Source organism: Muscardinus avellanarius (assembly GCF_963383645.1).
Source record: "Muscardinus avellanarius genome assembly, chromosome: 1".
NCBI lineage: Eukaryota > Metazoa > Chordata > Mammalia > Rodentia > Gliridae > Muscardinus > Muscardinus avellanarius.
Genome location: NC_137786.1, coordinates 218,844,476 through 218,966,371, shown reverse-complemented (window position 1 = coordinate 218,966,371; position 121,896 = coordinate 218,844,476). Strand labels below are relative to the sequence as shown.

Genomic DNA, 121,896 nt, shown 5'->3' with positions numbered 1-121,896 from the left:
GCTGAGGCTGTCCAGGAACCCAGATCCTCCGGTCTCCGCCTCCCAAATGCCGGGATTACAAGCCTGAGCCACTACACCCAGCTTATATTTTTATTTGGAAACAGGGTCTCTTAAACCAGAGAGGCTGGCTTCGAACATGAACATGTGCGATCCTCCTGTCTCCGCCTCCCGAGCTGGGGATTACAAACCTGTGTCACCCCGCCCAGCCATTTTATTTTTATTTTGAAACAGGGTCTCAATTGCTAATGACCTCCCTGAATCACTGAGGCTGGCCTCAAACCCACCATACCCTAGTCTCAGCCTCCCAAGTACCGGGATTAACAGGCAAGAGTCACCACACCCAGCCTGAGCTTTAAATAATTTAAATAGAAGTGATGGTGGGAGGGGTCTCCAGGGCAAGGTCATGTCAGCCTGGGCCAAGGGCACGGCACACCCACACAGCCCTGCCCTGCAGGCTCAGGCCTGGCTTTGGGGCTGCTGCAGGGCCGTGAGATACTTGAGGGCAGCAGCCCCGTAGCGTCGAGACAGGTCCTGGTGGAACTCCTCCTTGAGGGCCTGAATGCAGTGGCGATAGGCGGCGCTAGAGCGGAAGCGGGAGAGGTCGAGGCTGGGGGTGTGGGGCAGGTGGATGGTGAAGGCCTCGGGCAGCACCAGCAGCTCATAGTCCTGCAAGGGTGGGGCAGAGGGTGGGCTGGCTGTGGTGACCAAGGCCCTGGGGCAGGCGAAGGACAGAACTGGTGTTAGAGGAAGCTGGCTGTGGCTGTGCCCTTCTCACCTGTGCATCCAGCTCTAAAACGTGGGCCACCTTGTTCCAGCCAAAGCCCACAAAGCGAGTGTCATAGCGAGGGCAGTCCCGCGGCACCACCACGTAGGGCTCGTACTCAGCTGCCCACTGCACACGGTATGGTGCCTGAGCCTCCCGCCAGCGGCCATAGTCCGTGGGTGCATGGCCCTGGGGCCACTCGTGGTACCTGTGGGAGCCAGGCCGAGACGCGGGATGCAGGGGGATGGGACCTGTACGGGTACAGCCGCAGAGCAGGGAGGGCCTCGCCTACCTGAAGGTGAAGAGGGAGCCTTCGTCCAGCAGGGCCAGCAACTCCGCCTTGGAATCGGGGAAGTGGAAGCGGTAGCGCAGGGTCTCGAACGCTGGCACCACCAGCGCGGCCTTCTGCCGGCCTCCCAGCTCCAGCTGCTTGATGGAGGCCCTGGGGGGCAGCACGGACTGAGCCCAGGACCCACCTTCCAAAGGCCACTGAGCCCTGCAGCCTCGAGCAGATGCAAAAGCAGATCCCGGCTTCATTGGTCTCCATGGGAACTCAGAAAGACAGCCTGCTACAAACCCCACCATGCAGAGGACAGAGCAGCCCAGGGTCCCACTGGCTCCCAGGCCCTGCCAAGGCCCACCCCAAGTCCCGGCCCTCTCGCACCGTCTGGGCCCACCTGAGGTAGTCGTAGAGGGTGTAGGCAGGCAGGAAGTCAATGTCACTGAGAAAGACGTAAGGTGTGAGGGCCTGGGCCAGGGCCACGTTGCGGAGCTGGTTGACAGGGTAGAGGGGACCCTCGCGGTACACCACGTGGTAGGCCACGTCCCGCCGGGCAGAGAGCACTGGAGAGGCCTCCACGAAATGCAGGAAGTGCTGGGCCTCCGCGTCGGTCAGGTACAAGGCCAGGCTCATGGGGCCCGGCCAGTGCCTGCACAGGGCCTCCAGCATCTGCAGCCTGGAGAGACGCGGGGTGAGCACGGGGGGCCTGTGAGAGCTGCGGCAGCTCCCCAGAGTGGGCTGCTCCCCGAGGGGTTTACTGAGCACCTGCCCACCGGAGCCCCTCTGACTTAATCCTCACAACTATCCCGCCGGGTGGGTGCTTCCGCGTGTGACAGGTAAGAAGACTAGCTAGGGGCCTGAGATGTTAGGACTGGCCCCTGGTCCCACAGCTACTGTGATGCGTTTTAGCATCCGAATGACTCCAGAGCGCAAGCTCTTCCCCCACACCCTATGTCTCCAGCTCCTGGAACTCCTGCAGGGACAGGCAGCTCACCACCATAGCACCAGGCAAAAGCCTCCTCTCCAAAATGCTTCCTGGGGGCGCCCCTGGATCCTCACCGGTCCATGGAGAGTTGGGCCACCAGGGTGACGTCATGAGGCCGGGGGGGCGGCGGCTCATGGGGCAGGAAGGTGGTGTGTACCCGGTGCACAATGAGCTGCTGCTGCTGGAACTCGAAGCAGGCGGCGTCCTCATCAAGCTGCGCCAGGGCCTTTTGCAACTGGGGATGTCAGAGGAGACAAAGGCCAGGCTGGTACAGAACACGCCCTCCACTGAGACCAGGGCCCACCAGGGCAGAGAGGGGCCGGCCATCACCTGCTCAGCTCCAGGTGGTGGCTGGCTGGGGCAGCCAAAGAGCTCTCTCCGCAGCAGGTTTCCGTCGTACCCCAGGAAGGTCAGGTAGAAATTCCGGAAGAATTCCGCATGCTTGTTCTTCACCCGCAGCTTTTTTGGCGAATTCCAGTGGATCACCTGTGTGCAGGGAGGATGTCAGTAACTGACAAGAGCAGGGTGCAGGAGTCCCCACTCCTGTCCCCACCTCTCAGCCCCCTGCCAAGCTCACCTTGAGGTCAGCCGCCTCGGCGTAGCAGCGCTCGGCCAGCGTGTGGTCCGACAGCTGCAGGTTCCAGATGCAGGGCAGGGGCTGCACCAGCGCGGCGTGCTCCCTGATGACAGCGTTGAAGACGTCCTGGGCAGAGACGGCCATCACACCTCTGCCTCCAGCCTGCCCCACCCCCTCCAGGGTTCCCCCTGGGCGGACCTGATCAGCCAGGGACGTGGCAGGCAGGGTGAGGAGCTCCTTCTTGGCGGTGGCCTTCCACATCTGCTCCCAGCCGGCTTGCCGCAGCCGGTCCAGCCGCAGCAGGATCACACCTGGCAACAGAGAGACTGTCCTATCACCAGGGACAAGCTCCTGGGGGACGGGCATCACAAAGGTATGTTTCTTTTTTTGTTTTTGTTTGTGTGTGTATGTGTGTGTGTGTGTGTGGTACTGAGGGTGGAACCCAAGGGCTTTTCTACCTCCCGGCTATACTCCCAGTCCTATTTTATACTTTATTTAGAAACAGGGTCTCTAAGTTGCTGAGCCTCACTAAGTAGCTGAGGCTGGCTTCGAGCCTGTGCAATCCTCCTGTCTCAGCCTCCCAAGCACTGGGATTACAAGCGTGTGCCATCATGCCTGGTTCCACAAAGGTATCTTTTGAATATCTGAATGTGTATTATTAGGTCGTGTGTATCTGGTACTGGAGATTGAATCCAGGGGCATTCTACCTCTGAGTTAGACCCTCAGCCCTATTTTATTTTTTTTACTTTGAAACAAGGTCTTGCTGAAGCTGGCCTCAAACCTGATTCTACTGTCTCAGTCTCCCAACTACTGGGATTACAGGCATGTGCCACCATACCTAGCTACTTTTACTGTGTGTGTGTGTGTGTGTGTGTGTGTGTGTGTGTGTGTAATTAGCTAATCGCCCAGCCCTATATTTTATTCTTTATTTATGAGACCCATAGAGGCCCTTAACAAGGCTCTCATTAAGTTGCAGGAGCTGACAGGGAACCTGTGATCCTCCTGTTTCAGCCTCCCAAATACTGGGATTACAAATGAGCACCACCACACCCAGCTTCTATTTTTACTTTTTTTGAAACAGGGTCTCGCTAAACTGAGGATCTCATTAAGTGGCTGAGGCTGGCTTCAAAAACCACAATCCTCCTGTCTCAGCCTCTCAAGTACTGGGATTACAGGCCTGCAGCACCAGCCCTGCTGAATATTTTTTTATTTTTATTTACTGGTACAGTCAACAACAGACCACATATACAATGATGGTCCTCTTATAAAATTATAATGAAAGTCAGGAGTGGTGGTGCACACACGTAATCCCAGTACCTGGGAGGCTGAAACAGGAGAATTGCAGGTTCTCTGCCAGCCTCAACTACTTAGTGAGGCCCTCCACGACAACTGAGACCCTGTTTCAAAATAAAGAATAAAAAATAGGGCTGGGGGCGTAGCTCGGAGATAGAATGCCCCTGGGTTCAACCCCGAGTACTGCCCCCCAAAAAAATTATAATGGAGTTGACAAATTCCTATCACCTGCTGTTCTTGTTTTTTTTTTTTTTTTTTTATGGTACTGGGGGTGGAACCCAGAGGCTTTCTACCTCCAGGCTACACTCCCAGACCTATTTTATACTTTATTTGGAAACAGAGTTTCACTGAGTTGCTGAGAGCCTCACTAAGTAGCTGAGGCTGGCTTCAAACCCGTGTGATCTTCCTGTCTCAGCCTCCCAAGCGCGGGGATTACAAGCGTGCGCCACCACGCCCAGCATTTCACCTACTGTTCTTACTATACCTTTTCTACAGTTAGACACACACTTACTTTTGTGTTACAACTGCCTACCATATTCAGCACAGTGACATGCTGTATACATGTGTACCCTTGGAGCCATGGGCTATACCACATAGCCTGCATCTAGGCCGTGGCATCCAGGTTTCAGTAAATACTCTTGTGATATTTGTGCAACAATAAAATTGCCTTATGACACATTTCTAGGAATGTATCCCCATTGTTAATGCAGGAGTGTTATTTCTGATGGTTCAGACAGAATGTGAACTACCTCTGCCAACCTCGTTGGGGTAGCAGGGAGGCACTGCGTGCCACGCAGAACACACCACAGCCATCTTCTCGCACGCGGTGATGCCAGGACTATTAAAACTATCCCCATTTAGCAGATAAGAAAATGGAGACTCCGAGCCCAAGAGTCATCCAGCATGTACAGCCAAAGCTGAACTGTTTGGGGCCTCTTCACCAAGTGTTCTCTGCACCGCACTATTTTTCTGGGGATCACCCTAGCATTCTGTGCCCTGCCCAGCCCCTGGGGCCCAGAGGCCCACCCTCCTGCCTCCCCCCTCCACTGTCCCCACCTGTGTTAAATCCCCGGCCCAAGGCAGGCCAAGGCCTGTGGTTCTTCCAGAGGCTGCCCAGGTACCAGTCGCTCTGGTTCTCCACGAGCCCGATCACCTGCTGGTCTGGGAGGGAGGGCATGAGGGAACCCCTTGAGGCTGCCGGGGACCTGGGCTCAGGGCTGGACCACAGCAAGTCCTGGGGAAGCCAAGGAGGGGGCTGGCCAGGGCGGGGGCCCCAGCCTCTCACCAGAGAAGTGGGCAAAGAGCGCCCAGAGCTCCGCGATGTCGGAGGCGAAGGTGACGTCTGTGTCCAGGACAATGACGCGGGCCAGGCTGGAGGGCAGGGCCCTGGGCAGCACAAGCTTCATCAGCCCATAGAGGCCAGAGTAGTGCTTGTTGGGGATCCAGGAGATGTGCGGCTGCGCGGGGGGGAAAGGTAGGCATGAGCTGGCAGAGAAGCGGCTGCAAGTGTCTGATCACCCAGTGGGAAGCAGGGATGGACCCAGAAGAGCGAGGGATTTGGGCGTCAGTAGGTGTGATGGGGGACAGGGCTCCCCACCCCACCCCGTCGCGTAAGGACCGGTGGGTCCCCCCAGGCAGCCGGGCGGCGCAAGGGCCCTGCCTTGAGCTCCTCAGCATCGTAGAAGCTGACCCAAAGAGCGGGCACCATCCAGGTGTGGAAGAGTTTCTCCAGGATGTTCCTGGCTACGGCATCGGTCACCAGGTGGAGGTGCAGCGGGTTTTTCCTTTTGGGTGAACAGAGAGGAAGCCAGAGGAGCCTCAGCAGGAAGGACACGGGGTGACCTCCACCCGGAGGGCCCAGAGGTGGAAGCCACATCTCTCCCAGAGCTTTCCCGGCCCGGTGGCTGCAGAACGGTCTCACAGCCACCCTTCAAGAGAGGAGGGGACGCTGTCCGGCGTCACTGGAGGAAGCTGGAGCTCGGCTTGCCAGTCTTGGTCCCCTTCCCCATTCCTGACCCTCCTCCACTGACACCTGGCTATACCTGTAGAAGAGCATGGACTTCACCAGGGTGACCACCTCCCGGCTGGAGTTATGTCCCGCACACACGATGGCTACGTGCAACAGCTGGGAAGGGGACACCGGGTCAGCCACAGCCCCCTCCACCAGAGGCCGGCGGGCTGAGGGCCACGGCCCCATCTGGCAGCAGAACTAGGAACAGGGTGCGTCTGGGCAGCCCCTGCACTTCACAAGTGGGGAAACCGAGGCCGAGGACTGAGAAGACGCGCACGGGGGCGCCCTCTGCCCGGGTCAGGGCGGCCAGACGCCAGGTGCGGCGATTCCCACCGGGTCCGGGCGGCGGGGCAGGGCCGGGGCTCACCTACCTCGCACTTGGGCGGCGGCTGGGGTCCGCAGGGGGAGCCCCGCAGCCGCCCGTCTGGGGGCGCTGGAGGCGAGGGCGGGCAGGAGGCACATCCTGGGGTCCCCGCTGTCCCGCCGGGCTCGCGGCACGCACACTCGGGGTCCCCGCAGAGGAGGAAGAGCCCGGCCAGCAGCAGCAGCAGCAGCAGCAGCAGCAGCAGCAGCGCGGCGGCCCCCAGCGCCCGGGGGCGCCCTCGGGGCAGCATGGCCCTCGCGGGGCACTCAGGGCGGGGCGCGCCCCCGGGCCGCCGGCTCCATCGCGGGTCCCCCGACCCAGGAGGCGCAGGCTCGGCCCCGACGTGGCTCCCGCGCGCAGTCGCCGCCCTCACCTGCCCCAGCGACCGGGGCCGGGCCTGCGCCTGGGGCGGCCGGTGCGGGGCAGGGGGCCGGCCCCGCCCCCAACCTGGGCTCAGGTTTCACCTCGGCCGCCCGCCGAGCTCCAGGGGGCGGGACCCCGGCCTGGCCCCGCCCGCCCTCGAGGGGCTGGAAACCCCCAGTCTGAGACGCGGGGCGCTGGAGGGCGGGGGTCGGCCCCCAGGAAGGCCAGGCCCGCCACCTGCTCCGGGCCCATCCCCCTCGTCTCCTCCGGGGGAGGGGCCGGCGGCCGGAGGGATCAAAGGCACCGCGGGAGCGCGGCCGGAGTTGGGGGAAAGGGGCGGCAATGTCGGGACCCCAGGGTCTGGACACCTGTTCCGGGGACGCAGAGACCTGCCCCGGAGCCGGAGCACCTGGAGCGTCCGCCTTCCTCCCCGCCTCCCCCGGGCACCCTCAGCCCAGGTGGCCTGGCCCGCCGGACAAAGCGCGCTTTGGAGGGCCACCTCCCGCCCTGGAGCTGGCGAGGGGCCTCCCTGCCGCCCGCGCAGGGCCAGGGAGCAGCCACCTTTGTCTAGAGTGTCGTGACTGTGACTGGCGCCCGGCTGGATCCCTTCCTCCCAGCCTGGCCTCTGGCCTTCCTGGACTGTGAACCGGACAGTCACGGTTGCTTGAGCTCCCGCTGGTGCCAGGCTTGTGCTAAGCATGCGGCTACCTCAGTTAATCCTCACGTCCACCCGGGACATTGGCTTGATTGTCCGGGAGAACTTTGGTTTTGCTTTTTGTTTTTGCTACTGGGAGTTGAACCCAGGGGCATTCTACCTTGGAGCTACACCCCGGCCGTTTACTTTTTTGTTGAAACCAGTTGCTGAGGTTGGTCTTGAACCCACAGTCTTGCTGTCTCGGCCTACCAAGTGCTGGGGTTACAGGTGAGCTCTACCACATCGGTCTTCACGAGTTTCAAGTGAGCTATTGGCCAAGAGCACCCTCTGGGCCTCCCGTCTGGGGCAGCCCCTCTCCTGCCCTTCCTGGGGCTCTGAGCCTCAGCCCCAGCTTTCTTACCCTTCCCTGAAGCCCTCCGGCCCCAGGATTTGTCCTTGACTTTCCCTCTGCCTGGAATTCTCACTCCACACCCTATTTTCTTTGTGGCACTCAAAAGGGGTTGAAGTTGTTTGCTTACTTTATTTTTCTTTAGGGACTGTGGAGTGTGTGTGTGTGTGTGTGTGTGTGTGTGTGTGTGTGTGTGTGTGTGTACGTACCATGTCCTCCTTGTGGCAAGTTTGCCAAATTTCCCCAGGTGGAAGTAAGGAGGTGGGTAAGACTGGGACAGGTCTGAGGGACCTGGTGGGAAAACTTCAGCAGGCCTGATGAATGGTAATAACAGGACTCCTTGCCTATCCACAGCCAGCTAACTATGGAAGGCTGTAACCCCCGCAAGGTTTCCGCTCAGACCCCCCACAAGAAAGCTTCTAACATGGATTCTACAATGCAGACTCACTAAGCTGTGGCTTGAAGGGAGAAGCAGACGAGAAGCACGCCTGAAATTTCAGTATTGGAAAGCTGAGACAGGAAGATTGCAGCTTCAAGACCAGCCTCAGCAACTTACCAGTATTCTCAGCAACTCCGAGAGAGAGAGAGAGAGAGAGAGAGAGAGAGAGAGAGAGAGAGAGAGAGAGAGGAGAGAGATATCCTGGCTTGAAGGTTTCCTGATGAAATATAGGACTTCCCACATGACAAGCCCCAATGTTTTCCACTCAAGAAAGCAGCCCACTCCAGACCCTCTGGAGCATAACCCCCCTTTATTACAGCCTTTTGACACTGGCCCCCACTTTCCTAACTAACCTCTTATATTCTCCTAATTCATGTTTTCCATTTGAATTCTCTCTCTCTGAAGAAGCAAGAATGGAGAAATGCCCAGTCAGTGGCTAAAGAACAGAGACCCTTGAGGCTGAGCTATGGGGGAGGCGAGTCAGCAGCTGGGACTAGGACCCAGGCTCAGGCACTGGGCCGGGTGGCTCTTTCTCTCCTCTGTCTTCATCAGCATGTTCCTCTCTGGTCACTCTTCATCCCCGTCCTGTGGCCTGGAGTCCTTCAGCACTCCCAGGGCTGGTGGTCCTGTGCTCTGAGGAGAGGAAGAGGCATGGAAGATGGAAGAGCAGCCTCCCCCAGGGCCTAGCGACCACAGGCCAGGTGCAGCAGGCTAGCTACCTGAATTTTCTGTCTAGATCCCAAGTCTGATTAGGCCCCAGAGACAAAGGCTGGCCATGCGCTGGAGGCACAAGGGGTGGCCCCTCCCTGCTGGACCTCTGCCTATACTTAGCCACCTGTCTTGACTGGAAGGGCCTCTGGGCAGGTTGGGCTGCATCCTCCTCCTTCAGTCTGCCCCAAGTCACAAAGAAAGGGAGGTAGACCAGTTGAACAGGTACAGATGACAGCTGACATGACAGCCCAGAGAGGAGGCCTGGCTGGTCCAGGGTCACGCAGCAAAGTCCTGGGCAGAGCTAAGCCAGACTTGGTCTCAGGCGCAGAGGACCTCTACTCATCTGCCTTTACCCTGCACAGCCTCAGAACCACTGCTCTGGGGTCCAGCAGACATCTCTGCTCCCCACCCCCACCCAAGTGCTGAGGTTAGGTGAGAGAGTGGCCACAGTGGGACCTGTGGACCCCGTGTCTCCCACTGACCCCTGACCTTTATGGAAGACTTATCTCAGGCCAGGGCCTGCCGGTGTGCCTCACCTGCTCCCTTGGGGAGGGAATCCTCCACCCTTCACCCCAGCTACAGGCTAGAGATGAGGAAAGGGAGAGTTGGAGATCAAAGCTCTAGATGCCTGGGTGGCCCCGGCACTGCACCCATCTTTTCTCAATTCCCAGATGTGTAAGGAGCTGCCATCAGTTTCCATAGCAACCATTAGCCCTGGCCTCCCAAGGCCCAATGCTGACCCCCCATCTCCCAGAGAGAGGCATCCTACCTCCCAGCAGAGGTCCAAGCACAGGCTGCACTGCTTCTTTGGGGTCGGCCTCATGGTTTACAGCAGGATGTTGGGCTGCAGGACCCAGCCGGAGCCCCTTCCAGGGGCTAGGCCCAGTGGAGGCCTTGGAGGGAAGGTGCTCATTCCCACCCACTCACCTAGGGCAAGATCGACAAGGTCCCTGTCCCTCAAGCAGCTTACATTTCAGGACAGACAGACAATAACAAGCCAAATATTGGGAGGCAGTTATGGACAGGAGGATCACAGGTTCAAGGTCAGCCTCAACAATTTAGCAAGACCCTTAGCATCTGAGAGCAACTGAAACCTTGTTTCAAAATAATAAACAAAAGGGATTGGGGATGTAGCTTGGAGATAGAATGGCCCTCAGTTCAATTCCTAGTACCAATAAATAATGGTGTGAGCATCGGGTATGGTGGTACATGCTTGTAACCCTGAATCTGTGATCCTCTTGTGAGCTACACCCTCAGCCCCTTTGTTTATTTATTTATTTATTTATTTATTTTTATATTTTGGTGGTACTAGGGATGGAACCCAAGGGCTTTCTACCTCTGAGCTATACACAGGATATCACACTAAGTTGCTGAGAGCCTCACTAAGTAGCTGAGGCTGGCTTTGAACCCGTGCGATCCCTCTGTCTCAGCCTCCCATGCAGAGGGGATTACAGGTGTGTACCACTGCGCTGGGCCTCAGCCCTATTTTTTATTCTTTTTTATTTTATTTTATTTTTGCAGTACTGGGGATGGAATATTGAGAGGCATTCTACCTCCGAGCAACACTCCCAACCCATTTATTTATTTATTTATTTATTTATTTATTTATTTATTGCGGTACTGGGGATGGAACCCTGGGACATTCTACCTTCGAGCTGCACCCCCAGCCATATTTTTTATCTTTTTTTTTTTTTTTTTTTTTTGGTGGTACTGGGGTTCCTGGAAGCCCTTCTACCTCTGGGCTACACTCCCAGACCCATTTTTACATTTTTTTTTTTTTTAATTTGGAAACAGGGTCTCCTAAACCAGCGCACGCGGCTGGCTTCGAACCTGCGCGATCCTCCTGTCTCTGCCTCCCAAGCGCGGGGATTACAAGCGTGCGCCACCATGCCCGGCTTATCCATTATTTTGAAACCAGGTCTCATTGAGCTGCAAAGGGCCACACTAAGTAGCTGAGGCTGTCCACGAACCGCGATCCTCTGGTCTCAGCCTCCTGAATGCTGGGATTACAAGCGTGCGCCACCACCCCTGGCTCCAACCCTATTTTTTTATTCTTTATTTTGAAATAGGGTCTCACTAAGTAGCGAGGCTGGCCACGAACCTGTGAACCTGTGATCCTCCCGTTTCAGCCTCCCAAGTACAAGCATGTGCCATCACGCCCAGCTTCCAGACCACCATAGTGTTTTATTTTGATTTGCAGAGGCTGGCTTCGAACCTGAGATCCTCCTTCCCAAGTACTGGGATTACAGGTGTGCGCCACCACGCCTGGCTTGATTGGGCATTCTTAAGCAGTCCCTTTCTGATCTGGAGGTGGTATCTGGCCGAGGGCATTTGGTAAGCTAAAGTACTACTATTCCCGGAGTACCATAAATCCGCGGGCTGCTTTCCCAGTGGCCCAGCCGTGCCACGCCCCCTGCCCTACAGCCAATCAGCTCCCTCTCCGGGGCGCCGTCCTCTCCACCTTCGGTAGCCGCTCTCCCACTGCAGCCCCTTTTAGCACGGCTGCTGGGTTGAGAAGGGATCCCCAGGAGTCGCCCCTATCCTTGCTGTGCAGCTGCGGGCCGGGAGGTGCATCTGATGGCCACAGAGCGCTGTGAGCTTGATCCCGAGTCCAAGGACCAAGTCTGTTCTCAATTCATCTTACAGAAGGGGGAACCAGAGGCCCAGAGAAGGGAAAGTGCTGCTCACGGTCAATCTGAGCCTAAAGCAGAAGCCCGACCAGGATTTTCTTCGGGGAGGTGGACGTTCAGGTGCGCGATCTTGGGTACACAGTCCTTGAAGGAGCTGGGGCCGAAGCCAGAGCACTGAATCTTCCGGTTAGCGAAATGAGACTGCGCGGGGAGTCTGGCCTCTTGCCTCAGTTTCCCCAGCACCACCTCTTGTAGGAGAACTCGACAAACACGCACTTGCTGAGACCCAGTCTGAGTATTTTTAGAACCCCTGAATCTTCCCAGCCTGATTGAAGCTGGTTTCCGCGCAGTACCTCCCAAGCCCCTAAACAGCCGTTCCTCCCGTTCGAGCCTCTCGGCGATCTATTGGAAAGACTCAGGGCTCCTGCTCCTTTCTCTGGAATGAACTGCGCGGCCTGCTGCTGAGCGGGTCCCTGAACTTTAACTGCGCAGGCGCAGGGGTGGCCAACCGAGGAGGCGGAAGAGTGGGGTCCGGGTGGCTTTGGGGAGAGCGGGGCGGGTAGTACGTTAGCCAATGACTTGAAGGAGTAGGAGGGCGGGCTTAGGCCCGCAGTTGCTAAGCACTACCCGAGAGGGAGGTGGCTTCAGAGATGGGGTGAAGAGTGGTTCAAAGGCCCTCACGTCACCATCCTTCTGGCTCCCGGAAGCTGAGCAGCCGGGAGGCGGGCCTAGGGCCGGAAGCAGGAAGGAGGGCGCAGGAAGCTGGGCGCTGCGGCCAGTCGTTCTGTCGGCCCTTGGGTCTGTGGGTGCCGGTGGCAGGATGGAGAAGCTGCGACTCCTGGGCCTCCGCTACCAGGAGTACGTGACTCGTCATCCGGCCGCCACGGCCCAGCTGGAGACGGCAGTGCGGGGTCTCAGTTACCTGCTGGCAGGTGCCACCCTGACCTTTGACATCCTTCGGGGCTCTGACCTATGACCCCATTGGCCCCCTTCCCTGTGGACTCAGGGTAGTAATCTCCGTACTTGAAAAGTTCCCTCCAGGCTCCCGTAGGGCGTAGGGGAGGAAGTCCGGGGACCTGAAGCCGCCGGGAAGGCACGCTCTCACCAACGCCTGCTCTGCTCTCTCCCAGGTCGCTTCTCCGAGTCGCACGAGCTGTCAGAACTGGGTGAGCTGGGTTCTGGGGGGAGGGGGGACAGGGCCCGGGAGGGCTTTCCAGAGGGTGTGGCCACACGGCCCCAGGTCCTGGCTGCTCATCAGGTGCCTCTGTGCGGTGACGGAGTTAGAGAAAGGTCTGTCGTCCCCCGTCCAGAGCCCTCTGTCCCAATAGCCGGGAGACGCGTCGGAGCACTTTGTTCTCCCTGGCTATGCACCGGAGTTAGCGCCTTTCCCTGCCTGTCAGTTTATCTTCCCAACAATTATGAGGTGGGCTCTGTTGCTGTCCTCACTGCCTAGCTGAGGGAACAGAAGTTCAGTGAAGGTAGGGAACAGCCACTGGTGATGCCAGAACCAAGATTTAAATCCAGATGTCCCAGATTCCGGGATTCCCAAACCGTAAGTGTCTCAGTAGTGTTTGCCCAGTGAGTACTGGAGGTGACAGTCCTGAAAGGTGAGTTGGGTTTTGACAGGTATGAACAGGTGTGGCGGTGAGGCCACGAGTCACCTGGGCAGCTAGTTCTGAGCAGCCAGATGACCAGTGCTCGCCAGCGGGATAGGAGCTGGTTTTTCTCTGAGGTCGTCCCATGCTCTATTGGTCCGGTCACCCACACAAGGTCGTACTGGGGAGTGTGGAGCTCTGAGGAAATGGGCAGAGAGGCAGGTTGGTTTCCACATAGTCTGTGGGTGGCAGAACACAGCACATGACGGATGATCCCTAGAGCTGGGGAGAAGGTGAGAGGGTGTGAGGGGTGAGGCTGCAGAGCTGCCTCTCAGGGCCACTCTCCACCCTCAGTGTACTCCGCCTCTAACCTGCTCGTTCTGCTCAATGACGGGATCCTGCGGAAGGAGCTTCGCAAGAAGTTGCCTGTGGTGAGAATTCTTCCAGACACTGCAGGCGGGAAGCACAGGATTCGGGGATGAAGTGTAATGACCAGCCCGCGTGTGCAGTACAAGTTACAGTCGCAGCGCGAGAGATGCCTGCGTCCACCTGAGCCTCAAACCAAGTGTTAGAGTCCCCATCTCAGATGAAGAGACAGAGAGGTGGGAGAGCCTGCCCCTGCTCACCCATCCTGTTAGTGGTGGAGTTGGTATTTGGGCTCAGCATTTCCTGTCATAGGTGCCCTCTCCCCTGGGGGAAAGCCTGGGACTAGGAGGAGCCCCCTGACTTCTTGGCCTGGGATTCTTGCAGTCGCTGTCCCAGCAGAAGCTGCTGACATGGCTGAGCGTGCTGGAGTGCGTGGAGGTGTTCATGGAGATGGGGGCTGCCAAAGTGTGGGGTGAAGTGGGCCGCTGGCTCGTCATCGCCCTCATCCAGCTGGCTAAGTAGGTTGGGAGGTGGAGGGCGGGGCCTGGGTGTGTGGCCCAAGCCAGCGGCAAGGCCCCTGCTTGCTGGCCGCTCCCCCCAGCCCTGCTCCCTCTCCTCTCCTCTCCTCTCCAACCCAGGGCTGTCCTACGGATGTTCCTGCTGATCTGGTTCAAGGCTGGCCTCCAGACCTCACCCCCCATTGTTCCACTGGACAGGGAGGCCCAGGCCCAGGCCTTGGGTAAGCTGCTTGACTTGGGACATGGGACTGATCTGCGGCCCTCGAGCTGATCACTGTGAATACGTAGTGTGGATTTATGGGGCACATTTATCCCATCAGCTCATTTGGTTCTCATCACACTATTATTCTGTGCAGGAGAAAAAGATTAGATTGGGAACAAAATCAGAACTTAAACTTGGGACTTTTATTTTATTTTTTATTTTATTTATTTATTTATTTTATTTTATTTTATTTTTGCGGGTCTGGGGATGGAACCCAGGGGCATTTGACCTCCGAGCTACACCCCCTGCCCTATTTTTTATTCTTTATTTTGAAACAGGGTTTCACTAAGTTGCAGAGGGCCTCACTTAAGTAGTAGCTGAGGCTGTCTGCGAACCATGATCCTCCAGTCTCAGCCTCCCGAATGCTGAGATTACAAGCGTGCGCCACCACGCCCAGCTGAACTTGGGACTCTTATATTGGAGATTGAACCCAGGGGCATTCTACCTCTGAGCTACACTCCTAGCCCTGATTTTGAAGTAGGAGCTTGCTAAGTTGCTGAGGCTGACTGCAAACCTGTGATGCTTCTGTCTCAGCCTCCCATGCACTGGGATTATAAGCATGGGTCACCACATCTGGCTTCCTCATTCTTTTTTTGTGGGCTTTGAGTGGAGGGGACAGAGCATCAGCAGGAGATTGGGGTCCTGCCGGTCTTGTCTCTGGGCCTGGCTCAGAGACAAGACCACAGTCTCAAGAGGCAGGGCAGTCCTGTGCCTCAGGGGTGTGGGCTGCCACCTGGCAGCCTTGGCCGCTAGTTGGGTAGCCCTTTGCTGGTAATCACAGTTGTGTTGAAAGCAGAGAGGGTTGCGGGCTGTGGCCCCTGTGGTGCTGTGGTCCCCATGGATGTGGTCGGGTTTGGGTCTGGCAAACCTGAGTTCTTAGCTGACTCCGGCCGCAGGTGATGCCGACCTCTTCCCAGGCTAGGGAGAGTTCCAGAATGCTTCTCCCAGCATTCAGGTTCAGTGTTGAACTGCAGCCCTGACTCCAGTTTCCTTGGCTCAGCTGCTCTCTTGGTGTAAACCTCACGCCTTCGCTGTCGCCCCTGAGCAGACCTGTTCCTTGTTGGAAACCTGTCCCTCTGACAGCATGGCTTTCTCTGTCCCCGCCAGCTGGTGACCACAGCTCGGGAAGCCAGGAGCAGTCCTATGTGGGGAAGCGGTCGAACCGAGTGGTGCGGACCCTCCAGAACAGTAAGTGGAGGGCGCGAATAGCAGGACTGGCCGCCTACGTGTGAGGTCAGCGCCCACTCTCCCTGGCCTGGGCCGCTCATCTGCCGACCTTGTACTCCAGCTCCGTCCCTGCACTCAAGGCACTGGGGAGTGCCCCAGCAGCGGGAGGGACGGCAGCCGCAGCATGAGGAGCTGAGCATCCCCCCGACCCCCCTGGGCCTGCAGGAGACCATCGCGGAGACCTTGTATATTGCGCGTCCCCTGCTGCACTGTATCCTTCGCCCGGGTGGGGGCTGGTGCTGTGGGCTAGGGCCAGATGGGGGGCCGGGCTGCCCGTGCTGGAGACATCCTTGACGCCTTGGTCGGCAGTGCTCAGCCTGGGCCTGTGGGGTCAACGGTCATGGACACCCTGGCTGCTGTCTGGCGCCGTGGATGTGACCAGGTGAGCCTGGGCCTGCCTGGGGGTCCTGCTCCTTCCCTGGGGCTTCCCCTAGCAGGCCTGGCTCCCCTGCACAGACAGTGGGCCCCGGTTGACTGCCCGCCTGTGGCTCCTTCCTGGCCTGGCCCTGATCCTGGCCTCTCCCCCCCAGCCTGAGCCTCCTGAGTGACAGGAAGGGCCTGACCCGGAGGGAGCGGCTGGAGCTGCGGCGCAGGACCTTCGTGCTGCTCTTCTACCTGCTGCGGTCCCCCTTCTACGACCGCTTCTCTGAGTAAGGCCCCGCCCCGCCCGCAGCACTGCCGTCCTCCGGAGGGACAGGGGCGGGGGGGGGGGAGCCCAGGTGCTGCTCCTGTGGGGGCCTTCCCTTTTGGTTTCTTCCCCTTGGGTTCACTGGGTACCTACCATGTACTGCCCAGTAAACAGTTACCAGATGCCAACCCAGCCTGCCCTCGGTGTGCCCAGCCACCGGCCCAGGAGTTGCAGGCGGGATTGACTCCAAGGGCACAGCTGAGGGCATCGTCGGGGCAGGTGCCAGCTCTCCATACTCTTAGCTCATCCCCACGTCGTAAGCCAGAGAGTTCGGCTTACCACCCTTCTCAGGAAGCACCTGAGGTTCAAAGAGGCTGGGCACCTCAGCCACCAGCTAGCCCTGGCCGAGCTGGGTCCCGAGTCCGTGTCCTTTGCTGATCTGTCGCTGCTTGGCCCAGTCCCCGCTGGGTCACCCATGAGGAGCCTGAGTCCTGGGCCCCAGCCACAGAGAAGCCTGCTGAGCTGGAGCTGCAGGGCCTGGGCCCTGAAGGCCTGGCAGGGCCGCTGTGTGGTGGGGAGATTGACCATGCTCCAGGACACCTTGGTCTAGGACTTAGTGAATACAGTGCTTCAAAATTAAAATAGTAAGAGCTGAGTAGTAGCGCACGCTTGTAATCCCAGTACTTGAGACAGGAGGATTTTAAGTTTGTGACCAGCCTCAGTAATTTAGGCCCTCCACAACTTAGTAAGACCCTGTTTCAAAGTAAAAAATAAAATATAGCTGGGGGTGTAGCTCAGAGTTAGAATGCCACTGAGTTCAATCCCTAGTACCAGCTGGGTGTGGTGGTGCATGCTTGTAATCCCAGTACTTGGGAGACTGAGACATGAGGATTACAGGATCCCCAGCAAAACACACACACACACACACACACACACACACACACACACACACACACTGGAATAGTAAGGTTAGGCTTGGTGGCACATACCTGTAATCCCAGATTTGGGGAGGCCAAAACAGATTCAAGACCAGTCTCAGCAATTTAGCAAGACCCTCAACAACTTAATGAGATCCTGTTTCAAAATAAAAAATAGCCGGGCGTGGTGGCACACACTTGTGATCCCAGCATTTGGGAGGCTGAAACAGGAGGATCGCGGTTTGCAGACAGCCTCAGCTACTACTTAGGCCCTTTGCAACTCAGTGAGACCCTGTTTCAAAATAAAACGAATAAAAAAATAGGGCCAGGGGTGTTGCTCTGAGGTAGAATGCCCCTGGGTTCTATCCCTAGTACCGCAGAAAGAAATAAGTAAATAAATAAAGGCTGTCAGTGTAGTTCAAGAGGTAAATTGCCCCTGAGTTCATCCCCAGTAACACAAAAAATAATAAAACATTAGAATAGTAAATGGCATTGCACTTAATGTTATGGCCATCCAACCTGTTTCTTCCTAAGGCAGTAGAGAAGGCTTATGTCATGTCTAGTACTCACCAAAAAGAACTTTTCCTGGCAGTTTTGCTATTTTCAGGTAAGTCTGAAAGTGCATAAGGAACTCAAGCAAACCCTGTACCACTCTCAGAAAGAAGCAGTCCAGAGCCGGGCGTGGTGGCGCACGCTTGTAATCCTGGCTAGTTGGGGGCTGAGACAGAAGGATCGCGGTTCGTGGACAGCCTCAGCTACTTAGGCCCTTTGCAACTCAGTGAGACCCTGTTTCAAAATAAAGAATTAAAAATAGGGCTGGGGGTGTAGCTCAGAGGTAGAATGCCCCTGGGTTCCATCCCCAGTCCCACAAAAAAAAAAAAAAAAAAAAGAGAAAGAAAGAGAAAGAAAGAAAGAAAAGGAAGGAAGGAAGGAAGGAAGGAAGGAAAACATTCCAGAAACTAACAGGGATTGTATGACCCCCGTCTAAGTGTCTCATTGAACCAAGGGATTCGGAGATGGCAGTAGTTAGAAGTGGCTGCCGGGCTGCAGGCCCCCTGTGGCTCACTCTTCTTCCAGCCTGACCAGCCTGGTGCCTCAGGGCTGAGTCCCAGACCTGGGGGGGGGGGCTCCAGAAATCTGTCCTCAGAAGCCCTTGTTTCCTTGAAAGACTAGGAGCAGGGTCGGGGTGTGGTCTGCGAGCAGCGGTCTCCCCTCTTCTGCAGCTTGCACCGGTCCCTGGAGCCAGCCTGCCTCCGGCTGTGTGGCCTTGAGCAACTTACTGGACCTTTTTGTGCCTCATTTGTAAAGAGAAAATGAGGACAGTGCCCCCACCCCCGGTCTGGTCTTGCCTAGTATGTCTAGCAGGCACTTGACAAATGTCACGTCTCAGCCGGGCGTGGTGGCACGCACCTCTAATCCCAGTACTTGGGAGGCTTGGACGGGGATCACAGGCTTGCAGCCAGCCTCAGCAACGTAGTGAGGCTCTCCACTTGGGTCTCCACAACTTAATGGAACCCTATTTCAAAATAAAAAACAAAGGAGGACAAGAGGTGTGGCTTGCAGGTAGAACACCCCTGGGTTTAATCCACAGTACCAAACACACAAAAAGTTACACCTTGTTTTTGCAATGGAGATCAAACCCCAGGGCTGGGCAAACGTCCTACCACTGAACCACACTTGATGCTATGTCCCGTCCCTGCCCCAGGCCTGGCCGCTCTCGGTGTCTGCTTGTGAGGTTCTCTTGGCACAGCTCTTCTGCCTGCTGGGGTCCCTCCTTGCACCTGCTGCAGTGGGACTCTACAACTTTTGATGAAGCTCCACTGGAGGGAGGGGTCTGCAAGGAGCTGTGCAGAAGCTGCGGCCAGAGCTGAGCTTTGAGCACCCTGGGTGTCACTGGGGGGCAGAGCCAGAGCCAGCTCCCGAGGTTGCCCCCTTCTGTCTTGGGGTTCTCCCAGCTCCTCTGGGGGGTGCTGTTGTGGCCCGTCAGCCAGCAAAGGCTTCTTAGCTCCTCATGTATGGGGAGCCCTGGCCCTGCTCAGCCCACTCTGTTTCCCACCCCCCTGCAGGGCCAAGATCCTCTTCCTCCTGCAGCTGCTGGCTGACCACGTCCCCGGCGTCGGCCTGGTTGCGAGTAAGTGAGGGTAGGAGTGTGTGGCTCCGAGTGCCGGGGGTTGAGTGTGTGGCCCTGTCTCCCACTGCTCGTTTAGTGGTTTGATTCTTGGCACCGTCAGGAGAGGGAGCCCAGAGCCAGGGTGGGTGGCTGACAGATTCTGGGCCTGAGCCCTGGGTGGCTGGAAGGGGCCACCTGCGCTGTGAGGTTGTTGGCCCACATCATCCGTCCTCCCTCCTGCCTGTATCTTGGAGTAATATGAGGCCATCTCACCTGGTGGACGATTACCTGGCAGGAGGGGCGGCCCGTTTGTCTTGATGTCCCCCCTCAGCACAAGGTGGCTTTGCTTAGGCCCCCTATTAACACCTATAGCTGGACAGGCCCTTTGACTTCCTGAGGCTGGGGGTCCTTGTCTGTAAGGACAGGACAGAGATCCCTGCTGATGGATGTGGGCCCCTCCGAGGGTGGAAGGCAGAAGGTTCGGCTCCTTCTGGCTCCCCCAGATGTGAGCAGCTGTATTGGGGCGGCAATACAGCTGGGCCCAAGAAAGACCCTGCGAGCAGAGGTCTGGCCCTCTGCCCTGACCAGCCTTCTCTCTCTTTGCAGGGCCGCTCATGGATTACTTGCCTGCCTGGCAGAAAATCTACTTCTACAGTTGGGGCTGACAGTCATCCCGGGAGCAGGGTGCGGGAGGAGCAGGGGGATGCTCTGTGCTCTGGCCAGAGCCGGCCTCTGCTCTCCAGTGCCCTGGCCCTTCTGACCTAATAAAACTGACTGTGGCACTGTCCAAGCATATGGCCTCTCCATGCCCACTGCCCGTCACCTCCTCTGTGCCAGCCAGGCACTGCAAACGGCCCCTGTTGCTACCAGTGATCCTCCTTAGATCCTCTCGATCCTAACTGCACCCCCCCTTGATGGAGCCACTGCAGCCTGCCCCTGTTGCTGGGCCAAGATGCTTCCAGCAGGCCCTGGATCCTGGTCCCTCCAGCCACGGAACGCTGCGATCAAGCTTTATCAGGCAGGACAGCCACTTGCCTGACACCTGGGGGAAGCACTGCCCCCTCACTGGCCTCTGGTGAAGGCAGACATGCTGAGCCGGACCGTGGATGACGTCTGCCCGGTGTGCCTGTGGCCAGGGCCTCTGCCTAGCCCTTCCCTGCTGGGCCCAGGCACCTCCCGTGATGGAGCCTGGTGGCCCGTGGACAGGCCCCACAGGCTCCTGCTGTAGCTGGGGGTGAAAGCCTCTGCGGGGAGATGTCAGGTGCTGGCCAGCACTTGGCCTGGGACAGGGAGGCAGCGGGAGTGTGCGGCTCTGAGCCAAGCTGGGGCAAGTCCAGGGGCGCAGGCTGGCGTCTTCCCACACTTGCCCTGCTGGCTGCTAGTATCCAAGTTTGCTCAGTGCCGACAGGCTGCCGTGAAGGGGCGAGGGCGGGGACCTGGACCGTGCAGGCCTGACTTCTCAGCCTTGGTGCTGCCCCTGGGCCTTCGGAAGAACCAGCCTATCACACTGGAGTCTCCAGGCATGGGCAAGGTGTCATCGCAGGGCTCCCTGTCCATCTGTCCTCCAGGCTCTCCTGAGGTGCCCTGGCTGGAGTACCAACCTGGGAGGCCCAGCCTCAGTGGCACAGCTCTCCCTGAGTTCTGCCTGAGTTCTGAGTTCTGGGCTGCACGCTGGAGAGGCATCAAGCAGGGGAGGGCGCTGCCCGTCAGTCTGCACCAGCTCTGGCTCTTGTGACCTTTGGCTTAGTTTAACACTTGCTCCTGGGCACGTGCTGTGTGGTCAGAAATACATGGGCCTGGTTCTCTGCCCCCCAGGTACCCCGTGAATGGAGGAGACAGACCCCAATGCACAGGGGCCACACTGGATTCCTGGGAAGGCAGCGCATGTATGTGGTCCAGCGGTGGGATAGTGGCTAGTGGGGCAGCATGGGGTGGGGGACTGGGCCTTCCAGCGAGTTGTGAAAATAACTCATCAGTTTTGTTTTGGTGCTGGGGGTCAAACTCGGGGACTGGTGTGTGAGCTTCACTCTCAGCCCATGTTCATTATTTTTGTTGTCAGGGTACTGAGGATTGAACCCAGGAGCATTCTACCACTGAGATACACCCTCTAGGCCTTTTTGAAAAATTTGAGACAAGGACAAGATCTCATTAAATTGCCCAGAAGTTGCCATCATCCTGCCTCAGCCTCCAAGGAGCTGGGATTACAGGGGTGTACCACCAAATCTGGTCTTGCCTAGTATGTCTAGTAAGCATCATCAGTTTTTTTGTGGTTTGTTTTTTGGGCATTTGGGATTGAATCCAGGGGCATCTTACCTCCAAGCTGCGCCCCCAGCCTGATTTTTCATTATTTTGAAACAAGGTCTAAGTTGCAGAGGGCCTAAGTAGCTGCGGCCTGGTCTCAGCCTCCCGAGTACTGGTATTATAGGCCTGTGGCCCTGCACCTGGCTCATCGGGCTTTTTTGATGGGTGACCTGGGTAGAGGAGCAGTGTCACAGCAGGGTGGTCTGGCGTGAAGTGCCATTGTCAGGAGGACAGCAGGGAGTGGTGGGCAGGAACAGATGGCACAAGCCCGGAGGGGAGGGGAAGGTCGGGGCCAAATCAAGCAGGCACCACATACCCAGGCAGTGAACTTGGTCTGTGGATAGCAGTGGTGAGGAGAATGAACCTCCCTGCGTCTTGTGGAGCAAGGCCGGGGCAGAGGCGAGGGTGGAGCCGTGGCACTGGGAGGCCCACCTGGAACACTGGGAGAGCTGAATCTGGCAGTGTGCTGGCACAGGTGAGGTGTGGCCCAAGTGGGCTAGTGATGGGGCAGGGAGGAAGACGGTGGCTTCCAGGAGGCAAGGGGTGTGCAGACTGGGGCTTGAGTCAGTGCATGGATCCCAGGTCACTGGGATCCAGGGTGCAGTTCTGTGGGAGGTGGGCTATCTCCAGGGCAAAGGTGAGGTGGCCACTGAAAGTCAGTATGTGGCTCTAGGACGCACAGGGTGCGCTGGGCTGATCTGCCCCGGGACACATGGGACCAGAAGCCAGGGTTGGCAGTGAGGGCCACCACCCTCTGGGCTGCGGGCACCTCAGCAGCTAAAGGAGAGGCCAGACCAGCTGCCAGTTGTCTTAGAAGCAACTGGGTTCCCAAAGCTCCAGACCCAGGGCTCAGCCCTCAGGTTCAGATACCAGAGATGCAGAACAGGGGCAGGGTCTTGCTGTCACCACCTCTGTGGTGGGAAGCCAGCCAGGTCAGCCCTGCATGAAGTGGGCCAGGCTGGGCTGGGGAGCCAGAGCCTCGGGTAATGGCCACTTCTCTGCCTCTAGTCTCAGGGCACTCGGTGTCCAGCACCCTCTTGGTGCATTTGTTCATTCCACAAACGCAGAGTGGCACCAGGCATCACACACTGCATGCCAGTGGGCCAAGCTGTCCCTGCCTCCCGCAGCTCCTGTGCTGGGGTGCCCTCTCCTGGAAACCCTTTATTCAGTCCCAGGGGCGGTGGCAGCCTGTGGCGGCCCTGGGCCAGCGGTCTAAGCCACAGGGAGCCAAGCACCGCGAGTCCTGCTGGTAGGCTGCAGGTGGGGAGCCCTCCCTGGCCTCCTGAGCTGGCGGGGCCTTCCTAGGACAGCCACCTGGCTGGGGGAGGCTGTCTGGGATGGATGGAGCTCTAGGTACCAGGTCAGTAACCTCTGTTGAGGGCCCACTGTGTGCCAGGCCTTAGGGATTTTATGTACGTTGTTACCTCACAGATAAGGAAACTGAGGCACACAGAGATGAAGGACTTGTCAGGATTTGTACTGAGACTTGAGTCCAAGGTCTGTGCCCCCAACCCTTGGGCAGCGACATGAGAGTAAGACAGGGTTGGCAGCTGCTGGCCTAGAGCATCAACAGAACACTCAGTGTGGGGTGGCAAGGCTGAGCCCCGGAACCAGTGCCCTTTGTGAGGCGGCCCTGGGAGCTGGCGCAGGTTCCGCCGGCTGCGGGGAGGGCAGGCACAGCCTGGACTGGGCCTGTGTGGAGATGGTGCTGGTCATGCTGGGAGCTCTGTACCCCAGGGCTGGGCTCAGCCTCTTCCTCTTTTACCTCATCCTGGCAGCGGCTCTCCTTCGTCCTCAGCCCCTGTGGTAATGCCAGGGCCCCGGTGCTGGAGGGTGCCACCTCGCCCAATCCCTCCCAGGGCCACCGCCACATACGGGAGTTGGCGGTGAACTCGGGTCAGGCTGAGCACCCCGATCGCCCACAGGTCGCAGCGGGCTGTTCCTGAGGAATTCTCAGCCCCCCTGGAGCTCCCGCAGCCGCTCTCCGGCCTGGTAGATGGTAGTGTTCCTCCCCCCGACCCCTGCCCCATGGGTGGAGGCGCCCCCAGTGAGGGCCGGGACAGCCCTCTGTGTCTTCCTCCTGGGCAGCCTAGGGCTCACTGTGGCCCCCCTGCCTCCCACACCTACTCTCTTCTCTCTGTAGACTATGGGGTGCGACCCAAGCACCCATGGCCTCGAGGGCCCAGACCCCTCCTCTCCCAGGCCCAGCAGCGCAAGCGGGATGGGCCAGACATGGCTGAGTATTACTACGACGCGCATCCGTGACGGGGGCCCACATAAAGCTATTCTGTGCAGCAAAGGCTCAGGCTTTCTTGGGGAGTGAGCAAGACGGCACCAGAGGGGTCCGCGGAGATAACACCGTGGTCCAGACAGGAAATGGCACTTTAATAGTGTGGCCAGGGTGATGTGACCATGATGGGGCTGGCCTGTGCCAGGCAGGAGGTGCTTTCCCTGCGGAGCAGGCCTGCAGGCGCCCGTGTGCTGGGAGGCAGGAGGCCCAAGGGCAGCCAGGGCAGGGACCTCACCTCCGCCTGCCGCCATTTCCCTGCTGGAGAGTCCTTGGGAGGTGGCCGGCTCGCCTGGGCTCAGGGCTCTTGGTGGGGCTGGGGTGGGGGAGGTGGGCACTTGCAGGTGGCATGGGCTTTTGCCGAGGCAGGAGCCAAGAGCCAGAGAACTGAGTCCTGGCAGGGAAGTAAGGCCAGGACGGGGCAGAGCTGCTTCTGGCAGGCCATTCTTCAAGGCGAGGCCTGACATCCCAGCCTGCCCCTCCCACCCCCGGGCAGCCCGCTCTGTCTTCCATAGATGAATCTAATCCCATATATTACAATAAACGTCATCTGCTCTCCCAGCAGCCCCGCCCTCCCCCACCCTGGCGCGGCCCCACTTCCCCGTCCTCTGGTGGTGGCGGTGCTCCTCCTGAGCGGTGCCACGTCCCATCGGCAGTGGCCGTCCTGTCACTGGCCCGGGGCCTGGGGGCACAGAGGGCTGGCGGCGCTGCTACTCCAGGTAGATGTCCTCTGTGGGGCAGGTGTACTCCACAAACTGCTTGTAGAACTGCTGAAACGCGCGCCTGGAAGGCAGGGGCGCAGGTGACTGGGCGTCTCCACCCAGTCAGGTCCCGGGAGGCCTGGGAGCCGCTCTGTCCCCCAGGGAACCGCGCTTCCCAAGCGGGAGCAGGGGAAGGGGCTCAGCGCAATCAGGCTTGGAAGCCACGCAGGGCCCTCAGCCCTCCCTCGAGGCCGTGGGAGGCCTGAGGCGGGACGCGGAGCACGGGGAGAAGCTGGGCCTGGCAGTGGGGCTCGCCGCTCAAGTGGCGCTTGGTGGGATGCACGCACGTACCCCACGGATTCTGCCAGGGCTTTGGTGGAATCTTCAGAGACAAAGACGTGGCAGGCAAACCGGTGGTCAGCAGGGTGCTTGGTGATGAACCCAAAGTACCTGTAGGAAGACGGGCCTCGCTGGTGGGGCAGGCTGGGCGCCACACACCGCATCGTGGCTCCAGACCAACCCCTGTGGCTCCACCTGTCCCTCTCACTTACTTGTTGTTCTTTGGATGATATCCACAGAAAGAGATGTTTTTTAGCTGGAAAAAGTGGCTACATTTATTCCCCTAAAGGAAGGAGAACCAAGAGGGTCGTCATCCGGCCCGCTGGGGCAGGGCAGGAGAGGCACTCCCTGTCACTGGCAAGTTCATTTATTTATTTTTGTATGTGGTGCTACAGATTAAACCCAGGGCCACACTGCTTCTTAGCTACACCCCAACCCTTCTTTTATTTTTGTTTGGAACACGGTCTCACTATGTGACCGAGTCTGTTTGCAAACCTGCAGTCTTCCTGTCTGTCTCTCAGGTACTGGTATTACAGGTGTGTACCACCATGGCCCACTAAGTTCATTTTCATTTAGCTTTAGGTACTGGGGATTGAACCCAGGGAACTCTACCCCTAAGCTATACCCCTGATCCTATTTTTTAAAAAATTTAAACACGGCCCCACTAAGTTGCTGAAGCTGGGATCCTCCAGCCTCAGACCTCCCATCCCCCCAAGTACTGGGAATATAGGTATGTACCTGGCGGTAATGGCAAACGTAATGGGAGGACTGGGGGCTTGAGGAAGGAAGGGGAGGGTGGGAGGAAGTCACCTTGGCCTCCTGGGAGTCATCAGCCTTGACACCTATCTTCACGCCCCGCACACTGATCTCTAGGACGCAGCTGGAGGGGGGGTTAAAGTGCACGGTGAGCCGGCGAGTGGTGGCAATCTGTGGGCAGGGGACATGGGGACATGTCAGATGCTGCTGGCTCCTCCTGGGCCCCGTGCCCCTTTACCCAGGGGACAGCGCGGGCTGGGCTGGGAGGGCCCCCACAAGGGGACGCAGGGAGCGGTACCTTTTGCATAGCGGCACAGAGGATGTCGTTGCCCTTGTGATAGGGAACCTGGACCGAGCCTAGGAACTTCACCCGGAACTGGTCCACCCAGTCGCTGTTTTTGGCCAGGGCTGGAAAGCAAGCTTGGAGTGAGGAGAGGCGGGATGTGGAGGGAGGGAGGCCTTGGAGCGACATGGCCGGCAGGGGGTGCCACAACCCGGGATGTTCCAACTTGCTTGGGCCTGACTTGTCAACTGTGAAAAGGATGGGAAACCACCCTGCCTCTCTTTCCTGGCTGGAGAGAGCAGCCTGTGGCAGCAAGTCAGGTGGGCAGAAGGGGGCCGGTGGTGCCGGGCGGGGCGAGGGCACTACCTGCCATGTGCTCAGGCTCCTTGGTGACCTCAATGGCGTAGTAGGCAGGAAAGACGCCTCGGGCGCCGGTGCGCATGTTGTAGGCCTCGTACCAATAGTCCTCAGCCTGCAGCTCCACCAGCAGGGGGTCGTCCACTTCCAGCTCCAGTTCATCTTCATGTCGAGGCACGAACCTGCCCCCAATAAGGCCACGTGAATTCCTCACGCAGCCTGCCACCGCGCCATCGGTTATTAGTAAACATGGTGGAACGTGGCGTGTGCCTGACACAGTGATCTCTCTGCGATGGACTAATGTCATCTGGACCCACGCCTGCCATGCGGGGACCCAGGGGCAAGGGAGGAAGAGGGCAGAGGCCTGGAGGAGGGCGGGAAGGGTGTAGGTCCGTCCCTCTCCAGGGTGCCTTGCCCTGGCCAGGTGAGGGCCAAGGTACACAGTCCTGGCTTCCTCGGCGGCACACCATAGCACTGAAGTGCCTGGGGCCACCTGGATGGGAGAGGGAAGAAGGGGTGTGGCCCTCACCTGAATATGGCCCGGTGGGTTTGCTCCTGCTCCTCGCCGTTGATGACACAGGAGAACAGCCCGAAGGACTCTGCACCTGTAGGTGAGGCGGAGGAGGGTGGCCCCAGCTCAGGCTGTGGTTGAGCAGCAGGTGGAGAGCGCTCTACCAGCACTCAGACCCGAGGGCCCGGCCACCTCAGGGATGGCACCTGGGCTCTCCGCCCGGCTCTCCCCCTGCCAACTCACTAGAGGAGCGGGAGCGGCCGCTCATGAAGACGTTCAGGAACTTCTTGGAGAAGTGGACGTCAGGCTCGTCGGGCGTGGAGTCCTCGGAGAGGCAGGCGGGGGGCCGGGGCCGGGGGGCCTCCTCGTACTCCTCGCCGATGGCCGACTCATAGGGCGAGGAGGCGGAGGCACAGTTGTCGTAGACAGTGGCTGAGTCGCTCTCGTCGCTGTAGTCTCCGAAGCACGGCCGCAGGCTCACCAGCTCCAGCTGCGCATGCTCATCCACCACCAGCGTGTACTTGACCGAGTCGTAGGACAGGGCGCTGGTGTCCGAGCTCAGCGAGGCCCGTGGCGGTGGCGGTGGCTCCCCCAGGCTCCCCCGCCACCCTCCGCCTGGGGGCTCCGCGCGCTCTGGGGAGGACAGGCAGTCGAAGCCCTCGTCCTCTTCGCTGATGGAGGGGTGCGGCCGCCCTGCGGCTGAGGGGTAGGCAGCCGGGTCTGGGTCGGAGCTGACCGACATCCGGCTCTCGGTGGGTGGCAGGAAGGTGGAGGTGGGCTCTGCAGGGTCCGGGGGCCGCTGCACGGGGGTCAAGTAGATCTCCTCGGTGGCCTCTAGCCGCACGTCTGCCTGGTAGTGGATTCGGTCTCGGTGTGAGTGGCCCACGCCACCAGGAGCGGCGGCAGGGGGACCTCCTGGAGGTGCCATCTGGGTGGCAGCGCTGCGGCGACGAGGGCTGTCGGTGGAGGTGCCGCGGTCCTTGGTGGGGGCGGGGCTGCTCTGGGGGGGCAGCTCATCGCTCAGGCAGATGTGTTCATGCGGTGGTGTCTGCTCCCCTGGGGGGTGGGCAGGTAGGTGCTGAGGGCAGGTGGCCCAGCCAGGACTCTGGGCTCCCTGCTCCCTCCAGTTCCTTGTCCACACAGAAGCCCGGGCAAGGCCTCCCCAGGTGCTGGGGCCAGTCACGGCAGACCTCAGCCCTCCCCACTGGGCTGTACAGGGGGCCCAGTGAGCAGAGACTGCTAGGCTGGGTCCGGGCAGTGGGACTGAGTCAGGGCAGGCTGAAGCCCAGCTCAGGGAAGGGGTCTTGACTCACCTGTCTTCAGGGGTGAGGACGACCGAGACACCCGATCCTGCCAACTGTGCTTTTTGCCAAGAGAATTATTATTCAGTGTGTCCTGTGCAGGGAACAAAAGGCCCTTGTGAAGAGGCCGTCATCAGTGCCCGGCACAGGGAGGCCCTGGCCCTGCCCCCATCAGGCCACCCTTAGGCTGCTTGCTGCACCCGCTGGCCTCCACTGGCCCAGCCTCACTCCCTGGAGCAGGCAGGGGCGGTGCTAATTCACCGCCCTGCCCTCCCCGCAGGCCTGTGGGCTCTAGGTGGCCTTCCCTCCTGGCTCAGGGCAGTTGGCCAACCTTCAGGGAGACCCTCTTATCAGCTTCAGTCAAGGTGTCAAGGGCCAGTGTGTTGTGAGGGAGGGAGGAGGGAGGAGGAGGAGAAGCCAGAGAGCGCTCTGGAGATGGTCATCTCTGCAGCCTGACATTAAGGAATCGCATATAAGGTGCTCAAACCAGCCCAAGAGGAGGACAGAGTGGCTCCCTGCCCCAGAACTCAGGAAGCTGTGGCTTAGGAAGAAGCAGGGACCTGCTGGTAGAGTCTGGAAAAAAAAAAAAAAAAAAAAAAAAAAAAAAACCCTGGGAAGGGTCTCCCCAGCAGCTGGCCTGGGGTACTGGGATGAATCCAAATGCTGACTCCATGACATGGCCCCTCCCCACAGATGCACAAGACTGAGGAATGACAGATGTAGCTGTCAGCAGTCCTCCTTCCTAGATCTCCCGGGCTGCCCATCCACATTCTCAGCCCCTAGAGACTCCTCCACAATGCCCACATACAAGGCTCCCCACACCCAACTTGCGCTCCCTAAGAACGCCCTCTTAAGCCCTCACATTGACAAGCTGGGCTGCCAAGAGCCATGCCAAGAGGATGCTGGGAAAGGGACCAAGCCTTCCCTGCAGCCCCTGCACCATCCACCAGGAGCCCCACCCCCCTGGCTGCTCCTCTGCACCTCTCCAGCCTGGGCCTGGAAGACAAAGGGCCACAGCCAGCTCTCCCCACCCTATTCAACTCTTCTTGGCATCCAGCCACCCCCCCCCAGGGGCCCTAGGCCCCCAACTCAGCCAAGCAGCTCCATCCCCCACTTCACTCCCTTGCCTGCTGGAATCTCCAAGATGCCCAGACTTCAAGCCGGCTGCTGCTGAGCTCCCATCCGCACCTCACCACAAGCCCGTCGACCTCCCCGCACAGACACCGTTTCAGATGCTCTTTGCTGCAGGCACCCCGTCCTGCCCCACTCCACCAGGAGCCCCACAACCTAATGGAAACCCTGACTCCGCCAGAGGTCGCAAACTCCTCCTCAACCCCAAAGGCCTGCTCTCCCAGTGCCCTACCCCTCTCCTTACTCCAGTCCTTCTGCGGTCCCCGCCAACACCCTCACAGTCCCTGGCACCACACAGCCGCCTAGACCCAGCCCGCCGCGAGGCAGACCTACCGGGCCCTCGGCGCACCGCGGCCCGGCCAGGCCCTCCACCTGGCTGCCCACCTGGCTGCCCCCGCGATCGCGGGTCCGGAGCCCCCGGCACTCGGCGGCCCCTCGCACTTCCCGCGGCCGCAAGGCCCCGCCCCTCGGCCCCGCCCCCACCGCTCGCCCTCACCTGAGACCGCGGCACCTGCGGGAAGAGGTTGAGCGTGGTGGGCCGCTTGGGTCGGTACGTGTCCCCGCCGCCTGGACCTTGGCCTTGGCTCTGGCCCTGGCCCCGGGGCGCCGGCTCCTGGCCCGACTCGGCCTTGGGCGGCCCCGCTCCCGGCCGCCGCGCCGCGCGCTCCTCGTCGTCGTCCTCCTCGTCCTCCTCCGCGCCGGGAGTGTCCCCCGCCGCGTCGATCAGGTCCATCTGCAGCATCTCAGCCTGCAGCCGGCTCCCCGCGCCGCCGCCGCCGCCGCCCGCAGACAGCAGCCCGGCGCGCGGGGGCTGCGCGGATGCACGGAGGCGCGTCAGGGGCGTGGCCACGCGCGGGGCGGGGCCTGGGCCTAGCTCCGCCCCCTCCGGGCGAGACCATTCCCGAGGAAGGGTGAGGGGCCCGGGCCGGGAAGAGGGCCGCTCCGCCTGCCCCTGCGAGGGAGCGCGTGGCCGCCGCCTCCCCACGCGGCCAGCACCTTAGCGGGTCCGGCCTCTCCACGCCCCAGGTGCACCCCTCCTGCCTCCTAGCACCCTCCTGTTCCCTTGGTAACGGCCGGTGACCTCACCCGGGTTGTAAACCCAGCCCAGAGTGAAATCACCGCTGTTGTCATGGGAACGAAGGGGTCGCCTAGGAGTTCGGGCCCCACATGGGATTGGAGGGGGCGATTAGTATTTGAAGAGAGCCTTAGGAACACTGAGTCTCAGCCAGGCGAGCAAGACTGGGCCGCAGTGCGGACCGGGAAGAGGGACGCCGAGGGGGAGGGGCGAGCGGGCGCCGGAACCGGGACTTGGCATCCCCGCCCTCCCCTGTCTCCTCTGAGCCCAAGGTTCCAGGTCCCTCCAACGTGAGATCACCCCAAGCCGGCCCTGCCGCGAGAGACCCGAGCTGGTTCCACCTCTACCGCTAACTCCCCGGCACCTTGGACAGATCCCTGGCCCCTCGGCCCCTCCTTGGTTGACTGGGTACACTACCCCTGCCTCCCAGCTTTCCAGAGAACTGCAAAGTGTGTGTGTGGAGGTCCCCAGGAGCTTGTCTAAAGGCAAGGGGGCATGCCTCTAGCTACTGCAGGCCAGGGTGGTGGCAGAGTCCAGACAGGTGTAGGCCCTTGGGGAAGCATGCCAAATCCCTGGGACCACTCCCAAGTCCACAATGAGTGGCTCTGCCTCCATCCCCTCCTGCCTGGTCAGAGAGTGGGGCGGGGATGGGAACTGGAGCGCTGTCCTTGCCCTTGGATTTCCTCTTGCCCAGGAGAGCTTACAGAAGTGCTGGGGTGGCAAGAGGTCAGCACTGAGGCCAGAACCCTTCCCCGACCCACACTGCAGCCCTCCTAACTCCACGCCTAGCTGCCGCCTCCTGGGGCAGAGAGAAGCACCAGGCCCTAAAACCTAGCCCTGTGCTTTGCCGCCCACCTCTTGGCTAGCTGGCCCCAGCTTCCTCTTCTGAAAAGACAAAGTGGGGCTCCCCTTCCGATCCAGGCTCCCCAGCCGAGGACTTGGCAGCCTCCAGATCTTTAGAGGCAGGGGAGCACCATCTTCCCTGGGCAAAGCCCAGGCCCGGAGCTGCGGCGGTGCTGGGCCAGCCCTGGAGTGGGCAGAGGGTCTGGGAGGCCGAGTGTGTGTGGTCTGGTACAGGGGTGGCTGGTAGCCATGCGAGCTACCGGGCAGGCGGTGGCCCTTTTTCCTCCCCCAGAGCACTGCAGAGTCTACCAGACTCCACCCTGCCCTGCCGCAGGCGCTGTGCCAGGGCTGCTCCCGAAAGGGCCTTCCCTAAACTCTGGCCCTCGTCCCCACTGTTCTACATCTTAAGAGCTCCTGCCCTTCCTCCTTGTGAGCAGTTGAGGGATCTACTTGCTGCCTTAGTCCTGGCAAATTATTTAATTGTTGTAAAAAATTATTTAGGAAATTCTAATTGAGCATCCAAGCCCCGAGCTGGATGTTTCTTGCATCCTACTTTACAAGGTGCCGCACCGACCTGGAAGCTCCTCTGTGGGCCTGGGGATGCCCTGTCCCTGGTCTGCCACCCCGCCCTGAGGCTCGCAAGAGCCAGCCCTTACCCGTAAGGACAGGGTGTCTTTGCACTGCAGGCTGATGCCACACTCATCAGTAATCTCCGAGAGGTCTTCATCTTCAAACTCCTCCAGGCTGATGTCATGGGTGAGCCTGGTGGGGACGAGAAGCCAAAGTTATAACGAGGGGACCGCTGAGCCCGGGGGTCTCTCCCTACTACCTCTTGCAAGGAGCAGCCTCTGGAAGGCAGGTCACAGCCCCCTGAGGATGGGACTGGGTCCCTCCGCACCGATGGAAGGGGCAGCCAACAGGCAAGGAAAGAAATTGGGACTCATGCCAAAGGGCAGCCTCCCAGGGTGGCAGAGGAAGAGGAGCCCAATAGGTCAGAGCCTTGGCTCTGCCAGATAAATGTCTCCCAGGGTCAAGGCGCCCAGGCCAGTTCCCGCAGAAAGAATTGAGAGTAGAGAAGAGACTCCAAGGGATGCCTGGAGTTCACAGCGCCCCCAGCCTACAGAGGTGCAGGCCTGGGAGCAGGCCAGGGAAGCCTGGCATCAGTGTGGGCATCTGCAGCCCATTCCAGAGGGAACTGCCTCATGCTGTGTTCTTGGCCTCATCCCTTCAGCCACAAAATCTCGCCTTGTTGTAAGGACCCTGAACAGGAGGCTGCGCAGATGCAGTCAGGAAAGGCTCCAGGCTGGGAGACAAACCAGACGGAGCACCTGGGCCCCGGACTCCGAGCTGCCCCAAGAAGACCCAGGCCAGCTCTCTCTGCACCCACCTTGGCAGCAGGGCTGGTCCAGCCCCTGCAGAGCCGGCCTTGCCCTGCACTGCTGCCCTAACCCTGGCACCCCGCCTGGTCTGGTGTGAGTGGGACATTTGGGAAGTTGGGGCGAAGGTCTGAGCCTTTCCCCCAAAACAACCAGGAGACTGAGGCACAGAACAAAGGGAACCCACTGGTCCAAGGTCACCCAGGAGAGGGGGCAGTTGTAGCCCCCAGGGGAACCTAGGAGGTCCACACCCTGCCTCTCATCCCAGTCACAGCAAATAGGGACTCTCCTGAGCTCAAGGTGTTCCCCCATCCCTCCCGGCCCCAGCCAGCCCCCACGCCCCCTACCAGCGCTCCCACTGATCCTCCAACCAGCTGTCACTGTCTGGGCTTGAATCCATCTTCAGCACCAGCCGCATGGAGAGCCCTGCCTGGCCAGGGGGCTGCGGGGCCCCAGGGCTGCCCTCTCATGCCCAGAAGGCTGTGGGGGCCAGGGCTCAAGGCAGGGCTGGGGCCTCCGGCCTCCACCGCCTGGACCTGCCTTCCTGTGTCCTGCCGGCTGCGGAGGCCTGGGGAGCTCATTAAAAATAGATGGGCCGGAGAGGAGGCAGCAGCTGCCGACCCGGGCCCAGCCCCAGCTCTTCCAGCCAGCCCTGTGCAGCAGCTTCCTCCCAAGGCCCGCTGCGCGCCGGAGTCACCGCCTCCCCGCGGATCAGGTTACCGCAATCAATGCCTCCGGCTCCACCTGCCCTTCCAATGCCCCTGCTGGGGGCTGGGGTGGCCCCTATCCCTGGCCCAGGCTTGTAAGCAGATGGCAGAAATCTGGGATGTTCCCCCAAAGCCAGCCTCTGATCTGCTTTAAAGGGCCAGCACCATACTTAGGGTACCAGGTGCAAAATGGGGGGCTTCTAGAGCTCTCCAGGAAGGAGTGCCCATCCTTGCAGCCACCTGCTCAGGCCCCAGATGCCATCAGGAGGCTTTGGTGGGCCCAGGGCAAGTGCAGGCTGTCCCGACCTGACCTGGTTGGGTCTGGGCTGCCTCCCTCCCAGGCAGGGCTCCATCCTTCAGGACCCAGGAGGCCCGCTGCCAAGGGCAGGCCAGCCTTGGGCCCCTTGAGAGGGCTGGAGCAGTGGCTGGGTGGCATTGAACTTCTTGTCATTTGGGAGTGACTGTCAGGACCTGAGGGCCCTGGAGGGAAGTGCAATGGACCTCCAACTGGGGAAAGGTTTTCTCTATAGCTTCTCGGATCTGGTATGAGGGTAGTAGGTCCCCAGGGCCGTGGGGGTGTGGCCACGAGCAATGTGGAGGTGGTTTGGGGAGGAAGACCCTGCCCAGAAGCCAGAGAAGCCCTTCCTAGACTGGGTGAAAAGGGTGGCATCTTGGCCCTGGGACAAGAGGGACAAGAACCCAGTGAGCAGCTTTGGTGCTGCCTGGAAGGTCACTGCAAGGCCAGGGGGACTCATCCCGTGGGGGGAGCCAGGGGACCCTGGGCATCTGACCTGGAGTGCCTTCAGATGCCCCTGCCAGTGACCCCTCCACATATCTGTCTCCTCACCACCAAACCCTGGTACAGCGTCTGCTTGTGCCTCCCAGATCACCCACTGCCCCGCTTGTCTCAGTATCCCTACACCTGCACCACCACCTGCCACATCAGGCAAAGCTTCTGGAAACACCAAGGTCCCTCTGCCCCATACATGCCCCCCCCCCAAGGTCTCAGCTAGGGCTAGAGTCCTGTGTTTGGTGTTCAAGGCCAGGCTCCATGGGTAATGCACAGGCTCTCAGAGTGTGCAGGCCAGGGGCCTGCTCCGTGAAGCCCACTTTCCCGGGAAGCCCTCCCTGCCCTCTCCTGTGGCTGGTGTCATCTGCCTGGCCGTAATACATTGTGGTGCATGGAGCAGCCTTGACCAGGCCTCCACCAGAGACACCCCACCCACCCCATGCTGCTCCAAAGGTGGACGGTTCAATCCCCACCCTGGACACAGAAAAGGATCAATCTGTGTCCCTCCCTTTGGGCACCATCTAGACTAGCTCCTGGAGGCCTGAGCTGGTGGGGCCACCTGCATACACTAGGTGCTCAGTACCTGCTGCCAGCTGTCTGTCAAAGGACATCCTCGGTGTCCAGCCCTCCTCTCATCTGAAGGGTTCAGAGGAGGGCCCACCGGCTCTGGCTCAGATGACGGGAGGTGTCTCAGCACATCTCTGTATCCCCAGCAACCCCGACTACCCACTTCCTTGGGCAGCAGGGCTGGGTGGGGCAGGCTGGGCTGAGTCATCCTTCATGGATGAGGGAACCAGGCTTAACTGGGAATGATGCGCCAGGCTCTGTGGGCCCAGATAGCCTGTGCCCAGTCCCCTCACCTCTTCCCTGAACCCACCCAGGAAACGCATCCTCGGGGCGACCCCTGCTTGGACTTACAATGTGCTTGATCTACTCAAACACCTTATCTTACATTGGGGGGCTTTGAGGCAGGCCAACAGAGCGATGGGGTCTCCATGTCAGGTTTGGAGCAGGAGGCCTGATCGACGACTCACAAGCTGACCTCCTGGGCAAACCTCCTGCCTCTTGGTGCCTCCCTTCATCCTTGGCATGACCTTGGGAGGGGCTTCTAGGTCACCTGCTCTATGAGGAGCACCAGGCTCAGATAGTGGTGCCTTGGGCCTCAGTTTCCCACAGGTGAAAGGAGGCTGCCTCTCCCTGCCCGGGGTGCTGGGGGGAGGAGCAGGAGCCAGGGCTTGTGAGTTGCAGCTGCTGAAAGGCCACTGCCAAGGGTCACCGTCACCTGGACCCCGCCCTCTCCTCTGCTCTCCTATGCTCTCCTCTCCTCTGCTCTCCTCTCCTCTCCTCTGCTCTGCTCTCCTCTGCTCTGCTCTCCTCTCTTCTGCTCTCCTCTCCTCTGCTCTGCTCTCCTCTGCTCTCCTCTCCTCTGCTCTGCTCTCCTCTCCTCTGCTCTGCTCTCCTCTGCTCTGCTCTCCTCTCCTCTGCTCTCCTCTCCTCTGCTCTGCTCTGCTCTCCTCTGCTCTCCTCTCCTCTGCTCTGCTCTTGTCTCCTCTCCTCTGCTCTGCTCTCCTCTGCTCTGCTCTCCTCTGCTCTCCTCTCCTCTCCTCTGCTCTCCTCTCCTCTGCTCTGCTCTTGTCTCCTCTCCTCTGCTCTGCTCTCCTCTGCTCTGCTCTCCTCTGCTCTCCTCTCCTCTCCTCTGCTCTCCTCTCATCTGCTCTGCTCTCCTCTGCTCTCCTTCCTCTGCTCTGCTCTCCTCTCTTCTGCTCTCCTCTCCTCTGCTCTGCTCTCCTCTGCTCTCCTCTCCTCTGCTCTGCTCTCCTCTCCTCTGCTCTGCTCTCCTCTGCTCTGCTCTCCTCTCCTCTGCTCTCCTCTCCTCTGCTCTGCTCTCCTCTCCTCTGCTCTGCTCTTGTCTCCTCTCCTCTGCTCTGCTCTCCTCTCCTCTGCTCTCCTCTCCTCTCCTCTGCTCTCCTCTCATCTGCTCTGCTCTCCTCTGCTCTGCTCTCCTCTCCTCTGCTCTCCTCTGCTCTGCTCTCCTCTCCTCTGCTCTCCTCTCCTCTGCTCTCCTCTCCTCTGCTCTCCTCTGCTCTGCTCTCCTCTGCTCTCCTCTCCTCTGCTCTCCTCTGCTCTCCTCTCCTCTGCTCTCCTCTCCTCTGCTCTCCTCTCCTCTCCTCTCCTCTGCTCTCCTCTCCTCTGCTCTCCTCTGCTCTCCTCTCCTCTGCTCTCCTCTCCTCTGCTCTCCTCTCCTCTCCTCTGCTCTCCTCTGCTCTCCTCTGCTCTGCTCTCTTCTCCTCTGCTCTCCTCTCCTCTGCTCTGCTCTCCTCTCCTCTGCTCTCCTCTCCTCTCCTCTGCTCTCCTCTGCTCTCCTCTCCTCTGCTCTCCTCTGCTCTCCTCTCCTCTGCTCTCCTCTCCTCTCCTCTGCTCTCCTCTCCTCTGCTCTCCTCTGCTCTCCTCTCCTCTGCTCTGCTCTCCTCTGCTCTCCTCTGCTCTGCTCTCCTCTCCTCTGCTCTCCTCTGCTCTGCTCTCCTCTGCTCTGCTCTCCTCTGCTCTGCTCTCCTCTCTTCTGCTCTCCTCTCCTCTGCTCTGCTCTGCTCTCCTCTCCTCTGCTCTGCTCTCCTCTCCTCTGCTCTCCTCTCCTCTGCTCTCCTCTCCTCTGCTCTGCTCTCCTCTGCTCTCCTCTCCTCTGCTCTGCTCTCCTCTCCTCTGCTCTCCTCTCCTCTGCTCTCCTCTCCTCTGCTCTCCTCTCCTCTGCTCTGCTCTCTTCTCCTCTGCTCTCCTCTCCTCTGCTCTGCTCTCCTCTCCTCTGCTCTCCTCTGCTCTCCTCTCCTCTGCTCTCCTCTGCTCTCCTCTCCTCTCCTCTGCTCTCCTCTCCTCTGCTCTCCTCTGCTCTCCTCTCCTCTGCTCTCCTCTCCTCTGCTCTCCTCTGCTCTCCTCTCCTCTGCTCTCCTCTCCTCTGCTCTCCTCTCCTCTGCTCTGCTCTCCTCTGCTCTGCTCTGCTCTGCTCTCCTCTCCTCTGCTCTGCTCTCCTCTCCTCTGCTCTCCTCTCCTCTCCTCTGCTCTGCTCTGCTCTCCTCTGCTCTCCTCTGCTCTGCTCTCCTCTCCTCTCCTCTGCTCTCCTCTCCTCTGCTCTGCTCTCCTCTCCTCTCCTCTCCTCTGCTCTGCTCTCCTCTGCTCTCCTCTGCTCTCCTCTCCTCTGCTCTCCTCTCCTCTCCTCTGCTCTCCTCTCCTCTGCTCTCCTCTGCTCTCCTCTCCTCTGCTCTCCTCTCCTCTGCTCTCCTCTCCTCTGCTCTCCTCTCCTCTCCTCTCCTCTCCTCTCCTCTCCTCTCCTCTCCTCTGCTCTCCTCTGCTCTCCTCTGCTCTCCTCTGCTCTGCTCTGCTCTGCTCTCAGCACCGGATGTTCTGGGTTTCCCAGCCCGAGCTCCTGGCCCTTCCCACTTATGGATGACAACCATGGGGAAGGAAGGGGAGAGAGGCTCCCTCTTAGTCTCGCCGGATCCACCTTCTTGGAAACCTGAGCCCTGAGCACCGGAAGGCCACGTGAACTGGCCCACACAGCCGTCCCTGGCAGGGCGGCCCTCTGCTGTGGGCCGGGAGCCGCCCTTGGGGCAGCCACCGCTGACCATCACAGCTGCTTGCCCACTGGGTGGACAGCATCCACATCAGCTCTGTCTCTGTGCTGGAGCTTGGCCTCTGAAGACCTCCCCCGGCCTTTGGAGTGCATCTTCAGATCCAAAGCCCCTTCCTCGTTAACCTCCCCTCCCCTCAGATGGGGCCCCACCTCTCTTCTGCCAAGCAGCCCCCTCCCTGGGCCTGGCCACGTGGCACCCCACACTTCCTGCCCACTGCTGGGCTGCCCTCAGGGCCCGGGGCAGAGGCGCCTGGCACATTCTGTTGATTTCATGCTGGCCTGGCTGGCCTGGCTGGGTGCTGTCACATATCCCCACTGCCTCCTTCCCTGACAGCAGTCCAGCCCTTTTAAAATCACCCTTGCGTCCCTGGAGTAGCTGAGTTGGAACACGCAAGCGCATGCTAGTGGGGAAGCCCAGCTTCAGCTGAGCAAGTCAGAGCCATTCCTGAGGTGCCGGCTGTGAGGAAGGATGCTGGCCAAGAGGCCTGGGTCCCAGCCAGGGCCCCATGTGCCTCCGTGACCCTGTGGCCCAGGGCCCCACCTGCCCTGCAGCCCTGAGTGCGGAGCACAGAGCAGGCTCCCAGGGCCTCCGCAGGACACCTGTGACTCAGTGCTCACCTCTCGGCAGGCCCCCACGGCCCTCTGGCTCCCCCGCAGGCCACTGTCCACCAGGCACCGGAGTCCAAACCAGCATCCGGAGCCTAATCTGGAGCTGTGGCGCCTCCCTACTCAGCCGCCTCCCTACTCAACCGTCAGGAGCTCCCTGGCCTGAGGGCAAGGGACAGAATCCCCCTCCATGGCTGGAGGCCCGGTAGGCCTCCCCCTGCTCCAACTGCATTGTGCCCCCACCCCACCCTGCACCGTCCAGCACCCAGATGCTTCCTGACCTCCTGGACCAGGGCCAGGCCATCTGCCTTGCCGCCAAGTCCCTGGTGCCCGCGGCTCTGGAATAGCTCGTTTTCCCTTTGGGCTCCCCTGAGAGGCAGCCCAGAAGGTCCTCTCAGCCCAGAAGGGCAGGATCAGGTCTGTCCCATCCACACGCGTGGTGCTGAATGGGTACTTAACCAGGGCTGGGAGGGAATGAACGACCACGAGCATCCCCGGTCCTCCTAGACTGCTGCCTCGGACTCTCTAAGCCAGGCCCCACTTGGACTCAGCTTCCTCTGTCCTCACCCACACCTGGGGGGTCTGGGGTTGGAAGTCCAGGCCTCTTAGAAGATGGCTCTGGCAGAAATGGCGGTGACCTGGCCTTGTCCTCAGGACCCTCTCTCGTTCCACTCCTACTCTGATGGACACTGGGAACAAGTCCCTTGGTGTGGCACTCCCTTCATGACCATGTCCACACTGGCGCCAACTCCAAGGAAATCTGAATTCAACTCAAGAAACAAGTCCCAAGGGACAGCCCCCACTTGGGGCCACAAGGCCTTTGATTTGTTTGAACACCTTGGTGCTGTTATATGGAGTAGAATCGGGATGCAGCCGCTGGGCTTTGGGGAAACTGCTCTGAAGAAATCCTCCCGCAGGTGGAAAGCCCTCAGCACAAGCAGCCTCTGGGTGGCAGTGGGCAGGACAGCGCGGGGTTGGGGAATGAGCATTTTAAAGCCTGTTGCTGATGTGGAAACTGGCAACGAATAACATGGCTCCAGACCAGGATGCATCACACACAGCCGGAAGCACACACAGCGACGTGCGGTTGTGGATGTCTGGGATCTGACCTCTCCATCGCTCTCCTCGCCAGCTCCCAGCACCGCCTCGCTCCAGCCCCAGCCGAGCAGCTCACCTGGACACCCGCTCTGCACACAGCCTGTATACAGTGGGCACTAAATACATGCCTGCTACTCTGTTACGGGAAGTGCTGCTGGTGGACTGAGGCGCAGGAGCAGGACCCGGGTTCCTCGCTGCTTCTCCAGTGACAGAGCGAGGCGAGAGCCCGGGGTCGCTCGTACTGGGGACAGGGTGCGTGCTGGAGTGGGTGAGGGCCCTGAGTGGGGATGGCGGTGCTGACACAAAGTGGGGCCGCCTGTGGGTCCCACACCACAGCTGGGTTGCGGCCCGTTCCCAGGCATCCGGAGACCAGCGGGAAGGCTCTGAGGTCACAGCTGGGGACCTCGGTCTGTGTGAGGCAGCCCCCAACCCACAGCTCAGGCCCATCTGGAGCCTCCACCGAGAAGGCGGGCTGCACAGCTGGGGTGGGTGGTCCTCCGCCTGGCTCTGGGGCGTCTCCTTGCCCAGTCCTCCAGGTGAGGTGTTCCCTGAGACATCAAGACTTCGGCGGCCATCTCCACAACACTCCTGCAGCTTTGACTCCAGCCTAATCCTCCTCCCTGTTCCCAAACCAGCTTGAATCCTCCAACTGGGTTCTTGGCGATCACTAATCTGATCTCTCTCTGTGTTTTAGTCCTGGGAATTGAACCTAGGTGCATTCAATCTCTGAGCTACACTCCCAGCCATTTTTATTTTGAAACAGGGTCTCACTAAATTGCTGAGGCTGGCCTTGAACCTGTGATCCTACTGTCTGCTGCAGCCTCCCACGTTCTGGGATTATAGGCTATGCCACCACACCCGGTTCAGTGATAACCAACTTAAAATTCAGTGCTGTGACCACCCTGCCTGCCAGCCCTATTGCCTCCCACTGGACAGCCCGGGCAGCATCCTGGATGATCGCCCCTCCCCCGCACTCCACACCCCTCCCCCAGTGGGCTACCTCACCCCCCACATCACTCTCACCTCCATCCTCAAGTCCCCACCCCTCCTCAGGGCGATGCCAGGCTTCCAGGCTCTTGCTGGGTCCGCTCTGCCCGGCAGCCCTAGGGGTCTTCCTAGAACATCCTTGCATGCAGCACCAGCCCTGCCCCTGCCGGCCCCACTGTGGGTCAGCAAGGCCAGTGGCCCCTGTGCCACCCTGCTCCCCTCACTGCGGGACAGGACGTCACTGGCCCTGCCTCCTGGCCTCCAGACCCACCGGCCTCCTCTTGGTGATTTTATTTCATTTGGTATTGGGGACTGAACCTAGAGACATTCTGTATTGGAGCTGCAACTTCGACACTTTTTGTTATTTCTTATTTATTTATTTGTACTGGGGGTTGAACTCAGGGCATTCTACCTCCAAGATACACCCCCAGCCCTATTTTTATGTTTTATTTTGAAACCAGGTCTCATAAGTTGCAGAGGGCCTCATGAGGTTGCTGAGGCTGGCCGCGAACCTCCTGCGATCCTCCTGTCTGTCGCAGCCTCCCAAGGACTGGGATTACAAGCGTGCGCCACCACGCCCGGCTACTTGCTTATTTTGAAACAGGGTCTTGCTAAGTTCCTGAGGGTCTGGCTAACTTGCCGAGTCTGGCCTTGAACCTACAGTCCTCCTGTTTGGGATTCCTAAGTGCGGGGATTATGGGCATGTGCCGCCACACCTGGCTCCTCCTGGTCACTCTTGCTCACCCACCAGCCTGAGCGCAGAGGCCCCTCCCCTGCTGGGTCTCCTGACCTTCCCCTCGAGGCCAGGAGCTGCACACCATCGCATCCAGCCCTGTCTGCCGAGGCCTCTTTGTCAGCCTCCCTCTTCTTCACTGTCACCTTTGTGATGGCCAAACGCATCCTGTGAGCCTGGCCAAGTGCCGCGTGAAGGAAGGGACACCCAACCGCGTGCCACCCCAGAGACACCCAAGGAGGTCCCTGCAGCTCGGCGGCCTGTCTCTCACCCCAGAGGTAGTGTGGTAGGGCAGATGCAAACCCCCGGGGGCGTCCGGGGCCTGGCTCCGCAGCTAACTTCTGTGTTGTTTGGGGAAGCCACCGGCTCTCTCCTGTTTCCACGTAAGGGGGCAACTGGTTGGATGAACTGATTTCTTTTCCATTTTTGTTTTTCAGTGCCGGGGAGCACACCTAGGGCTTTGTGCACGCGAGGCCGGTGTTCTCCCACTGAGCTCCCCCCAGCCCTGAGGAGCTGAGCTCTAAGCGCTCTCATCTCATGGCGCCCTTCCACGCTCCAGGCGGGCGCTCACTCTACTTCCCATGAACACCACTTTGTCCTGCTAGCCCTCCCACATGGGCACTGTCCTCTGTGCCCCCCCTCATCCCACTCACCAGCACCAATGTGCCCATTGTGTAAGCTTCCGAAGTCTCTCTTCTAGAGTTCTCTTTATATTGGACATATATAACTTGTATTTATTTATTTATTTATTATTTATTTGTGGCATTGGGGATGAAACCCAGGGGCATTCTACCTCCAAGCTACGCCCCTAGCCCTATTGCTTATTCTTTATTTTGAAACAGGGTCTCATTGAGTTGCAAAGGGCCTCACCAGCAGCTGAGACTGTCCTCGAACTGGAATCCTCCGGTCTTGGCCTCCCAGATGCTGGGATTATCAGCATGCACCACCGCACCTGGCTTTTTTTTTTTTTTTTTTTTTTTTTTTGGCAGTACGGCGACTGAATCCAGAGGTGCTCTCCACTGAGCTACATCTCCAGTCTTTTCTTGTTTTATTGAGATAGGGTCTTGCTAAGTTGATCTTCTTGCCTCAGCCTCCCTGAGGAGCTGGGATTGCAGGTCTGCGTCGCTGTGCCTGGCTCCTGTATCACCTTAAATTTCCTTTTGTTAAGCCGGGCATGGTGGCGCACGCTTGTAATCCCCGCGCTTGGGAGGCTGAGACAGGAGGATCGCACGGGTTCGAAGCCAGCCTCAGCTACTTAGTGAGGCTCTCAGAAACCTAGAGAGACCCTGTTTCCAAATAAAATACAAAAAAAAAGGTCTGGGAGTATAGCCCGGAGGTAGAAAGCCTCTGAATTCCACCCCCAGTACCACCAAAAAATAGATAAATAAATAAATAAATAAATAAATAAATAAATTCCTTTTGTTATTTGTAAATTACACAAGCAACCTATACACATGCTCATTATAAAAATAAGTAATACAGAGGATGTAATATAAGAAGTGAAAATCCCTCACCTAACTCCATACCCAGCCATAACCACTAGTCACCAGATGAAATATTTCTATAATTGGAAAAAAAATCAATATTTACTTATTTATTTATTTTGTGGTGCTGGGGATTGAAGCCAGGGCATTCTACCTACAAGTCACACCTCAGACCTGTTTTATTTATTTTTATTTGCAAAAAGGGTCTTGCTAAGTTGCTGAGAGCTCTACTCAGTAGCTGAGGCTGGCTTTGTACCTGTGATCCTCCTGTCTCAGCCTCCCAAGCACTGGGATTACAAGCTGTGCCACCAGATCCGGCTGGCTTCTATTTTTTATTCTTTATTTTGTGGTACTGCAGGTGGAACCCAGAGGCTTTTCTACCTCTGGGCTACATTCCCAGACCTATTTTATACTTTATTTGGAAACAGGGTCTCACTAAGTTGCTGAGAGCCTCACTAAGTAGCTGAGGCTGGCTTCGAACCTGCGCGATCCTCCTGTCTCAGCCTCCCAAGCACTGGGATTACGAGTGTGCGCCACCATGCCTGGCTTATTCTTTATTTTGAAACAGGATCTTACTAAGTTGCAGAGGGCCTCACTAAGTAGCTGAGGCTGGTTGCGAACCTCAATCCTATCTCAGCCTCCCAAATGCTGGGATTACAAGTGTGCGCCACCCCGCCTGGCTATCTCCTATTTATTTAAACCAACACCAACAAACAGACACTCCAGCCCCTCCAGGTCCACGCCGTGCCTGCACCTCCATGGGGGCTCCTCCACTATCCCAGGGTCCTCTTTGTGGCCTGAAACCAGGCCGCCTGGGTTCAAATCCCAGCTCTGCCACTTACCTAGCCTCATCTGGAAAGCCTGGATGGTAACTGTGCTCCATGCGCGTGGTGGGAGGGAGTCAATGCCTTATATGGAGAATGCTCTGAGGACGGTGCCTGGGCAAACCAAGCGCTCTGTGTCAGCGGTTAACACCCCCGTCCTCTGTTCTCTCTAGAAGGGCAGCACCTCATTTTCTCAATTAAATAATAAATCAACAAGGCATTATTGAGCACTTACTCTGCGCCGAGCAGGGAGAACTTCAAAGTTTTGGCAAGGACCCCCGATGGCTTCCTGGAGCTGACAGTGGTACTAGGGCCCGGGAGCACAAGCAGGTGCACACACGTGTACACACACAGCCCTGGAAATCCTCGGAGCCTGCTAGGCGAGTCTCAGGACCGCTCTGAGCAGGGGCCAGAGCGGGCATCTCGAAGAGGAAACAAAGGTTAGATGCACAGTCTCAGGGCACACAGCTAGGAAAGATGGCCTGAGCCAGGCACGGTGGCGCACATCTGTAATCCTGGTACTTGGGAAGCTGAGACAAGAGGATGTAGGTTTGAGGACAGCCTCAGCAGCATAATGAGGCCCTTGGCAAACTTAGTGAGACCCTGTTTCAAAATAAAAAATAAAACACCAGGTGTGGTGGTGCACACTTGTAATCCCAGTACTTGGGAGGCTGAGACAGGAGGATCAGGGTTCGCAGCCAGCCTCAGTTACTTATTGAGGCCCTCTGCAACTTATTTATTTATTTACTTATTTATTTATTGTGGTACTGAGGGTGGAATCCAGGGGCTTTATACCTCCGGGCTATACTCCCAGACCTATTTTATACTTTATACTATATTTATTTTTGAAACAGGGTCTCACTAATTGCTGAATGCCTCACTAAGTAACTGAGGCTGGCTTCGAATTGTGTGATCCTCCTGTCTCAGCCTCCTAAGCACTGGGATTACAAGTGTGCGCCACCACACCCAGTTGGCCCTCTACAACTTAGTGAGAACCTGTTTTAAAATAAAGAACACAAGCCGGGGATGGTGGCACATGCTTGTAATCCCAGCACTGGGGAGGCAGAAACTGGAGGATTGCAGTTCAAGGACAGCCTCAGCTACGTAGTGAGGCCCTTTGACTGAGACTCTATTTCAAAAATAAAGAATAAAAACTAGGGCTGGGGGTGTAGCTTGGAGGTACAATGCCTCTGAGTTCTATCCCCGGTACCGCAAAAATAAAGAATACAAAATTGGGCTGGGGGTGTAGCTTGGAAGTAGAATGCCCCTGGGTTCCATTCCCAGCAGCACCAGAAAAAAAAAAAGAAAGAAAGAAGGAAAGAAAGAAAGAAAAGCAAACGGGCTGGGGTATGGCTCAGAGGCCGAATGCCCCTGGATTAAATCCCTAGGTTCAAGGCAGGCAGGCAGGCAGGCCAGGATCCAAACCCAGGCATGTTGGACCCATGACCCAACCAAAGAGCCACAAGATAGCATGACTGCCCAGGGTTGATGGGGCTGGGCCAGGGGCCTTGAGAGGAGGGAGGAGAGAAAGGGCAGAGAGGGCTGGCCATGCAGCCCGAGACACTGACCCTCATTATTCCCACGAGCTGGCCTTGTCTCCGCAGGGCGTCCCAAGTCTCCTGGAGAGCTGTCCCATGTCAAGCATTTTGGCTCACCGCCCCATGTCCCACTGGCCCAAAGCTGGCCCTGTGCTCCCTGGCTGGCACCCCAGCCCCTCTCACTGAAGCCTGTGTAACTGCCTGCCAGGGGCAGGGCCTGGAGGCACAGTGGGCTGAGTTCACGAAGACCCCAGTTCGAGCGCAGCCTCTGAATTTCTTGGGGTCCTCAGGCAAGCCTCCCCGCTTCCTTAACCTCAGCCCCATCTCCACAAAGGGCAGACAGGAGGAGAGGCACTCGGGTGGTGTGAGGGCTGGGCCGCAGCTGCCTGCTAGCTGCAGGCGGATACTTGTTGAACAGTGACTTGATGTGCATTCTCCTTTCCAGACAGGAGTCAATATTAATTAGCCCACTTGACAGATGGGACCCAGAGAGGACAAACCCTGCCTGGGTCCTGCCTGCAGTGAGGAGGTAGCAGAGTAGGATTTGAACCCAGCTCCCTCACAGCCTGACACCCTTGTACCGCAGAGGCCTGGGGCGGGCAGGCTGTGTGCGCTGGAGGCCGTGCACAAGTCTAACATGCATCCCAGGCTGCAGCCCTCCAGCTGCAGGCCCCCTCCCCTGGCCCTCCCAGCCGGGCTCAGGGCCTCAGGGCAGGTTTCTGAGCCTGATGATGCCATTAGAGGTCCCCAGAGTTCCCTGTCCACCTGGGGGCCTGGGAGCCAGAGACCCCTTGGTCAGAGGAGGAGCTGGCGCCAGAGGCCAGCTGGGGCCTGGCTGGGGCGGGGGCCCCAGGAGAGCAGAAGGCGCCAGCTCTGGAGATGGGGACACAATGGGATGTCTCAGCTCCCTTTCCCTAGAGTCTGGAACAGTGACATCCTTCTCTGCCTCTTCACCAACATGGGGATGGAATTATGAGAGGGAAACCCATCCCTCCCCCTGCCCCCTGCAGCATCGCCCCCTTCATATCTCTGAAATCCACCTGGCTTCATGCCAGATCGGGGTTGGGGTGGGAGAGGAGCTCAGGCCAGGGTCCTGGGTACTTACCCAGCAGAGATCCCCCAGTATCCTGGCTACTCCTGGACAGACTCCCCCTCCCACAACGACCTAGGATTCCCTAGTTGAGACTGAGCCTTCTGCACCTGTCCTGAGACACACCTGACCAGGTGGGTGCTGCCCGATTCCAGAGGGTCCTGGCCACGCCAGCCTAGCAGTTAGGCCCATCTGGCCAGGAACGACTGGGGGAGGGGCCGCGGCTCCTTCCAGCATCAAGGTTGTCGGTTACTCATAAAACTGGGACCCACGAGACACCCCAGCTCGCTCCCATCTCCAGCCAGGAACCTTGGACCAGGCAGGGCAAAGCCCGGGCCCGCCTGCCCGCCTTCTCCGGGATCTCAATCCAGACCCGGGAGCCAGCCGCAGCGCCGAGGTGGGGAGACGGCAGCCTCCGCGCCCCCTCCTCCAATTCCAGCTCAGAGCCTCCCACCCCAGGGCGTGGAATGGCGGAGGGCGCTGCACCAGGAATCTGCGGCGGCTATCGGTCTGCGCTCGAGGCTGCCGGGGGTTTCGGGAAGAGACCCCATCCCCGCGCCGCCCTCTCGGCCCGGGGATGGAGGTTGTGGGGTCAGGGCGGGGCAGCCCGGCAGATCGGCCCGGCCCCAGGGACCGGTAGTCTCACCTGAAATTGGGAGGCGACGCGATGTGCAGCCCCAGGAACGGGGAGGCAGCCGGCGGGGACGCGGCTCCCCCGCCCAGGCCGCCGCTCTCTCGCTCCGCCATTCCCGGGCACAGCCCTGGCCATCCGGGCGGAGCGCGGCGTGGGGGCGGCGGCGAGGGAGGGCGGCGCGGCGCGGGGGGCCCGCCGCCGGGGGCTCGCGGGGCGCGCGGCGGGCGCACCTACGCGGGGCAGGGCGCGGCTCCGGGCGGCTCCGGACGGCTCCGGCGCGCTCCCGAGCGCCGCGCGCGCCCCCGGCCGCCGGGGTCTCGAGGCCCCGCCCCCGGCGCTCTCCGAGGTGCTGGAGCGCCCGCCCCGCCCGAGCTGCCGCGACTCCCCCACCCCGCCAAGCCGAGCTGCCGAGCGGACTGCCCAGGGGTGCACCTAGAGGCCGGGTGTCAGGTAACTAATGGCCAGACCCTGGCCCCCAAGTCCATCTTTGGCTGCCCACACCAGGGACAAAGAAGGCAGGTGGGAAAGGAGAGGGTGTGTGTGTGTGTGGGGGCGGGGGATGGACTCCAAAAAAGCAGAGTCTTAGAGCCGGGTGGTGTGAATTCACAGGCTGGCTCCACAAGAGGACAGGCAGAGGGTTCCTGCGTTGGTGACTTCACGGCCCCCATCTGTGCAATGGGGACAGTAATTAGCCCTCTCTTGGCTGTTGTAAGGACAAAAACTAAGAAATGGTTGACCCTGGGAGCTGGGAACACTGCACTGGGACCAGGGTTGCCCACGTTCCTCCACAAGGACCCTCCCAGGTGTCCTCTAACAATTGACCCACACCTCCCTTCTGCTCCAAACAGCTGCCAGTGGTGAGCCGGCCCTCTTGGCTGGCTTCTTGGCGCCCCTCTCTTCTCAGCCCCTCACTGCATTTCCTGCATAGCACCCCTCCTTTGCATCCAGACCCTCCAGACCTGGCTCCTCACATTCCAGAACCTGGGCCTTTCCTTCTGCCCTCATCGCCGACTTGGCATTCTTTTGGTTATTTTGTTCCATGCAGCCCTGAGGCTTGGCTGTAGGTGGCTCCTGGTCTTCTCTCCTGCTAGAGGGTAAGCCTGGTCTTCAGGGCCTGTGTTCCCAGACTAGGTTATCTTGCGGAGCATGGACTGGGAAGGCCCACGACCCAGCTGGGTGGGTCATAGAGCTGCTGGCCAAACGTCACAGGGCAGGGCAGAGCAAATGTTCACAGCTTGTGGGGTCCTATGTGTAAATCTTGACAGCCAGCTGGTCATGCTGGCACGTTTTCTTTCCATGAAGTACCCAGCAAAGAGCTGCAGGCACTCGCGATGCGGCAAGAACCCTCTTCTCCAGCCCCTAGAACACCTGGGACCTAGAGCCGAAGGCCTTGGCTGCCCTTCTTCGTGCCAGAGGGCTCGGGGGCGGTCACTTTACCTTTCCTGCCATTTTGGCTCAGGCCCCTCACACGAGGCCCTGCCACCATCTGCGGCTATGGGCCTACCTTTTCCTCCCAGGAAAGCGGTCTTGCCTAATTATTGTGACTAACAAGATGCATGCTTGTGCCAGCTAGGGGCATCCTCAGGAGGTCAGGAGGTCAGGGGTGTGTGCACGCACATGGAGGAAAACTCCCACTTCCAGAACTGCTTGTTTAAGAATAAAGGTATCTTAACTTCTCCTGGGGCCAAGCCAAAGCCACAAGAGAAGCTGGGGAAGGGAGAAGGGAAGGAAGGCAGCCCAGGTCTGGTGGGAAGGAGGCCAGCGGGAGCTTCAAAGCAGAGCCAAGAGTGAGAATTTGAGTCAAGTTCCTCCCTTTCCTCCCTCTGTGCAGAGCAGATTGTGGTTTTCTTTGGCTTTGCGTGGGCCCCTTCCCCAGAGGGAAAGCCCGTGTGCGGGGCACTCTGGCCAGATGGTGTGAGACAAAGCCAGCATGCAGGCCCAGGCTTGGTGTGGCCTATCTCCAGTGTCGTAACAGCAGAGGACCCACCTGCCCTCCTCCACATGGCTGAAGTGGCTGCCCTGAGGCTGAGGACGCTCTGGGATCTGGCCAGACTGACCCAGTCTGGGGGGTCTAAGCGAGTCATGCAGGGTCGCAAGCAGGAACACAGCCTGGGCCCACAGTGCCCGGCGGACCCTGAGCAACCTCTCGATCTGCCACAAACAGGCTCCAAAGGCGCTCACAGGGCGCCTCCCTGCTCCACAGGGTCAGAGCTCCTGGCAGAACCCTGACAGCACTGCCTCACTCAGATTCGGCCCTGCCCACCCCGGCCCCACAAGACCGACACAGCACAGCTTTACTCAGACAGGATCAGACATTTATAAAACAAGTGGATATTCACAAACTGTGGGAGAAACACATCTGTGCAGCAGTAAGAACACTCCATATAAAGTGCATTTTGCCTGCGACCATCCTTCCGATGCTGGCCCTCAGACCCGGCTGCAGGGCACTGCACTGCAGCAGCCCGCAGGCCAGTGGGCTGGAAGGGGCAGGAAGCCGCCATGGCGCTCCAGGCCCTGCACCCTCTGCCCGTAGCTCCCGCCCCGCAAGGTTGATCTGGGAACGGCCAGCATGCCAGGAACAGAGGGGAAACGGGGCAGGTGGACCTGCCAGCTTGTTCCTTAGCAGAGCTGCCATCCAATAGACAGGGCAAGGGAATCATCCGCAAAGCTGAAGTGCTGCTACATAAATATTGCATCTGAACCCGGCCTTTGACCCCGGCCTCCCACGCTCCTTCCAGCACCGCAGCTTCGGATGAGGGAACAGGGAAGCCCAAGCCAACGCCCTGACACACTCCTGTGCCTCCCCCACGGGATCATGGACAGTTCAGTGAGGACGACAATCGACAGTTGGACTCTAAAGGCAGCTCTCTGGCTGAGGGAACCTGAGGACACCTCAGGAGAAGCCTGTCAATGTGCTGGACGGCTGGGGACGGGAACACTGAGGCGGGGAAAGGTCACAGGAGGTAGAGAGGGAAAGGCCCCAGGCCGCGTAATGTTACATGTGAGAACAAAAGTCCAAACAGGAATTTGCATTTCAGCTTTGTGTGCACACATGTGCGTGAACACACACACACACACACCCTTCGTGGATCAAGCGCAGGCCACGGGGCAGAAGGAAGACTTGTTCTCGTTGACCTCGTGGTCCTTGGCACGGCTTCTCTCTCAACACGGCCCTCGGCATGGGAGGGAGGGCAAGGCCGCTCCTGGAATGCAAGGCTCGGCCTCCCTGGTGCCAGCCTCCCACCTGCTGCTTCTGGAAGGGATGGTATGCTGAGTGGGAACGCTGCTTGGACTTCTGCCCACTGTCCCTGGCAGTGTCCACTCATCAGTCCCTCTGCTGAGTGCTGGAAGCCTGGCTACTGGGCCAGCTGTCATGGAGCCTGGGTGCTGACCAGTCCAGGGTGGGCCCTGGAAGCCTCCAGAACAAAGACTAGCCAGCTTCCCTGGCCAGCGTCAGCTGTCCTTGCAGGAGCACTGGCCTTGGAGTGTGGCCAGAGTCGTCGAGGGCCTAAAGCCACCAGGACTGGCCTCCTGCTGGAGGCCTGGCTGGGCCGGCCCGCAGCTCCTGGAGAGACGCTGCGCTGGCCTCCACTTCCAGGGAAGGAGCAGTGGGAGCAGGGTTCTACTCCTCACCTGGGCTCTGAGCCCCAAGACGCTGCGCTGGCTGAGGCTGCACCCCCAGTGCGGGCACACGCCGCCCAGGCAGGCATCTCTGCACCTCTGGATGACGGCAGAAACGTTTCAGATCTGTCTGAAGCCTCATGCTCAGTTCCAGATGCCCAAGGAAGGGTGTGGAGGAGCCGGTGGCAGGGAATTTTAAAATAAGAAAGAAGACAGGCCACGTGGCTAAGTCTGGACAGCATCCATCTGCTCCAGCCGGCCCAGCCTCCAGCTTCAGAAAGCAGGAGCTCAGCAGGACCCTGGCCACCTCTAGAGCCCCAGACTCTGGACCAGAGCCCCAGATGTATCGCCCTCCTGTCTCTCAGTCCTGTGTGAGGAGGGGGGGGGTTCTACTGCTATGTTCTGCTTGGACAAGGCAGGGCATATGGGGCGGGCCTAGCTACGGGGCGGTGGCTTGGACTCCTGGCCTCCAGTCTGGAGGCTGTGAAGCAGCACTTGTGGTGTGGCGTGCTCCAGGTACCCCTCCAGCCCAGGCACACTCAGGATCAAGAGTGTAAACAGATGCATGCACACGCAAACAGCACACCACGTGGCCCTCCTCACACAGGCACACACACGCTTGCTCTCTGTCGGTGGTCGGCTTCTCTGTAGGTTGCGCTCTGCGGCCGTGGTGGCTGCGTGGGCACCCAGGCTCTGCTCACGGAGCAGCGGCTCAGCAGCTGGAAGAGAAAAACAAGTGCGAGAGGGGCAGTGAGCCGCTGCACGGTGGCCCAGAGTCGCCTCCTCTGGGGCCACTCAGGCTGGGGCTGTGGAGAGATGAGAGTGAGCCGACGGCCCGTCTCTGGGGAGGGCTGTTGCCGGGAAGCCACGTGGCGACTGCTCCTCTAAAGTGCTGGTGCAGGACAAGCTCTCCCTGCAGACCCGCCGCCAGGGCCGTGCGCAGCAGAGGCGGCGGCCACGTGACGCTCACTTGAAGCCTTGGGCGACACTTGCTCAGATATGACAAGCCCACAGCGGCTGCTGCCAGCGATGGAGACTCAGGAAAACGTGGCTGGAAGAGAAGCCATCTGGGACCCATAATTTTGAAGAATAAGGCAAGACTGAGTTTAGAATCAGCAGGTGAACAAATTTCCACATATAGATGAAAGAACTCTGGCACAGCGCTGGAAGACTTTAGGGGGAGGGGAGCAGAGCCGCAGGATGACTCACTCTAAAGATTTATAGCATCCGAATCTGGGGCAGAGAGAAGTGGCCTCGTCCCTGATAACACAGGACGAGGTAAGCCCATCACAACGCCGGCCTGCCTGTTTAAATAGGGTTGGCGTGTCTGAGTCTACAGAGACGCGCGGCATTCTGCTCAAGTCTGTACATCTGGTACGCTGGAGGCGGGGGCAACACCAAGCGGGCAACCTGAGTGCACGTGGGAAAGGCGCCTCACGCTTGAGCTGTGACGGACTTATGCACACGCCCCGTCCATATGCTGAAATCCTAACCAACCCCCAGTACTCCAAATGTGACTATATTTAGAGATAGGATCTTTAAAGAGGCAATTAAGTAAAAATGAGGAGACTAGGGGACCCCTAGTCCAGTCTAGCTGGTGTCCTCATAAGAAGAGGACATTTAGATCCAGACAGTACAGAGGAAAAACCAGGTGAAGACACAGGGAGAAGCCACGATCTTGACCTCTCGCCCAGACCTGTGAGACAGGCTCTGTGGTGGAAGCCAGCGGTGAGCAGGACTTTGTTATGGCCGACGGCCTTGCAGACTAATACGCCTGTGATCCCGTTAGCCCTGCAGGCGTTCCCTCCATGTTTACAGATGAGACAACTGAGACCAGGGAGTTAACTTGCAGACACGAATGAATACTCGCAAGCGGCCAAGACAGGAATCGCGGGTCTTTCTCATTTTAGGACCTTTATTTATTTTCTTTACCAGTAAGTAACCTCTAGATTCTAGTATTCCTCATTAAGACTTTTCAGAGAGCATGGAAGAAAAGATTCAACATGATGCCATGAAGACTAATATTCAAGCAATGTAAATGGAAGCTGTCATGAGAAAAGGGAAAGTGCTCCTGGAAGTCTAAATTAGACACGTGGATCCAAGATCAGCCTCTGGTACATGTGACCCTTTGGAGGCCACATACTAAACCTGAAGCCGATTTTATCTGGACGATGGAAATTTATATAGAAGCTGGCAGAAAAGTAGGAGTGGTACCTGGAGCTGTCAGTACTGAGAGCTTCATTCTTTAAAACGTGTATCATTTTCAGCCAGGCGTGGCGGCGCACGCTTTTAATCCCCTTAGGAGGCTAAGATAGGAGGATCGTGCAGGTTTGAAGCCAGCCCTAGCTACTTACTGAGACCCTGTTACCAAAAAATATATAAAGTAGGCCTGGGTGTGTAGCCCGGAGGTAGAAGGCCCCTGGGTTCCATCTCCAATACCACACAAAAATAAAATAAAATAAAATAAAATATGTATCATTTTCAACAATTTCACCTTTTTTTTTTTTTTTTTGCAGGTCTGGGGATGGAACCCAGGGGCATTCGACCTCCAAGCTATAGCTCCTGCCCAATTTTTTTATTCTTTATTTTGAAACTGGGTCTCACTGAGTTGCAGAGGGCCTAAGTAGCTGAGATTGTCCGCGAACCGTGATCCTCCAGTCTCAGCCTCCCGAATGCTGGGATTACAAGCATGCGCTACCATGCATGGCTAATTTCACCTTTTAAACTTATACTATAGTAACCTTTCCATAGTTTTTCACATAAATAAGGAAATGTGTTACTAAGGTGTATGCATGTTAATGAAACACACTGACTGTACATCCCACAGGAGGGCTCTTTTTGGCCTTGCTGTTGAGCCAAAGAGGTGAGTATTCTTACAAAACAATCAGTTCAGGATTGAAGAATACAGCACAACAGGTCCTCTGTACCTGACACATCCAGTCTTGTGTTTTTCTCACCCTCAGGGATGGGGGAAGATAAGGAGTGTTTGAAGGTTCCCTGGAATAAGCCTTGTACTCTGAGGTCCCTGGGCTAGGAGGCCAAGAGAAGGCTTATAAGACTCTAGAGTTTCAGGCACATTTCAAAATGTTTTAAGTTAAATTTAACTGATGAATAAAAACATTAGACATTGCTGGACATAGTGGCTCATGCCTGTAATCCTAGCGACTCAGGAGGATTATAACTTTGAGGCCATCCTGGGCACTTTAGTGAGATCCTGTCTCAAAGAAAGAAAAAATAAATAAAAAGGCTGAGAATGTAGCTCAGTGGTAGATTGTTCCTGGGTTCAATCCCCAGTATTGAGAAGGAAAAAAAAAAACACATAAAAATTATATATATATAGATAGATAGTACCACATGCTGTGTGTGTATGTGTGGGGGAGGGTACTGGGGAACCCAGGGGTTTTTCTACCTCTGGGCTATATTCCCAGACCTATTTTATATTTTATTTGGAAACAGGGTCTCACTAAGTTGCTGAGACCCTCACTAAGTAGCTGAGGCTGGCTTTGAACCTGTGTGACCCTCCTGTCTCAGCCTCCCAAGCGCGGGGATTACAAGTGTGCACCACCACACAGGCTCTACATGATGTTTTCATAGAAGTATATACTGTGTATTACTTAAATTAGGTTAAATATATAAGTCTCCTCAGACATTTATTACTTCTTTATGGTGAAAAAATTCAAAGTCTACCATTCTCCTCTCAATTTCCTTGAAATCACTTTTTTTTTTTTTTTTTTTTTTTTTGGTGGTACTGGGGTTCCTGGAAGCCCTTCTACCTCCGGGCTACACTCCCAGACCTATTTTTACATTTTCATTTTGGAAACAGGGTCTCCTAAGCCAGCGCGCGCGGCTGGCTTCCAACCTGCGCGATCCTCCTGTCTCCGCCTCCCAAGCGCGGGGATTACAAGCGTGCGCCACCACGCCCGGCTGAAATCACTTTTTTAAAAAAAATATATATATGTTCCACAAACTAGTGAGAGCATGCTGTACTTGTCTTTCCAGGCCTGGCTTGCTACACTTAACATAATGATCTCCACTGCATCCTTGCTGTCACAAATGACAGGATCGCACCCCCTTTCATAGCTGAATAGTATTCTGTTGTGCATATGTAACAGGTGCACTCTCTCTGGTGTGTAGGAATGGGGAGAGGCTCCATCCTCCATCAGATTCTCTAAAGACAGGGTGCCCACAAAGGTTTAGGAGCCAGCGTCCCAACTTGGATAATCCAGAGTGCCTGGCTTTGGGCAGCTGGTGCAGGGAGGTGGTGGTGGGCTGGCCTCACCCACGCCGCTCCAAGATGGCCTCACAGCCACCACCACAGAACACCCAGGTTGAGAACTAGCTTGTCCTCACCCACAGAGGAGTCAAAGGCCCGCTCACCTCGCTGCTCACGCCGCTTGACCGGCAGACGGCTGCTCCTGTTCTCAAGTGGAGCCTCCGTCTACAGAAGGGGCTGGGGAATCAAGTGAGGCTGTGCAGGATCATGGCAGCACTGGGGCCAGGGAGAGCAGCGGGGCAGGGGCACCGGGGAGAGGCAGCTCGTCAAGCAGCTGCTGGAAAATCTCTAATCTGTCATTAACATGAGGAGCATGGAGGCGGCTGGAACAAGAGGAGGTAATGAGTGCCTCCCTGCGTGTCTCCAAAGTCACTCAGGGTGGCCGTCCAGGGCCTCTGCCTCACAGCCCTTCCCACCCATTAGATGTTACCAAGAAGCCTACACCTGTCAGCCCCCACCCTCCCGGGGCCCAGCGCTGAGGGGCGTGTGCACACGTGCACGTGCACACATGAGCGTGCAGGAGCTGGGTTAGCAGAGCGCTGCAGGGGACTGTCTGTAGACTGTCACCAAGTCTCAACGCTCCCCCTCCCACCGCACAGGGCGAGGTGCGGCACCGAGAGCGAGAGACAGGCAGAGGGCCCAGTCAGGGCCCGGTCAGGGCCAGGGAGGCCCGGAGATGAGCTGGGCCTGCAGGGAAGGGCTGATGTTCTTAGCTCTGTCTCATCCCCTGTCAACCGCACACTTCCCCTTCTAGCACAAGTCATGTAAAACAGGGCCAAGATGCCAGCTGGTTAACAACTGCTCGCCAAGTGCCAGGGAGGGCGCTCAGTGAGTGCTGGGGACACTGGGGTCCTCCTTTCCACTTTCAGGTCAGGAGCTAAGAGGCAGAGGCAGAGGCTGCAAGCCTTCGTACGCACTGGGCTTCTCTCAGCGGATCGCCATGTACCAGCAGAAGGGCAAACAGAGCACGCGAGCCTTCCTCCCACTAGGGTAAAATAATTGGACCGATGAGTGTATCTGTGCACAATTCAAGCCGATGGAATCCTGAGCAGTCAGCAGCTCCGGGGATTACAGGAACCAGCTGAAATGATAGCTATTTGGAGGCTGGCTTGTTTTTCAGTTTAGTGAACACTGTAAAATAAACTAAATGTGGAACATTCAGTGGTGTTTTGAGGTGAACATGAAACCTACTGACATCAGTCTTGTTTTTCTATGTTATCACTTTAAATTGCACATGACTGCCCATCCTGAGCACTAACAAGCTGGTGGCATTAGAAGTACCAAGACCACAAAGCAGCAGAACTCAGAGCTAAGAGGCCCTGAAGGGTCTGGGATGGAGTCCTCAGGTTGGTAAAGAATGATTACACTTCATACCTAAAGCACCTCAAAGAGGTGACATGTGCATCCCAGAGTCACCCTGCTAAAGATGGCTCAAGGAATGGGGAGGAAGGAGCACTCCTACCTCTCATGGAGCCCTGTATCAACCGGAGCCCTGTGGCCTCCGTGCAGCACAGGTGCTAGGTCTGACTGAAATAACAGCGGCACAATAAAAGCGATGCTGAGAAGCATGCAGACCACACTGTGACTTCATCTGCATGGCACACTTGACTGGCAAGGGCTTCCCATAGGGGTTTTCATTTCCTTCCCCTGTATACGTGACGGGCAGGGCAGGTGACCAAAGGCTATCATCGCCGTCTCACGGAGAGGACGCTAGAAATCTTCAGGCCCGACGTCCCAACAGCACGGTGAGGCTTTCCTCCTAGGGTTTCCGAGGAGCACGGGTGTTCTTCCTGCCTGCCTTTAGGGGCGTCTGCGCCAGCCTACATCCCTTGCTCCCCACTCCTACCTTCAGTAGCCTCCCCTGGCCACACTGCCCAAAGAGCCACCAAAGAAGGGAACAGCTAACCTTGGGAAGCAGTCCCTGAGATCCCAGCAGGCTGACCCCGGTGCTCCTGCTGCAGCCCTGCGACCTCATCCCTCGGCATCACTGTCACACCTCTAAATGGCTCTCACCCACCTGTTCCTCTGCAGCCCCCAGACTGGTGCTTAGTGTCCCCAAAAGGCCAGTTCAATCATCGCTGCTCCAAAAGGCTTCTTTGGTTCCATAGAGGCCCTCAAGGAACCCACCTGCCTGACCTCACAGCCCTCCAGGGTCAGACCCAACTCTGACCTATCCTCTAGATCAACAGCTATGACATCCCTATCATAACAGGACTGTTTGCCAAGGACTCATTGGCCAGGCACCGAGCTCAGTGCGCTGCACGCCACGCACACCTGCTGGTGTCGACCAGTAGCCTCCTTCCTAGGGAACAGAACCTGGATTCTGTTCAGGAGCCATAGTTCCTGGCTCAGACAGTAGATTGTGATTGGTCTAAATCAGTGATTCCGCCGGGCGTGGTGGCGCACGCTTGTAATCCCCACGCTTGGGAGGCTGAGACAGGAGTATCATGCAGGTTCGAAGCCAGCCTCAGCTACTTAGTGAGACCCTGTTTCCAAATAAAATATAAAATGGGTCTGGGAGTATAGCCCGGAAGTAGAAAGCCTCTGGGTTCCACCCCCAGTACCACAAAACAACAACAACAACAACAACAACAACAACAACAACAACAACAAAAAAAAAAATCAGTGATTCCCAAAGTGTGGTCCCTGGACCAGCAACTCTTTTTTTTTTTTTTTTTTTTTTTTTTGGTGGTACTGGGGTTCCTGGAAGCCCTTCTATCTCCGGGCTACACTCCCAGACCTATTTTTACATTTTTATTTGGAAACAGGGTCTCCTAAGCCAGTGCGCGCGGCTAGCTTCGAACCTGCGCGATCCTCCTGTCTCTGCCTCCCAAGCGCGGGGATTACAAGCGTGCGCCACCACGCCCGGCCTGGACCAGCAACTCTTAAACCACAAAACTGCAATCTTTCCTGTGCCCCAACCTTTACTCTCGATCTTCTTCTCACAGCACTTATGGCCTCTTAAAAGATCTCTTTGTTTACTGTGTCTTCTCCCATTGATGTGCACACAGGGGAAGAGGCTGTCAGCCTGGTTCACAACCACACCCCAATGCACAGAACAAGTCTGTGTTCTGGGAACATCTGATATTTGGTTAACTGAATACACAAACACAACCATCCCTGCTGTTCCTCTGTCTCCGGACTTGAAAAGGCACCAGTGGCTAAACCTGCCACGGCCATCTTGGGACCACCAAGCAAGGGTCAAGAGAACCCCTAAAAAGCTGGCTCTTACATTGTGGCGCCGCCAAACCCAAACCAGCAAGAGTCACCTCTGGGCCTCCTGCTGGGTGAGGAAATAGGGCACTATTGGTTTTGGGCAAATGGATGGGGTTTATGCCACAAGTTGAATATTCCTTATCTGAAATGCTCGGAACCAGAAGCATTTCAGGTTTCAAAATGTTTCAGGTTTTCAATTTGCTTGCTTTATTGGTTGATCATCCTTAATCTAAAATCTAAAATGCTCAAAAATTCAAACTTCCTGATTACCAGCTTGGTGTTCAAAAGTTTTGAATTTCAAATTTTGGAGTTTTGGTTTAGGAATGTTCAACCTGACTTAGCAGTCCTGTACATTCTGAGCTGACATAAAAACTTAAGTTTTATGAGGGGCCCTAAGGACTGAACCTAGAATGTGGCATTCTACTTCTGAGCCACACCCCTAGCCCTATTTTATTTTATTTATTTATTTATTTATTTATTTATTTATTTATTTATTTTGCGGGTGTGGGGATGGAACCCAGGGGCATTTGACCTCCGCGCTACACCCCCGCCCTATTTTTTATTCTTTATTTCGAAACAGGGTCTCATTGAGTTGTGGAGGGCCTCACTAAGTAGCTGAGGCTGTCCTCGAACCGCGATCCTCCTGGTCTCAGCCTCCCGAATGCTGGGATTACAAGCGTGCGCCACCACGCCCGGCTTCTTATTTCTTATAAATGTTGAAACTGGGTCTCATTAAGTTGCTGAAGCTGGCCCTGAACCTGTGATCTTCCTGTCCCAGCTTGCCAAGTACTGTGGATTAGAGGCATGCATCACCACACCCAGCTTAAATTTAATCTCTGCAACAATTACCCAATTTATAGAAGAGGAAACTGGTTCTCATAATGGTACTTAATCTGCACAATATCATATAAATGTCAAACTGTTTTTCTTGTCCAAAGTACCTTCCTAGCCGCCTGCATTCAATTCCTCTTCAGGTCCCCTCGTGTAAATCTGATGGGTTTCCTGACCACCCCAGCACAACCACAGCTCCCTTCCAATGACTCGAGGAGTCTCTATGATTTGTCTAGGAATCACAGGCTACTTATCTACTTCTTTCAGCAGACTGTTCAATCCCCATGGTGGACACCACACCACATGTGATATGCCTTAAGCTTCCCTTTCCTCATATATCTGCGGGCAACACTCTTGTGCTGAACTGGGTGCCATCAGCTTAGCGAGAGACACTGACTCTGACATTTGACCTCTGTGTTCTTTGATCTTGCCTGAATCACAGCATCGGCCTGGCAAGTTCCACATCTGTATACAGACTGAATCCTAGTATCACAGAGCTAAGAGATAGCTGGGAGAGTGGTATCTATGGTTGCTGGTAGATCCAGGAACAAGAGTACAATCCATCCATCAGAGAGGTCGACATCAAATGGAGAAGATACAAGTATCAAACACCCACTGTGCCACTGAACACAGGAACCTAGACACCAAGACCAGATGGCCCCAGTGTGGCCTGGGTGAGAGAGTTGGAAAAAGAACCAAACACTTTCATGGAGAAAATTGCCCTCTGCCACAGACGAGGCGTGTACAGAGCAGCCCGACATGGTGACTCAGAGAGGACAGCAACTCCTATTTCCCTGAGAAAGGTAAAAAAGGGTCTTCCTGCTTTGGGGAGGAATGGGACTCTTTTATTTTAATGACATCCAGGAAGCTCCCAGAAAAGATGAGTGCTGAGTGGTGACTGAGACAGCCCAGCTGAAGGGGAGAGAAAGGGGAGTGGCCTGCGGGCCTGGCCTCAAGGGCTTGGCAAGGGCAGTGCTGCCCTCCTCTGGCTGCCCCAGGAAGGCGCCAATAGGGACCAGAGTCACAGCACAGATCTGACTCACTTTTAACAGGCAGAAAGTGCCCCCCCCACACACACACCCCGAAACCTTTTTCTTTCCCCTTGACTGGTAAATGAAGCAAAGGGTTTCAACTTTTAAATTTCTTTTTTATGCTGGATGTGGTGGCGCATGCCTATAATGCCTATAATCCTAGTACTTGGGAGGCTGAGACAGGAGGATCCTAGGTTCGAGGACAGCCTCAGCTAGTGAGATTCTCATCAACCCAGTCAGATGCTGTTTCAAAATAATAAGGCTGGGGGAAAAAAAAAGAACCATATAAATCTCCTATTAAATTTGAGACGGCACAAGTAGGAAGGGTGGGATCGCACGTGCAGGCCCCTCCAGGGCTACCCTAGATTACTCTTCTACCTTCTGCAGGAGGAGGAGCTCCCCCCCCAGGGCTGCCCGAGGCTGCTGTCACTCACTCTCAGGCGTCCTTGCCGGGCAGCTCTGGCGGGGGCAGCTCTGCCACTCTGGCCCGTTTGCTGAGTTCTTCGCCCGGTGGCTCCTCGGCTGCTTCCAGCTTGCGTTTGGGGGACGACTGGCCGCTGGGCAGTGGTCTGGGACCTACGGGGAAGCACGTGACGGGGTCACAGCGACTGTACAGCCAAGCGCACCTGCACTGTGCGGCAGCTGCTCTTTGGGGACAGGAAGCGCAGCCAGCTGCTCCTCTGGCTGGCCCTGGCCTGTCCAGCGGTGACCTCGCCTGGAGATGTCCACAGAGAGCATGGCCACACCTGCCGGTAGCAGGACTAGATCCTGGCCCCAGATCCCATGGGCTGCAGGACAGAGACCAGTGTGGCCACCTGTGGCCCTTGCTCTCAAGGTGAGGCACTCTGCCGCCCTGAAGCAGCCTCCCGTGTGGCTATGAGTAGGGGAGCCAGCCTGGCTGTGCTGACTGGAAAAACCTTTGGAGTTCTTGCAGGTTTCAGATTACTGACCTTGGTCCCAAAGCCAAAGGTTGAGCATGCACACGTCTACTCTGCTTCTGTTGCCTCTCTGGCTTCCGCCTGCTCAGTTACTGGAGCCGGCCCCACACCGACCTCTCCTCTCAGCAGCCAGGGGGCTTTTAAAAGCTAAGTGGACCCCATTCCCTGCCTGCCAACGCCTCAGTGCACAGGCGACAGTGAAGTGGAGCCCGATGCTGCTCCTGCTGCAGCGCCTTGCCCCCAGCTCACTCTAGCTCCTGACACGACACACCAACCTTCCTGCTGCTACTGCTGCGGTGTGTGTGTGTGTGTGTGTGTGTGAGAGAGAGAGAGAGAGAGAGAGAGAGAGAGACACACACACACACACACACACACACACACACACACACACACTAGGGCTAGAACCTAAGGGCCTTCTACCCCTAAGTTTCATCCCCAGCCCTTTTTTTGTGTGTGGTACCCAGGGGCATTCTACCTCTGAGCTACACCCCAGCCTTGAAACACGGTCTCACTGAGTTGCAAAGGGCCTCACTAGGTAGCTAAGGCTATCTTTGAACCACAATCCTCCTGTCTCAGCCTCCTAAATGCTGGGATTACAAGTGTGTGCCACCATGCACGGTTTCCCAGCCCTTTTAATTTATTTTATTTTTTATTTTTGGTGGTACTGGGGGTGGAACCCAGGGGCTTTCTAACTCCAGGCTATACTCCCAGACCTATTTTATACTTTATTTGGAAACAAGGTGTCACTTAGTTGCTGAGAGCCTCACTAAGTAGTTGAGGCTGGCTTCAAACCTGTGTGATTCTCCTGTCTCAGCCTCCCAAGCACTGGGATTACAAGCATATGCCACCACACCTGGCATTGTCTTGTTTTTTAAAAAGGGTCTTACTCATTGATAAAAGTCTTGGTAAGTTGCTAAGGCTGGCCTTAAACCTGCAATCCTCCTGCTCAGCCTCCTAAGTACTAGGATTACAGGCATGCGCCACCACACCTGGCTTCTCCTGCTTCCTGTTTCTGGGCCTTTTCTTGGTATTCTGTCTGCCTAAAACGAACGTTCTTTTCGTGGTTCTCAGAAAGGGTGGTTCCTGATCATCAGGTCGGTAATCAGCCACTGCTTAGAGAGGTGTTTCCTGACCACTCCCATTGAAAGTGCCACAAAGGAACCTCTCCCTCCCAGGCACCCCTCTGCCAAGCCACTCAATTTCATTTTCCCCCAAAGCACTTGTTATCTGAAATGCTCTTACTTGGCTCCCCTACTGTCTCTGGCCTAGGTGGACTCCAGGCTCCACTAGGCAAGCCCTCATTTGGGCCTCAGCTGAACGACTGAGGTGGTGGCAGGGATCGTGGGAGGCCACAGCTAGCTGTGGCTACTCACCTGCGCTGCTGATGCTCCCAGCCTGGCTTGGGCTGGGCTCGGCCACAGGGTGGCTGAGGTCTTCCACACAGGAAGGGACAGAGGCCAGCAGACCTGGAGAAGAGGCAGGGAAGTGATGGGGATGCAGCCCTGCAGGACCACAGGACCGCAGAAACAGAAGCAAGGGGTGTGGGGCCACAACACTGAGGCCCCGCTGCCCACTGCCTCACGACTCAGGAGGCCTGATCCCACCCAGCCTGCGAGGCTCGTGTCCCTGGAGGCCGAGCCAATCATAGCCTGGAAGACGGCACTCAGCATCCCTGCAAACACCTGGCAGTCCCCATCTAACCCTCTGGGCCTGCAGTGCTACCCTCCCTTAGCTAGGATACGGGCTGGGCAGTGTTCCTTACAGAGTCCCCGGTAGCGTGAAAGCTGCTGGTAGATCTGCTTCATTCGCTCGATGTTGAGCCGGCTGGTCTCAGCATGGTTGACGATGGGCCGTGGGTAGTCCACACCGATGACACACCTGGCTGCTTTCTGAATTGACTCTGGGGCATTCCAGGGCTCGTAGATGTATCGAGAGGGGAACCCTTTCAATTTGGGCAGGTATCGCCTGAAACATACACACCAGACGGCCCATCAGCACACTTACACCCTCCTTCGAAGGGCCAAGGCTATCCCATCCTAGAGGCGGAGGCAGGGGTTGGAAGCCGGAGAGCTCGGCCCAAGTCCTCACCTGATGTAGTCTCCACTAGGGTCTGTGCGGCGGCCAAAGCCCACGGGGCAGTAGCAGTGGAAGAACTGCTGGAAGAAAGCACTGCAGGACAGCCACATCCAGCTGCCTGCGTTCACGCTGAAGTCTGCATCCAGGAGTAGCTCGTCAAAGACCTAACGGGAGAGGACCATCAGCCTCCCTGGGGACCTGCTGCCCCATTCTTCCCAAGTCACATGGCACCCCGAGGAGCTGACGCCCTTCCACTGAGGGCAGGCCATGAGGATCTGGAGGGGATCTCCTGGACCCAGGGATCCCACCCCATCCCAGCCCGAAGCCTGCTGATCAGAGGGTACAGGCCAGCTTCCGTTGAGAGAGCACTCACCCGGACCCCGCTCTCCCAGCTGACCCAGAGGTCCCCGCGGGTGAGGAAGCAGGCCACGGCGTGCCGGGCCAGATGGTGGATCCAGCCCTCCTGCCTCAGTTGGGTCATGATGGCGTCAATCCAGGGGAAGCCCGTCTTGCCCTCGGCCCACTTGGCCAAGGCCTCGGGGTTGCGGTCCCAGGGGATCTGGATGCAGATGGGGTTCCCCTCCATGCGGTCAAACCTGGGATTGTTGGTGGCTGCCGTGTAGAAGAACTCTCGCCACAGGAGTTGCCCAAACAGGGAGAGGGGGGGCGTGCTGTTCCGCTTCACCTGAGGGACGGGTAGCACATGAGTATAGACACTCGCCTGGCTCCTGGCACTCCTGGCTTAGGCCTCTTCCACAAGCCCTTCCAGGCATGCAGAGGGAATATCTCCCTGAAGAAGCGTCATGGCATGCCTGGGACTCGACGCCCAGGCCCTGTGTTGGGCTGCTCTTCTGGGCACTGAGAGCGGACACAGAGAAGGCTGTGGTGTAGCTCAGTGGGAGAGTGCTTGCCTAGCATGTGCCAGGCCTTCGGTTTGATCTCCAGCACCACATACCAAAAATAAATAAATTAATTAATTAAAAAATAGATTTAGCTGGTCATGGTAGCGTACACCTATAATCCCAGTACTTGGGAGGCTGAGACGGGAGGACTGCAGGTTCGAGAACAGCATCACAAGTCAGTGAGATTCTTTGCAATCTACTGAGACACTGTTTCAAAGCAAAAAAGATAAAATAGTGCTGGGGGTATAACTTGGAGGCAGAATGCCTCTGGGTCCAATCCCCAGGACCACACACACACACACAAAAAATCTCCAGGACCATCAGAAGGCTGGCAGGAAAAGGGGACATTGCTGCAGAACTCTGCCAGAGGAAACACACTCCCCTAGTCGGTCACGATCTTCATCCCCAGGACTCCCAGCTTAGCTCCACTTTCAGAAAGTGGGAGAGAGTTTTTACATCAGCACTGGAATTTGATTAAGTAAGTTACATACAACAGCCTGAATCTAGGGCCATGAGGGAATTAGATTGGACCTCCACACAAATAATGATTTTCCAACAATGATAAGACTAACCATCAAACTGGCAAAGCTACCTCATGCCAAAAATACTGGTATTGGCAAGGATGGGGAAATAACATTAAAGAACAGAGACACAGGCCAGGTGTGGCAGCACCCACCTGTAACCCCAGCTATTTGGGAGGCAAAGGCAGAAGAATGGCGAGTTTGAGGTCAGCCTTGGCAACTTACCAGACTCCTGAAGTAAAAAGGGCTGGGAGTATAGCTCGGTGGTGAAGCGCTTGCCTAGCACGCATGAGGCCCTGGGTTTAATCCTCAGCATGTGCATGCGCGTGCACGTGCGTACACACACACACACACACACACACACACACACACACACAGAATGTGGACACAGGATGATCTGAGGAGTGGAAGGCTGGCATGTTGTCCTCTCTCCTGGCAAAGCCTTACCACAGGGCTACATGCCTCTTGTCCATGTGGTAGGCCCTGCACACAGCCCCTCAGGCCATTCCCTCTGCCACTGATGGGCAACCGCGCCTTCCACGTTGGGCTGGCTCCCCCCACCTCCCGCCCCAGGACCCTGCCCCATGTGCTTGCTGCCCATGGATCTGCCACCTCGAGGGCCACTCCCTAAGGAAACTCTAGGTTCATTCAGATCAGTGATTCGGTGTGTGCTCCGCTTCGCCACCTCTTGACCACCAATTTGCCCGACTCTCTGGATCAGGCATCCAGGACCCACAACCCAGCCACCACCAAGCACCAGAGGGAAGGGTCCTTTTGCAGGGTGACTGAAGGGCCCCGAAGGCCGTGGTCCACCTGGCTGCAGCTGGGGTGGGCGCGACTCTCGTGTGCCCTTACCTTTTTATACAGGTCCCACAGGCGGTAGTAGAAGAGGCGACAGGAGAGACAGCCGAAGCGCAGGTAGGGGCTGAGGCCCGTGGGGCTGGCCAGCAGGGAGTTGGCGTTCATGCGGGGTCTCTCATAGCTGGCAACCCAGGCCTGCAGCAGAGAGGGAGGAGAGAGCTAAGGGCTGGAGGTTAGAGTCAAAGCTGAGATCCTGGGAGGGGAAGGTTCACCTAAGGTCAAAGAACACCATACCACGGACTTGAACTCTGCTCCTTCCACTCCACACCAGCTGCCTCTGGGATGGAGCCGCCGCCAGGCCAAACATGGAGGCCTGTGTTTCTGCCCTGACTCTGCTTTTTAATTTGTGATGTGACTGTGAGAGAGCATTTAGTTCCCTAGCTACATATCTACTAAATGAGAACAAAATCTCCCATCTTGTAAGATTAAATGAGATATGAAGGGATTCTGAAAGCATTAAGGAAACTATAATTATATAAAGGAAAGAAAAAAGGGCTTCTACTTTCCAGAAAAAAACATTTCTAGTTCAGTTCCTGCTGGAGTCACCCGGGGCCTGGCTGCAGCTGCGTCAAGGACACCCAGGGACTTCCCACCATCGTTCAGGGAAGGACACACTCCCGGCCCATTCCTGGGAGCGAGAGTCCTTCATTCCTGCGGCTGTCTGTTGCACAGTATGATTGGTCTTGTCCTTCTCATCAGTGGCCACTGGTGCCGTGCTCTACCTTCCCGGCTTGCTGTTCCGAGTTCTCTCATTCAACCCTAACAATTCCTGGGCAGAATTTGTTATTAGCTCCTCCTGAGGATGAGGAAACTAAGCTCCAAAGGGCTCCATGACTCTCTAGGGGTTTCAGAGATGGTAGGAAACAGGGCTGGGCTGGAGGTGTAGCCCAGTGGTAGAGGGCTTGCTTAGCATGAGTGATGTTCTGGGTCCCATCCCCAGAGCTCCCAAAAGGAAAGTAAGCAAAAAAGGGACAGGGTCACAGGGGATCTTGGGCTTCTGGCTCCAGATTCCAGTCTTTTTCCATCACAGCAAATAACCACTTTTTTTTCTTCAATTTCTGACACCTTTTCCTCTTCTCCATGATGACTAGCTCACAAACTCTACACTGCCCTGATTTGCCCACATGCCACACTTTCCCAGCACCCTTCAGCAGATGGCCTTCCCGCATTACGAGCGGAAGCAGGAGCCGTGGGTGGCACACACACCTCGACTCTGAGCCAAAGACTCTCAGGCTCCCTCACGTTCCCGCCTCGCAAGGGCAAGGCCTCCCTCTACTTGGCTCCAGGGCACGCCTCTTCCTTCTCTTGCATGCTCACCCTCCTGTTCTCCAGTTACCACTCCTAGGTCATTGGGAAGACAATCTTACTTCTCCTACTGGTGAACCAAACCAAACAAAACCAAATAAAAATAACGTATGTCCCCCGTAAACTCCAGACTAGGTGCACTCTGCAGTGTCGTAGCTGACCTCGCTCCTCCCCCCCCCACCTCTTCTTTCTAGCCCGTTCAGCAGGCTTCGACCTTTACCACTCCACCATGCCAGCATCTGCCCATCTCCTGTATCTCTGTGCTTGTGTTTTGGACCTCTATTCCCTGAACCTCAGAAACTCTGGCAGGCTGCTCTTGGTCTCTCAGGCTCCGTCTCCTCCACCCTGGGCTCTGTCCTACGTGCTCCAGTCCCTTGGCTCTCAATAGTTTCTCTCTGTAGGCAATCACCAAGTCTGCAGTTATAGGCCAAGTGGCTCCACGCAGCTGCCATGTGTGGAATACATTCTTTCTTTATCCTTTTTTCAATCCTTTTTTTTTGTTGTCGATAGAAATTGAATCTAGGGGCATTCTACCTCTGAGCTACACTCCTAGCCCTTTTTACTTATTTTTTGGTGGTACTGGGGTTCCTGGAAACCCTTCTACCTCCGGTCTATACTCCCAGACCTATTTTATATTTTTATTTGGAAACAGGGTCTCTTAAGCCAGCGTGGCTGGCTTCGAACCTGCGCGGTCCTCCTGTCTCCACCTCCCAAGCACGGGGATTACAAGCGTGTGCCACCACGCCTGGCTTAGCCCTTTTTATTTTGAAACAGGGTCTTGCTAAGAGACCCCTGTTGGAGCTCTCCTTGAATTTGTGATTTTCCTGTCTCAGCCTCCCAAGCACTGGGATTAACAGTGTGCACAACAATACCTGGCTATGCTCGCTTCTTTAAACTGATAGGAACAATACTACACTTGATCTTAGCCAAAAGGCCAAGAAGCTATGTGCTCTGTCTTTAAATCCACTGGCCTCCCCTACCAGAGCAAATGCACCATCACCCACCTAGCTGCCTGAGGCACGAGTCTGGCCTGTGCCCTCTAACACCTCCCCCTGTCCCAGGTCCTATCAATTCTACTGCTCAACTCCATCCTTTCCTGCCCATTCACTACTGCGACCAATCTGGTTTAAGCTAAGATCATATCTAGACCAGGAAGCCGTGACAGCCACCAACAGGTCTCCCTGAAACTACCTCCAGTACCCTTGAACCCCTTCTCCACATTGGGATGGGAGTGGTCATTGGGCAGTTCCAGTTCTTAAAGACAGCTCACAAGCGGCCCACACCTGTGCAATCTCACTTCTTGCCTCTCGTCTTGAAGCATGGCGCTCTCACCAGCCTCAGCGAGCGCATTCCTTCTTCTTGGCTTCTGCCTTCCTTCCCCACCTCTACTTGGTCAACTGACTCGTTCGTCAGGCTATAACCCAAGCATCTCTAGCAGACACTGGGTATTTCTGCCTATGTGCAGCTTTGTGTGCTTCCCGCATTAGACTCTGCATCTCTTTAATCTTTTTTCTTATATGGTACTGGGGAAGAAACCCAAGGGCACTCTACCTCCGAGCTATACCCCAGCCCTACTTTTAGTCTTTATTTTGAAACAGGGTCTCACTGAGCTGCAAAGGGCCTCACTAAGTAGCTGAGGTTGTCTGCAAACTGTGATCCTCCTGTCTCAGCCTCCCAAATGCTGGGATTATAAGTGTGAGCTACCACACGTGGCCTGCCCAGCCTTTTAATCTATTTTAAATAAAACCTAGACATAGAAACACATACAAATGTGTGGCTTAGTGAAATATTCTAAATTATTCTAATGCAAATCCCAGGCAGCCACTCAGTTTAGGTGCTCATTCCAGAACAGGCATCTTCCCCCAACAAGTGAACCCTGCTTCAACTTATTATAATAGTCATTTCCTGCATTTTTAAAATGCTTACATTTTTCCACTTTTGCAAGACATGTTGGGAAGGGATGGCTTTATCTTTTCACAGTTATTCTTTATACTTTTAAGTGACTGCTCTTTTTCACCCAGGTGTGTGTCTGTAGGTGCTACATTTATCCTGGGTAAAAAACTTTCACATGTTACTTAAGTTTCTACACACTTCCTGCCATCTCTTTCTTTCCCTCTCCATTTTTTCTGTGGAAGAACTCAGCCACTGTACTGTGGAAATCTCCAGGATAGTCTGGTGCCTGCGCACCACGGTGCACACATCCCTCTGTCCTGAGTATTGCATGTAAGTTGATGGCTGGTACCAGAACCAGACTAGACTTGGATTTGATCCTTTGGGAAGTCTACTCAGGGTACATAATGACTGTCTCTATTATGTTAGTGGTCAATGATGCATAATGGGTCATCACTGGGTGATGGCACTCCAATACTATCATTTTTTTTTCATTTAATTTTTGTTTGTTCTTAGCTTACTTTTTTTCTTAAAGGGAATTTTTTGTTTTGTTTTTTTGGTGGGTCTGGGGATGGAACCCAGAGGCATTCGACTCCGAGCTACACCCCCTGCCCTATTTTGTATTCTTTATTTTGAAACAGAGTCTCACTAAGTTGCAGAGGGCCTCACTAAGTAGCTGAGGCTGGTCCTGAACTGCAATCCTCTGGTCTCAGCCTCCCAAATGCTGGGATTACAAGTGTGTGCCACCACGCCCAGCAGGGATTCTATTTTTTTTTTTTTTGTCTTTTCAGAACTGAGACAGGAGGATTGTGGTTCATGGACAGCCTCAGCTACTACTTAGTGAGGCCCTTTGCAACTCAGTGAGAACCTGTTTCAAAATAAAGAATAAAGCTGGCGCGGTGGCGCATGCTTGCAATCCCAGCATTTGGAAGGCTGAGACTGGAGGATAGCGGTTTGCAGACAGCCTCAGCTACTTAGTGAGGCCCCGGCAACTTATTGAGACCCTGTTTCAAAATAAAAAATACAAGATAGGGCAGGAGTGTAGTTCGGAGGTCAAATGCCACTGGGTTCCATCCCCAGACCCCCCCCACACACACACACAAAAATAGGGTCGGGTATAACTTGGAGGTAGAATGACCCTGAGTTCCATCTCCAGTACCACAAAAAAAAAAAAAAAAAAAAAAAGAAAGAAAGAAAGAAAGAAAAGAGAAAGAAAAAAAAGAAAAAGAAAGAAAGAATACTTTTATAGGGAAGATGTTTGTCCTCATCCACTATTGAGTAACCCAGAGGTAAAGATCATAGAGTTTGCCTTCCCTCTGTTGGTAACAACTTCTAATTTTCTTGAGAAGAATCAGCCTTCCCTAATCTCGGGCCCGGTAGGTAAAGCAGAGCTGTGTGCACTTTCCGACTCCCGGAGCGGGCTCATGATGAGTCTGTCGGGGACAACGCCCCATTCCCAGCCATAGTGACTGGGTCGAGGAAGGTCACATAACCCAAGCCAGGCCAATGGACGCACTCTGGGGACTCCTCCTGAGCTTTTGGAAGAGAACCTCCCTTTGGTGCTAAACAGATGGAAAATAAGCTGTGGTGACCACATTGCCACTGCTCAAGGCAAGCCTAAGGGAAAGAACAGCACTGAGAGAAGCAGAGCTGAGGCGGAGAACACCTTTCTAATGGCATTCTTCAGACACCTGGATCTGGCTGTGCCTAAAGGCTATAGATTACACCCCTGGTCAGATGGTTCTCGTTTTCAAAGCCTGCTGCAAACAAAACTGACTGACATAATCACCATGCTCATTGCTCCCACAGTCCTCTGAACCTCCCCTCCCCTAACCTCTGTGAGTCCTTGTTGAATGGGCATCGACTCCAGTGGACCTCTGGAGACAGAGTCCATCCAGTCTTGTTCAGCAGTCTCCCTCTAGTAGCTAGAACTTCCTGGCAGGAGTAGCTGCTTTAGACTTTGAATGGTGAATAAATAAACTTCCTGGACAGGTTCAACTCCTGTCCACACAGCACCTTCTGTTCTCCCAGATGCAGTGGACACTGTATTTCCTCTGTGGGGCTGAATGGGTCCATGACATAGGGCCCATGACAGAAGGGGCCCTCCAGGGGTGTGCGGAAAAGAACTCTTGTCTTGGTGATCTGAGTGAAGAAGTCCTCTAGAAAATGGTTTCTGTCTTTGTTGTTGTTTTTGGTGGCACTGGGGACTGAACCCAAGGGTGGGCCTGATTTTATTTTAGTTTCTTAAAGCAGGGTCTCACTAAGTTGCAGAGGGCTTACTAAGTTGCTGAGGCTGGCCATGAATCTGCATTCCTGTCTCAGCTTCCCAAGCACTGGGATTACAGTTTGTGCACCACTACGCCTGGCTACAATATGCTTTTTTTTTTTTTTTGGTGGTACTGGGGTTCCGGGAAGCCCTTCTACCTCCGGGCTACACTCCCAGGCCTATTTTATATTTTTGAAACAGGGTCTCTTACGCCAGCGTGGCTGGCTTCAAACCTGCGCGATCCTCCTGTCTCCACCTCCCAAGCGCGGGGATTACAAGCGTGCGCCACCACGCCCAGCTACAATATGCTTTTAAGGTGATAAAAACTACAACCCATGGGACAACAGGCTAGCTCTCTACATTCTGAAGTCTTATCTATTCTGCGCCCCTATTTGTCATTTCTATCTTCTCCTCCTTGCCCCAACATCTGTCTCGCAACTGAGTCCAAGAATCTCTGGGTAAATGTCTTACTGTAGACAGAGAAAGCTGGTCCCCTTGTAGCCTCTAGACATTAGGTCTCATCTTCCAAGTCTGGGAGGGTTTGTTTTTGGCCTGAGCTGATAGAGACCCAGATGGAAACATTAGGGCTGCTGGGCTCAGGAAGGCTGAGGCCATTAGCATAGCTTTCACTGCTGCAAGGCACCTCCTGGGCTGGGAAAAAATTCTTAGCCTCTTATTCCACTGTTATCATCTGGCTTCTGAGAAAGGCCTCTATATCTGAGCAGGGATAGAAAAAGTTGTGACAGAGCCAGGGACAGTGGCATAGGCCTGTAATCTCAGTACTTGGGCAACTGAGACAGGAGGATTGCAGGTTCAAGGCCAGCCTCAGCAACTTAGTGAAACCCTGTTTCAAAAATAAAAATAAATAAAAAGGGCTGGGGGAATATAGTTCAGTGGTAGAGTGCCCCTGGGTTCAATCCTCAGTACCTCCCCATACACACACACACACTCAAAAGTCGTGGCTCTGAGGGTTCAGTCTACAAACCAGCTGCGGAGCGGGGAACTAGGAGCTGATAGTTCTCCGTCAGGAACACCTCCTCTGCTCCTCTACGTCACAGGGCGCGAGGGCCATGATACAGTGTAGAGCGCCTCTGGGGCCTTCGCCTCTTTCCTTCCTTCTACCAATTTCCACTGCACTGACAGGTGGGCCATTTGCTCTCTGGGTGCTAGTAAATGGGAAATCAAAGCTCTGGAAGAGATTCCCAGTAAAAGAGGTATGTGTGTATGGGAGAACATAATACAAAATAATTTTGGACATTGGTGACCGGATACTCTCTTAGTATCTAGAGAACCTACCCACAGATGAAAGGCAATATGGCCCAAGCTTTACAATCACACAGAACAATGTCTTACTCTGCTACTTAATAACAGTGTGACCTCAAGCAAGTCAATCTTTCTATGCCTCAGTTTCATACTCCGTAAAATGGAGTGCCCAACCTCTACCTTGTAGGCTGTTGGAAAGATCAAAAGAAACAATGCATGCGGATGCTTAACCCAGAGATGCTCAGCCAGTGATGAACATGGGGTGAGAACTCTAAATGGCAGCTGCGAATGCTGTGGCTGTTGCCTTTGCCACCAGGAGGATGTTTTCATTTTCAGATAATTGGGTCTAGGAGGCACGAAGGGACAGGAGCGGGGCACATATCCCCTGCATGGGAACCAGCATGTGCAGTTCTGTAGCTGCGAACCAGGCCATACCTTCCGCTCCAAGTGCTTATCCAGGCGGGCCAGAGCCTCGGTCTCTCCTCCTTGCCAGACAGCTGGGCCAAGTCCTTCAGTGGGGAACCCTACAGGAGGAGCAGCAGATCACAGGGCTGGGGTCAGGCCATCTCACAGAGAGCTCAGCAAGTCTTGACACGGTGGTCTGTTTCTTAAACTTTTTGAGAACCAAGTCACAGTTCCTGTTCTTGGTGCTACCAGAACTGAGACGACCCTTAAAAGCTCAGCGTTTTTAGGTCATCCTGGCTCTCTGCCCACGAGCACTATTTCCTCCTCTTTCTCTTGCCCTCCTCATCCTGTGCCTTACCATTCCAAGGTGAGAACACTCTTGATTCTCTCGCCCATTTAGATTAGCTGGCAATGACTGAGGTTTTCAGATGAGAAAGGCTACCTTTGTTCAGATCCGAAGATGCAGGCTTGGGATGGGGGAGGGGAGGAAGGGTGGAGTTAGTTTCCCAAGACCATGCTAGTTACCCTGATAGTGAGAAGCGCATTGATGCCAGCACCAGATAGCACCTCTACTGCCTGAGGGGGGCATTCACAAAGAGGCACGAGCTAGCAACAAGGAGGAACAAGCCAGGCTGGAGGGACATCGGGAGTGGTTAGCTCAGGGCGGATGGGGTAGAGTGGTTGTTATTTCCACCTCTGTTGTTCTGTATTCGCTACTCTTTCTATAATAACATGCATTACTTTGACTGCGTGTAGTGGTCCATGCCAGTAACCCTAGCAATTTCGAGGCTGAGGCAGGAGGACTGAAAGTTCTAGGCCAGCCTCAGCAACTTAGTGAGCCCCTGTCTCAAAATAAAAATGAAGCCGGGCGTGGTGGCGCATGCTTGTAATCCCCGCGCTTGGGAGGCGGAGATAGGCGGATCGCACTGGTCCGAAGCCAGCCACGGGTAAGAGACCCTGTTTCAAAAATATAAAATTGGTCTGGGAGTGTAGCCCAGAGGTAGAAGGGCTTCCAGGAACCCCAATACCACCCAAAAAATAAATAAATAAAAAATAAAAAAAATAAAAATGAAGCCGGGCGTGGTGGCACATGCTTGTAATCCCAGCATTTGGGAGGCTGAGGCTGGAGGATCGCGGTTCGAGGATAGCCTCAGCTACTTAGTGAGGCTCTCTGCAACTCAGTGACACCTGGTTTAAAAATAAAGAATAAAAAATAGGGCAGGGGGTGTAGCTTGGAGGGTGAATGCCCCTGAGTTCAAATCCCAGACCCGTAAATAAATTAAAAAAAAATAAATAAATAAAAAAAATAAAAATGAAAAGGACTGCGGCTGTAGCTCAGTGATTGAGTGCCCCTGGGTTCCATATGCAGCACCACAACAAATAAATAAGTATGTAAAGTAAATAAGAAGAGAAGGAGAGGAAAACACCCATGACAGGGAGCAGCAGCAAGCGGCGGGCCAGGAAGTACGCACCCAGCTCCTCCAGAGAGGGCACACCGTAGGTGTCGTCGTGGTCCTCCTGGATCTCGGCTCTGCAGCTCTCCATCTGCTGGCTGCTCACTGCACCCACTGGCTTCTTGGGCAGCTCCATGCGGCTGATGATGGCCTGAAAGCGCTTGTAGGTGAGGGGCGGCTTCTGCCCATTCAGCTCAATGATCCTGGGAGCCCAAAGCACAATGGCATCACCCACAAGGCCCTGTTTCAGGTCCCGCCCACCCAAAAGAGAAGGCAGACTGAAGCCTTTGAGAATGGCTTTCCTCATGGGCTCACAGGTCCCATGGAGCAGAAAGCAGGGAAGGGAAGGGAGGCTGTATCTCCACTCCTGAGGAAAGATGAAGCCCAGAGAGCTGGGGCACATGCCTCAGATCAGGGAGCAGACAGCAAAGCTGGGACTCAGCTCACGTTCCCTGGTGTCCATGTGGAGCGGCCTAGAGACAGAGACTAACTATCTCCCTGGTCACAGAAAACCGCCTCTCTGACCACACATGGACGCCCCTCTCCAACCCCTGCCTTCTCTCCCCTAGCACAAGCCTTGGAGGAAGTTCTTTAAGAACTGCAAACATGTTTCCTTCTTGAAAGAAAATTCTCCTTTGGCCCTGGGATAGAACAGGGAGGCAGAGGCCTATCAGTCCTTCCTAAATCAGGAACTGCAACTGGAGTAAAGAGCAGTAACTGATAAGTAAATAGTTTTCAGTTTAAAAAATATTTATCACAAACAGGGAACATACTGAACTTGTATAAGAAGGAAAAATATTAGAGGTGAAGAAGGAAATGTAGGCTGTTTATAGAAGGAGAAACTGGAATGGCCTGCAGCCAGATTCCTGGGGCTCTTGTTGGCCATGAATTGGCTTACGCAAGACCTGGCTGGCTCGTGAGTTCACTTCCCAGTCTGCTCTCCCGCTTGCCTCTGTGAGCCGAGATAGAAGGCTGGCTGCTGCCTCTGCAGCACCTCCCCCCTCCCACCCTGCGCTGGCACGTGGCAGAAGGAAGAGCTCCGCACCCAGCCTCTCCTCCTGAGGCCTGGCTCACGTGCACAGCTGTGTGACCCAGCCCTCTGGCGCGGCCAGCCCTGGGTTGCAGAGGGGGTAGGGAGCTGGCTTGATAACAGCAGCAGCAGCAGTAGGAGGGTGACAGCACTGGCAGGGAAGAGGAGGAGGTTTCCTCCTGCATGCTATGGCGCACAGAGGCCTGTGTCACTAGGGGAAGAGGTTCCTCTGCGGTTACCAGCTCCCTGCAGGAACCTCTAGATCCCCCACAACCACTGAAATGCATGACCTGCAAACCCAGATAGCCAGGGGAGGCTGCAAAACTCATCCCAGGCACAGAAACTGAGCCCATGAGAACAGAGATCTGACTGGGCATGGTGGCACACACCCATAATCCCAACTACTCAGAACACCGCGGCAGGAGGAACACCAGTCTGAGGTCAGCCTGAGCAACTTAGGGAGACCCTGTCTCAAAATAGATGGGCGTGGGGGTGCACGCTTGTAATCCCAGCATTTGTGAGGCTGAGACCTGAGGACCACAGTTTGTGGACAGCCTCAGCTACTTAGCGAGGCTCTTTGCAACTCAGTGAGACCCTGTTTCAAAAAATAAAAATACTTAAAAAAAATGTGTGTGTGTGTGTGTGTGTGTGTGTGTGTGTGTGTGTGTATAGGGCTGGGGATGTAGCTCATAGGTACAATGCCTCTGAGTTCCATCCCCAGTACCACAAAAAAAAAAAAAAAAAAAAAAAAAGAAAAAGAAAAAGAAAAAAGGGCTAGTGATAATATAGCTCAATGGTAGAGCACTTGCCAGCTGTATGGGTTCAATCCCCAATATAGCAAATAAAATAAAATCCAAATTAAAAGAACAGAGATCTTCTGGGAGGAGTAAGAGACAGGGTCCATGGAGGCAGGAGCAGGACAGAAGTGTAGCAGGAGGCGCAGCAGGACAGGAGCAGATTAGGAGCTCTATGAATGTTTCGAGTGGGAATCCTCTGCTTCCATGGCTTGAGCCTCATTTGCCCCTTTGCCACTCAAGTCAGGCAAAGCTCTTTGTGACCTGTTCTACAGGCTCAATTCTGGCCCGCTCTCTTGCAGCTTCTAGAAAATGCTATACTTCATGAGCCAGGAGGCCCTATTCCTGAACCTCCCTGAGTTCCGCTCAGCAGAAACCCAAGCTGCCGACCCTCACAACGGGCATCCTGACCCCTGGGCCCCTTCTTACCTGTCCAGGTCATAGAGGGTATGGGAGTTCTCGGTCACCACCTCCACACCAGCCTCCTTGGCCATCTTCATAATGGCCGCATCCCGCTCTTTCCCAAAGGGCTCGGAGTCATATTCGAAGGTCAAGCGGGTCACCCCCCATTCCTGTGGGGAGATAATCTGTTATGCTTGGCGCTGTTCAGGGAGGAGGGGGATGCTAGGCACTCAGCAACTTCCTGGGAAGAAACAGAACCGAGTGGGCTGTAGAACAAACCAGGGACAATAACTGGACCGGGCAAACAACCTGAGACTCAGAAAGGGTGGGGAGGCAGCCTGTGAGGGGGCCATGGCCCAGGGAGGGGAGGGTGGCCCCTGCCCTGCTGTGTCCTTGAGGCAAGATAATGCAGCTGGAGGCTATAAATACAGTGCTCCCAGGGGAGCCCCCAGGCCCAGAAAGAGGCCCTGACTCACAGTCAGTGAGGAGGGAGAGGGAGGCGGGATCGCCGGCTCCTGCTGCTTGGCAAGCCTTTCCCAGAGCTCCTTGCAGCATGCAAACTTGTGGCCTACTTTTCTTGGCAGACTTGTGCTATGTGAAGTGTCTTAATGGTTTCCACAGCAACACTCCTGAGGCCAGTAGCAAACAGAGCTAATAGGCTCCAGCTCTCAGAGTTTGGGAAGAGGGAGGAGGGAGGAGGAGCCGATCCTTAGTCCAGAGGTCAGAGGAAACAGACCAAAGGAGCTACAGGTTGAGAAAAAGGGAATTCTTCTCTAAGTCTTTCTCTATGTCTCCTAGCAACACCAGGAGAAAGTTGGCCGCCACAGGCTAAACAGACAACCCACAGAAACTAGCAACATGTAACCAGGAAGAAGAAAACACATTCTTTTTTTTTTTTTTGGTATTGAACCCAGAGGCATTCTGCCTCCGAGCTACACCCCCAGCATGACTTTATTTCTATATCTGAATACAGGGTCTCAGTAGGCTGCTGAAAACCTCACTAAGTTGCCAAGGCTGGCTTTGAACCTGCAATCCTCCTGCCTCAGCTTCTGAGCATGAGCCACCACACCTGGCTGAAGAAAACACATTCTAACCAAAGTCATGCCTGTTAAAGCCATGGATCCTGGGAGTATATGTCCTGCTCATGCTCAGGCTGGACTGGTCCTGACTCGGCCCTGTCTGAGGAAGTGGGTCCTTAGCAGGGTGGGTTATCTTTTGTCCAAGGATAAAAGCACTGAACATTTACTGGGCCCTTACTCCCCAGCCCCAATTTTTTTTATTCTTTATTTTTTATTTTTTTAATTTTTGGGGGGTGGTACTGGGGTTCCTGGAAGCCCTTCTACCTCGGCTACACTCCCAGACCTATTTTATACATAGTTTTTATTTGGAAACAGGGTCTCTTAAGCCAGCGAGGCTGGCTCCGAACCAGCGCGATCCTCTTGTCTCCGCCTCCCAAGCGTGGGGATCAGAAGCGTGCGCCACCATGCCCAGCATTTATTCTTTGTTTTTGAAACAGGGTGTCACTAAGCTACAGAGGGCCTCATAAGTTGCTGAGGCTGGCTGCAAACCTGTGAGCTCCTTTCTCAGCCTCCCAAGTACTGGGGTGTTAAGTGTGAGCCACCACGCCTGGTTACCTTCATCTTTAAATACTTGTGATAGCCCTGTGAACAGTACCAACAATATCATCACCAAGTGACGTCCCTTTCCCTTCAATATGATTTTCCTGGACCTTGTCCTATTTCCATCATAACATTTTCACATGGCGCAGTTCTCCCATCGGCTGTGAACTCTCAGAGCAGAAGCCATGCTGTCTCACTCAGCACTGTTACTCTACTACCTGGTATGGGACTTCGGACAGAGTAGCAGCTCAATAAACATACACTCACAGATCGAATGAATGATCTGTCTATATCTCTGAGCTATAACTAGGTTGGCCTCTGAGTTTCTGGGGGAGAGAGGAGCAGTGTGGAGAGGTAAGAAAGTCAATCTTATTTATTTTTGTGGTGCTGGGAATTGAGTCCGGGGCCTCGTGCATACTAGGCAAGTGCTCCACCACTGAGCTACAGCACCCGCCTGGCAAACGTATTTTTAGGGTGTGGTGGGTAAGCACAATTCTGAAGTCAGAGAACCCAAGACCACTGCCTATTGGCTTTCTGACCACGGGCTAATGATCATTTCTGCCTGTACAGCTGGGATGCGAGCGTCTTCCTGAGGGCTGCAGTGAGGGCTGAGTTAACTAGCGCACGCCAGCACTTGGAACAGTGCTTGACTCAGCGCCCTCAGTGCAGGTTAGCAACTTCTAGTACGGAGTGATGTACACATGTGTGTGACCACGTGGGACAGGGTGCGGGGAGACAAGTGAATGAGGACGTACTTACTGAGCTGTGTGCCTTGACACCAGGCTTCTCCTGTCGCGCAGCTGGGTGGAGGGCATAAAAACTCTTGTGCTACTGAGGATGAGGTGTCTGCCCAGAGCCCTCTGTCCAGAAGGACTCTGGCCTCCATCTGGATCTTAAACCGTGCCTTTTAAGGGGTTGGGATGAGGGAGTGGCTGTCCCTCTGATACACGGCAAACAAGCCATTGAGGCACCCAAGTGAAGGTCTTATCAAACATGTACCCGGAGAAGCAGGGATACTTGCTCAGAAAGGCTGACTTCTTCCCAGGAAGCAGAGCAGAGCGAGATGGAAACACCCCTTGCTAGACAGGAAACCCTACCCTCACAGTCCTGGTGTAGAGAAGCCCTATTAAACTCACTGGCTTGAGCTGAGAAAACATCTGAGGAAGCCAGCGGCATCCGGGGTGGAACGACTTACCACATCGCATGTCTGGACTGAGCTGGGAACTTTCCAACAAGACGCTAGTTTCACAGAATTTTTTCCCTTTCTGTCGGCAAGCTGCCCTCGCAGCCATTTAATGGCCAGCCCACTCCGACATTTCCATTTCATTTCCTTAGTTGGCTCGGCATCTCACTCAACCTGCGGGGAAGCTCCGGGGAGCAGAATCCCCCTTTTCTCTGGGCCTACGCGCTCACCTTGAATAGCCTTGGGAACACGTCAGCCGGCTGTCCCCGAACCACAAACAGGCGGGAGTTGAGTTTCCTTAAACTTGTGTCCAGATCTTCCAGAGATTGCAGCAGGAACCTGCAGAGTCCACAGAGGCCTGGTTACTGATAATGTAATAAGGAGGAGCGCCTCTTAACAGAGCAGAAACTGGCCTACTGCTCACGCCAAACGAGTGATGTGCTGAGTCTTGAACAGGAGGGTGGGGTCCGGTCTGAGAGTGATGGATAGTGGGTCAGTGCTGCTTTGGGAGTGACTGTGGCTTACTAGCCACGGGACTTCAGGCAGTAACTTAACCTCTAGCCTATTTTCTCATTTGTAATATGGAATTAAGTTTAGCACCTATAGAACTGCTAAGAAAATCAAATAACATTTAGCACAGTGCCTGGCACAAAGAACGTGTGGGATAAATGTGAGGTGTTCCTACTGCTGTGTGTCTATGTGATCAGAGACAACTCCCCTACTCCTTCCCAGCCTCCGGGGCGGTATGCAATTATCCACCCAGCATGAGATGTTGTGCGAATCAAATGGAAGAATGGATAAAAAAGCCTCAGAAAAACAACTGTGATACTGCGGCATAGAAGCAATAAAGTGCCATTAGTAGAGGAACACACTGTCATCGCTCTGGAAAATCCTGCGAATGCTGGCCCAATGAACTTTTTGCCTTTCTGTGTTTGTGCTTTGGGCCGCGTGTGTTTCTACTGCCGCAGCTGCACACATGTCCTGGGCTGGGTCCCCTGTGACAGGTGGCTCCCGACCTCGGGGCACCAGCTTCTCGTGCTGAGAGGGACAAGGGCCTTAGGAAGTCCTTCTGGATAGATGTCTTTGCATGCTTGGTGACAAGACCAGGATGGGAGTGTATGTGGGGCGGGATGCTGTGATTCTCACCAGCACAAGAGCTGGACAAGCCGGTGAAAGGGAAAGCAGCCTTTGCTGAGTGCCTTCAGTCTTATTTTTATCTTTGTTCGTTTGGTACTAGGGATTGATCCCAGAGACATTGAATTCCTGAACTACTGAACACTCCCAGCTCCTTATATTTTGAAACAGGGTCTTGTCAATTTGCTAAGGCTGGCCTCGAACTAGTGATCTTCCTAGCTCAGCTTCACAAAGTATTGGGATTATAGGTGGATGCCACCACACCCAGCTCAGTTTTATTTATTTAAAATTTTTATGGTTCTGGGGATGGAACCCAGAGGCATTCTCCCTCTGAGCTACTTCTAAGCCCTATTTTTTTTTATTCTTTATTTTAAAACAGGGTCTCACTAAATTGCAGAGATCCTAAGTAGCTGAGGCTGGCCACGAACCTGTAATCCTCCTGTCTCAGCCTCTCAAGTACTGGGATTACAGGTGTATGTCACCATGCCTGGCTTCAGTTTCATTTTTATTCTTTTGTGTGTGTGTGTGTGTGTGTGTGTGTGTGTGTGTGTGTGTGTGGTACTGGGTGTGGAACCCAGGGGCTTTCTACCTCCAGGCTATACTCCCAGACCTATTTTATATTTGTTTTTTTTTTTTTTTTTTTTTTTTTCAGGTCTGGAGATGGAACCCAGGGGCATTCGACCTCTGAGCTACACCCCCTGCCCTATTTTTTATTCTTTATTTTGAAACCGGGTCTCACTGAGTTGCAGAGGGCCTCACTAAGTAGCTGAGGCCGTCCGCGAACCGCGATCCTCCAGGTCTCAGCCTCCCGAATGCTGGGATTACAAGCGTGTGCCACCACGCCCGGCTCCTATTTTATATTTGATTTGGAAACAGGGTCTCACTAAGTTGCTGAGAGCCTCACTAAGTAGCTGAAGCTGGCTTTGAACCTGTGTGATCCTCCTGTCTCAGCCTCCCGAGTGCAGGGATGACAAGTGTCCGCCACCACACCCGGCTCAGTTTCATTTTAAAATAAACATTCATGTGGTTCAAAACTTAGTGACAAAAGGGTAACAGTAAAATCTGTCCATCCCTGCTCCTTTCCCAGAACCAAGGTTAATGATTTGACTATGATTTTGCCATGCTTTTTAAGTGCATTTTCTCAACGTTTTGAAGGAAATTGTACTATCCCCATTTTATAAAGAAATTGAGACAAAGAGGTCAACCATTTTACCTAAGATCATAGCTATTAAGTAGCAAAGCTGGCACGAGAACCCAGGTCAGTGAGACTCTGAAACCCATGTTTTCCTGTCTGCACCCCATTTCTAAAGGCTTCTAGTGGCATTCCAGCACTGCTGAGATCCTGCAGATCTCTTGCTGCTGGAATCCCTTTTTCTGATGGACACAAACCTCACACAGGTAACCCACTGACATTTTTATCTTCCTTCTCAGGGCCTCAGCATATGTCATGAATCCTTCGGGGTGCTGGTGTCTGCCACTCATCCCCGGCTTCCCTCATCTCTGTCAACAATGAGAGTCACCAGATTTTATTTTGAGCACAATGAAGCCCTGTGCCTCCTTTGCAGCAAGTCACACTCCCTGATTACCGGAGGTTTACGGAGGCAGTGACTGTGCCCAGGCTGCCAACTAGAGCCAGCCCCTGCTGCCGCCTCTGACGTACACGACATGACACGATCCCACGACCGATGCTGCAGGCCCACATTCCAGCAGCAGCTGAGCCCTGGCCCCCCCAAAGCATCGCGTTAGCATGAGGAGGGTCTTGGAGCAATGGGAGGGGGGCTCTAAGCTGAGCGCTGCTGTGTGCACACCAAAAGCTCTGCCTCCCTGAATTTGTTTACAAGAAGCTGACACCCTCTGAATGCCAAGCCATCTGCGAGTGACAGTGACGAGTGACCACTGGCCTCCCCCAGGCCTCACTTCTCCTCCCACAAGGGAAACATGAGAGATCCATGCAAACAGCCTCGGCCACCTGAAACCACAGGCTGAATGACTAGGGATAAGTGGGGGTTAAATTCCACAACCCCGGGTCCGAGGGTCCTCCATCGAGGCTCCCAGAACGCCCTGCCAAGCACTTTGGGAGTTTCTTCCTTCACAGTCTGCTGGCTACAGAGGACTTCCATTTGAAGCTATAAATAAGGTTGAAATGCACATAAAATCTAGGTTCCAGAACATGTCGCAATCTGCCCTCTGCAGAACTTTATTTTAGGCCTCATTTACTAAAAGGAATGTTTCTTGGAGCAACTCTAAAGGGCCCTTTTTTTCTTTGACAAGAGATGTCCATAGCCAAGGCAAGAAACAGAAAGCCCAACTCTAAACCCAGCAAAGAAGCAGTAATAATGGCAACAACTAGTATGCAAAGAACATTTACAAAGAACCAGGCCTCCTGCTTGTTTTACATAGATGACCTCATTTTATTCTCAAACAGCCTTGTGATGCAGATACTATTACCCTTCCCATTTTACAGCAGGAAAAAACTGAGGTACAGCAAGATTAAGTCATCTTCCCAGCCTCACATACCTAGAAAGTAACCAGAATTCAAACCCAGGCCATCATCCTGGTTCAGTGTGCTCATTCTTTTTTTTTTTTTTTCCCTTTTCTCTCTCTCTTTCTTCTTTCCTTCCTTTCTTTTTCTTTCTTTTGAGGTACTGGGGATGGAACCCAGGGGCACTGTATCTCCGAGCTACACCCCCAGCCCTATGTTTAGTCTTTTTTATTTTTTTTGAAACAGGGTCTCACTGAGTTGCAGAGGGCCTCACTAAGTAGCTGAGGCTGTCCATGAACCGCCATCCTCTGGGCTCAGCCTCCCGAATGCTGGGATTACAAGCGTGCACCACCACACCTGGCTTCTTTTTTTCTTTTTCTTCTTTTTCTTTTTCCTTTGTGGTACTGGGGATGGAGCTCAGGGGCATTCTACCTCTGAGCTGCATCCCTAGCCCTAATTTATTTTTAATTATGAAACAAGATCTCACTAAGTTGTGGAGGGTCTCACTAAGTTGCTGAGGCTGGCCATAAACCTGAGATCCTGCTATCTAAGCCCCCAAGTACTGGGATTACAAGAGTGCACCACCACGCCTGGCAGTGCCTTCATTCTTACCCACCAGACTCACTTCTAAGCGGTGAGCAAGAAGGTGGTGCTGCCCAGTGTTGAGCATTAGGAAGCCACCGCAGCCCAGCTCAGAGGCCAGCACCTTTGCTGCCAGATCTTTGCTTCTCTGAGTGTGGTCTGGGACTCAAAGTTGGTGTGAACCACCCAGAACTGGCTGGACCGTTCCATCCCAGACCTCCACAATCAGAATCTTCCTTTTGGCAAGATCAGCTGGCAATTCATTTGTACATTAAATTTTAAGAAACACTGTTCTAGAAAACAGACTTTCCTTCTAGCTTATGTTTATAAGTTGCCATTCTTTATTTTTCTTTTTTTTCCCCTCTCTTGAAAATCCTGGTTGCTGTCTCTTCTATGACCCTGGAGAAATATTCTGCTACTTCCAACTACCCTTCAGAGTCAAGCCCTGCAGGGCTCTCCAGATGGGGAGGAGGCAGGAGGGCTCACAGCAGACAACAGGCAGGAGACAGGAGCAGGCCACAGCACCAGCCTCCTGGCGGCCAGCAGAAGGGAGGCCAGCACCACGGCACTACTTTGAGCTCTGCCAGGTGACAGCTCTGCATAATCCCAGAGGAACTGGAGCAGTGCTGCTGCTGCTGGGCAAACGCTCATGGCAGTGGGTGTGGGCATCTTTCATCAGAGAAATCTGGGCCTCCGGTGCTCCCTTACTGCCTTCTTCCCAGCTTCTCTTCACTCCAAAGACAGGGGCACTGGAGGCAATGTTGTTGGAGGCTCGCACCTCACCCTCTAGCAGCTTCAAGCTGAGCGCACATGGCCAAAATTTAGAGCACACGGTCCTGTGTGAGCAGTCAAAGCTCACACTTTGGATTAGACATCATGTGCAACTGAATTACATTACATAAGTACTCTAGCACCAGAGGCAGACAGAATTGGAGAAAACCAAATTGAGATTTCCAAAAATAAAAGAGGACTCTAACTCAGCGACTCCATGAGGCTTGCCCTTTAGAATAAATAGGCAGATCCTTTGGCTAAGTATTTATAATTAGGGAATGCCTGCAACAGGGGTAGCAGATTCAAAATAATGAAAACATTTTGTTTCCTTGTTTTATTTTTTTATTTTTCCAGTATTGAGGATTGAACCCAGGGGCATTCTACCTCTGAGCTATATCCCCAGCCCTATTTTTTTACTCTTTATTTTGAAACAGGGTCTCACTTAGTTGCAGAGGTCTAAGTAGCTGAGGCTGTCTTCAAAACTGCAATCCTCCTGTCTCAGCCTCCTAAGTACTAGGATTGCAAGCATGCGCCACCATGCCTAGCTGTGTCCTTATTGTTAATGGTGGGGAAGAGAATGCTAATGAATTCTTTGGGGTCCAGACCCCATTTGGCCAAGTTCTCTTCCTTCAAGCCAAGGTTATCTAACGATAAAGATGATACCATTGGCTAGTAGACTGGGATATAGGATATTAATAGAAAATAATTTCTCTTAAGTAATGAAGAGAGTTTAAGCCCCATGGAGAGGATAACCTAAACCCAAGGAGCATGGCAGCAATTGGATTCTAAGTATCACTCAGGTGAAATGTATTGATTCTTTCTTAATTTCAAAAAGAAAGAGGAAGGTTTTCACCCCTCATGGGCAAACATTTCCTTTGCGGCAGGACAGTAAAGTCCCTTGCTTGGGTACCAGTGCGGATAGTTCAGAGAAATGCACACTTCCCCACCAGCTGACTATAGTCCTCAGCGGTCTCCTTGGTGACCAAGTTTCAGGGGCTAGCCACCCACTCTGACAGTCCAACAGTGTTTAGCTCTCAGCATTCCGGAAGAGGCACACTCCTCACCAGGCATCTGAAGAGTTCCCCGTTTACCTCATTTACTAATTCTGAGATAAATGGGCTGAGAGAGAGCATATTTTATTTCTACCAACTCCCTCTGTACCGGAAACTCCTGAAAGAGGTGCAGCACAGACAGAGCCAGGGACAAAACGATTTTAATAAAGGGTGAGAAGAATCGCTGCCAGCATCTATCTAAATTGCACTAGGGAGAGAAAGGTAACTAAAAACTGCAAGGGTCTATTTTGAGGGCTATTTTAAATTCTAGATGTTGGAGACATATTTCTTTTGTTTCAGTTCTTGCTGTGGCACCTCCTCCTAGATCTGGGGAAGGGGTGGGTGAGCTAGGGAAAATGGCAAAGGGCTTAGCCAATTGGTACTTAGGAAAAAAATATTCTTGAGATCCATATAGCTACAACTAACCCCCAGATTTCCTACGACCACCAAGACGAGTAGACTAGCTTTATCCTATGCCAACTAATATGCACATTTATTGATTGCTTTTCTGTCCTCTTTTACTCAACATGTCATTCATGGTTATTTTAATCTGATTCTATTTGCTGCGCGGGGATCAGTGCAGGATGTGTAGTAGAGTCACAGATAGGACAGAGTTTGTTCCCCGGCTCTTTTTTGCACATGGACCTTCACTCTTTCTAGAGAGGCTTTTCAGAAATAGCAATCCTTGGCAGCTAGGAGGTTTTGTTGCAGCACAATTCTCCCAGACCGCTCCCAGGATACAGAATCAGCCCTGGGAAGACTGCACATATTGTAGTTATGCAGAGATATAGTTGGCTGGTGCCTCCCCCAACCTCATGCGCAAAACAGTATGCAGCTCTGCCCCCAATCCATCCGGAGCAAGAATGGTGGGGCTGGGAGGAGCGTGTCTACTGCCAGGCCTAGGAGCAATTACTATATTTGATCTTCTTATTTCATCTCTTTCTCCTGAATGCCAGAGCTAATTAGACGTCCTGCCAATGCACTGCAGAAACACTTCCCAGGTTGCCTGGCTCAGGCCTGTGGTTCTCTAGTCCACAGCTTCTCACGCTTTGCTGCAGAGAGCACTTAAACCTCAAGGCAGCCAAACATGGTGGTACATGCCTGTAATCCCAGTACTTGGGAGGCTGAGACAGGAGGATTGCAGGCTCAAGGCCAACCTTGGCAACCTAGGGAGATCCTACTTCATAACAAAAATAAAAAGGTCTGGGGGTTTAGCTCAGAGGTAGCGTGCTCCTGGGTTCAATCCCCAGTACCAACCAACCAACCAACCAACCAGCCAACAACCCCCCCAAAACAAAACAAAAAAACTCTCAATGCCCATGCCAGAACAATTCAATCAGAATCGGGGGAGAAAGATTCAGGCATCTTTAAAAGTTCCCCTTTTTGGTACTGGGGATTAAGCTCAGGAACATGCTATACTCCCAGACCTTTAAAACATTTTTTTTAATATAATTTTGAAACAGGATCTCACTAAATTGCTGAGACTGTCCTTGATCCTCTGGTCTCAGCCACCTGAGTACTAGGATTATTGGCATGCCCCATCATGCATTGCTTTTTAAAGATCTTTAGGTGATTGCAATGTGCAGTCAAGACTGGGAACCACTACTCTAGTCTATCTCCCTGTTTTATTTTTTCATGATGCTTAGTTCTGCTAAATCACATGCTTTACGTGCCTTTCTCCACTAAAACCTAGGCAAGCTCAGGAGCTTTGGGAACAGACAGCATGTGCTTGTTCACGGCTGGGCCCCTAGTCACACCTACCACAGTGTCTGGCCGATATTAGGCACTCATTAAACAATCACCCCATTAATACCTGCATTCCTATACAACCTCTGACTTTGAGATTTAAGCCAGGCACCTGAGTTATCATATTCCTCTTCTCCTTCACTCTTTTGAAAGCACGGACACAAAAGGGTAACCCGCAAGACCCCATAAACACCAAGTTCCTAGTAAACTGGGGTTTAATCAGCAACAGGATCTTCGTTGTTCAGTTTTCATTTCTACTAGGACAAATAAATGAGCAGGCAGTCCTATGCAATGTTCCCCAAAACCCAATAAAAGAAGAAATGTCTTCATGACAACATAACAAGCAGATAGCTGGATTCTATTTACTCTGCTTGGACTGGCACACTGCCAAAAGGAGGGGGACAAAGTCTGAGGCTTGGTTTAATGTCCACACTAGAGATGGTCATTTGAGGCTGTTTGTCAAACGCAACCTCCTATCTATGGAAACTGGAGCAAGTCAGAGCAATACAGCAGCCCGAAAACAGTATGGGCAGGCTCTCCACAGGGCTATCTTTAGTTGTTCCCTCTATAAAACTGGGGCAGGAGGGGGCATTTAATAGGCCCACTGCTAGGTGCACTCACTCTCTTAGCAGGGAACACACCTTGGAGAGGAAAGAATGGTGTGGTGGAAGCCACTGTATCCTGGAAATAATCTTGCCCATCTGTATAATAAGGCCACAAGCAAACAACCTTTAGAGCAATGCAAACAAACCAAGTCACTGCTGCAGAGTGTTTAAAGAGTGATGGGTACACAATGTATCAAAACTCTGCTTTTGAACACTCATTTACAGAAAAAAAAACAAAAAAAACAACTACCTGTTAATCTTTCCCCATGATCCTGGAAAAGGACTCATTTCCTGGGAGTCATTAAAGAGGGATCCTTGATATCATAGTTTTCCTGCTTCTTGCTCTGCCATCAGTTGATAAAAGTCTCATCTATAATGGCCTGACAGTCCTCTAAAAGTATCACACGAGAAGAGGAAAGAGAGTGGCGCTTTGGTTCCTTTGAATTTTTTTTTTTTTCCCTAGCAAGGTCATGACTGCTGAGGGGTTCTCTAAAATGGGTTAAGTATTGCTTTGGAGCTCAGAACACAAGCGCCTCTACCTGAAGATGCTTTTGGAGGGCTCTTATTTATAATATAGGGGAGAAGACTGTACCTAATCCTAAACCACGGTCTCTGTAGACACTTCCAGAGGCAGGACTGTCTGGTGGAGGGAAGCCAGGATGTGTGGAGGACAGATCCAAACCAACTGGAGATTTAGGGATGGCCTTCGGAGCGGAGCAAAGAGCTCTTGGCTCTAAGAATGCTGGTCCCCGCCCTCACACCGCATCATCTCCTTCCGCCCCTCCCAGAGCACACCCCTAAGTCCCGGTTCGGACACTCATTGGCTGCAAGTCCTCGGGCAGGTAGCTGTGCGTGTCCCGGCTTCCAGGGTCTCATCTGTACAAGGGGAACCATGGTCTCACTCCCACAGGCATGTTGTGGGGCTCAGGGGGATTAACATATGGAGCAAAAGCGCTGTGTCAGAAGGGGATCCCTAGCCCACCGGGGACACGGGCACCAAGATTTTCTGCTCCCATGTCTCGGCGTCTCCCCTCTGGACAGCCCGGGCCGTCTCCTCGCCTCGCCTCCCTCGGAGCTGCCCACGTCCCCCGGCCCCGCGAGCCCGCCGGCCCACTCACCTCCATCGGTTGATCCCCACTGAGGACGAGGCCGCGAACCACGGGTCGAGGATGTAGACGCAGCGCACACAGCGCGCCCCGCGCACCGCCGCCAGCAGAGCCGGGTTGTCGTGGAGTCGCAGCCCTTTGCGGAACCAGTGCACCGAGGAAGCGCCTTCCGCGCCGGTCGCCGGCGCTGGGGCCGCGGCTGCCGCCGTCACCACAGTCGCCGCCATCTCTGCCCCGACTGCTCCCGCAGCGGCCGCTCCGCCCCAGTCGGAGCCTCGGGCCCCGCCCACAGCCCGCCCCGTGACCTATGACACCGCCGCTCCTTTCCATGGCCCCGCCCCCAAGGACCTGAAGGACCTCTGTCATTGGTTGGGCGCCTCCCGCTCGGCGATTGGCTCGCGGCGCCGAATCCGGCCACGCCCCCTCACGTTTCCACCATGTGTCGTCCCGCCCGCCTGGAGCCGGCTCGCCGGGCTAGTGACGCAGGCTGGCACTCCCCGCGGAGGTCGGGGCGTGGGCCGCGTCTCCAGGGACAGCAGATCTCTTACATACGTCTTGTTCAGGGCCTGCCTCTGGAATAGGTTGGCGGAGTTTGCTGTGACCAGGCCAGTCACTTAGGGAACTGACAACCAGCTTTTCTACATCACCATCATCTACGGTGTTCCTCTTGCTGTTTATTGCCAAGCAACACGGTAACCTCCATACTTTTTCTTTTCTTTTTTTTTTTTTGCGGTACTGGGGATGGAACCCAGGGGCATTCTACCTCTGAGCTATCCCCAGCCCTATATCCCTATATTTTCTTTCTTTCTTTCTTTCTTTCTTTCTTTCTTTCTTTCTTTCTTTCTTTCTTTCTCTCTTTCTTTCTTTCTCTCTTTCTTTCTTTCTTCCTTTTTGGTGGTGGTGCTGGGGGTGGAACCCAGGGGCTTTTCTACCTCCGGGCCAGACATATTTTATAGTTTATTTGGAAACAGGGTCTCACTAAGTTACTAAGAGCCTCACTAAGTAGCTGAGGCTGGCTTTGAACTTGTGGATCCTCCTGTCTCAGCCTCCCAAGCCCTGGGATTACAAGCGTGCACCACCGGGTCTCACTGAATTGCAAAGGGCCTCACTAAGTAGCTGAGGCGGTGATCCTCCAGTCTCAGCCTCCCAAATGCTGGGATTGAAAGCATGTGCCACCACGCTCAGCTTCCTTACTTTTAAAATGTCTTATATTCAGCCGGGCGTGGTGGCACATGCTTGTAATCCTAGCATTTGGGAGGCTGAGACTGGAAGATCGCTGTTTAACGACCACCTCAACTACTTAGTGAGGTCCCTTGCAACTCGATGAGACCCTGTTTCAAAATAAAGAATAAAAAAAATAGGGCTGGGCTTATAGCTTGGAGGTAGAATGCCTCTGGGTTCCATTCTCAGTACCGCAGAAAAATAAATAAATAAATAAAATGTCTTATTTTCTATTGTCAGCCCAGTCACATTTAACCCACAAATCCCAGTGAAAGAGCCGCTATTAGTCTTATTCTACAGATGAAACAAACTGAGGGTACCAGGTTGAGGGACTTGCTCAATATCATAGAGTCCACTCAGATTACTCTGCCTTGAAAGCTTCTGCTTTTAACCCATGAAACTATACTTCTTTCTGTGCTGAGATCCTAGACACTTGCAAGGGGCAGAGTCTGAGGATGAAGGAGGGTGCCCGTATTTGCAGCAGTAGAAGGTTTGGCAATAGGGGATGTGGAGTGGGTGGGTTGGGAGAGTAAATAATATGTCATCAGACGAATTATTTTCTTTTAGGCTATGTTTATCAGACCCAAATGATTCCACTGTGTACAAGCACTGAACTGGATTCTATGTGGATTTCAGTTATGTGAAGGGCACTGTTCGCCCCTCTCCGGGAAGCCAGGTGCCTTCTTATTCTGAAGACACGGGGCTTCCTGATTGAACTAATGGAAGTCAGGAGACGCTATAAATATCAGCAGCAAAGTGTTCAGGCTGGGCCAAGATGGCCTGGTTAGGCTGAAGCTCTAGAGTTATCAGGTGGCAAACAGTCTCAACTGTCCCTATGTTGATCCTAGCTTAGAACCCTTCCTGAACTTGGGAATGAACAATGAAAGAATTTAGCAATTGAGTCAGCAGTTTAGTGGCATGAATTGTCACCATTCTGTAAGCCTGAGTGTCACTGCAACCCTAGGCTTTCTCTCCTTTCTAGGGGCCTTTGTATAAGGTGTGCCCTCAGCATAGATCACCCACGCACTCCAACCCTTTCTAACTCCAGCTTCCCTGGGTCTCGCAGAGTGTCGCTGTCTGGTCCCGGCCTGAGTGTGCCTTTGTGCTTCTTCTCATCACTGGCCTCAGCACATGGTACTGGCATTTCTTGCTTCATTGTCTGTTTGCCCAATTAGGCCATAAACTCCCAGAGGGCGGGGCCATGATTTATTTCCAAGGTCTAGCTCAGCTCTTGGAACATAGTTCTCAGGGATTATTTGAGTAAAAAGGACTAGAACCTTGGACTGATGGGGACTTAAAGGTCTATCCTAGTCTCTCCAGGTACCCACTAAGTGAGTGGATGCCACTCCCATAATTGTTCTTTTGAGGAATTGTGTTTCTTCTCCCATTTTTTCTTCTCTCCACAAGACCAATGCTTTTCTAGGAAGAAAATTCAGAATGTAAGGAGGCGGTACTTTCCTAAATAGCCTCAAAGGTGGACATTCTTTTTATCCTCTGATTGCTCATAATGCCATCTCTATGGACTGTGAGCTTCATAAGGACAGGGACTGTGTTGTCTTGTTTATCAGGGTATGTGAGTCCTACTGGGGTGTCTAACATCTAGTAGGGATTCAGCAAATAATATTTGCTGTACATCAAGCATCCTTTTCTATATTATTAAACTGTTAAAAGGCAGCACAGCCGGGCATGGTGGCGCACACTTGTAATCCCAGCATTCGGGGGAGGATCGCGGTTCGCAGACAGCCTCAGCTACTTAGTGAGGCCCTCTACAACTCAGTGAGACCTGGTTTCAAAATAAGGAATAAAAAATAGGGCAGGGGTGTAGCTCGGAGGTCGAATGCCCCTGGGTTCCATCCCCAGACCTGCAAAAAAAAAAAAAAAAAAAAAGGCAGCACAGTATAATGGTTAAGACCAACTCCTTGAAAGTTGGAGTGGATGAGTTCAAATTCTCATTTTGTGTTCATTTTATGTAACCTGGAATATGCTAGTTAACCTCTTTGTTTCTTACACTCTTAATCTGCACAGTAGAGATAATAGTAGCTGGGTCATTGTAAGCACATATACCATGTCAGTGACTATACTTCTGAACACAGGTCTGGTGTCTGATTCCACCTTTCTTGCAATATCCAGCCCCGAGTCCTAGGTGTATGTGTGCTCTCTAAGAGACCAAATAAGTAAAAAATTTTGCTCTTTTTTTTGTGTGGTACTGAGGATTAAACTCAGGAACATTCTGCCTCTGAACTACCTTCCCCCAGCCCTACTTTATCCTTTATTTTGAAACAGGGTCTCACTCAGTTGTGGAGGGCCTCACAAGTCGCTGAGGCTGGCTGTGAACCCACAGTCCTCCTGTCTCAGCCTCCCAAGTACTGGGATGACAAGCATGTGCCGCCGTGCCCGGCTTCTTATTTTTTTATTTTTATTTTTTGGTGGTACTGAGGTTCCTGGAAACCCATCTACCTCTGGGCTACACTCCCAGACCCATTTTTATATTTTTATTTGGAAACAGGGTCTCTTAAGCCAGCAAGTCTAGTTTCGAACCTGCGTGATCCTCCTGTCTCTGCCTCCCAAGTGTGGGGATTACAAGCGTGCGCCACCACGCCTGGCGGGCTTCTTATTTTTTTAAAGTCCTCAAAATTATACCAATTATACCAACAATGAAGCCAGGTGCGGTGGCGCATGCTTGCAATCCCAGTACTTGGGAGGCTGAGATAGGAGGATTTGGGTTCACAGCTAGCCTCAGCTACTTAGTGAGGCCCTCCACAACTTGGTGAGACCCTGTTGCAAAATAAAGAATAAAAAATAAGGCTGGTGGTGCAGCTCAGAGGTAAAATGCCCCTGGGTTCAATCCCCAGTTCTGGAAAAAAAAAATTATACCAGTAATGAAAAACAAAGACAAGTGATCATTCCCCCCAAACTAACAAATCCCTTGTTTCTTACCTTCATGCTGCTTTCTAGACTCTCTGAAAACTTCTAAATTTAACAGCTTTAGCCAACGTTGAGGCGCCGTGTTGCGCTACCTGTTTATATTGCTATGTCATTGTCTGTTCTGTGTGGTTTGCGTTGCTATCATCAGGTTGATAAGGATGAATTATTCCGCTGACCGGTGGCCTGTGGCTTGCGTATGTTAACAGGGTGACCTTCAAGGACCGGGAAGTAAATCTAGCACTGGACAGAATACTGGAGTGCAAAGTCCCCTTCTGGTTTACATCCTTTAAAGAGGGCATAGAGAAATTGGTGTGAGATCAAAGAAACCTGTACATTGCTCAAGACGTGAAGCAATCTAGGACGATTTCTCTTTGAGATAAATAAGAACTGGCGACCTCATAGCCATCGCCTCGTTAATATTTACAAGCGGCCCTGGAGAGCGGTTGTAGGAGCAGGACGAGGAGGACACCGCGAAGAGGCGCCGCGGTCCACCGGAGAACAGGAGGACCTGGCCTGCGCAGGGGAGCTGTGGACTTGAGCGACGTCCCTGGAAAAGGCGCTTCAAGAATGAGACAATTTAGCCGGGAGTGGGTATTGTTTTTCTTCTCAGTCCCTTTTTGTCAAAGTCCAGCACGGAGGGTGGATTAGACGGCTTCCCACCTTGGCTTTGAACCGTGCTTTCTGTAAATATTTGATTAGTTAGTTAGTGGATGGGGAACCCAGCGCAGGAGGAGGGCCGGCCCCGGAGAGTTTGAGCTTCCCGCGCCCTCTGGTGGTGGGAGGGGAAGCGGCGGTTCCATGGGGCTCCTGTCCTTAGCTCTGACTAGTCTACTTGGAGGTGGTGACAAAAATATTTGCTCTTTAAACCATTCAGCTTGAGAAGCCATAAGCAATGCGCGCGCGCGTGCGTGTGGGTGATTGAACCCAAGGGCGTTCTATCTCTGAGTTACACCCCATCCCTATTTTAATGTATGTATGTATGTGCGTATGTATGTATGTGCGTATGTGTGTATGTATATATGTATGTGTGTATATGTATATGTAGTGGTACTGAGGACGGAACCCAGAAGGATTGTAGCTCTATGCTACACCCCTGACCCTATTTTATTTTTTATTTGAAACAGAGTCCCACTAAGTTGCGGAGGGCCTCACTAAATTGCCGAGGCTGGCCAGGACCCCGCGATCCTCCTGTCTCAGTCTTTCAAGCCCTGGCATTATAAGTGTGCACCACCACGCCTGGCTGCCATAAAGCTTTTTGAAAACATGGGCAGTAAAGATAGACTCCCCGCGCCCTTTCAGCTCGGCCATCAACTAGCAAACCGTGTACACCTTGGGCAAGTTCCTGAAGCTCACCGTGCCTCAGTTTCTAGTCTGTGATATGGGTGATGACATTGGCACAGGTGCCGTGTGGGTTTGGAGCACAATAGAGAAATGGTTTAGAATGGAGTGTCCAGAAACAGACACACATGAATCTGGACATTTTATTCATGACAAGGATGTCTTTGTAAAGAAGTGAGGGAAACGTAGCTTTTTCTATAATGGTAGTAGGTCAATCACACCCACAGGTTGGTTCCAGGCAGATTATATGCTTCATGTGAGAGGTAAAACACTATATATAGAATTTCTTCGTGGTCTTGGGTGTAGGCAAAGATCTCTTGAATAATATATGAAAATCGGTGTGTGTGTGTGTGTGTGTGTGTGTGTGTGTGTGTGGTATTGGGACTGAATTCAGAAGTGCTGTCTGAGCTATACACCAGCCCTATTTTATTTTTTATTTTTTAAAAGGGTCTTACTAGCCGGGTGTGGTGGCGCACGCTTGTAATCCCCACGCTTGGGAGGCTGAGACAGGAGGATCCCATAGGTTTGAAGCCAGCCTCAGCTACTGAGTGAGGCTCTCAGCAACTTAGTGAGACCCTACTTCCAAATAAAATAGAAAAATAGGTCTGGGAGTATAGCCCAGAGGTAGAAAGCCTCTGGGTTCCACCCCCAGTACCACACACACACACACAAAAGTGTCTTACTAAGTTACTATGTGCTGGCCTTGAACCTGTGATCCTCCTGTCTCAGCCTCCTCAGTACTAGAATTACAGATATGTGCCACCACACCCTTAAAATAGACTATTCATAAAAGAAAAGTTTAATACATTGAATTAAATTAAAAACTTCTGTTTATCAAAAAACATTAAAATCGGGGCATGGTGGGTCCTAGTACTTGGGAGGCTGAGGCAGTAGAATTGCAGATTCGAGGACAGCTTCAGCAAATAGTGATATTCTCATTAATCTAGTGAGATCCTGTTTCAAAATAAAAATAAAAAAATAGGGCTGGGGTGTAGCTCGGAGGTAGAATGCCCTTGGGTTCAATCCCTAGTGCCCCCACAATAATAATAATAATAATAATAATAATAATAATAATAATAATAAAAATGAAAAGCCAACCACAGAATGGGAGACACTTGTAACACTAATAATACTTAAAGTGATTTAATCCAGAGTAAAAACCTTTGCAAGTTAAAAATACAGGCAACCCAATATGAAACTCAGCCAGGGCCATGAACAGGCACTCTCTACACACCCTCACCCAAAGGATGGATATTCAAGTGGCTGACGAACACATGGGAGAAGCTCACTTTCATTCATTCACTAGGAAAATACAAATGAAAACTACAGCGAGATCCTACCACCAGCAAGTTGAGGACCGATGAGACCAGGTGTTGAGGAGGAGGTAAACTGTGGAAGCACTCATGCACTGCTGTTGAGAGTGCAAATTCACACACTCACTTTATAAAGCTAGCATTATATACTACATCTGAAAACCCGAACACTCTGTGAGTGTGAGTGATATGCCCTGACTCAGAAATTTCACTCCTAGCACATACCTAAAAGAAACCCGTACCCATGTGCACCAAAAGACATTTATACACAAAAGACAATGTATACAGAGTATACAATGTGTACAGAGTATACCAAAAGACATGTATACAGAGGTGTTCATAATATTATTAGTGGCAGTTTTAAATCAGAAACAACTCAAATGTCCATAAGAAGTAGAATGGGTACATAAATTGTGGTATATCTAAACAAAGGAATACTATACAGCAGCAACAATGAACAACCTATAGCTATAGGTGGCAACATGGATGAATCTCAGAAACAAAAGAAGCCAAACACAAAGAAAACATTTATGTACGTATAGCCCTCTTTACAGAGTTCACAACCAGGCACAACTAATGTGTGGTGTTAATAGACAAATAAGAAGAAACAACCCAAATGTCCATAATCTTATGAACGAGTAATAAAATGGGGACACATCCATATAGTGGAATCTTATATAGCAATAGAAAGAAGGCACAAACACATGCTTCAACGGGGTGGCTCTTAAAAAACATTATGCAACATGAAAGAAGCCAGTTTCCAAGACTCGCATACTGTAGAATTCTATTTAAATAAAGTGCCCTTAATAGGCAACTCCACAGAGACAGAAGTCAGGGTGCTCTAGGGCAGGGAGATCTGGAGAAGAAATGAGATAACGAAAATGTTCTAAAATTGAGGAGGAGGCCGGGCGTGGTGGCGCACGCTTGTAATCCCCGCGCTTGGGAGGCAGAGACAGGAGGATCGCGCAGGTTCGAAGCCAGCCGCGCGCGCTGGCTTAGGAGACCCTGTTTCCAAATAAAAATGTAAAAATGGGTCTGGGAGTGTAGCCTGGAGGTAGAAGGGCTTCCAGGAACCCCAGTACCACCAAAAAAAAAAAAAATTGAGGAGGAGGAGGAGGATGGTCCCCCAACTCTGCAGATATGCTAAAAACCATTGACTTGTGCACTCCAAGTGGTGAATTGTAGGGAATATGAATTATGTCTCAATAAAACTGTCATTGGCAAAAAAAAATGTAAATGATGAGTAAAATAAGCCTCAGCACCAGAAAAGGACTGTTTAGTCTTTATTTATGGTGGTACTGGGGATCAAGCCCAAGGGCGCTCTACCACTGAGCTACACTCCCACTGCTTTACTTTCTCATTTTGAGGCAGGGTCTCCATGAGTTGTTCAGGCTGGCTTTGAATTTGCTATCTTCATGTCTCAGCCTTTTAAGTACTGGGATTATAGGTGTGTGCCACTGCACAGAACAGCACTTTTTTTTTTTTGGTACTATAAATTGAACCCAGGGGGCTTCTGTCTCTGACCTACACCCCTAGAACTCGCTTATTTTTATTTTAAAACAGAGTATCATTAAGTTGTGAAGAGATTCATTATAAATTGCTAAGGCTGGCTGCAAACCTGTCATCCTCTTGTCTCAGCCTCCCATGTACTAGGATTACAGGCTTGTGCCAACACTCCCAACTCAGGAGATGACTTTTAAAAGAAAGATATTTATGCCAGGTGTGGTGATGCACGCTTGTAATCCCAGTATGTGGGAGTCTAAGACAGGAGGATTGTGGTTCACAGCCAGCCTCAGCTACTTAGTGAGACCCTCTGCAATTTAGTAAGGCCCTGTTTCAAAATTAAGAATAAAAAAAATAGGGCTGCGGATGTAGCTAAAAGGTAGAATGCCCTTGGGTTCAATCCCCAATACATCAAGAAAAAAAGAAAAAAAAAGAAATTCTAATGTTTAAAAACAATGTTTCTGCTGGGTATGGTGGTTCACGCTTGTAATCCCAGTACTTGAGAGGCCGAGACAGGAGAACCCAGGTTCACTGACAGCCTCAGCTACATAGTAAGGCCCTCCACAACTTAGTGAGACCCTCTTTCAAAATAAAGAATAAAAAATAGGACTGGGGGTGTAGCTCAGAGGTATGCCCCTGGGTTCAATTTCCAGAAACAACAACAACAACAACAGTGTTTTCATTAAATTTGCATTATTTGCACATTTAGCTTTTCATGGATGTTATAGGGTTCTTCATTAACCAAATTATATGCATTGGTTTAGTGTGTATAATGTTTCAAGTAAATGAAGCTACTGGCATCCATATTAAGAAAATAAAGACCTTACATTTGTAAGCTAAAAACCACCAACAAAGCTGGGCATGGTGGTGCCCAATGAAAGAAGAAACCTTCGTCATTTTGGCACCCCAGATGGGACAACGAGGGAAGGGACTCTGTAAAGGAAAAATTTTGGTTACAGTAGACCCCTCAGCCCATGGGTTCAATCCCCAGTACCAAAAGAAAGAAAGAAAGAAAGAAAGAAAGAAAGAAAGAAAGAAAGAAAGAGGGAGGAAGGAAGAAAGAAAGAAAAGAAAAGAAGGAAGAAAAGAAAAAGAAAAGGAAGGAAAGAAAGGAAGGAAGAAAGGATGAAGAAGAAGGAGGAGGAGGAGGAAGAAATGAAGGAAGGAAGGAAGGAAAGAAAGAAAGGAAAAAGAACGGGGTGGGGGTCTATGGGAGTTGCACTAGGAAAATGGGCAAGTACGTGCTTTACTGATCCTGGCTCCCGCAGGCTGAGCCTGCAGGATGTGCCTCTCCATCCGAGGTGCGGCCACTAGCGCGCAGGCGCTGCCTTCTGAGCCCTGTGCTGCCACCCCGGTCACCTCCAAGGCTCCGGGAAGCTGCGCTGTTTCTCCCCCCAGAACCAGGTCTGAGTGTGGTCAGCGGAGCCTACGATAGCAAAGGACAGAGGCAAGAAAGCAGAAACAGAAGGAGGGGTGTCCAGTCAAAAGAACGGATGCAAAGCCATGTTTATTTCAAACCAGAAATTTCACAAATTCTCGCCCAAGAAAACCGTCACTTCCCTTTCAGCTGAAGGGAGGAAGAGTGATGTGCGTGTGGGTCCCTCCCGGCTTTGGAATCAGATAGACTTGGATTTAAACTTATATATGACACTTGCTGTGTGACTTGGGGCCAGGGACTTAACTTTTTTGGGCTGCAGTTTCTTTATACAATGGAGATCAGAACCTTACTGCCCTCTTAGGGCCGTTGCAAGGATTATGTTCACTGTGTAATGCTCCTTGCCCGGTGCCTTTCAGATAGAAGGCCCAGTGAATGGTAGTTAAGATGATCCTATTATTTATTATTATTATTATTATTGTTGTTGTTGTTATTATCATCTCAGGAACATAGTTTTCTCCACCTTGGTATTTGAGACCAGACAATTTTTTTTTTTTTTTTTTTTTTTTTTTTTTTTTTTTTGGTGGTACTGGGGATGGAACCCAGGGGCCTTCTACCTCCGGGCTACACTCCCAGACCTATTTTATATTTTATTTGGAAACAGTGTCTTTTAAGCCAGCTGAGGCTGGCTTTGAACCTGCGTGACACTCCTGTCTCAGCCTCCCAAATGCGGGATTACAAGCGTGCGCCACCACACCTGGCTAGGACCAGACAATTCTTAGTTGTGGGCCTGAGAGACAGAGGGAGTGGTCACAGAAGTTGATCTGAAAAAAAGCCAGGGATGGTGGTGCACACTTGTAATCCCAGCATTCAGGAGGCTGAGACAGGAGGATTGTGGTTCGTGGACAGCCTCAGCTACTTAGTGAGGCCCTCTGCAACTTACTGAGACCCTCTTTCAAAATAAAGAATAAAAAATAGGGCAGGGGGTGTAGCTTGGAGGTCAAATGCCCCTGGGTTCCATCCCTAGACCCACAAAAATAAAATAAAATAAAATGACCCAGATGAAAGGAAAAGAAAAAAAGGACATGCTGGGGCTTAAGGAAAGAATGGTCCCAGGAAACCCCAGCTGGGCAGAGAGGAGAAGCGGTCCCCAAACCCTAGAGGTGGTGGTACCAACTGTTAGATCTGGGCATCTGTTTCTTTAAGAATCTTGTTTTCAGGTTTAAAAGTAGTGTAAGTGTAAGTTGATTTTAGAAAATTCAGAAAATCAGCTGGGCATGGTGGTACATGCATGTAATCCCAGTACTTGGGAGGCTGAGCCAGGAGAATTGCAGGTTCACTGTCGGCCTCAGCTACTTCGCGAGGCCCTCCACAACTTAGTGAGACCCTGTTTCCAATAAAAAATAAAATAGGGGGTGAATTCATTTGAATCACCCCCCCCATGCCATTTCTGAATGGCATGGGGCTTTAACTGTCTTCTGTATTTCTTTCTTTTAATAAACTTCTTTAAATCTTTAGCAAGAGTCAGGGCTAATGTGTGTTTACCCTTAGCTCAGGACAAGAACCCACGGTTTTCTGTTTTGGGGTTTTTTTTTGTGTGTGTTTTGAGGGAAATTGTGTCTGGAACCCTAACAGGGGTCCTCGGGGACAGTTTCCCCCAAACCATATCATATCAAATTGTAACATATTTGGCGCCCATGCGAGGCTATCTGTCCAGCCAAAGGCGACTCTAGCCAATGGTGGCCCCAAAGCCACTGCATCTTGAAGGTCAGTAACTCTCCCCAAAATGGGACCAGATCCTGGTGGATGACTGGATTGCTGGTGCCAACGGGCTCTCTGGAACTGTGGAGATCCCCCTGCCATGGACTAGTTTACAGCAGAATCTTCAGGGGAAAGGAAAATTCCCCATTAAATAGCATAGGCATGATAGGCCCAATGAGTGCCCATCCATCCTGCCCACATCACAGATGGGACACTCTTTTAAAAGCTCTATACAAAGTTAAATCTAAAAAGAAATGCCCATGGCCCACCTTCAGAAAGCTCCCCAAACAGGAGATGCCAGCCAGCACCCATTTCTAAAATGGTAGTGTGTCCCCCCCCCTCCCCCGTATTTGGAAACAGGTTCTAAGGAGATAAGCTAGCTTGTTTTTTTAGCAGCAGCATCTAGGAAGTGTTGCCATTGGCAACCGCAGCCAGGTGCAGTAGCTCTGAACCCCCAGCAGCTATTGGAAGCCTCAATGGGTAAGCTTCTCCAAGAGCTCAAGAAAAAGCCTGAGTCAAAAGTTTTAGCCAGATAACTGCTAGGCCCATCTGCTAGGTGAATGGCCACACCCAGGAGGCATTGTCAGGCATTCAGCAAGCAGTTACAGCTCCATTTGAATAAGAAAGTCCTCAAGCTCAGGAGGAGGCCATGCCCTACGACTGCTGGCGGCTGGGGATTCTTAGGCCCCTCAGAAATGGAAAAATATTCTCAGGGAGGCAAATTAATAAGATCATTTTTTAAAAAATGTTAATATTTTCAGCTAGAAAACCTCATTGAGAGAAGGGACAGGCAGGTGAAAGCTAGCTGCAAGGCAAAAGGGAGGTGGCTAAACTTCAAGCTTGCACCGGCCTTCTGGTGGACGGTGAAGCCACTTTAATGCTCCCTGTCATCCTGAAATGGGAGGTTTCTTGAGAAGAAACCCGGCATTTCATTAAGATGAAACTAAGTTTCTTGAGAAGAAACTCAGCGTTTCCTTACCGGATTCTTGTCTGCGGAGAGCGAAGAATGACACCCGCAGACTGCAGGAAGGGAAGTAAAAGGTTTATTGGAAGCAGCAGGGAATAGGGAAAAGTGGCTGAACACCCCAAAGGGTCTGTCGGAACTCTGAAGTCCAGCAGCTGCCTTCAGACAATACTTGAGGGTAGTCCAAGCCGAATGCCTTCAGTTGCAAGCTGCTTTCTCCCAAAGTCCACGCGATCAGCCAGAAAGGAATAGGGAAAGTGGCAGAACACCTCTAGGGCTGTCAGGGCTCTGGTGTCCAGTAGCTGCCTTCAGGTCACTACCCGAGTGTAGCCTGAGCCAAGTACCTTCAGTTGCAAACTGCTTTCTCCCAGAGTCCCCGCGATCTGCCAGAAAAGAAGTGCAGGTCACCCATAGGGGCCCTGGTTGGCCTTGATGTCCGGCAGAGGCCTTCAGGTCACTACCTGAGTGTAGTCCGGGCCAAGTGCCTTCAGGGGGACCATTAAATGGCTGAGCGCCCCCAGTTCTGGAGAGCACTGGGGTCCCCAGACCTAAGTTCCCAACTCCCACCACCTGAGTTAAGACTAAAGAGCCTTAGGCAATCACAGTGAGATCTCGGAGGCCAGATCCCTAAACCATCTCTTTACTCCAGATTCAGTCTGCTGCATCCAGGATGACCGCCAATTCTCCCATTCTCAGTTAAACTAGAGCTTTCAGCTCCTCTCAGGAAACCAACTTTTTTCTTTATGCTCATGTCACTAAAGTTATTGCTCAAAGTTTTTTTTATTTCAACCAGTCTTAGCTAAAATGTAAACTCCTAAAAAGCTGTGCAATTAGACCCCTGTGAGATGTGATTAAATAGTTATTTTTTTCTTTGACAGAATTAATGTTTTAGGACACTAGTAAAGTTTATTTAATGTAGTGTATTTCTGTGGTAATCTATGAGACAGTTATCCTTCTGCAAAATTAAGGTTTTAAGGTGCTAGTGATATTTACCTAATGTCTTCAACTATTAAATTGGGGAAATACAAAATGCAATGCTTTAAAATGCTCTTAACTTCATAAGGTTTAAAATAACACTTAAATCTTTTAAATGGGTTTTTAAATTGTTGGTATCTAAACAACATTATAAAATGGTATGATTTTTGGTTTGCTTGTGTGTAACAACAATAGCCAGATATAAAGAGTGTGTCAGTATAAAGTTTTTGTAACGAAAGGAAATTTTGTGAGACTAAGAAAGCATATTGTAAGGTGTATTGTCCCAAATGGAAAAGAAAGGACCAGGCTAAAAATCAGAGGGTTAAAGCAAGTTGTAGAGTGTTTGTGGAATATTTGTTTGCATATGTGATGAAGATGGATTATTAAAAGGGTGTAGGTTTCTAATAAGCCTACCGCTTGTATATTCCCAAAAGAAAAGTGCTAGAGTTCAGCAGCAGGGGTGATCTGTGGATAGAAAGGCTAATAAAATCTGGCAACAAAATCTAGAGACCCCAGAGTCTGTAATCATTCTCTAAAATTGGCTTCAAGATTGTTTACCAGGAAAAAAGTTACAGGAGACTATCATATCATATCATACGGGGATTTGAAATTTGCTTTAGAAATTAATTCCAAAAATAGCTTGTTAAGTCCACCAGGCAAGCAATCTAGGGCACATGTCCGGGTGAGGATTGGCAGCTTGGTTTCACTCATATGCCAGGGGAAACTTTTAGGTCTTTTCTGACTGGGACATAGTCCTAGATAGCAATGTTAGCCTATTGTCAGCTCACCAGCAAGTTTTAAGTAAACTTCAAACAGTGCAGGAGCAGAAGGGGGAACTTTGTTTTGTCCAGGTGACCTGGTACTAATCAAATCATCTAAAATCTTTATTCAAATTACCCCAAAGCCTATTTCAGGTCTCCACAGTACTAATTTCTGGATTCACATGGCACAAAATAAACTAAATACAGCCCACTTTTGTGTGTTTTAGCCTAAGTCAGCAAAACAGGTTTTAACTTCTCATTTTTAAGTGTTATATTTTGAGTTTTCATGGTTAACCTGTATTGTGAGTGTTGTCTCATAGGGTTAAAGCTTTCCAACATCAGATGGTGTTACAGACAGAACCTGACAAAGACATCTATCAAAGCCCTTTGGATGGTCAAAGACATACCACATGGGCCCATCTGATTTCTCCATGCCAATTACATATATGTGTACCCTAAGCCGAGGCCCCCTTACATCACCCCTGTTCAGCTCGAAGAAGCCAGATGAGTCGTCGACCTTAATCCTTTGCTATGGGTACACGTATGTAATAATAATAATGGGAGAAAATTGGTGGGAAATTAGCTCATGTTAAATATTTGTAAAATTACAAAAGTCAAAGTGTATTTTCTGTATTTACCTTTGGCCTGACAGGTGTCAGGAAGTTACTAGACAGAGGGGGGAATGTACCAGTATTGGGAATGGCTTAGGAAGATTTGAGAAAGCTCTGATTATTAATAGATATATTTCAAAAATAATTGTGTCGAAATGGCAGACCTGGGGAAAGGAAGACTTGGTCTTGGTTTCGGTCAGGAAGCAAACAGCTATTGAAACTTATACTGACTTAGCTAAAAGTAATTAGCAAGTCTACGGGAGAGGGGAATTAGGACTTCCTCATCCTCATTCTAAAGACAGGTTTATAATAATTGGATAATTTAACTAGGATGGGAAGAGGGACCGACCTTTGTGAAAGACGCCTTGACGGGGGAGGTACCTTACAGGGTAAGGGGAGGAATCTTACAGGGTTTTTACTATGTCAGAATTACATGAACATAGAAGCATGGGCGGTTCAGTGGTAGAATTACGTGAATAAGATGGAGGTCATGTGTACAAAAAAGCCGGGTCCACATGTTGTATCTTTGGAGAATTCATTCGAATCACCCCCATGTGCCATTTCTGAATGGCATGGGGCTTTAAGTGTCATGGGGCTTTGTATTTCTTTCTTTTAATAAACTTTAAATCTTCAAAAAGATAAATAAAATAAAATCGGGCAATGGGTTTTAGCTCAGAAATAAAATGTCTCTGGGTTCAATCCCCGTGCCACTGCCAAGACATCCTGCTGCCTCGGCATCTATGTGTTGAGACCCCCCACTCCACATAGTTAATCGGCAAAAAGCCCCGAGAAAGAGGTATCATCTCTGGCCAAAATATCCCCCACTTTTACCCTTCATGACTATTAATGATTCCTTTAACTTTCTACACGAATTGCTCCAGTGATGTGAAATTAGGACTACAAATAGAAACTGAGTCCGTGGAAATAAAATCTCTAATAATTTGCCTAAACGTCCTTGGCTCTGCTCAATAACAATAAAAACTGGCCAGAATTCAGATGCTGTGATAAGCATTCCAGCTGCAGCAATTACAAAGGGTCTCTGACCCTCACTATCACTAACTTAGGTTAAGCTATTAACTCCGGTAAGGTAGTTCAGTTTAAGGTAACTTTGTTTACCCTTGAGATCCTGCCTAGAGACAGAAAAGATAAAAACCTTGTGTGTGACCTTAAAGCAATTTAGTTGATAAACAACTTAGTTGCCCAAATACAATAGACTCAAGGAAAAAGATTGGTGACTTTTACGCCCAGTGTAAATATTCCTGAAGACAGAGAGGCTGACCGCATGGTTAATGAATATGACAAAATAAAGGACAGACGTTCTAAATATATATGTATGAAGGAAAGGAAATACCGTGTAAGAGTAAGAAAAGCATTTTTGCATGAAGAAGAGCTTATCATAAGAAAGTCCCAACTGGGAAAGAAAGGAATTAGAAAGTTAGAAGCAGGTTGCAGAGGGTTTGTGACAGAGAAATGGATTATTAAAGATGGTTAGACTTTTAATAGGCTTATTGTCTAAAGAAGAGTGCTCAGCAGTTAAGGAAATACATCTGACAATTAAAACCAAGAACCTTGTGGTGTTGTTTGTGGTATTTTGTCCGCAAAACTGTGTTGTGAGTTTGCTTAAGCTTTCAGATTTAGGAGATAAAAATGCCAACACCTGGAGAAACTTTATCACATCCACCTGAATCACCACGTCTCCCCACACTTGCTATATGAACTGAGCCCAAAAGATGGAAAGTTCCAAGAAAGCCAAAGAAGATTCCCCCTAGAAACCCCCAAGCCTTGGCCATGCTTGTTTATTTTGGGAAGTGGCCCCCTGGGACTGCTTATCTGCAAAGACCTTGGAAAAGAATCAGGAGTCAGGAGTCAATCTCTCGAAGATCAACAGCCAGCTGAAGGACTAGTTTTATTACCTTTGTTTACATGTCATTCATTATTATTTCACAATGATTACACCCACCTCCCTCTCCTCTTACTATTAACTTTACTGGTGAAAGGTATAAATTTCTTGGAGTTTTTGTAATAAAGTGTCATTGGCTCAAGAAGCCTTTGTCCACCTCAAATTCTTTCCCAAGCGCCGTACCTAAAAACTTAGGGAATTCATAGAGGGGAAAGAATTGCTGCAGATAAGTTTCTGCAGAACTCCACCTGCCTTTTGCCCCATCTTTCTGAGGCTCCCGGTCGCGAGTGGACTTGCCCCCACAGGACTGAGCCCGTCGGTAACATGCCACAAAAAAAAAGAAAGAAAGAAAGAAAGAAAGAAAGAAAGAAAGAAAGAAAGAAAGAAAGAAAGAAAATTTGGAAAGTTCACTGAAATCAGGGACAAAAAAAAAAAAAAGTAATTCCACAATGGTGTTTAACATGCTCATTTGCCATTCAACCAACATCTCTGTGTGCTCACTGTGTGATTGCTGAGCAGATGTCAGGGCTCCCTGTGTGGGCAGGCAGGGCCTGTTCACAATGGCTCTGGATGGACAGCCTTCCTGCAGGTGGGCCCCAGCTGGGCGGTGTGGTGGGGAAAGCAGAGCTGTCATCGGTCTGTCGCTATCTATTTTTGTGTCTTCCACCAGCCCACTCCTTTGAGGCTCTGTGTAGTTCCTAGCCCTGGTTCCCAGATCTCTGGATATTTGTAAAACCACTGTGGTGTGCACACCTGTAATCCCAGGCCTGGGAGGCTGAGACCGAAGCATCACAGGCTTGAGGCCAGCCTCAGCAATTTAATAAGACCCTGTTTTGAAACAAAAAATAGAAAAGGCTGAGGGTATAGCTTGGAGATAGAATACCTCCAAGTACAGCAACCCCCAATACTGCAAATTCATTAATTAGTTAAAAATAATAATAAAAAACAGGCTGGGTGTAGCTTGGAGTTAGAATGCCCCTGGATTCAATCCTCAGTAGCACCAAAACCCAAACCAAAGCAAAGCAAAAAACTCAGAGGTTACCAGTGACTGGCCTACGCCTTCTAGCTTTATGAAAGTGCACCTGATGTTCAAACAGTGGTGGGGCCACCTGACCCCCCTTTCTCAGGACGTGTTCCTCACACTAAGGAGGCTGGCTGCATCCCACTGTACGTGCCTACCACATTTAGCGTATCCAGTCATCGATGGACACTTGGGTTGCTTGCACCGTATGGCTATTGTGAACGGTGCTGCTATGAACACTCTGCTGTATCCTTTTAAGACAGTTTTTTTTTTTATACTTATCTACCCAAAAAATGCCCCCACTTGAGCGTATAGTTCAACACTTTTTATTATACTTATGGAGCTGTTCAGCAGCCTCCACAATCTAATTTTAGAGTATCTTCCCTTACCGCCCACCTGAGCCCCAGGCAGCCACTCTTTTCTGTCTCTAGAGATTTGCCAGTTCTGGACATTTTATATAAATAGAATCATGTATCATGTGTTTTTTTTTTTTTTTTTTGCGGGTCTGTGGATGGAACCCAGGGGCATTTGACCTCTGAGCTACACCCCCTGCCCTATTTTTTATTCTTTATTTTGAAACAGGGTTTCACTAAGTTGCAGAGGGCCTCACTAAATAGTAGCTGAGGCTGTCCGTGAACCGCCATCCTCTGGTCTCAGCCTCCCGAATGCTGGGATCACAAGCTTATGCCACCACACCCGGCTTTCATGTCATCTTTTGCACTGACCATCTTCATTTAGCACCATGCTTTCAGGGTTCATTGATCCCCACCTGTTTTGTAAATAAAGCTTTATTAGAACACGGCCCGGCCTCCCCTCCTTTGGTTTGCATATGGTCCGTAGCTGCTTTTGAGCTACAAAGGTGCAGTTGCAGCGTAGGCATTAACTATGTGGCCCATAAAGCCAACAACAGTCACCATCCATCCTTGGACAGAAAAAGTTTGCTGCCTCCTGGTTCAGATCTTTTGAGTTGTGTCCTGGTGCCTAGACTTCACATGTTTCCCCACATCAAATATTGTTATAGTAACACAAAATGGACTAACACAAGGCCCACATGCCCAAATGGCAAAAATGATGGAAGCTGAGCAGTGGTTCCCAGCACTGGACCTGTCCACTTCATCACAGCCCCCATCCAGCTGGCCTTCCTCATTTACATAACTGGTTGTCGGGGGGGGGGTGTTCATTGGAAATTCACTGCTGTGATAGTTTCATTTCTTGTGTGTGTACACACACACACACACGTGTGTGTGTTACTAGGGAATGAACCCAGAGGCATTATATATTTGAGCTACATTCCTAGCCCAATTTTCTTCCTTTTTTTTGTAGTACTGGAGATGGAACCCAGGGGTATTCTACCTCCGAGCTAAAACCCCAGCCCTATTTTCTATTCTTTATTTTGAAACAGGGTCTTACTGAGTAGCAAAGGACCTCACCAAGGTAGCTGAGGCTGTCTGCAAACCATGATCCTCCTGTCTCAGCCTCCCAAATAATGGGATTTCAAGTGTGCGCAACCACAACTGGCTTTGATTTTTTGTGGAACTGGGGATGAAACCCAGGAGCATTATACCTCCAAGCTATACCTCCAGCCCTATTTTTTATTCTTTATTTTGAAACAGGGTCTCACTGAGTTGCAAAGGACCTCACTAAATAGCTGAGGCTGTCCGTGAACTGTGATCTCCTTGTCTCAGCCTCCCGAATGCTGGGATTACAAGCGTGCGCCATCCTCCTGTCTCCGCCTCCCAAGTGCGGGGATTACAAGCGTGCACCACCACGCCCGGCTCTGGTTGACTTTTGAAACCCAAACCACAAGATGCATTTAGTAGGTGAGGGCCGTAGGACGGATGCTCCAACAGACCCAGGCATCTGGGGCTCCTGCCTGCTTAGCTCCCTGTGCTATGGCTCGTCTGTGAAATGGGATGTTACTGGAACCCGTTTCAGCTGTGAACGTGTGTCCGGTGCTTAGAATAGCATGTGGCAGCCAGGCATCAATGGGTGTCAGCCGGGCAGCCGGAGATTTTAGGACAGCCTAAAATCTCATTAGGTTGCTGAGGCTGTCCTTGAGCCTGCAATCCTCCTATCTCAACCTCCCAGGTACTAGGATTACAAAACAATGCCTGGCAATAGTAATTTTTAATTTTTTGGGGGGGTACTGAGATGGAACCCAGGGGCATCCTACCTCCAAGCTACAGCCCCAGTCCTATTTTTTATTCTTTATTTTGCAACAGGTTGCTGAGGCTGTCCTTGAGCCTGCAATCCTCCTATCTCAACCTCCCAGGTACTAGGATTACAAAACAATGCCTGGCAATAGTAATTTTTAATTTTTTGGGGGGGTACTGAGATGGAACCCAGGGGCATCCTACCTCCAAGCTACAGCCCCAGTCCTATTTTTTATTCTTTATTTTGCAACAGGGTCTAACTGAGTTGCAAAGTGCCTCACTAAGTAGCTGAGGCTGGCCGCAAACTGCGATCCTCCTGTCTCAGCCTCCCAAATGCAGGGATTACATGTGTTCACCACCAAGCCTGGCTCAATAGTAATTGTTTTGAAAGCTGTTATTGTAGTTCTGCTTGGTAACAGGACACTGGTCTGGAAGGTTCCGGGAGCTTCGGTCCTGTCTCTGCCCCATTATGCTCTCACCTTGGCTCCTTGGGAATCCTCTGAGCCTCAGACTGGTCAGAAGAATCTTGGGCTGGACTCTGATTTCCAAACTTACTCTCAGTTCTAATGTCATGGATTCCCCACTGGGGGTCATTGACAGCCTGCGGCTGCCCATCCCTGCCCTCCTTTCCCTCCCCCCCCCCCACGCCCACACTCAGCCTTCCTGTCTGCGCTCTGCCCCTGGCACAGCTGGATTGCTGCTTCAACACAGCGGGCTCATCGCCCCCATTTCAGCTGGTCTCACTCAGGGCCTAAATTTAGCCCTTTCACAGAAGCCAGCATGTGGTAGAGGAGGACAGCATCTCTGGAGGTAGCATCCTTGCATGCCTGGTGCTGTTATAATGGAATTCATGAAACTGGGTAAGTTAGCAATTTCTTTCACACAGTTCTGAGGCTGGGAATTCCAAGATCAAGGGGCCAGCATCTGGTGAGGGTCTTCTTGCCGCATCATCTCCTGGCTCCTGGCCGCGGGCAGAAGGGCAAGAGAGTGTGTGAGTAAAAGAGCCAGAAACAGAGATGGAGGGAGAGAAGCAAGAGAGGGATGAGCTTGCTTTTATAAGAAGCCTACTCTCTTAGCCAGGCGTGGTGGCGCACGCTTGTAATCCCAGCATTTAGGAGGCTGAGAGAGGAGGATCTAGGTTCACAGACAGCCTCAGCTACTTAGTGAGGCCCTTTGCAACTTGGTGAGACCCTGTGTCAAAGTAAAGAATAAAAAATAGGGCTGAGGGTGTAGCTCAGAGGTAGAATGCCCCTGGGTTCCATCCACAGTACTGCAACAACAACAAAAGAGAAAGGAAGAAAGGAAGGAAGGAAGGAAGGAAGAAAGAAAGAAAGAAAAAGAAAGAAAGCTCCTCCCATTGGGCATGGTGGTGCACACCTGTAATCCCAGTACTTGAGAGACTGAGACAGGAGGATTTCAGGTTTGAAGATAGCCTCAGTAACTTAGTGAGAGGTGCTTAGCAACTTAGAATCTGTTTCAAAATGAAAAAGGGCTGGGAGAACTGAGGTGTGTGGTACATGTCTGTAATCCCAGTACTTGGGAGGTTGAGAAAGAAAGATTGCAGGTTTGAAGTCAGCTTCAGCAACTTAGTGAGGTCCTTAACAACTTAAGGGAAACCTGTTTCAAAATAAATAAAATTAGGCTGGGTATATAGCTCAGAGGGAGAATGCCTAGTATCACCAAAAAGAAAGGAATGAATGAAGGGAAAGGAACGAACCTATTCCCAAAATAATGAACAAACTTCTGTAATACTGACCTTAATTCATGAGAAGCCTCCACCCTCATGACCTACACTCCTCCTATTAGGCTCCACCCTCATGACCTACACTCCTCCCATTAGGCTCCACCCTCATGACCTACACTCCTCCCATTAGGCTCCACCTCCCAACACTGTTGCACTGGGGATTAAGTTTCCAATATAGATACACTCAAACCATAGCAGGCACCTTCTCCGTCAAGTGGTACCGTGGGAAGCAGATCTGATCAGGAGGTTCAGTAGCGTGAAGTCCTGCATTCTGTGTTGTTGTTGACCCTCTGGGACCTCGGTTTTCTCACCTAGCAACCACCTTCCACATGTGTTGACTCCTCAGGGCATCATGTTATCTCTTAGCAGAATAACTTCCCTTTCTTTCAAATAAGAAGGAGCATCAGAGAGGGTAAGTTACTTGGCTAAGCCCACACAGCTAGTGCGTGGTTGGATCTGGTTCTTTTGTCCCTAACACCTGGATTCTTTTCACCTTTAATTTCTCTCACCTTAACTTACATTATGGGATTATGATAAGCTCTTAGAGGAGGGGAGCAGTGTGGTTTTATGGTCAAGAGCCAGGCTGTGTGGGTTTGGCTCCTACCACTGCCACTTAATTAGCTTTGTGGCCTCTGGCAAATTAGTCTCTCTGCCTCAGGTTTCTGGTCTGTGAGCTAGGAAATGACAACGGTACTCACACGTGGGGTTGTTATGAGGATTAAGTAAGCACTGGTAAAAACACTTTCAGCAGTGCCTAATACCTAGTAAAGTCTACCTGTCTGCTTCATTTGGGGGAAGTCCGTTGCACTGGACATTGAACAGGGGCATGCTACCTTCAGGCTGAACCCACAGCTCTTTTTATTTTGAAATAATAAATTGCTGAAGGTTTTGCTGAGTTGCTGAGGCTGGCCTCGAACCTGTGGCCCTCCTGTCTCAGCCTCCCAAATACTGGGATTACAGGTATGCCTCCACGCCCAGCTATGGGTTTGCTTAAATTAAGACGTAAGTTACATCCAGCCGGCTCTATATGACTTTGAGCAAACAGAAATGTCTTGGATTAGGGTCAGTAGACACATGTTCTGTTTGGGGTTCAGCCAGTAATCTGGTCTCTGATTTCAGAATTTTCCTTTAACCTTACTATGCCTTTTTTTCCCCCCAAATGCCAACAATAAGGGACTTGGACAAGTTCAATGATGAACATTTTTGAACAGAGACAAAGTAGGTGCTTGAAAGAAAGCTGGGTACAGGTTAAGGGGCGCCATGGAAGGCTGGGTCCGGTTGCTTCTTCCTTCCTGTGATCCTCTCTGAGCCTCCACATACTCGTCTGTGAGGTGGGGGCTTCAGTGATGGCCGTGGAAGGTGACAAAGATGGATGCCGGGTGTTTAGCACTCAGTACATGCCTAGTCCCCAGTACTAAGGGGCCCCAGTATCAGAATACTTAGATTCCAGGCTCCTCCCCGGGGCCTTGCTCATGAATCCCCTCTGGGACCTGATTCCTTTTCCAGCCTCTACACACAAGTTGTCTTATATTGGCTTTTTATTAAATTCCATATGGTTCAGGCCATCAGGCCCCAACTTCATTAGAAATCACCTGGGAGTATGTGGGAGGGGCAGGTGGCTGATAAGACCCTCTCTCCCCAGGTTTCAAGTCCAGGGCCTAAAACATTAGAAATCACCCCAAAGACGTGGGAGGTACAAAATGCACAGCAGAAAGGACAGGAGGAGCGGAAGACACCAGGAAGCGAGCAGGGGGGGGGGGTGGTTCTGTGGTCCGAATGTCTGGCCCCAGAATTCACAGGAGTCCTGGCCCTCCAGGAGGCAGGGCCTTTGGAAGCAACAAGGTCACAGGCGGGGCCTCATACAAGGCCCAATGGAGCTTGTCTGTGCTTCTCCTCTATGAGGAGGGGAATCACCACCTACGGATCTGCTGGCGCCTAGATCTTAGGCTTCCCCACCTCCTGAAGGGGAGATATCAACTCCTTTGGCTTCTCAGCCACCCGCCTCTGATAACTATCACACAGGCTTGGTAGGTGAAGACTGGGACAAGCAGGTGTGTTCAGCCTCAAACTCTGGGAAGAGTTCAACAGTGGGTTTTCACCTTCTCTAGGAAAGAGGCTCAAAATCAGGGGTCTGGTGGAGTGGAAGGCTTTGGGTTTGGCCCTGGTCTCTTCTGCCCCATGGGGGATGGAGGCTTTGGGGGAGACAGAGTTGGGATAGGAAGGAGTAGCTCCCTGGATGCGCTTTCAGAGGGTGGTCACCCAAGCCGGGTACCAGGTGCTCGGAGACAGGGCGCGATGTGGTCCAGGGACAGAAGCACCAGGCAGGAAAACGTGGTCAGGGATTGGGGGAGGGTGTTCATGACCCTACTTAACCTGTGAAAGATGCATGGTTCCTCATGTTCCAAAGCCACAAAAATGGGGTGCAGAGGCTGGGCTCTTTATCACCGTCCACCTCATTCCCAGCCACCCTTGGATAGCAGGATTGGCTGTGGGTACGACTGACCCTTTACCCCCTTCCATGGGCTGCGGGTCTCAGTTCAGAGGAGGTGGGGAATGCTTGTCTGTTTCTTCCCTCATTCAGCCAAGTCCCCATTTCCCTCCAAAGGCAGACTGGTTTATAGGGCTAAAGCTATGCTGCCTGCCTGGGACCCTGGAGATGTGGGGCTTCCCAGTGCCCTTCCGCTGGTGTGTTGGGGTCACCCCATCTCCCCTGAGTATAAGTGAGGACTTCATTTTACCGATACTACCCGTGAAGGTTTAGGCTGGCCCAACCCCAGAGGTGACGTGGAGGTAGACAGGCCCTGGGATAGAGCAGGAAAGGGGGCTACTCTCAGGAGGGCATTCCCAAAGGGGGACAGAACCCCAGAAATAGGATGGTGGGGTGGGGAAAAGAGACAGGTTTGGCGGCTCTCTGCCATGACTTGGAAACCCTGGTTCCTGAGAACGCCTGCTCCACGCCACTGGTGCGTCCACAGGGATCGCCTCCGGCACTGATCTGGCCCCACCTGACTTTGTCCCTGGGGCTGAGCCATCCTGGGGTCCCGGAACGGGCTCACACCCCCATGGTGTTCTTCTCGCCCTCTTTGGGGCTGGGTTCCTCTTGACTCCTCATCTCCCAGCCCCTGACCCAGGTGTAGGCAGAGGAGCCCCCCAGCACCATCATGTTGCTGGTCCACCAGAGGAAGCTCTTGGTCTCCTCGTAGTGGAGGACAGCCAGCACCGTCTGGGCGCAGGCCTTGGCAGTACCCGACACGTTGTGGGTCAGGGGGCTGGTGAACTTGATCTGTAGCCCTGTCACGTAGCCGATGGCGAAGCCGAACAGGCCGCCCAGCGTCATCATCCCCCAGAAGTGGGCACTGCCCAGGTGGGCAAAGTGGAGGAGGGCCTGGTGCTCCCCCAGCAGCAGGAGCAGGGGCAGGAAGAGGATGCAGGCGTTGACGTTGTTGTAGAAGGTCAGGCGCCAGATGCTGCCGTCTACCGCCGGGAGCACCTTCTTGGTGTAGATGGCGTTGAGCGACACGCAGAGGCTGGCCAGCACCCCAAAGATGGTGCCCATCAAAGACAGGGTGCCTTCGGCCCCCTCCTGGTCCACACCCAGCCAAAAGCCACCTGCAGTGGGGAGAGGATGGGGAGGGAGAGGGACAGAACTTTGACACCAAGGTTCACAGACTGCACCGTGACTCTTGTAATCCCTTCCAACACCTCTATCCCTGTGAAATATAAGGGCTGGTGAAGGGGCCCTCAGCTGGAAACCTCCCTCCTCACCAGCCTATGTTCTAGCAAGAGAAGAGACATTCGGACACACCATTGCCGCATTACTTCTTTAATTATCATTGTAATGAGGGCTATAAAATAGCACAGGGCGCTGCGCGGCCTGGGGCGCCTGGGAAGAAAGAGGGCTGCAGGATGAGCCCACTGGTGGTTAAGATGACCTTGGGTCTCTAAGCCTCGGCTTCCTCATCAAGTCAGACTCGCTCAGGGCCTGAGGTTGCTTGGGAGAGTCACTCAAGACTCTGCCTACCACACACCTTCCTCAAAGAGCCTCCCTGGCTCCCCCTGCCCACCAGCAGGTTGACGTCGCATCCCCCAGACTGGCTGGCTGGGCTTCCTGCACCCTTTGCCAGCCCCCACTCTGTCCTGTGATCGCGCCAAGCCAGCCTCTCATCTCCTGGCGTCGCACCCTGGGCCTCGGTGTCTTTGCTCATATTGGTACCAGGCACACCCTCCTCCTCCCCAGGGGGTTCTGCTCATTCCTCAAGGTCCAGACACCCTATCCAGGGGGATCCTTTCCTGATACCGCCAGCACCCAGACCTCTGCCTGGATGCTCACTGTCTGCACCTCTCCTGGAAGCCCTTTGCTGGCCCTGGGCTGCCAGGCACCTGTCCGCCATGACAGTCTGATCTCTAGCTAGACCCCACGCTCTCAGAAGGCAAGGGATGGATCTTACACACCCTGCATCTCAGGCCACAGTGTACAGCAGCCTGGGGAGGTGGCAAAACTTTGGTGTCAGAGATTCTGGCCTCGACTTGGGCACTGTGGTTTAGAAGCTGAGTGGCCTGGAAGACACTACTTAACCTCTCTGAGGTCCAATTTCCTTCATCGGTAAAGATCTGAGCCACTTTCCTGATGATCCCCAACTAACCAACTTACTCTGCCTTGCAACCAGAATGCTCTTCTCAGGGTATGGATGGCTCAGGGTCTGCTCTAAGCTAAAGCCTCCCCATGGCTCCCTACTGCCCTCAGGAAAAATTAGACTCCTTCAAGGGGGCTCTGAGGCCAGCACCATGTGGAGACCCTGTGCATCCTGACTGCACAGCCTGGTGTCAGGGGAGGACTTCCTCCAAAACGTCTGCTTAGACTGCCCCTCCCTCCAGAGCTCCCAAAGTACCTCGGTGTCCCTGCCACAGCCCTGATCACTCCTGCTAACCATTGCCACTGGACATATACCGTCACCACTCCCTCTAGGAGTGTGGGAACCAGCATTACCTTTTCTAACTTTGTAACCAGGAAGCCTGGGCCAGGGCCTGGTATGTGCTTAGCCACCAATGCACAGCTGTTTTTGTTTGTTTTTTGTGGTACTGGGGATTGAACCCAGTTACATTCTGCCTCTGAGCTACACCCCCAGCCCTTTTTATTTTTGAAACGGGGTCTCACAAGGTTGCTGAGAGCCTTGCTAAGTTGCTGAGGCTGGCTGCAAACCTGTGATCCTCCTATCTTAGCCTCCCAAGTACTGGGATTATAAGCGTGCGCCACGCCTGGCTTGAATAGCTGTTCAATGCATGCATGAATGAAGAGTGTTCTGGAGGTGGTTGCAAGTTATTAAAAGAGACAAGAGGCTGGACACAATGCTGTGCACCTGTAGTCCCACCTACTGGGGAGGCTGAGGCAGGAGGATCACTTGAGTCCAGGGGTTCAATACCAGCTTGGGCAACACAGTGAGATGTTGTCTTAGAAATAGAAGGCACCTGCTGTATGGTAGGCACTAGATGTATGGTCTTCCCTGTCCTCACAGAGCCCTGGCATAGCCAGTGCCAAAGGCCTGCTGCAGGTGGGGCAGAGAATGCACCGCCCCTGGCTTGCTTAGCCAAGTTCCCCAGCCCTCTGGCCAGTTGCTTCCTTCCTTCCTGTATTTATTTGGAACTGGGGATTGAACCCGGGGGGGAGGGGGTGTTTCTATCCGTGAGCTACACCCCCAGCCCTATTTTTTATTTTCTGGTGGTACTAGGGATTGAACCCAGGAGCATTCTAACTGTGAGCTATATCACAACTCTTTTTTTTTTAAATAGGGTTTCACTATATTGCTGAGAGTCTCACTAAATTGCTGAGGCTGGTCTTAAACCTGTGTTCCTCCTGTCTCAGACTTCCAAGTACTAGAATTATAGGCCTGTGCCACCATGCTCAGGTTTGCTGGTTGCCTGCTGAGTGCAGAAGGGACCATAATCTCAAGGTTCCAGACCCTACAGGGAGTTCTGTTTTTCTTTTTTCCCCTTCCCTTTTCTCCCCCCCTCCCCTTTCTTTCTTTCGAACTGGGGATGGAACCCAGGGGCATTTTTCCTGCAAGAGACACTCCCAGCCCTATTTTTTATTCTTAGAGGGAGTTTTCAAAAGTGCTGTGTGACATGGGAGGCGAGGCTGGGACCTGTCCTCCCCTGATAAGGAAACAGTGCAGATAAAGGGGCCAGGTCTCAGAGCAGAGAGGACACAGCCGCCCTGCCCTGCCCTGGGGTGGCTGGCAGGGCTCCTGGAGCACTGTTCTCAGAAGCTATCTTACCATCAGCCACTGGGGTTACTCTGAGGACTTGCACTCAATTGCCCCAGAGACTTCACCTTCCCGCGTGCTAATTTTCCCACCGGGAGGCCCACCCACTCCACGGCTGGCAGGGTGAGCGGGCCTCAGGTGGAGAGCCCTGGCACAGCTGGGAAAAGGAAGAGTAAGTGAGGTGGACCAGCCCCAGCCCTGGGGGAGGCAGGGGAGGTGGAGTTCCCTGGAGAGGGGTCCTGGCAGCCCCGCCCATTCTAACTTTGCCCTTCTCTCTTCTCCTGTCTTGGACCTAAGACCTAGGGGCCCTGGATCTAGCCGCTCAACCAGAAAAAAAACATTTTCTAGGACAGATGGCATGGGATGGGCCCCTTCTCCCCTTCAACTGGTGCACCTAGTCTGGGACTCTGAGACACCAGGGAAGATTATGTAGGCCAATAGGACAAATTTTGTGGTGCCGAGAAAGGCCCGAACAGGTGCAAATAAAGACCTCATTCCTAGGTGGCAGAGCCTAGGAGGACTCAGAGGGAAGGGCAGGCTGCCCAGCATGACACTCTGCAATGATGGAGCCGTCCTATATAACCTGTGCCGCGCAGCACAAGAACCCGAACCTCGCACATGTGGTCGCTGGGCACCGAAAATGTGACCACAGGACTGGGTTTTAACCCCTGCAACCAAAGAACGCAATCCTTGAAATCTCATTTAATTGTAACTGATTTAAATAAGCATGTGGCCAGTGGCTACTGAATTGGGGGGTGCAGCTCTAACCTCCAGTGGACAAGAACAGAGCGCAGTGGTAAAAAGGACAACCTGGTTACTTCCTAGATGTGTGGCCCTGGGCAAGTAGCTGATCCCTTTGAACCTCAGTTTCCCCATTTGTATGGAGATGCTCACAGAGGCGATACCACCCAGAGGGCTTCTGGGCAAACAAAGGCAATGTTATATGTAAAAAGACTGGCACAATGCCCTCATTAATACTAATTATTATTATTATTTTTTTTTTTGGTACTGGGATGGAACCCAGGGGGAGTTCTACTCCAAGTGACACCCCCAGCCCTATTTTTTTTTTTTTTTTTGGTGGTACTGGGGTTCCTGGAAGCCCTTCTACCTCTGGGCTACACTCCCAGACCTATTTTCTGTATTTTTGAAACAGGGTCTCTTAAACCAGCGCGGCTGGCCTCGATCCTCCTGCCTCTGCCTCCCAAGCGCAGGAATTACAAGCGTGCGCCACCACGCCCGGCCCCAGCCCTATTTTTTATTCTTTATTTTTGAAACAGGGTCTCACTGAATTGCCAAGGGCATCACTAAGTAGCTGAGGCTGTCCTCAAACTGCGATCCTCCTATCTCAGCCTCCCAAATGCTGTGATAACAAGCATGAGCCACCATGCCCAGCTTAATACTTATTTTTTTTTCTGAAGGTCAATTCTAGGATGAGAGCTAAGGCTCCTCAAAGTATATATCTTCCTACTGTCTTGGGTGTCATCCTGAGCTAGCAAGGCAGAGGGTGCATTTATTAAAAGATGCACCGGACTTCACAAAGAGGCCGTCAGGACGCCTGATACTGAGCACCAACATGGTGCAGCAGTCAGGTGCATGACCCATGAAGCCAGAATGTTTCACTCACACCCCAGCTCTGGACCCTTGGGAAAGTTGCCCAGCCTTTCTCTTCCTTGGCTTCCCCCTCTGTGGAATGTGGATAAGGATCCTACCTTGTTGTGGTGGTTAGTTAATATGGGTAAAGTGCTTAGAACTGTGTAACTGGCACTTTTTGGTACTGGGAATTGAACTCAGGGGCATTCTACCTCCAAGCCCCAACTTCAGCCATTTTTATCTTTTGTTTTGAAACAGTCTCATAAGATTGCTGCGAGTCTTGTAACAAAGCTGAGGCTGTCCTTGAACCTATGATCCTTCGGTCTCAGCCTCCCAAGTACTGAAATTACAGATGTGTAACGCCATACCCCGCTTGCCTGGCACACTTCAAGGACTCTATGTCAGTTGCTTTTGCTGCTGCTGCTGCTGCTGCTGCTATTACTATTTTGACCCTGGCTGGGCCCCTTACTTGCTAGGTGAACTTAAGCAAGTTACTTATTCTCTCTGGGCTCAGGCTCTTCTTCATATGATGTTGGACAGAGATGGTGGGAGGAGATGAAGTCCAAAGATGCCTAGAAAGCTTTGGGGTCTCAGCACCCATGGCCGCCCATTCCCGTGGTCCCATCGCACTCACCTATGATGATGCCACAGGCCAGCAGTGCGTAGAAGGAGGTGGTCTGCTTGAGCAGCACGTAGGACAGCAGCACGTTGAAGACGGTGGTCAGCGAGCGGCCCACGTTGTAGAAGGCCACCCCCACGTACTTGAGGCAGAGGTTGTTGAAGGTGATCATGCCGATGAAGACCACCGACAGCGGCAGGATGCTACGGGCCACCTTGAGGTCCAGGCCCACGCGGGGGAAGTCCAGGGCATGGGGGCAGCAGGCGGCCAGCAGGCCAAGGCCTTTGCACAGCAGCGTGGTCACCAGGCACTGGTAGAAGGTGACGAAGATGGGGGCGTTCAGCTGCAGGGAGGGGCTGTCCAGCAGATACTTGTTGAGAAATACCATGGAGATGGACGTGACCCAGTAGAGAGAGACCACCACGGCGATCTGCACGGCCCGCAGCAGGAAGGGCTTGTCTCTGCCGCCTGGCTCTGCCTCTTCAGAGGGGTCCAAGGCCCCATTCAGCGCCATGTGCAGGATCCTGGACCGTTTCAGCGGGGCCCTGTTCATGGTAGCAGAGGAACTGGGTCATCCGATGGCCAGAAAGAATTCCAGGGGAGCGAACTGCGTCTCTCTGCAGGCCCAGCCCTCAGTTGTTACATGGGGGTGGCCTCAGGGCCTCCTTTCTCTCGCAGGAGGTTCTGCTTTGGGGTGGGCTCCGCTGTGTCGCTCCACAGCCGGCTCCCTCCCCGAGGGAGCTCATGAGGACAGGCGCAGGGAAGGTTCGGGCCGAGCTAAAGCGCTGCGGCCAGGCCAGAGGATCTGGGAGGGTCAAGGGCTGGGGCCCGGTGGAGAGGAGCCGAGGGGCGAAGGGAGGGGAGAGGAGCAGAAGCGGGGTGGGGGGGGGCAGCGGAGGGAGCGCGGCGAAGGCGGCGGGGAGGGCGGCGCCCCGCGTGGGCAGGGGTCTGCAGGCGGGCGGGGAGGCGTGCCCGAGGGCGGGCCGCGGGTGACCGAGGAAGCGAGCCGGGTAGGTGCGGGTGCTTTGGTCCCGGGCGCTCGGGCGCCGCGCCCGCGCTGTGTCCTCGGGCTCGGGTTCCGGTCCCGCTCCGGCTCAGCTTCCGAGCCTCCGGACGTCCGAGGCCGCCTCCCGGGCGAGGCGGGCCCCGGGCTCATTTCCTGACACGCCCCCGGCCCCCTCCTTAAAGAGCCCGCACGCCCCGCGTCGCTCTTAAAGCCACAGTCCCTGAGAACCCGCGTTCTCCCCTGCGTCCGGGTCTGCGCCTCCGCCCTCCGCCCTGCCCTGGTGCTCTACAGCCCTCAGACAGTGGGGGGCTCCTGGCAGCCACGGAAGGTTTTTCCTGGGTGCGTGAGTCCTACCCCATTTCTGGGAGGGCTCCATTACCCTCCCCCGCCCATCCTCACCGTCTGCCCAGAGGCTCACACTCCCGGATCCGCAGCGCGCACGTTCATCTTCCCTCTCTCGCAGAATCCGGGGCGCGTCCCCAGAGCCTTGGCGCCGTCACCGCGCCCGCGTCCCCTCTCCCATTTTTCACCGCCCCCAGTCCTTTTCCCAAGCTCCCATATCGGCCCCGCTTCCCTCTACCGAGCCCAGGTTCTTTTTCCGGAACTGGTTACGATCCTGCTCCCACGCCCGATGTCCCCAAGCCCTTTCCCAAGCTGGACACCACCTGCATGCAGCATCCCCAGAGGCCGGCGGCCACACCTTGGCACCCAAACGCCAGTTCGTCCAAGCCCCTGGGGCCTGGATCCGGGCTCTCTGAACCTCAGAGCATCACCCCTTTCCTGGCGTCCCTTCTCCTTCCAGAAAATGCCGTCCCCCCGCCAGGCCCGGCTCTGGTGCCCAGGCTCGCGCTCCCGGGCTGCAAAGGCGACCTGGCGCTCACCTGCTCCTGGTTCTCCCCTGCCCGGGCTCTCCGGACGCGGCCGCCACCCTAACTGCACCTGCCGCGCCGCGCCCAGGAGCCGCCCCCGGGGACACTTCCTGCTCCTGGCCCTGGCCACGTCTGGCCCCGGGGTGGCGGGGCGGTTCTCCCCCCTCCCTGGTCTTAGGAGCTGGCCCCCACTTTGTCAGGCCATCCCCGCACCCGGGATCGCCGCCCTAGCTTTCCCGGGAGATTCAGTTATCGCCGCCGGCAGGTCCCGGGACCTGGCTTGCTTCCTTGGTCCTACACGCTCAGACTTGCATGGACAGACTTGCATGTGCTCAGACTTGCATGGGCAGAAGCGTGAGCCGAACCGCCGGGATCCCGCGGCTGGAGAGGTCACCCACTCCTTGCCACGGCCCAGGCCCGGGACCTCCACCTCCAGCCCGGGGTCCAGTAGTCACAGGGGAGCCGGAGCACTGACCTGGCTGACTGCGTTATAGCCCCAGGGTTGGGCAGGGCAGTCCCGGGCCTCAGCCCTCTTCACTGTCACCGAAGGAGGCTGAGGTCCATTGGGACTGCACCTCTTGCTCAGAACTCTAGCTTGTGTGGTTGAAGGTGTAGGACTGTCATGTTCCTGATATCTGATGCCATTTAACTAGGAACCTTTGTCAAAAGACAAAATTACAACACATTTATAGATAGAATTGTTTTTTCTCAATGAATGGATTAGGGTGGCTTCCATTCTGTTTGTTTTAGTACTGAGGACTGAACCCAGGGGCATCCTACCTCTGAGCTACATCCTAGCACCCCCCCTTTTTTTTTTAATACTGGGGATGGAACTCAGGAACATTCTACCTCTGAGCTACACCCCTGGCCCTATTTTTTATTCTTTATTTTGAAACAGGGTCTCACTGGGTTACAAAGAGCCTCACTAAGTAGCTGAGGCTGTCCGCGAACAGGATCCTCTTGTCTCAGCCTCCCAAATGCTGGGATTACAAGTGTGGGCCACCACACCCGGCTCCTATCCCTTCTTATTTTTAATTTTGAAACAGGGTCTTGCTAAGTTGCCCAGACTGTCCTTGAACCTGCAGTCTCCTGTCTCAGCCTCCCCAGTACTGGGGTCGTAGGTGGCACTACCGCACCCTGTGGGTGATCTCCACTCCACAAAACAGACCGGGAGCTCTGGTCAGGCACTCGCGGAACAGTGGGTTTTGTAAAGCAGGAACAAGGAAACTGAATAATAAGGAGAAAAAGATTGGTTAACATGAGGTAACTCCAGGTCACTTATTTGCGAAGATTAGACCAGAGGGACCTTCTTATTCTTTTGAATGGTAAACTGGAATCTCCTGCTTCCAAGAAAAACTGGTCTGTTTGGGGATGTGTCCACTTCCTTCAAGTTTCAGTTTGATTATGTGGCATTTAGCAGAACCCAGTGGGTTGGGCCCTTGGTTCCAGCAAAGCCACTCAGCAAAATCAGTAAGTAAAGCAGATGTTCACAGCAAGTAAGAGGCACAGGCAGGAGACTCCACGGCAGGGTGTCTCCAGCAAAGGAGGCAAAGTCATTTTATTGAGGAGAAAGACATGTTCACGTTGGAAGAGTTAAGTCCACGGAGAGCTGGACCACACGTGCAGTTTCAGATCGATTGCTCCCACAAGCCTCGGGAGTTTAAAGATGGAAGAGAACTGTTTCTTGGGTGGGGAATTTAGCATAATAATGAAATTAAAGCAAGTTTTTGTCACCTAGAACTGACTAGAGGTGGCTGTGGCTAATCTAAACTGCTTCCTCATAGCCTCCCGAGGACCTTATCTGAAAGAAGCAGCTCAGATTGAAGGGATGTTAGCAATCTTTTAAAGAGGCCGGGAGCCTGTCCCTGAGCAGGTGCAGGCCTGGAATCCCAGTACCGGGAGGCTGAGGCAGGAGGATTGCAGGACCAAAAACAGCCCCAGGAATGTAGTGGAAACTCAGCAACCTGCAGAGACCTTGTTTCAAAAACAAAATATTTGTAAAGGTCTGGGGATGTACCTCCGAGATAAAGTGCCCCTCGGGTTAATCCCCAGTTAAACACACACACACACACACACACACACACACACACAATAAATAAATAAATAAATAAATAATAAATAAATAAAATAAAGAGGAAGCAGCTTCCTCCTGCAAGGACAGTCACCTGT

The 121,896-nt window shown here is 53.5% G+C and overlaps 6 protein-coding genes across 9 annotated transcripts; 2 read left to right on the top strand and 4 right to left on the bottom strand.

Moving 5' to 3' along the window:
* Nucleotides 1-456: 456 nt before the first annotated feature.
* LARGE2 (LARGE xylosyl- and glucuronyltransferase 2) lies at nucleotides 457-6,523 on the bottom strand (the record flags this gene model as incomplete). Its single annotated transcript, XM_080690715.1, has 13 exons — nucleotides 457-666; nucleotides 776-971; nucleotides 1,056-1,205; nucleotides 1,441-1,719; nucleotides 2,103-2,263; nucleotides 2,359-2,514; nucleotides 2,606-2,731; nucleotides 2,804-2,916; nucleotides 4,955-5,059; nucleotides 5,184-5,355; nucleotides 5,559-5,682; nucleotides 5,941-6,023; nucleotides 6,281-6,523. 13 exons carry the CDS (start codon nucleotides 6,521-6,523, stop codon nucleotides 457-459), a joined length of 2,118 nt encoding a protein of 705 aa, XP_080546841.1.
* A 5,756-nt stretch (nucleotides 6,524-12,279) lies between these two features.
* Nucleotides 12,280-19,758, top strand: PEX16 (peroxisomal biogenesis factor 16; the record flags this gene model as incomplete). 2 transcript variants are annotated; one of them, XM_080716434.1, is made up of 12 exons in its annotated part: nucleotides 12,280-12,391; nucleotides 12,590-12,625; nucleotides 13,217-13,276; nucleotides 13,409-13,485; nucleotides 13,805-13,938; nucleotides 14,059-14,159; nucleotides 15,308-15,388; nucleotides 15,489-15,638; nucleotides 15,737-15,809; nucleotides 15,958-16,077; nucleotides 19,039-19,103; nucleotides 19,689-19,758. In XM_080716434.1, the coding sequence occupies 12 exons, from the start codon at nucleotides 12,280-12,282 to the stop codon at nucleotides 19,745-19,747; spliced, it is 1,068 nt and encodes a 355-aa protein (XP_080572560.1). In that variant the 3' UTR covers nucleotides 19,748-19,758. The 2 variants fall into 2 exon arrangements, with proteins under 2 accessions (XP_080572560.1, XP_080572561.1); XM_080716435.1 differs by lacking the exon at nucleotides 13,217-13,276.
* Nucleotides 19,759-23,085: 3,327 nt separating this feature from the next.
* On the top strand, nucleotides 23,086-23,648 carry FREY1 (Frey regulator of sperm-oocyte fusion 1; the record flags this gene model as incomplete). The annotated part of the gene is made up of 3 exons (XM_080710898.1): nucleotides 23,086-23,189; nucleotides 23,309-23,382; nucleotides 23,527-23,648. The coding sequence occupies 3 exons, from the start codon at nucleotides 23,086-23,088 to the stop codon at nucleotides 23,646-23,648; spliced, it is 300 nt and encodes a 99-aa protein (XP_080567024.1).
* A 732-nt stretch (nucleotides 23,649-24,380) lies between these two features.
* On the bottom strand, nucleotides 24,381-46,572 carry MAPK8IP1 (mitogen-activated protein kinase 8 interacting protein 1; the record flags this gene model as incomplete). Of its 3 annotated transcripts, none has more annotated exons than XM_080695503.1 (12): nucleotides 24,381-24,453; nucleotides 24,723-24,821; nucleotides 24,923-24,993; nucleotides 25,521-25,637; nucleotides 25,765-25,874; nucleotides 26,116-26,288; nucleotides 26,636-26,711; nucleotides 26,861-27,673; nucleotides 27,931-28,012; nucleotides 29,546-29,860; nucleotides 31,624-31,729; nucleotides 46,472-46,572. In XM_080695503.1, the coding sequence occupies 12 exons, from the start codon at nucleotides 46,570-46,572 to the stop codon at nucleotides 24,381-24,383; spliced, it is 2,136 nt and encodes a 711-aa protein (XP_080551629.1). The 3 variants fall into 3 exon arrangements, with proteins under 3 accessions (XP_080551629.1, XP_080551630.1, XP_080551631.1); XM_080695504.1 differs by lacking the exon at nucleotides 46,472-46,572 and adding an exon at nucleotides 32,691-32,761; XM_080695505.1 differs by lacking the exon at nucleotides 46,472-46,572 and adding an exon at nucleotides 32,691-32,761 and having other exon boundaries at nucleotides 29,546-29,782.
* A 13,295-nt stretch (nucleotides 46,573-59,867) lies between these two features.
* CRY2 (cryptochrome circadian regulator 2) lies at nucleotides 59,868-88,045 on the bottom strand (the record flags this gene model as incomplete). Its single annotated transcript, XM_080700549.1, has 11 exons — nucleotides 59,868-60,007; nucleotides 61,743-61,835; nucleotides 62,132-62,334; nucleotides 62,458-62,609; nucleotides 62,819-63,130; nucleotides 64,724-64,864; nucleotides 71,889-71,977; nucleotides 73,331-73,515; nucleotides 75,566-75,708; nucleotides 78,571-78,679; nucleotides 87,831-88,045. 11 exons carry the CDS (start codon nucleotides 88,043-88,045, stop codon nucleotides 59,868-59,870), a joined length of 1,782 nt encoding a protein of 593 aa, XP_080556675.1.
* Nucleotides 88,046-112,435: 24,390 nt separating this feature from the next.
* On the bottom strand, nucleotides 112,436-118,408 carry SLC35C1 (solute carrier family 35 member C1; the record flags this gene model as incomplete). Its single annotated transcript, XM_080716804.1, has 2 exons — nucleotides 117,868-118,408; nucleotides 112,436-112,992 (listed from the first exon to the last, which is right to left on the bottom strand). Exons 1-2 carry the CDS (start codon nucleotides 118,403-118,405, stop codon nucleotides 112,436-112,438), a joined length of 1,095 nt encoding a protein of 364 aa, XP_080572930.1. The 5' UTR covers nucleotides 118,406-118,408.
* Between the last annotated feature and the right edge of the window lie 3,488 nt (nucleotides 118,409-121,896).